Here is a 143,843-nt window from a genome sequence, read left to right on the forward strand (position 1 = left end):
GTCAGCGAACCGCATGTCGTTTCTCCCGTGAGACGAAGCCATGCTGCCACCGTGCACAACGCTCCGTTCTCCCGGACCGGTGCCTGCGCCAACCTGGATAGCGCTCGCTCTCTCTTTCTCTATACACACACCCACATACACACATAGTCTCGCGCACAGTCTTTCTCTCTCTCACACACACAAATACATACACCAGAGAGACAGAGAGACAGTCCACACCCCCCTGAACAGCTCTCCTCGGCTGATGGCACAATTATGAAATGCGGTTCGTACAGCTTTCCAATATTACGCAGCAGCAATAATACTCTAACCAGTACGTTTCAGTTTTTAAGTGATATCATCTGAAACTTTAGTACCATTCATTATTTCAGTGTTATTCTTCAAAAAGAGGCGACTACCCAAAATTCAGGCGTTTTCTAAGGTTTATTGAAAGCGTCAGAAAACCCACCAATGGCAGCATGATAAAACGTATAGTCTGGGACAATGTAGTTACATTAGTATATCGATACATCTACAAAGCTTATGAATACATCGTTTTTTAACTGGATGGAATATTTTTAACATTTAGTACAGTTTTGGAGACGAGCATTGGGTCTTTATTTCTCTACAAAAGGATAAGGAATCAGCAAAAAAATCATTTTAGCTCTAAATATCCAAATACTGAAAACTAATTGTAATGTTTGAGGTCATGCAATTTCAGGACAGAGCCATATGATTAATGATCACTGCAGTTAAAACGGAAATGACAATGAATAACTGACATAATCAATCTGGTGATACTCAGCTGGCTAGCCACCTTAGTTATTCAGGTCACGGCATGAAGCTGGAAAACATTCGAAGAATTTAATAATTAGAATGTATGCATCTGTGCTGAGCATCGCAGACACGCTGCATTTTAGACCTGGGTCCAGTGAAAACTCGAGGGCACTTTTTTTGTTGCATTTTATGCTTTAATTTCCTCTGTAACGACTGTGCTCATAAGAAATCAATATTTACACCAAACTGCATAAAGTAGAAAGAAATTCCTCAGGTTGGCTGTCAAATATGTTTTGCCTAGATATAGACAGAATATCACTATGTTCATTATTGATGATAATTTTTCATGGTTGGAGGCTACATCCATAAATTACGCATTGTGAAAATCATTAAAAGAAGAATTACTTTCTCTGGGGAGGCCAGAAGCAAACTTGCTCCCATATGTCCCAAAACATCAAAAACCAACTCTGATTGCTTTCCACCAACCTCAGCCCAAAACAGCCACCATGTACAATAAAATTACTTCCACGCAATTTTTACATTTGTGATGAATAAAAATCAAGTTAATGCTTTTTGTTTGTGTTAAAGCCTATATGCTTCTTAAAATTAATTATAATTGCACTTCAGTTCACATATGAGAAATAGGTTTCTAAATGTAGACTAGGGTACCACTTCTGTTTGACTCATGAAGGGATGCGCTGGATTAACATCAACAGCCGGTGGCAAAAGCTCCTGTCACTTTCTTCCATTTTTCTGCTTGATGATCCAATCCAGTTGATCTTCTTGAACCCAAAAGCCCAGAGGCTGATTTCTCCAGTTATGCAACGACCCTCAGGTAATAGCAGCGCCTTTACTCGACTGGAGAAATAACATCAAGGATGTCAATGCAAGCATACCACCCATATATAGAAAGCACTAACCTGTAGAGTGTCAGAAACAATCACTCTCAAAGCACTCATAATGCTTTTAATCATTGTGTGATTTGATGACTAATTTCAACAAACAATCCAACTATTGTTGGTTTTCCAGATAGACTGTTATACAGAAATGAAGATTTAGAGAAAAACAAATACATGTGTGAGCAAAAAACATTTTATTTTAAATAAATAAGTCATTGCACACCAACTTTGAAATATGTCAGTCCATAAAACAGTTTGACAATGCGACAGTGTTTGTTATGACACATGTCATTATTGCATCTTCTTTGTCAATCAAATGGAGAATAAATAATATTATATTTTACATTAGATTATATAATCCAAAGACTCTTTTGTTACTGGGTGTACTACCACAAATACAGTACAGTCATATTCCCTTTTGTGCCTAGTGCAAAATCCTCTAATCTACAGTCTACAGTAATCTTCAAGTATTTGTATATTTTTATTCATAGCACTGCTAAATTAGCATTTTTCTCCTTGAGCATATACAGTAAAGACTATTCCAGATGTCAATTCAGATGGATTATTTGGTAATATCTATACATACACACTGGTAAAAAAAAAGAAAAGAATAACTTAATGGTAAAAGTAGTTGCCAAAAAAGATTTTTTACATGCCAACTACCAGGGAACTGCACCTAAAATTTTTGTCTAAACAGTATTTGACATGTCTCTGGGCTGCTAAAACACTATCTGGTCACCAAAGAGAAACTAAATAAGTGTCACACAAACCAAAACACATATCCATTGCACGTTCCTCTAGATTTGCTGCATGGACCTCAGGTTGGGAGACACCTAAAAAGACAGCAGACCGTTAATAAGGAAGAAAGATGTCACATGGTTATGATACTAAGTTAGAAAATGGAATATAATGCTAGCAATCAATACTTGCCTCAAAATCTGTGCCAGTGCATGCTTTGATATCTTCAGCAGTGAGTCCCTCCCATACTTCTATCAGAGTCAGGCCTTTTGTCTTATCCACATCAAACACAGCCTGGAGAACAGAAACAGGAAGAGATGTTAAGAGCAAGAGAGAGATGAGGGTGGGTGATGAGACACAAAGACAAAATTAGTATTTCCTTAAAAGATGGGTTTGAACCCTATGTTTGTGTGGTCACAGACAAGGATGTGGAGGCCTCAATTATCACCTTAAATTAGATGATCACCCACCCAACACACACACACACAAAAATCAGTGGGGGCAGAGAACCACTCCAACCATAGATGATAAAATAGTGCCATTATTCACAAAGTGGTCCTCAACTCTCTGAGGGTCGATCACTATAAAGGAGAGCAATTACATTTTAATTGTGGCACTTCTTTTAACAATTGGAACATAAAAGAATCACTGATTTAATAAAGAATAATGTAGTTCAAGTGTAACAGTTAATCATTAATGCAGAAAGAAAAAATGTCATTAGTCGGAGGCATTGCTAGGAGGAAGTAAGAAAGGTCAATGTGACTGAACTCCACACTAAACAACATTTCCTTGTTCTCTTTAGAATGCTAATATAGTTAAATATGACATTGTGAGTTTGTCTTTACAACTTTACTTTTTATAAGACTTTACAACACCACAACAAGGGGTTATTGCACATACTTTGTGAGGAGTTGTTCTGATTATACAAACATTCATAAGCAAAATTGTATAAATATGATTTCAAGATGAGCTTACAATGATTGGTGTGCAAGATTCTTAACAAAGGCCCCTGGAGATTGTATCATCTCTAAGGGTAATGAAATGCAGTATAAGGCAAAAGGCATCACACCTGTAGAAGAGAGGAAGTTGGAGATCTTGTGTGAATTACCATAAAGAATCTTCCAAATACAAGGCCAGAGTAGAACAAATGCTGGATGTATATCTAAAGACTGAGTACTGAAAAAAAGCAATTGTATACAGTAATGTTTTTAAAGATTTTTCAGGCAACAGACAGCGTTTATGAGCCAAGATAATTCAATATATGAGCCATATACTGTATGTGTGTACAACAGATTGATTTGTTAGTAAGTTCTCCAAGTCTCCCCTGAAACACAATTTCGTTTCGGGTGTGATTCTCTTCTTTCTTGGACTCAACCACATTTAGTTAATAATGATCCTAAACATTGTAATTTTATGTTAGTACGTTTACATTTTCATTGGTTGGTCAACAATTGGGCATAATCATCACCCGTTAGTTTTTTTAAACTTACTTTAGACAGCTGAGAAAAAAACTGATTTCTGAAGTATCTTCTAAATGTTAATTCCGTTCTTGAATATATATCCGTCATTTTTTTATTTGGCCTCACCAGAGATATCTGTTACTGTTAACATCTTCTGATTAAATTAGAACATTTCAACGTTGACAGACTGCTGCTTCTCAACACACGTCTGACATGAAGTCAGTTATGTGTGCTGTACATATAAGATAAGATAAGATGGACCTTTATTAATCCCCGTGGTGACATTCAGTAGTTTAACAGCAACAGGGTAAAATTGAAAAACAGGACGGCACATGTTCACACAGATTAATCAAATTAAGGATAAAATCAAAGATACAAATTAAATATGATAAATAAGTATAAAATAAGAAATGAATTCAAATGAACATACATATTTGGTCATGTGTACATATTATGTGCATGTGTGTGTGAAAACAGTGTGTATGTTATGTCCAGTAATTGTGTCACATTATTTATATATAATACATGGTGTACACCAGCCCTTTTAAACTGTACCTTTAAAACTAAACCTGGAGCCATATTATTCTACATATTCATGCAAAAAATAGTTTCAAAAGACAGGCCAGGTGCACTCGGCTGAGCCTCCTGTTCTCAGCAGGACTGACGGGCTGAGCCACAGACACATCCCGGCAGAGCCTGTCAGGACTCTCCGCTCATTAGAGGGCCACACAGTGACAGGGCAGGAGGCAAATATCTCACTCCAATATAGCAAGACAGATGGAATGTCACGAGGAGCAAGGGTCTATGTATTACACAGACAGTGACACCCATCTCTAATCTTGACAAGTTTCCCAAGTGATTAAGGAAAATAAAAGATTTGTGAAATCTGTCAGAGGTGGTCAATATAGGTGCAACAAGAGTTTACAGCTTTAGCAGGGGCTATTTATACACAATGTGAGCTCACAGTTTGACATACTCTGATGTACAATTCAGGAGACATTGACACACAATGGTCATTAACAATCAGCTGACCTAGTTTCTGATCGCCACACTTTTTTACTGAATAACAAAATGTACCTCAACTTGACTCTTGAGTCTTTCTTCACATCTTTCAGAGTCACCATCATTAACCAGATTGATGCACGTTAGTCCTTAAGAAGCTGCTAGTCTACCCCTTGTGTTGTCTGAATGTCATGAAACAACAATAAGCCAACATCGCTCAGCCCACAGCACGCACCAGACAAATGGAATGTAACAAAGAGCTGGGAGTAAAACATGACATGTTACCCTTCAATAAGTGAACTTCTTAAAGATCATCCCGTATCCTGTCAACGCACGACAGCAATTTAAAAGGAGCATATTTTAAGATGTGTTTGGACAAGAAGTACAAGAAGATTATTTAAATTTGGTTTCTGGAGTTATAATTGCTGTCATTGGCCCTGTTGTCTTAACGCACAATGCCACACTTTTCTGGGATCATTAAAACTAATGAATATTCAGGAGTCATTCTGCTTCATCACTGCATGAATGGGCAATTGTTTTTTAAATGTTTAAAACAGGAAATGATTCCCTAAATAACAGTTGAAAAGGGTTACAATTACACAGAAACCTGTGTGTATACCATTGTCATGGCAGCAATTTAAGCACCAGAAGCTAGGGAAGTGGTGATTTACCCACTGCCTGTGATTAACTCAGAAATGATCCCAATTATCAATTTGAAGAAAATGCTAAATGCGAGATAGCTCTTAAACAGGGGAACTGTGCTTAAGAGAAAAATAAAATGGCAACATGGTGTATAAAATGGTGCAAACCACATCGAGCAGAGATGCTGCCTGAGGCAACAGGTTTCCCATCACCCTGGGTCTCAATTCAAAGCAACACTATTTAGGGACAACGCTTGAATCACCGTCCCTCCAGGCTATCAGAGCCAGGGAGCATGCTGGGTGTGTGAGAATACATTGTGTATGTCAGCATCTGTGCATGTGTCTGTGAGGGGGAAAACATATATTTGTTGTCAAGTTTAGAAGGCCCAAGTCTCTGCTCTCATTTTAGTAACAAATTGTAGCAGAGATTTTAATCATGGATAGCAAATAGTAAGAAACCAATTTGGAATTACCATTATCAGGCTTATAAAGCACTGTTGGCCACCAGGCTTTATAGCTCCCCAATCTCTACTGCTGGAAGTTTCCTCTGGTGATCACCACAGTTTCTTTTCACAATTGGTTTTGTTCCCGCATCTTTAATAAGTTCTTATTCCCCCACCACATCCTGGGTTATTATTATTAACAATTGTATGTGATTCAAATGTCTTTGCAATAATGTCACTGAGGCTTTTAGCAGGCTTTAAAGATTTGGAAATAATTATTTTGATCACCAAACGGCAATAACGGACAATAGTTTTTATTCTGTCTTTATGCTAGCAGAGTAGAGTTGTTTTTTTAGGTTGTACTTTCGTTAGTATTCTCCATTCCTGCGGCTGTAATTGTTGTCTAGTTCAGTACACTGTTTTTCAAAAGAAGCACTCACAGCCAGCGCTAAACGGAACCAAAAGTCAGCTTCTTAACACTGCTTAATGCCAATTAGACTAGAAGCTTTCAAGCTATTTATTTGTTTTTCATTCATACCACTGCTGCCAGGCAGGAGTATTGTGGCAATATCTGAGAGGCTGACAAGCTGACAGTCATGTGTCAGCATTTTTTGAAAAGCTCACCTTTCCCTGTCCAAACTACAAAAGCAGACTGTCATTGTCCATGAAAGGGTATTTTCTAAATGTGGACATATACGGCTGGACAATACCTGTTGATTGTGGATGGGAGGCCAAGTGGAAGGAAAAATAACATTAGGTGTGTATGTGGAATGTGTTGAAAGAGATGGAAGGAAATCAAAAGAAAGGTTATAAATGAAAGAATGCAAGAAATTTGAGACATTTCAAAAAAAGTAAAAAGCTTGGGATGTAATAAGAGAATAAATACCAAATGGATATTCAGGAAGAGAAAACAGCAGGAGGTGAAATGAAGACATGGTGGAAAGGTTGAGGAGGTGGTAGCAGTGCTATGATGGCAGCAGAAAGAGCTTTAACCTTTATAAATATTGACATAAATCTGCTCTCTGAGAAATGTTGCGCAATCACAGCAAAAGCCAGTCGAGCAGGAAAAAACTGATGGGGTGGAAAAAGATCCACGGAAACTGTCATGGCCAGGTCTCACTTTGCTGCTTACAGGATGTGTTTTCAATGAGTTCCAAAGGCAGGAGCCACCAGAGGGTCACAGGGAATTGACAAAAGCACAATAGGACAAAAAAATCTAATCAGCACTAGGAGCTCCGAGTCGCTTTTCTCTCTAACCTGCCCACACTTTCATCCCTTTTTACTGGCATCTACCATATATCCCTACTTCTCATTATTTTTTTGCAACCATGTACATGTGCTTACTGTAGCACTATTCTGAAAAGATAAGTGTTTTCTCTACTTGTGTGTTGGTCATTAAAACCCAGCTTGCCTGAACCATAACATAATATTCATGCTGCTAGACCCCTACCCTCTCTATCACCACATGGGCTACCAAGTAAGGCAACTTGAATCTAAATGGCATCTATATCCAAATGTTTCCAGCTTCTTCCCTCACACCACAGAACACTCAAACTGTGGGGAGCTGATACAATTCTAAACGATGAAGATGGAGATTTGCCTTCCTGCTAAGACCCATGTGCTTTGAGAGCTTGAGCAGTACGTTTTTCCAAAGTTTCCCGATTGGAACCAGTCAGCATGTCCCCAGTGCATGAAACACTCAAAGGGTGTGTCAACCAAGACTACCCAACAATATCCTAAGTGAATCTCTTCCATATACAGATGAGCTTCTTGACTAATTGAGTCTGCTTCCAACTCGGTTTCATTCAGTGTTTTTTCTTTATAAAATAACCGAAAACACAGTCAAAAACACACAGCTGCAGATCAGCTATGACTATACAATCATTGCACAAGCATCAACATCTAGAAGGAGGCCCTGAGGCACGGATGGGAGCATCAACAGAATACATAATAAAGGGAAACCCAACCCTAACCATGAAAATTAACAAACCACGAAATAATCAATAAGAAGCCTCCTCACAACTAATTGAATTACTGTTAATGGAATAAATGCAATTTCCCTCTAACCATGTCACTCTATTGCATCATACTAATTTATCAGTTGCAGTGTGATTGTTTTTGTTAGTGTAATGCAAGAAATGGAACAGAGATACAGATACAATGTGGGACCTTATTGCTAAATAATGCCGAGATAATATAAAAAACCAACCAAAACATTTTGGTTTCAATATTTCCCTACTGCAATGTGGGAAATTGTAGCACTTGTAGCCAGTCATCTACTAAAACAAATGAATCAAGATGCTTTAATTAAAGAAACAAAAAAGGCTTAAGCTAGTTGTAGAGGGAGAACAGGTTCAAGGCTTAGTATCTGTATGTAGGCAGCAGTTGTTGTTTTAAGCCTAAATGTTTTAGTATTTGTTGTGTTCACGATTTACAAGAGGGTATGTGTGTGTTTTTTTGGTTTTACGCTTGTAAAGCTGCGGTGACAGCATTTTCCCCCTAAATTTGTTTGCTCCTTAAGTGAGTAAATATGCCAGGAGATACCACTGCGTTGCTGCTGTTTTATAATAAAGTCTGGGAAATCCCCCCATTCATCCATTTAGCTCTAAATGGAAGATAATGCAAAAAATGGAAACGCACCTTTTCTGTGATGATCCGATCTACACACTGCTTCCCTGTTAAAGGCAGGTTGCATGTTTTCAATATCTTGTGTTTTCCTCCCTGAAAGACAAAGGGCAGTTGGTTAAAACATACACTTACAGTAGGTAGAAACAGTCACCCTCGGAATGTGGGTTGATACCTTCAGTGATGCGGCTCCAATTTAAATATATCCAGAGATGCAGCTAGTTATATAAACTCTTATTTCCTCCAAAATGTAAACAGCACAAAATCCACGCAAGACTGTCATTTTAAGGAAGGGACACATTCAAATGCCTCTGATGCTGCCTGAGATGCACACTTCATACATCAACCCCCCCCCCCCCACCCCCACCTCGCAGACTTCAGGGCAGTAAGTGTATGCTCACCTGCTGCACCATCTGGAATACAGCTAGGCGCCAGAAAGGATACCATTAGCAAGAACAGCATGCTTCTGTGAATGCTATGTTACGCTGCCCTTGCCTCATATCGGTCTGGACTTTCCCATATGAAAAAATAAGTGGATCAGTTTGGTCACCTACTGCTTTTGTCAAAATCCCAGTTGGATTACTCACCCCTAGCTATAGAACCAGTCTAACTAATCAGCTGTGTCCAATGCATTAAGTATATTCAAAATAGCCACAGATGAAACAAACAGGACATGGTTTGGTGTGCAAAACCTCATCAGTATGAGCAGCGCTCTCTTGTAAAGAGGCATTAAGAAATCCATTAACAGAATAATCCTTAATCAGTAATAACACTCACACTCATTATCGTAGGAAGCAGATACAAAGTACTCTAGTGACGGTGCCAACATGGGAAAAGAAAATTGCCAATTTAATTCGACGTGGATACCTGGCAAAGGAAATTAGCCAGTTTAGGGTAATTTGTAAAGGTCATGTTGGTTAGAAAAAGCATGGTGAAAGCACACACACATAACACATACACTCCTACATGCACACATACCTTAGCTGAGTGCTCCATGGTGACCACCACCTTGGTTCCAGCGCTAGCCACCAAATCCATGGCTCCTCCCATACCCTTCACCATTTTACCCTAAATTGGAAAATAACATGGATTAAGGTTTCAGTCATCACATTTATTTAAGGTAGAACAATCATAATTCAGTCGTTATCTCCCGTTAGCAATGGCCTTAAAATGACCATGATGTAAATTTCAACAAAATCATTAAAGAAAAAACAGGAAACAAAAGCATTCATTTAGAAAGGTGAAAAGAAATGACAACACTTTTTTCACTTCCGCTGCACCTATTCAAGTAGATGGCTCTCTCAACACAAAACCACATCCATGGCAAATATATAAAGGTTTGCTGCTACAGTAGTTGTTGGTTTGTCTTCAATGGAAGAAAAATATTTTAAGCTCTATTCTTGGTATACAGTACTTTTCTTCCTTCAGTAGCAAGACCTTGAAAACAAATCACAGAATAAGACGGTGAACAAGAGAAGGAAGCAAAAAGAATTAAACTAAAGTATTAGAAAAATGTGGTGAGGTTACAGTGGCAACACCACAAACTCTATTTAATTAAATATTATAAAACATATGATTTCTTTCCCAACAATTCGTAAAATAAAATGTAATGCAAAGCGAAATGCAACACAGTGTAACAAATCTAAACTAGACACTTAAATATTAGAAGTAGGGTGAAATATCCAGTCTTCTTCAGAAATCCACTGTACTCTAATACTGAACAAAACCTCCATTCACTGTGTTTGTATTGGAGCACCAGCAGAAATGTCACAGATGAATTTATCAAAACCTGAGCAACTGAAACCAAAGCTATCTGCATGAATAGATAACAATGGTGGTGAGTGAGAAGATATGCTTTTGTAATTGCCGTGAGCAATGTGCTCATAACTCATGTTTCATGGTACAATTTCAGCAGCAGCATTTTGAGTGTGAATTGTAATGGTCTTTATTCCATTTACTGTATTTCATCAATGGTCCTACTAAGATGCAGCATCAACAGTACTTTGGTATTTAGTATTGTGATTAATTCAGTAGTGTATAGTAGTGTAGTATAAGATAAGCCTTAATTGGGCCTAGCTGGGTGTTTAACAGTGCTTACTCTCCTTAACTGTAACATTTTACTAAATACAGAATAAAAAGTGTTGGGAAATTTGATCATAGCCCACTGTTTCCTTTAAAGATTACAAACCTAACATTCAACAAATATCCAGGGACCACCATCTCTTATTTATGCTGCAAAAAAGAGTTATACATTCACAGAAATGTGAGCAAAGCTAGCACCCACAGATCAGCCTAAAATGTAGTGTATCTTTTTAAATAGGTTGCCTTATATGGTTAAACATGGTGCTTTAAACCATGGTTGTATGCTCCTATGTGCACTGAATTGCATTGCCTTTATTTACAATTGACAATTTAAATGTTCCTTAAAAATGAACATTTAAATAATGGTTTTAATTTAAACAGGGAGATGAGAAAGTACATAAAGAAATCTGAATGATCATCACAGCAACAGATTGTCTTCAGTTCCCGTCATTATTCCCAATAAAGATGTTTCCAAATAAGGATGGCTGACATGCAGAAATGGCCACAGGGTGACAGCTGAGTAACTGAATTAAAATCCCATTTGCTCATCAATCATGTGAAGCGTCGCTCTCTGCTAAGCTATAACCAGAGAATCTATATGCCAAGTGCGGTTGGGATACTGTCTGCCTTCGGGGAAGCCAGCTGGGTGGAGAAGATATCAACAAAGAGCAAAGGGAGGGTTGGAAAAGAGGAGGAGGTTTACAGGAAGTACGGGAAAACTGAGGATATGGGAGAGGCTGCATTTAATTTAATTTAATTTACGTTATTATCTTATAGAATTCCTGAATATGGCCTTACACTACATCATTAAATAAAATGACCAACATCTATGCTATTAAAAGACTATCCATTTTGAACTTTAGCCTTCAAGCACAATCTCTCCACCTTTGTATTCTGTCAGTGTTTCAATTCAACATACAGCGATACTCCAGATGATAACTGTGTCCTTTTTCACATGATCAATGTTAATGCAATTTCTGACAGTCGAAGGGCTAGGTGTTGTGAGCAAATGCCCAAGGGGATAACACCATCTGACCTGACAGCAGCAGGTCTGGATTTACAGCTGCTACTGCACCCATCAACTAGGCTGTAGTTAACCAGAGAGAGCATTTGCTTTTCAAATGTAACATTGGTGTTGAACAAAAGGTACTCTGGTGGTTATAATCAATAAAGAGATACAAATATATATTTTAAAGATAAATTACAAATTGACCTTTTTTCTTTTCTTTGGGCCAATGAAACTTCAGCTGGAGCCACTATTTAATACAAAATAATCATTAGTTGTGTGTTTCTTGCAAGACAATACTAGGAATCAAGTGGCCTTCCTAGCGTTAAAGACCATTTATTTAGCTTTGAAATGATGCAGCCTCAGTGCCTGTGTTGCATCACTGTGACAGCAGCCAAGCACACAGAAGAAACAATTCAGCTTGTGTGTGTGCATGTGGTCTCAATAATGCTTATGACCTTGTTTAATAGAGAACACTTTGATTAAAATACATTGTTAGCGAGATAGACAGGTGTGAGGTTATTGTCCATTACCGATATTGCTTGGAGGATCAGCATTACCTTCCCTCTGTTGGGCAGCTTTGCATGTGGTTGTCTGAGGTCGCTTTAATCTGAGCACCAAAAACTCTTAATATGATTTATTTTTTAGTGTGTGGCAAAGACTAGGATGAGCTAAAAACCTTTTAACCTCCTGCTAAAGTGATGTTATTCAATCAAATCAAGCCTCAACTTTTGGCTGGCTGTCTGTTAGACTTGTTTTGTCTGACTAGTAGAAAGCTAGCTGAAATACAATATCAGGGACACATTCTTACATACTGTTTAGGGGGGAAAGGTGCATTGTTGTATAACATTATATATGTGTGTGTGTGTGTGTGTGTGTGTGTGTGTGTGTGTGTGTGTGTGTGTGTGTGTGTGTGTGTGTATTCTCACTGTGCAGACTGTCCCTTTTACCTAGACGTTGGATTGCTCTGTGACTACCTCCGCTTAGGCTATTTATAGATAAAAGGCCTGTACCACATTTAATAAGAGTTAGCATGGAACAATGATGAAACTGCAGTATAAACATAGTCTGTATAAGAGTCAAATGCTTTCATACTGCAAGTTCCTAAAACAACACTGTTTGTGCATCTGTCAAGGAAGGCAGGTGTAGCATTTTTTTAAATAATAAGAATAATTAATACTCAGTCAAAAATAAATTGTGTTCAAAGGATATATGTTTTTGTGACATACTGTGGGATTGTGCTCCAAATATGAGCCACTAATGCATAGGAAAACCTTCACAGGAAACATGCTTTGACGAGCACTGTGTTTGTCATGCTAGGCTTATGGAGTGGCTTGCATTTTCGGTGTTACCATGACAACAGAATTGGATTTCCTCATACTCTGTGCAAGTGTTCACTTTTCAGTCAGCGCCACAAACACCAAAGAAAATGACCCCTTTCCCTCTCCAAGAGTTCCCACTTACCAACTGGCTTCCTCTCTCTCACCCACAAATTCTCTGAGTGTCTCCGCTGTCTGATACCAATGGTTCTCTATTTAATAACATAGCGACGGACAGCCACAAGCCTTCGTTACCCAGACAACTAATGACAACAATCAGAGGGAGATGTGGGACTTAATGAAAGGACAATGGACACCTTGTTAAAGAAATCGTAATTCATAACTATTTATAGCATAAAGCTGGTGAATACGGTGTTTCCGTAGACATTCACATGCATGTTATAACCAAAACTAAATATTTAGTATACAAAAACAGGTACATTTGAGTAACTTCAGTGTTTCTTTATTCACTAAAAAGATTTAAAGGAGCAAGAGAACTGCTCAGGCATCCAAAATCTATTTAACTAAAATCTGGTTCACAAAGACAGTGTATTGCTGACTGTTAGAAATCTGTGGGGAGGTACTTGTGATAGGAAACAGTGTCTGCAAGATCCCTATGTTGAGGACAGATTGATAAAGCTCCATCAGCTCAATCATAAAATAGTACACCCAGTCCAAAATGCCCTCCTTTTTTCTATTACCCCTTTCTTTCCCCATTCATTGTTTTTCAAGATGTTTAAGGCTGAGAAGAGATCTAAAAGCATTTCAAAGCCCTCAACTGGAAAATGTTCCATCTGCATTTTGCATATTTAAAGCGTTCAAAATCAACATAATCACGCTGAGTACTGAGTCCCAGACTCCTACGTAAAACATTTTCAATTTCACGCTATGTACCCATCTTAGATAGTGAATAATTTCCATTATCCTAGAAGGTGGGAAATGTAATTCTCTTCATCAATCCATTTAAAAGAGGGGATAATGAAGATTGAATGGGTAGGTGAGGACAGAGGTATAAGTGTCTGTGTTGCTGCATTGTTTCGCTGTTCAAACTGTCCAACACTCGAATGCCCAAACAAGATACAATCCCTGCTGCTGAATAACAGCTCTATCGCAGGCCTTCAATAATGCACAACACGTTTAATCAAGCACTGCTTAATAAGCCATTACCATGGACAGACAAGTACAACTGGAGCTGCAAAGAGAAAATAAATTACTTTGCACATTTTAGAGATCACCATCGACAACAGTGTTGTTGTGCGGGGTGCAGCCTTACATGACTCGCATACTGTATATCACATTTGAATATACATGTATTTTTCTCAAGGTCTCTACATGAAATCATCTTCAACACTCTTGGATGTTTAGAAGAGACACAGCTATAAAAGGATGCACCAGCTAAGGCAGCAGTGCTAGTACACTTCAGTCAAGCAGAAAACCACTGTGTGCCATGGGGCATTTCTGGTTGAGCCCTCCCACATTGTGAACAGTCTTTTAATGGGTTCTTGACCTTAGTAATCACTGAGGAGCACTGAGGCCACTGTAGTCTTAAAGGTCCCATGTCATGCTTTTCTGGTTATTACCCGTCCCCTTGTGTGTTATGTAGCTTTTTATGCATGTAAACGGTCTGCAGAGTCACAAATCCTCAAAGTACACCCTGGAGCGAGTAAAACTCTAACACAGAAAATACCTGTCTATGTTGCCCCAGAACGCCTCGTTGGAGATTTCTCTTTTTCCATTGTTTACTTCTTGGGTATAGTGACATATTTCGGGTAAAGTTACGTTACGTTCGCGGAGCCGTTACGTTTGCGGAGCCGTTACGTTTGGACCAATCAGCGGACTTCCTCTCACACACACACACACTCGGCGGGACGTTGCGAGTCTCGCTGCTGCGAGGAGCGGGACACTGTGAGCTGGCTCACTGGTGTGGGGTCAGCGAGACAGCGAGACACCGCGGAGCTCAGCCTTGGCACACACACACAAACTCCCAGCCAGGCTGCGGGTGTGTGTGTGTTTCGGGCTGGGTTTCGCTATGTCTCGCTGTCTCGCAGACGGCCACTGGGCTCACAGGGAGGGGGGGGGCAGGAGCTCCAACAAGCCGTTTAGGACAGAGAGTGAATACACATACTATACAGAGATGCTGTATGAGAAACCAATGTGAGTTTGGAAAATTGCACAATATAAATGTATTTTAGTATACCTCAACAATGGAATTGTGATCAGTAGAAATGGCCATGACATGGGACCTTTAAGACTAATTGACCTGATGAAACATCTAGAAATAATGTCAGCCATCCATTATATTGTGGCTCTCACAAAGAACTCCAAACGCTTCATCTCCTGACAGGCATAACCATGTGCTCTTAAATAACAATAACCAAACCCGCACTTTAGTGACTATCAAATACATCACCTATTATGAAAAATACTTAATGCTGAAGTCAACTGAAGAGGTTACAATTAAAGGGGTCAGTTTCAGGATTATTTACATTTTGGGTTATAACCAGTACATGGGTATGGGTTGGCAGAAATGTATGAACACAAGCACCAAAAAAAAGTGTTTTTCATGATGTGTCGCCTTAAGGTCTTAACTTTTAAAACATAAACAATAAAACCACGAAAACTGAATATATTTTTGGACTGATGGCCAAACAAAATCAGTAATTTCGGCTCTTGGAAAATGTGGTTACATTTGACCAATGTTATGTTATAAAACAAACCCTAAGACATGTTCATTGTTCATTGAACGTCAAATAAATATGAACGTTTACGATTTAAGTGGTATTATATCAGTATTACAGAGTTTTTGTATATTCTTACTGTTGGGGAAATATTTTCCAAGGCCCATGACTTTGACCCAGTTTATCAGTTCATACTGTCCTGACTGAGCACACGCACCTGTAACCTTGGCTGCTGTGCTCTCAGTGTTTTGTCTCCCTGTTCCTGCCTGTTGGCGTCAGTTGATAGAGGTGTTATGATTCTATCTTGTTGTGCACAATGTTGATTATTCTCTCTGAACTAGCTAAATACATGGGTCTGGGGTAGAGTTCTTCAGAATTGACGTGGCAACCGTGAAGTCAGAACCTCTGGCTCTTGGACTTGTTTTGTGAATTCTCCGGCCGAAGCTCCTAATAAACCATCAGTGTTTGACATCAAAGCTCCAGCTCTATCCCATGTCTCCTTCCTGAGTCGGTGACTCCCACTGCATTGCTACACAGAAGTTTCCCCCACACTTACCTGTGACAATCAGCTGTTCCACATATATAGAGCGAGTAAAAAGAGGCAGAACTATGTAGATACAACATGTATACCAGTACAATATCATACAAACTAACCAAACAGCATTACAAGCTTTGTATTACCAGATAATGAACACCATAGAATAGAAAATACTATTATACGCCTATCAAAGCAGCATTTGGAGCATGTATATTGTACTGATGCTGGGGGGGGTTGACCCCTACCAGAACGAGCAGAAAGCATGAATTTGGAGAAAGGTCATGCGTGTAATCAAAACCACACTTACTGGGATCATCCAGTTGGCTAGGTCTCCATGTTTTGACACCTGCATGGCTCCCAGCATTGTCAGGTTGATGTGACCCCTGAAGAGAACGACACAAGAGAAGAAGACAGCTGTCAACTTCTGAATCACTTTAACTAATGAACACACTCATATGGTCCCCTCGTCAAAAAATGCATGTGCCTCCGTTGATTTGTGACAGGACACACAACACTAATACTTGATATGATAGATTTTTACAAATAATAAACTTCTTCACTATAATAGAGATCATCCCATATCTGCCGTTATCTTGATTGTACTTGCATTCCTTAAAAAAGCAGGTGACCTGGTTTTATTTTCATCCCACTACCTGCTGTATCTTTTCTATTTACCACCACTTTGTTTCTAAAATATAATTTGTATTTTTGCACATTTCGTCTCTGCTTGTTGTTAAGGTCTTATCTGGTCCAGCTGCCACATTTAATGTCATTATACAGTACATACTATAAGCAGAACAAATTAAAGTCTGATTCTGAAGGTAAGCTGGTTATTTAATCTTTCTTATAAGATGCCTTTTCCTGTTACTTCTAAATATTAAAAGTGAGGTATCCAACAATGCCTCTAGAGCAGGAGGGAGCAGCGTTAGGTAGCTTGCATTGATTAAAACTGGGATATACGACGCTGCTGCCTGCAGTAAATTAATTATTGTTTCTCAAATGCATGTGGCCACACATAGCAGGGGTTGAGGTTAGACAAACACAAACAAAGACAAATAAGTGAATAAGGTATTTTATAAAGACGTATAGGTCCTGATGTTATTCACTAATGAGAAGTAGCAGAAGTAGATGTCTATACCACGTTGTCTTAGCTACTCAGGACTCTTAACTGTGTGTTTGCACAAAAGCAGACAAGTGTGCGCGTGCATACACGCGCGCGCGATTGGTCCCCGCCAGTGTGACTGAACAGCGCTATTTATGAGCAATATTGGATTTCCACTGGGTGGACAAACAGAACTGATGCTGCAGGGTGTGCATACTCAGACAGCTGGCAAATCAATAAGAACCAGGGACCATGGGAATATTGGCAAGGCTGCTGTCTAGGTGCGGGTGACACACACATAGTTGTTGAATCCAGTGTGGCAAATTGTGGCTACTGCCCGTAGCCAAATCCATTGGCTATAGCTTGCTTGTGCATGTGATAAACTATTGAATTAAGGAAATGTATGAGAAATTATAAGAGTGCATTTGTTTAAAATGTTTTCAATAAAACTGCACCACAAATGTCATAGTGAAATACGTTTAAGTATTAATACGCTGTCTATATGTTAATCCATAAATGTCATCTACTTTTGAGTGAATAAATACGTTTTTGAAGCTTATTAGTTATGGCCTACCCTCGGATCATGGCAAATGACTCATCACTGGAGAAATACGCGGCCCCTGGCAGCACGGTGACCGTCTCCTTCCCTGCAGAACAAAGAGATATCTTTGAGAGGCTTTGTTGGCAAAACGAAATATTGCGATAATTTATCAAAGCAAAGTTTAAAACCCACTCATCTAGAAGCAAACAAAAACAACCATAATCACAAAGACAGTACATTAAACTACAAAAGAAAGTGAAATATACAGCAAGATAAATACATAGAAAAATGAAAGAGAATGTGCATCCATTAATTATTGATTGGAACCGGAGGGGTGTCAGATGACAACAATATGTTAATATCACTTTAAAAGTGCATCTGAAAAAACTCTGAATGATCTTTACAAAGACTTCTTTGTATTAAGCATTGATCCAAGTATGATTGTCTTTAATGCAGGAGAGTCAGAAAAAATATATACAGATTCACATTTTAGCTGAAAAGCTCTCTTAATCAATTCATAATTTAACCAATGGTTCCAAAGATTAATATATATATTTTACATAAACATACATTTATTATTGGGAAGTATTTAGGAAGATGAACTCCTACCGGCATTGATCAGGTCTGCATCCACGGCATCCTCAGTGGGATATGGGCCCTATACAAAAAGAGAATAAGATAAAAACAAGAGTGTGTGCACAGGTCACACATACACTCACACGTCACTCAGCCTCACTGACCAAGATCTTTCAGGGGAGAGACAGACACAATCACATTTTAGTGATTTGATGAGACATTGACATTCTCTGTGCTCAATAAAGAGACCAAAACATTTGGGTGTAGAGGAAAGGAGAGCAGAATCTCTTTTAAAACTGGCACTCTTAATTAAAAGAAACTTTGACAAATAAGGCATTAGCATAGGCGCCTACATTCTCCTGTCAACACAGTTGATTTGAAAGTCATTCCATAGCAGCAGCAGCAGCTTTTGTTGAAAGCTCAGCCAGCAAATAATGATTGTGCGAAAGAAAAATGGAAGAGAAAGTGTCAAACCAGCACAATCTGTTACATAACAAACCCAGCACATTTCCACTAGCTCAAGGGGCAAAACTAGGAATGATACCGCTCAAATTAGTGACTATTCATCCTGCTACATGCTCAGAGAACAATTCAGTTCTAAAAGGTTTCTGCTGCTTAAAACAACAGTCTACACACAGGACAGAAAATATGCTGCTCGTGGGCTTTGAGATTGAAAGCACTGAAGCCTGAGGGGGAACAAAGCTCTCTGTAGGCGTCTTACCAGTCCCAAAATCCCATTTTCACTTTGAAGGTTCACTGTGATGTCTGGTTTTATAAAGTTGCTAGCCAGCATGGGGATACCAATACCAAGGTTTGCTGATTGACTCTGTTAAAGATGGTGACTATTACATGTGTAATTCTGAAATGGAAAGCAGGTATAGAGATCAAGAGAAAAATATACAGGATTGATTGAAAGCTGCTTCAACATAATCTACCTATCACTCCACATCCCACATAATGTAAATAACTAAAAGATTTAGTTGTGTGGACAATTCTCAAATCTATAAAACTATTAAGTTGTAATAGATACAAGTTACCAAAACTGCTTAAATAAAAGGGTATTGTTAATCAAATTAACAAAACACTTAGAGGTTAAGACTGTGTTCATAAGGAGGAATGCTATTCAATTAATATGGAAATGTGAAATTCTTGGAAAAAAAAAGAACGTGCATAATTTGCCAGTGTAATCAACCTTGTGAAGAGCAAACAAGTATTCACTGTGTAATTACAATTGGGCAGCACATATTTATTAATTACACCTGGATTGGTTTTACTCGTGGTCATTTTTTTATATGTATTCTTTTCAAAGGATACCATACATTCCATCCTCGAACTCCAGTGCAGCCCGTCGAATGATCCTTTCCCGAACAATGTCCGAGTCCTTCTTTGGTTTGGGCTTCTCGTCTTGACTTTTCTGTACTGTGCGTTTCTGGAAGCATACGGAAATATATGAGGAACAGGGAGACAGCATGTTGAGAGGATATTTCTGGCCAGGTACAAGGACATACACAGATAAGAGCTGGTTTGTGTGTTTCTGAACAATGATGGCAATATAAAACCCTGCTAAAATAATGTTAACTTCACGTTATAGCATCAATCATTTATCCTTTTTAATTAATGTAGCCAATTGTATTGAACTGGATTTTCAAGAAAGTGACCAATGCTACACATGACTGAAGAATTTTGATATGTACATAGTCTTTTCATTCATCACTGCTTTGCAAAGTCTTCTTTTGTACCTCAATCCTTTTCTCGTAGCTGGTTCCGTGGACCACCCTGTGGACATAGATGCTAGGTATGTGGATGTCCTCTTCAGCAAAGGTCCCAACATCCACCACCTCCTCCACCTACACAAAGACATAGGGACAGAACTGAAATCCACCTTCCCTTGTCTCACCACCATTGAGAGTTCAGTTAAAGAAACCACGCACTGATGGAACAGTGGTATAAGAAAATAACATCTGCTGCTCCCAGCTGTGAAATAAAACCGATTAAATGATAAAGACCAGAAGAGATTTGTAATTATTTTTAGGCAATTCCTGATAGAACAAATATTTTGTATTCAATTCTAAGGTGACGCACAAGCAGATATTTGCTCTCCAAATAGGATCTCCGGTTTAAAAATAATGTTACCGACGTGATTTTCATGGGGGAACGAAGGGTACATATTTATCGGAGAAAGTGTTACTTTTTTTCTTCCTGCAACTACACTGAATCAACAAAGCGGTCTGTGTATCAAAAAACAGCTCGGCTGACTAAAAACAGAAGAGGATCATCTGACAACTTAAGCCCAGGGAACATAGTTTGGTTCAGGGATCAAAGGCGATGAAGAGTATACAGTATGTGCGTCGTGAAGATTTGTTGGTGTTTTTGGGAGGAAATTGGGAAGACGGTCAAAGGAAACATTGCTTGGCTATATATTTGTTATTTAGGTATAGTCCAGTCTCAAGACTTTATTGCAAGGTTTACATTTCAGCTCAGCCTATTCTTGGGATGTCAGTAGAGCAAATATAACATTGGCAACTTATGTCTAAATATTCTCAAAACACCTATGTTATGTTTAATGGTATATTAGAAAGGGTCTGTTTTCCAGGTAACTCTAAACAATGTATTCCTGACAGAGCCAGAGGTGCATCACCTAAGTGTCTCGCAGCAGAGACTAAAGGGTTATTTCTGTCTGACTAACACAACACAGGAGGAAAAGGCTATTGATTTAAGAAGAGCTGGGTGAACATGACTTGGATAGAAATCCCAGAATGAAGGTAACATCAGGAAGTGCTATAAACTCAGTCTACAGCCTCCACTTGTACAGGTGTTCAGGCACAGCATGTGTGGGCTCCCCTCAATCTCACTGCCCATTTTAACCAGATCTAGCTCCTAAGACTCAGAAGCCATGCTCCTCTTCGTAGGATGATTTTAAACACCTCAAATTATATGTCAAGGCTGGAATTGAACTAGGCCGGGAAGGCATAGTGTGGGCATTGTTTTAGAGAGCTGGTTTTTCTCTATCAAATATAATTGACTATTCCTCAAGGGGGAAAGCACTTGAAAAGAGCGGAGATCATTACATATTTGGGTACCCAAAGGGGACTTAACCATGACAACATTATTTATTCTCGCCCTTCCCTTTTTCTTTTTTGTGCTTCACTCTTGTGTAGCTCAGTGTGTAACCTACTTATTCCATCTCCATGAGGGGGCAAGCAGGCGTTCAGACCAAATTGAATTGAATCTCTCCTTATCTCCACTTCCTCCCTCAGCTCTCAGCTCTCAGCTCTGACTGAGAGGAGTCGATGGCTAAGAGTGGATCCCATCTTAGTGTTGTCATGGATACGCAGGCTTTGTCTGTCGTAAGTTAAGGCCACTCTGGGATGTATAGTGATTTTAGACTTCTGATACACTTGGTTGTTTTATGGTAAATCTGTAATATTCCACAGTGAAAACGAGGCCATGGAAGAGGAGATTGATAGCGCGAGGGAATTGATACAGCAGTCCCACACATCCACCCACATCTTTCTCTGGGGGCTTCATCTTTTGCTTTTGTGATAATTTCCGTAGACATCTTTATCAAGGAAGCCTGAGATCATCACATAATAAAACAGTTACAGTATGAAATAGGGAAGAGGGGTGCCGGACGGGAATTGCATCGAATATGTGATGGCTTATATTACACTTTATGAATAATTGAATTAAGTGTATCCATCCCTAATTGTGTCTCCTCAATCAAAAAGTGTCAAACAGTGAGACTCAAAAACACAAATCACTTCTCGGAGATGTATTTCTCTATGTCCGTTTGTTTGTCTCTCAATCATATGCAAGCAGACCATGTATTCAGCCAGATTTTCAATTAGCCTTCCAAAGCTAACTCAAAGCATAATGACAAGCTCATACAATTTAAATGTGCTGTGTACATAAAAAAGCCTCCTGCTCCTTTTATCTGGGTGATGTGTTCCGCCTGCACCGGTGCTCAGATGCAGTTCAGACGGAAGGTTCAACGTATAAAGCATTACAATTAAATACTAACAAACACACAAGAATAACACATACTAAAAACAAATGAGCAGGTGTGTGGATGAAGCAGACAGGCACACGCACAGACACGCGCACAGACACACACATTGATATTCCTGTATCTGTGAAACGATTTTCACATCAATGAGAGCAGAGCAAGGCATGAAGTGAGCTGGCAGGAGGGTAGAAGGAATCAAAGTGCCCTCTGGGGACACACACAACAAGCCTTTTTCCAGGGTTTGTGCTTTTTTAGGCTGTGAGGTTGGTCGAACCTTGTTAATCTCAAACTGATTGGATCACAATGCTACCAGATTCCTAGAATAAACCACTAGCAGTGGTGTTGCATCCTGTGTGTTCCCTGAGGTTAATACACAATGCCGGAAATATACCAGGCTTATCACTAATGTTTGCTCGACGAAAATAAACAACAAACAGCTCTACATTAGTACAATTTGTTCAAGTACATGGAACTAAATCCAATTATGAATCATAAATGACAAACACCACTATGCTTTCAGACATAAATTCAGAAGCAGCACAACAACCGTTGAGCACTTAACAACCTCAAAGCTCTGAGGGAAGGTATTCGTTTGAGCTGATAACTCATTATGACCATCTGGCCTACGTGACAATCCCAACATGATCAGGATCAGGCATTTTTGTGTTCACATAATATGTCAATAATAATTCTGACAGTCCTAACAAAAGATAAGATAACATCTTGTATGTGTATTACATCTTTGATTACAATGGGCTCACTAATGAGGAACGTTCTTTATTTTACACTTTTAAAAGCCGTCCAAGAGGAGAACATTTGGAGTCAACAAAAACTCTGATTACCATTTATATCCACAGCACATTAAATAAATAATTATATTCATCATCAGTTTACTCAATGGAGAACATAGCTTTTTCTTAATGGACACACTTAACATGAGGTATGGAACTATGAATATTTACCTGAGATTTGATGTCATTCTCGAAGTAGTTCTGGGCTATTTTATTTTGGAAATGTTTGGGAGGTTTGACATTACCCCTCATAAAGTCTAACATTAGCAAGGTTAAATGTTATATAACATGGATGTTAAACATTAATGGGACTTATTTAACTGACAAACAATATCTTAATTAATATATTTTCTTTATATCTGGAGTAGTCCATTTCTTTTTGTTTTTAGTATTTTACAGACTTTCAAAGCTTTAGTGGCCAACAGGTTGATTACAAGGCTTCCTTAGTTAATAATCCATCACATCTGCGTGTTGTCTATGCGTCTTTGTGCGCACACTGAGATGCGACAGTCAGGAGACGGAGACGGTGTGGCTACGGGCGACAGCATGTGGATGACAGCGACACCGCACTCTCATTACTCTGTGTATTTATAGCCCCTCTATCTTCCTCCCAGTGTGCGTACGTGTGCTTGTGTATGTGGGCACTTGGCCATGCTCTGCTGCCACTTTCGGGGCTCAGCTCTTGCTTTATCCTCTAACCCAGAATACTGACACCATGAGCAATCTGTTTCCTCTCAGTGGAAACTTGCCTCGCCTATGGCAGCCTGCATGGTATCCAGAAAATGGGACACATCGAACTCAAATGTTTACATTTCTAAGAACACTTAAGCCTCTGTGTAATGTGCTTCAGATGATAGGCAGTCATCAGGAAACTTTGAACTTATATAGAGAGCGCATAGCATGCAAATGTTCCATTTCAAACATCCAGTCCCTGCATATGTTTAGCAAATCTGTCTTTCCTTTCTACTGTCTCCTTTCATCTCTTTTTATCTGGACTGTTTCCGCTTTTATGTGTTGAACCAAGACTATCAGACCCAGTGTACAAATGAATATTAAACCCTTTGCCCTACCCTACACTCTGTCGCTGGCTTTAGTGTCAATCAGTAAATGTCAGCATTGCACTAGAATTCAAGTACATGCGAAAATTGACTTATAGAAGTCAATGCCAAATCAAAATGCTCTGCAAGTCTTACGTTCAGAATAAGGTAATATAAAGTGTAGCGATGCTTTAGCAGCAATGTTTTTGATAGGCTAATACTGCCAGCAATATCCCTTAAAAAGGTAAGCAGTTGAGATTGACTGGTTATAAAATATTCATCAGCTCAACATGAGAGTGTATCTTCAAATGTTTGAATTAATGCTGGAGAGGTCTAACCTAAGTGGCTGAAAGCCCAATGACTACATTCACTACATCTACTCTAATCAGACGACAGAAGGAAGTTTATTATGTGCATAAATGTATGCACCAGTTCAGAAATGAACATAGAAAAAAGACAACCATACATTTCCACAAGGGGCTGGACACATAAATGTAGAAGACTTATTCCTTGCCTTAGAAATTAGTTCAATCATGAGCTCACGTCTTGGTGTGAATGTACTTGTGTATGTACGTCTATTGTCTTCCATTATGGTGAAGGTCACCAATTCAAATCTCAAAATAGTCTCTACTGAGGGGATATGTATATGATGAAAATGTCAGGGTCATTGTGACATTCTCTTTCGTTACATGCATAAACACGAGCATATGCACTGTTGAGGGGGAAGAAGCATGTCAAAGGCTTTTATAGCCATCTGTCCATTGTTATTACAGCAATTTTCTGTAGTTGTAGTCTAGCTAGACCTGCAATTACCCCCATTTGCTTTAGAGAGGTTTAATACTGAAGACAATGCAAACTTTGCTGATGTCAAATACTAGTATTTTAAAAAATAGGATTCAGCAGTGTGGAAATAAGGAATTTTATATAATTTTGCATTAAAGGAAGGCACATTTGATCCTTTAAAAAAGAAAACAAGATGGTCATTTTCGCATTATTGTGGTAGTGATTTCAAGAAGGGATAAAAACTGGATAGATAACAAGTCGATACCCCACCTTCAATCAACCACGACTTTAAATGATTACATTAATTGCCCATCTTATGGACACAAATGCTGAACCTCTTAAGGCAGGAAATGATTGGGAAAATGTGTGGATTTATAACAATTGGTCAACAGTTGCTGGAGTAATGGAATTAATCAGGGGCACATTTAGAACAAGCATTCGTCCAATTCATGCATGACTGGTCGTGCACACCAACACCCACGCCACCACAACGCACTGCCACAGTAACAGAATACAGTTGAGTCATTTACTGTGACTGATGGTAGAAAAACAGCAGAAACCACTGCTTTGATTCAGTCTTGGATGTATTGTTTCCCACAATGCAATGCGGCCCTTTCACTGCGACTGCGATAAGGGAATAACTGGACCAGTCGGATACCGTGGAACATTCAAAAATGGAATAGCAGGATTTGGTTGCCTAGTAACCTTGGCAGGAGCCGGTGATGATCTGGTAATTTTCAAAGTGCTTTTGTGTTATCTCGTTTTCTGACACAATTTCTGCCTGTTGAAGTTCAAAAGAAAATAGTCGAAGATTTTATAAAAATGTGGACTACAGTGATGAGCCAGTGGTTACTTACCATGAAGGCGTAAAAGGTGGTTATTAATCTGTTCAAAATGACTCATGTACAATAAGAGCTTAATCATGATGTTATGTATAATATAATTCTTCTTCTTCGTTGAATGTGCATAAATGTCATACAGAGGTCGAGACAAAAGGTAACATACCTACACTTCTGTTAGCCCCTAAGGGTTTTAATGCATTACTCACATTTACTGAGCCTTAGGTGAAGGAGTTGCTCAGCATTCTAATTAAAATTGGTACTTAGATGACGGACAATCAGTGTGTACTTTTCTTAATTGAAAATGCAAAAAGAACAAAGCTGTAGAAATGTGAGACGCCTATTAAGTACAAGTGGAGAAAAAAAATGGAGACTGCCATCTCATTTTGCAAGTTAGGAGGTCAAGCACAGGTGATTCAAACAAACATTAGAGAAGAGTGGGATGGCTAAACAAAATGATATTCAAGAGGCTAACGGGCACCATGGTTAGCGTCAAGGGGAAGCTCTTCAGTATTTATTGAAATCCCCTTTACACACCTTACTGTGGTGGTATTTTATTAACAGATGACAAAAAGGAAAAGGCATGTTCTTTTCTCCAATAAAAAGATAATTACTTTCACAACTGAGAAAATATAAATAAATAAATAAATAGTTAATAAGGGCATGTTATAATGTCTAAATTGCTGCTCTTTGACTGAAACTGAGAAGTCTATAATCTTTATTCTAACCAATGTTTAGTAGTCTTGTCAGTTTCCCACCTCAATTTCCTGACATATTTTGCCCTTTGATAACAATGAATTGCTTAGCCCCTGAACAGCGTGAGCCTCCCTGGCTGTGTACAGGCAACAGAGAAAGAAATCAGTTCAGCATCTTACTGTGCAATATGATGCTCAGAAAGCTTTCCACACACTGGCCTGAGATGCCAAGCGAGTTAAATATATAGCTTAAAAAACATCTAACCTTGTCCATCGGTTCCTCTTCCAGCCTTTAGTAGTGCACCAAGACGTCAGGGTCAATATTGACAGCAACTCAACAGATTTATTACTGAGCATGCACTGAATCCTAAAGATACATGTATTCTCAGAGAGACAGTAATTGCTTCAGTATCAGATTTAAAAGGTTCTTAATGGGTTTAACAACACAGGCCTATCATTTTATTGTCACCAATAAGTAGGCTTGTCATAGATGCATGTTCATTATGCTACCTGTACTGCCATAAAAAAGGCATTATAAAAATGGTACACACAATCTGACAAATCACTTGATAGGAGGATAAGAAAAAGTGTGCAGGCAGTTATATGTGATACACACCTAATGATTATCATATACACATTTGAAAGACTAATAGATTTTAAAAAGGTGATACTCGTGTTATATTAAGATGCATGTATCCATTATTAGAAAGTGAGAGACCTCACTTTTCAGCCGGTACATTTTCAGAAAGTAAGATATAAAAAACATAATAGCCACAGAGAGTAAGAAATACATGCACTGAACTTTAACTTAACATTTGGAAATCCTGTTTGATATCATTTGTCAGACTGCAGCACAATTTACAATGAATGCCCCACAAGAGAGAACCATTTAGTTGATCTCTGGATGACAAGTGTTTGAAAGGACAATGTGTTATAAGAGCATGACATAAAAAAGGAGTGACATGGAAAATGTTCAAAGAGTGATGTGACACAGTAGTCTGAAACTATCTGGCTTTAGTGCTGGAAAATAAAATGACATTTATAATGGATTTATTTACGTTCAGAAGCAGATGCCGAGCTTTCCTTTCCCCAAATTTGAAAATCTGTGTCAGGGTCTGGACTGGGTTTTGGGTGAGTTAATTGACTAAGACATTACATATTTTCTTAAATAGGCAACTTAAAAACATTTCTTAAGGCGTCACACCTATTAAAAGGCTTTTTATACAGTGTCCATGTTTAAAAATTAATCCAAACAATTATTTCTAAAATCATGAGACATTGCAGAAGCTGTTTGTGTTCATAACTTTTCTGATTCCTCTGAAGTATGGCAGGTGCATCCTGGAAGCTTGCGATATGGGGAAATCTAAATCTTGCTTTTAACTTGTCATGTCATTTCCTCTCCCTCTCTTGACTATAATTCCTGCCACTCTATATGAGAGTAGTAATGCCACAAAAACAATCTTGAAAACGCACCTGGATAGTGAAAAAAACAAACACTTATGTGTCTCAGTCAAATGAAAAGCAGCCTGTGTCTCTAAACCCAATAAAAATAGTTTCATCCTATTACCTCTGCAAAAATACCCTGAGCAGTTGATTCTGTGTGCACAATGGTTCGAGCTGACAGTTCACTGTTGAATCTACCCGATTAAGCTTGCATCTCATAAAGCAGTTTTGTAAGCATTAGTATTCATGTCCCTACCTTATACGTCACAACTCCAGCAGACGTCACATACGTAGACACATTTGTGGCATCGATGCTGTCAGAGTGACTAGCTTTTTAATCCAATTTAGAAGAAAATGTAGCAATTTATTTGTTACCCTGGCACTAGTTTGCATTAATTTATGATATGCATCATTGGCAACATGGCCCTGTCATCTGGGTTAAACATGACGCAAAACACTGTTATGAAACTCAATGAATGCATGTGCCATTTACCGCATTAAACCAAATTTGAGTGGTAATTCGACAATATAGTCTCATTGTGAGAAAATGTACTTTTGCCATTTAGTCAGAGACATTTATATTCAACAGAAGACTATATCTCACGTCCAGCAACCGTGGAATAATTGAAAATGTGCTTGGTGAAACGCAGTTAGATTTACGAGTGACCCTTCGCTACCCATTTCTTTTCAGAAGGCGCCTTTGTTTTATGGTTTTCACACAGTTTTTCTCCCTGCTGCTCTCTAAATCAAACTGTGTCTATATGGGAGGTGTGAAGCTGTTTCTGTGTTGGAGGGGCTGAGAGGTAGATATAGATGCACACATACCACACACACACACACACACACACACACACACACACACACACACACACACACACACACACACACACACACACACACACACACACACACACACACACACACACACACACACACACACACACACACACACACACACACCACACACACACACACACACACACACACACACACACACACACACACACACACACACACACACACACACACACACACACACACACACACACACACACACACACACACACACACACACACACACACACACACACACACACACACACACACACACACACACACACCACACACACACACACACACACACACACACACACACACACACACACACACACACACACACACACACACACACACACACACACACACACACACACACACACACACACACACGGAAGAGATGAGCGATCATATTCCTATATAAGTGGGTACCCAGACGGATAGAATGACAGTAGGTAATAACACAGATATCCCAGAGAAAGCAGGACATCCTCACTTGGTTTTTGGCCGTACTGGTTGAGGAAAACATTTTTTGTAAAGTACTTCAAACTTTGAGTCTATTTATAATATATGCTATCTAAAAATGATATTCAGAGGAATATAAACCATTCCCAATTCAAGGTAAAAATATAAATTCATGATTATAAAACACATGGCCTTAAACTAGTAAAATGCCTGTTTCACATTTCTGCTCCCGTCCTTGAGGTACAAAAGGGATTTTCTTTTTTATCTACTTCATCCTTTGAGGGATGGCATCTAGTATATGATGACTTTATTCTGTTGCTTAACTGCTATGGGTTCTATGTAAGACTATTAGCTTTGTGTGGTTGGGTTCAAAAGTGAAACAGCTGTTTTATTTTCTTGATTTCTTTATCGTCTACACACATTATAGTGGTCAAAATAATTCATAAATACATTATTGTGATATCACCCTCTTACCCCCAAATTATTTCGTAGGAAGTGAGGAAATGTTTTACATCACTTTATCTAATGGGTATTATAAAGACAAAATCAATATTTTATTAAAGAATATCACAGTTGCGATTGTAGTTAGTTTAGACTCTAAACTAACTAGACTCTAAACTAACTACAATCTCTAAACTTTAGAGATGAATTCGCATATTTTTCGTGCTCATTCCAGATGATTTTCAGGAGGTGCTTTAGTTTAAGAATGGCTTTAACTAAGGATTTCGAAATCATGCTGTATGAGGTATATGGAGATGCATATCTACTCCAGAGATTTTGAAATGAAAGTCTACATAATGCATGAAAGCTGTTAAAACCAAAGCTGAGATTGTGAATAGACTGATAGATATGTGACAGTTTACATGTTCCAGGCAGACATCAGGAGTGAAAGCAAGTCATTATTAGGTAGTTTGAAATTGATACCTCAACTATGGTGATTTTGGCTGCCTTGCACATTGGTTGATTGAAGTTCCTGGCCGTTTTCCTGAGGGGAAGGAGCAAGAAAGAGGTGATTTAAAAAACAATTAGAAGTAATACAAAGAAAACAAAGAGATATAAGCAAGTAAACACAACAATGTTCAGTGTAACATCCAATAATTAATATTCAGTGTTAGTTTACTGGACGAGGTTGCTCCCTTGTGGAGAAAGGCTGTACTACATCTTCTGATTTCAATCATTCTCACAAATCAGGTTGGGGCAAATTACCTCATTGGTGCTTGACAAAGGGTCAAAACTACATTTTGATTGTCTTATAAATAAACACAATATTATACAATATTCATGAACAGGTAATATGAGTGATATACAGTGTATTTGAGTGTTATCTGACAGTGGGCAGCATCCATGAATATGGTTAAACTGGAACTAAATGAGTATTATCAGTGATGTAACCGTTTCCTTAAATTGGTTAATAAATAAATACTACGATTTTATCAAACATTTAGAACAACTAAATAAAACCATTTAGCTAAAACAGACAAAAAATGTGCTGATCAGAATCATCCCCTGCAGTATATCCCTATGGTCAAAATTAGAATAATTGATTTCCCATTGATATGGCCATCTTAGAAAAACATATTCAACCTTTCTTTAAATTACTGTTTGACTCTCACCACATGACATCAGCAGTGTGAGCAGATTGTTGTGCAAACATACCAGAGGTGATTAAGTCTTGTCTAATGTGCCTCGACCCAGGAGGCTGAATCCTTTCCTAAATAAATACGGCTATTGCCATAACACTCCAGGTCTGTGCTGCTGGTGTGTGACCATCACTATATTCCTGTCCAGTTCATCAGTTACCTGAAAATAATGTTTCCAGTCTTGTCAGCTTTCCATGCCTTGATCAGTGCAAAGTCTCCAGTGATGGCCTGCTCCATGATATAGTGCCTGCCATTGAACTCCCGCACCTGTACAATGACAACACAATTCAATAAGTGAGTGGCGCTGAATGCAGGGGAGGATGAAGATTGTGTGTTTTTTAGCATTTACAGACAGCAATTTGAGTCCAGACCGAGATTAGTCAATACTGCTGAGCTTTTGTCATCCACACAAGAAAATCAATAGCATAGCAACGATTCATAGCAAAGTATTATGCCATCAGTGAAAATATGTATTTTTGTATCCTTAGAGAACCATAAATGTTTCTGTTATTATTAAAGTGCAGTATATTTGGGCATGCTACAACACTAAAATCAAACAAGACAAACAAGTTATTTTGAAATGTTCTTCACAATGCACGCCCCCCCCCCAGACATGACTTTGTGCTCTGAATGCAAATTAAAATTACAAACTTGAACTCATTGCAGTGGCCAGAGTTGGGTGTAACGCGTTACTGTAATAATATTACTTTTGTCGGTAACGGAGTAGTGTAACGCATTACTTTTATAATTCAGTAATCACACTACAGTTACTAACATTGCCCCGACACGCGTTACTTCGTTACTTTTATAAAATCTTGCGCGTCCACATCTCCACGTGCAGTGCTGCATAAACATGGCAGAGTCAGCGATAACTTTCGAGGGGTGGAGGTATGCCCATTATTTTGAGTTTGTCCGAAGAATAGACAGGAATGTGACGGTGAGGTGCAAACTGTGTCCAGGCCAGAAGCTGTTATCCACTGCTGTAAACACCACGTCAAACCTCAACAAACACCTGCAAAGAACACATGCTAAGGTGAAGCTAATAGCTAAGGACCCCCGAACCCAGAGTGAGGATGTTGTGAGTGCGCCGCTGCCGACTCCGAAGCAGCAAAAATTACCGGTAACCAAAGCAGAGATGGACAGGCTTGTAGCATCCTTCATAGTAGAGAAAATGTTGCCCATTTGCACAGTGGAATCACCATCGCATCGTTCAGAGATATACTGCGCAAAATACAGATAGCAGGAGACAGAGGACAGCCATGGTCAGAGCTATCTGGATCACTCTTATGCGACAATGGAAACTGAACTAAAGAGAACATTTGAAACTTTAGCAGTCTGCATGATCGGCCTGTAGGGAGGGGCGGGCCGGCCCTGCGAGTAAAGTAACGAGTAAAGTAACGAGTAAAGTAACGAGTAAAGTAACGAGTAAAGTAACGAGTAAAGTAACGAGTAAAGTAACGAGTAAAGTAGCGAGTAAAGTAACGAGTAAAGTAACGAGTAAAGTAACTAGTAAAGTAACGAGTAAAGTAACTAGTAAAGTAACTAGTTACTTTATGTAGAGTAACGAAGTAGTGTAATATATTACTTTTTTTTTAAATAATATGTAATATGTAATATATTACTTTTTTTTAGTAACGACCCCATCTCTGGCAGTGGCCAGTTCTCAATTGTTTTAATTGTAATGTAAAGCCTTTACAGAGGAATTGTTGGACCCATGCTCTTATGTATCCTCCTCTGTACAGAGAAGTTTGCTTTCTTTCTAGCAAGAACTACAATGCAAAAGCTAATAATGGTAGGGTTATTATGAACATTATTCATGGCCATAGCTGCAGACTGCCGTTCTTAACTCCACCAAACAAGGCATAAGAAAGATAATGGACGTTTTGGCACAACTGCAACATCTCACCTCTCTCTTCTCACTGGCGATGGCAATGCTGCCATCTTTGTTGTACTTAATGGGAGAGCCTCCCTCCTGGATCAGTGTGCCATATCCAGTGGCTGTGAAAAAGGCAGGAACCCCAGCCCCCCCAGCCCTGATCCTCTCTGCAAGAGTTCCCTGTCAGGAAAAGAGAAAAATATTAATATCTTGTAGGAAAATTAATGTATTGTTGTATATATTTCCACATGTGTTCTGACCAACCTGTGGCGTTAGTTCCACTTCTAACTCCCCTGTCAGATACTGTCGTTCAAACTCAGCATTCTCCCCGACGTATGAAGAGATCATCCGCTTGATCTGCTTAGTCTTCAGCAGCAGGCCCAGGCCGAAGTTATCCACTCTGAAGAAAACATACACAAAGCATCATGAACCGTTAAATGGGTAGGATAAGCTGCAGCATATTAAAGATATATATATATATATATAAGACAATCTTCAATATTTTAAAATAATCAAACGTTTCACAAATTAAGGTTTTAAAGAAAATGAGGAACATACACATGGTAAACCTTGTTTATACAAAGATTGTGTAACTTCAGATTGCATGGAGTCAAGCCCAACTCCATGCAATCTGTCAAAGCTTTCAGCAGTATGACAAATAATTATGGGGACAAATTGTAGTTTTCAGATGTATTCTGAAGTATTCTTCTGTTGATTTGTCCAAAAAGAAATCTGATGTTATTTGATGCAGTACCCTCCACTGTCTGAGACTAGATTAGTGCCCACTTCTTACTTCATAGTTTATGACCCAATATGTATATATGCTCATTTTTATTTTTATTTTTTAGTCATTTCTAATTTCATAGTTTTTCATTATTAAATTGTATTATTATTTTTATCTTTGATTTTATTTTTTATTTTATTAATCTGTGTGAATCTGTGCTTTCCTGTTTTTCACTCTCACCCTGTTGCTGTTTGAACTACTGAATTTCCCCACGGGGATTAATAAAGGCCAATCTTATCTTATCTTATCACTCCTTTCTTTTGTTTTACAGTTTTTAACATAGTTCAAGTTACAACAAATCCCCAGAGAGGTTATTCAAGGTTGTAACTGGGCCCAGCCAAGTAATACGGCTCCTTTCTGGTAGCTCTGCTACTTAAAGACACAGCTGCAATAAAAGATCAGGACCAAACGCAGCTGTAGGCCTGAGGCCTGTACTACGAAGCCGGATTTTCGCTTAGCGAGCTAACTTCAGGGAAAACTCTGGGTTTCCGGTCCTACGACGTTGGTTCTCTTTTTAGCGGGCTAGATCTCCATGGTAACTTATGCTGAACGGCTAACCTGCTCCGGAGCAGGTTAGGTTGCAGGCTAAGAGATCAACTCAGTGAAAGCACCGCCTGCTGACCAATCAGAGCTCAGTGTGCAGAGTTTAAAGCGATCAAGTCGTATTACAGGAGAAAGGAAATACAGTTTAAACTGCCGTTGCAGGAAAGACGGCCGGCCAAAATCACAGACTGTGTGAAGTGAACGTGAAAATTAATAGAATATCCCCTCCCATCTTCAGAGCAATCTGACTATTATAACATTAGCGTTAAGACAGCTTAATTAAATATCTGCCACAACATAAGTAACCGGATCGAAGTAACAGTACAGTCCGCGACATATCACATCATAATGTATCATAAATTTCCTGATCTGAGTCAGCTTCTTGAGCCGTATCTGGCCGTGCAACACTCACAGTGTCACATACTGTATGCAGAAGTATTATTTTAAGCAACACATTAAGTTGACCAAACACTCGAGTCAAATGTAATTAAAGTCAGATCCACTCGTGTCTTGGACGGGGCAGTGATATCATAAACCTGTTAATGTACGCATTCAAACACTTTTTCTTTTACCAGCTGTATTCACCTTGCAGGTGCAGCTATGTGGCTTTTATCCTGGATAAAGTGTTTAAGTCATGGATGTTTAAAGTTTAACTTCTTCATATGTCTAATATTATAGTTGACTTTTCATTCAGGAAGTATGACGCGCTGCGCTGTCAGTACGCTTCTCCATGTTTGTGATTGGTCGAATGCTCCAAATACCACCCCTTTCATGTGAACGCGCACCAAACTAGATAGGACACGGCTGGCTTGAGCGATCCACTTGATAACTCGCGTCATAGGACCGTTTAGCGAGAGCGCGTATGTTTTGGATTAGGCCAACCGGCTAACTCAAACATATCCAGGTTATGTTGAACCGGCTTCGTAGTACAGGCCCCTGGAGTACCACTGCCAGCACCTCTTTGTTTATTGACTGAAATATTTCACTACAATGTGTCATTGCTAGGGGGGACAGACAATCAAACCTGGACAAACAATAATTTGACAGCAGGAAAAGTAATTCTTAAGCAAAGTATTGTAATATTTGCAAGTTTTCTATGACAAAGGAAGGTTATTGTATAAGTAGGATTGTTGAAATACTGATGGAATGGGCCAGCAGCTATGAGAGGACTGATTGCATGGAGCTTGTCATTCATTACCCTATGAAAGTTAAGTCTTCATAAAACTTTATAACATATAAAGCCATTTTGAGAAAGGTATTGTCTTGTGATAGAGGAGCATAGTAAAATCCTATCTAACAACTCATGGTCTTTTATTTCCAACTTTGTCTTGCAATATTAAGAACACTATGCAATCAAATCAAGTCAATTGCAACAAGCAATGTAATACAACTTGAAAACAGTTTACAGCATGGAAGTGTAAAATCATGTTTCCACAATATGGTCTCTCACTAAGACAAAAGCTAGACTTTGCCAAGAATGGGTTTTCTTTTTATTCTTTAAAGGCGTTGGGAAAGCAGAACTAATGCTTTGTCCTCAAATCAGCTGACAAGGTAACTAGGCCATGTGCGCCCAGAATACCAAAAACAGATGCATGTGAAAAGCACCCTGTCACACACACAACGCTAGTGTTATAAGACCTCAAATGTCCTCTATGTACTGTATAGACGTTTAGCAATTTGTAATATTGTTTATGAAGTTTGTATGTATGTACAAACACCTTGGTGACTAATGGGCTGACTCTCCCTTTAGAGGCAAACAATATAATCTGTCCTTGCTAAAGGCTCACTGATCAGAGCACCTTCCAGCTCAGAACTCAAGTTCTGCCTTTCACACAGACTCAATGTGGTTTGGGTAACATTACTGAAGTAGCTGATTAAAGAATGAACATAAGGCTGCACTTCTGTCACGGCCTAATAATATCCTCTTGTGTACAGCTGAATCCCTCTCGTCTAGTATTACAGTGCATAAAAAGCCGTCTGTGTCAGAGTTCTGCAAAGTTTCCCATAAGGCTGCCCATTTCAAAAAGAGCAGACCTTCCCCAGTAGCCAATGGTACTATTAATGATTACTGTATAGAGACCAAAATACACAAACCATATAGATGACCTTTCTTTAGCTGGTGAGAGATGCATATCTATTTTCCAGGTGGATATTTTCTCAGCTTGTGGCAGGTAAAGACTTAAAAATAAAAAACGCAACTAGGCAGCTTTTCCAAAACCAAACTTAAATGAAGGGTGCACTTTGTGTGTGTCAGGGCCTTGTGCTGCATACTGCCATAACGGAGCTGATTCCTACTGTTGGCGTAGGTAACGCACCTTTATTCTTTAAATCGTGTTAAGTTTCTGTCAGTACCTTTTAACATATAATCTCGGGACCCCCTTGACAACGACATGGTGAATCTCAAGGGGTTTATCATAATAAATACATTTCAAATTATAAACCATCAAGATGAACACTTTACTCATTTACCAATCCATGTAGACCTGTGCTAACAAGTTAATAGAAAATAACAAGAGATGCAATACAAGTTCTCAAGAAATATTTCTTAATCCATGTTAGTGGAATTTTGTGTTGTGGAGAGAGCAGAGTTCCAAAGAAAATAAACCACCATTTGGTCACTGTCTAAAGTTTCAATGTTGTTATGTAAACAGTTCAGATGAAGCCACGTTTACTGTGTTGCAGCACATCGGGATTTAATTACAAAAAAGGACTGCAACGTGACAACTGACAAGACAAAGACTGTTGCCTAGTCTGCAAGAGAGACTTCAACATTATGCTAAACAACGTCTAGGATCAGTGAAAGGCTCAGTGGCCAGTGTCTTAATAATGTAGCTTATCCTGTCTGGTACTGAACTGAGGCCTGTACTACGAAGCCGGATTTTCCTAACCTGGATATGTTTGAGTTAGCCGGTTGGCCCAATCCAAAACATACGCGCTCTCGCTAAACTGTACTACGACGCTGGTTATCAAGTGGATCGCTCAAGCCAGCCGTGTCCTATCTAGTTAGGTGCGCGTTCACATGAAAGGGGTGGTATTTGGAGCATTCGACCAATCTCAAACATGGACAAGCGTACTGACAGCGCAGCGTCATACTTCCTGAATGAAAAGTGAACTTTAATATTAGTCAAATATGAAGAAGTTAAACTTTAAACATCCATGACTTAAACACTTTATCCAGGATAAAAGCCACATAGCTGCACCTACAAGGTGAATACAGCTGGTAAAAGAAAAAGTGTTTGAATGCGCACATTAACAGGTTTATGAAATCACTGCCCCGTCCAAGACACGAGTGGATCTGACTTTAATTACATTTGACTCGAGTGTTTGGTCAACTTAATGTGTTGCTTAAAATAATACTTCTGCATACAGTATGTGACACTGTGAGTGTTGCACGGCCAGATACGGCTCAAGAAGCTGACTCAAATAAGGAAATATATGATATATTATGATGTGATATGATATGAATGATAATGGGACACATCGACGTCTGCACTCACAGTGCCGCGGACTGTACTTAATGTTACTCTGATCCGGTTACTTATGTCGTGGCAGATATTTAAGTAAGCTTTCTTAACGCTAATGTTATAATAGTCAGATTGCTCTGAAGATGGGAGGGGATATTCTATTAATTTTCACGTTCACAGTCAGTTGATTTTTGCCGGCCGTCTTTCCTGCAACGGCAGTTTTTCTGTATTTCCTCTATCCTGTAATATGACTTGATAGCTTTAAACTCCGCACACGGAGCTCTGATTGGTCAGCAGGCGGTGCTTTCACTGAGTTGATCTCGTAGCCTGCAACCTAACCTCCTCCAGAGGAGGTTAGCCGCTCAGCATAAGTTACCATGGAGATCTAGCCTGCTAAAAAGAGAACCAGCGTCGTAGGACCGGAAAGCCCGAGTTTTCCCTGAAGTCATCCGGCTAAGCGAAAATCCGGCTTCGTAGTACAGGCCTCTGGTATTAAACACTTTATTTATGTGATTTAACCTTACATAAAGATTAGCTCCCTCTTTGTTTTTGCAATTTGTATTCCTTTAAAAGTTAAATTATTTTTTTTCCTAGGATTATCGTCATGTAGATATCTCGTAAAATATTCTGCTCTGAACCCAGTTATGTCAGAATATATTCCTAAATCTCTAGCTCAGGATCAGAGATGGGGTCGTTACTAAAAAAAAGTAATATATTACATATTACATATTACTTTAAAAAAAAGTAATATATTACACTACTTGGTTACTCTCTACATAAAGTAACTCGTTACTTTACTCGTTACTTTACTCGTTACTTTACTCGCAGGGCCGGCCCGCCCCTCCCTGCAGGCAGATCACGCAGACTGCTAAAGTTTCAAATGTTCTCTTTAGTTCAGTTTCCATTGTTGCATAAGACTGATCCAGATAGCTCTGACCATGGCTGTCCTCTGTCTCCTGCTATCTGTATTTTGCGCAGTATATCTCTGAACGATGCGATGGTGATTCCACTGTGCAAATGGGCAACATTACCTCTACTATGAAGGATGCTACAAGCCTGTCCATCTCTGCTTTGGTTACCGGTCCTCCAAATTCTTGCGGCGGCGCACTCACAACATCCTCACTCTGGGTTCGGGGGTCCTTAGCTATTAGCTTCACCTTAGCATGTGTTCTTTGCAGGTGTTTGTTGAGGTTTGACGTGGTGTTTACAGCAGTGGATAACAGCTTCTGGCCTGGACACAGTTTGCACCTCACCGTCACATTCCTGTCTATTCTTCGGACGAACTCAAAATAATGGGCATACCTCCACCCCTCGAAAGTTATCGCTGACTCAGCCATGTTTATGCAGCACTGCACGTGGTGATGTGGACGCGCAAGTCGCGCAGATTACGTACATATAAACCTGCGGCGGAAACCCCTCTTGTCTGTCAGTGTGATTATGACTGATTTTATAAAAGTAACGAAGTAACGCGTGTCGGGGCAATGTTAGTAACTGTAGTGTGATTACTGAATTATAAAAGTAACGCGTTACACTACTCCGTTACCGACAAAAGTAATATTATTACAGTAACGCGTTACACCCAACTCTGCTCAGGATAGTGGATTATAAGGAAGGCAGTAACAAGACAGAATAAAGGGCATTCAGGTCAGAAGCTTTTTTTCTAGCACCAGAAGGGCTAACTGAAAGTATAGTGTAACCCACTGAGAGCAACGACACACATCACACACAATATACCCTGACTGCTGAAGGAGTGACAGACCGACAACACCTTTTCCTTGTGCCTGCAAATAAATGATAACTTATCATAAGCAAACTTCTTGGCATCTCTCCAGGTCAACACTACCTGTTCGAGGATACGGCAACAAGGTCACCAATACCGCTACAATACGAGTTTAAAAGCACTCTGCAAGGAGACAAAACAACAGACTCCTTTTTGAGACCAATCGAGACTCCACGTTCAATAGGTGAAGGGCTAAACACGACGGAGGAGGGGGAGTCCCACTTTCTGACCTTGTGAACTTTTATTACTACAAAATATAACTTGGACTTTCTCAAAAACTGGTTAAAGAGTTGACCCCTTTATATTATTTATGATTTGAAAGCAACAAGAATCAGACTTCTGTATTAACTCACAGCTTGAACTGAAACAGAAATTATGCATAACTTCATAAATGACACTTTTCTGGATTCAAATGTGAATCCAAACAAATGTGAATTAGCAACATCTTTTTTGTCAACCCATTCACTCCAGAAACAGGTTGGGATTTTTAAATGGTTGTGATGGTGTCAAATTATACTCAAAATCAAGCACCACCATGGAACGCACTGCATGGTTTAAGCACATGTTTACGCAGGCACCTGTGTGTGCAAAGTGTGCATGCACTCTACCCACATTCTTCCTTCCTGCACACACACTTACCCTGCATTGTTGCTGACTGCAGTGAGACCGTTAACTCCGGTCTTCAGTAAACTGTTGATCAGATTCTCTGGGATACCACACAATCCAAAGCCTGTGTGAAACACATCAAAAGAAGGTTATACAAAGTAAACCAATACAAATTAAATAAATGCAAGCAACCAATAAATCATTTGAAAAAAGTGTTAAGAGATAAACATGGTATGGTGGCACTTAAAGATAATAGACCAGGGACATGGCATATTTGGCAAAGAAAAAACAATGACCTTTACAGCTATTACAAACCACTCAAGTGAAATAACATTGTTCACCTTGGATCAAGCCCCAGGTCATTCTAGTCATGTGAGTCATGAGTGAGGCATACTTCTGTTTTTTTTCCGTCGGATAGAGGTGTGACACAATGGAAAAGTGGCACCTCGAAACTTGACTATAAATAAGAGCAGTGGAATTTGGGTGTGCTGTGTGTGGATGGTATCAACCACACTGCCAGGCAGAGTAAAGGCAGAGGCTATTTGCTAAAACTGTCACTAAGGTGTGTGTCCTACAATATTAAAAAGTCTGTTTGTGAAAGTATTGTTTATCTTTACCTCCGACAAGAATAGTAGCTCCATTTGGGATATCTTTGACTGCCTCTGAAGAATCTTTGTAGAACTTTGACCTTCTTTGGCTAGAAGTAGAGAAGTAACAACCACAGGTCTGTAGAAAAAGAAGAACAAGAGATGCTAAAACTTTACAATACGCTTTGAACTTTTTTTCTACAACCAGCAACAGACACAAACTATTAGTATCATAAACTGTATATTCTGTATACAAGTTTATTGCTGAGAAGAAAGTTTGTTAAAACAAAACTGAGCAAAGCCTGAGGGCAACTCATATGATTGTGTTATAGCTAATCCAGTTTATTCAGTTGAGGAAGGGAAAGATAAGCAAAACTGGGAATACATCCTACAACAAAAGGAGTTGAGCTTTAGGGTAGCCCACAGCAACAAATCCCAACGGGACAGATACTGTAGCTAAGGACTCAAACTTTAAATTCTTTGTGTCAACACTGACCTATACAATTTTGACCTATGGTACAAAGACCAATTTTATAATGAAGAAATATCATATATTGTTGTGTTTCACGAGAAGGTGGCTACAATAAATAAAAACCATTATGTGCTTTTCAATACAGATTATAATACACTATAATGACTTTGGTGTTATGGTAAATATTTGTAATTTCTGTCTAACCTTTCAATACTGAACTAATGAGAACACTCTGAGGTTGACTAATAGGTGCCATTGGTATTGGCATTAAAAACAAATGTGGCTACAAGCAGCCAAGATGTCTGGTTAGACAGTCTGCGAATGTCTGATCATTTAACACTTTCACTTGACTCAACTTCATAGTGTTTGCAATGGACAGTTCACATGGATGTGTAATTTGATGAGTTTAACTGATTGAATTATGACTGAAGATCGTCAGCTGTCTTCCTCTTCCGTTTTTTTCCTCGATACGTAACTTTTCAGCACCTTTGACAACTCGAATCGTTTGCTGTGAAAGCATATAACTCTAACCACGCAGAATTAAACCCTCTGTGTTCCTCCGATACTTTTCTTTTCTTTTATTTATCCATAGTTCGCTCATCAAGCCGGGGGTCAGGTTATTCACCTGCAAGAAAAGGCGCTGGTGCGGGACCATAGCAGGATATGACGCATATTTTAGTTGACCTAATTAAAACCGTTTTGTTTTTTATTTATGTGTCACAGTATCACCTCAAAATACAAGATACGAAACATTTTCAACCATGCAACAACATTTAAATAGTCCTTCAAATACTTTTATTGTATTTCCTTCTTATTTTTGTCTAAGCTCAAGGGAGCCAGAGCAGAGGGCTTAAAGAGCCGCATGCGGCTCGAGAGCCGCGGGTTGCCGACCCCTGCCTTAATCTATAAACACAATTAACATATAAACAATGTTGTACAAACTGTTAAGTTTAAACAAGTAACAAGTACTTATCTCGTTTAATTATGTTCTGTATGAATTCAAGAATAAAAGGCATGGATCAATTTATAGAGCCAGTTATTGCCCCCCAGATTGTTTAAAACGGGTCTGGAGATGCATGTTTCGATATCAACTGCATTAACTACTAAGTAACACGCTTGAGCATTTTCTATGTGCTCTCAGTCTCCACATGAGTTCTAACTTCAGCCATATGTGCTTCTGAAACCATACTATTTATAGACATGGTGACTACCTTCTACAATGCACAGACTATAGGCTTTGACATAAAATAAACATGATGGAAATATTGTAATGAGTTTGTGTAAATGCATGCGGGCAGGGGGGGTTGTTTCTGCAAGCACGTGTGATTATTCCACCTACAACACACACACGCACATTGGTATTAGGCTGCTTTATTATATAAGTTGCATGTAAAGCTGCGGGTTTGACTTATCGTTATAATGTGTTTAAATCACTGACACAAAACAAATGCAAATTATGCATCGCTGGATTATAATTCAGTTTGTAACGTGGTTGCAAACTGTTAACGAAAATCCCCGCAATTACGCAGTTTGAGGTTAGTTCACGATCTATTCGAAGAGTAAATAAACAAAACAAATAAACAAAAATAACATAATATATACGGACAGGATTCGAATTACTCAATTCAGTTTGATCCGAAATGTCGGACGAATAAGGACATGACATATTCACAATATTATGACCTTGTAATCTTGCTCAGGCATTTGCAACAATCTCATTTCCACCTTGTTTTTTTCTACAACCAATTACCGTATCCGTTAAATACCAACCTTGCTTAATTGGAGATGAGCGAAGTTTAATCTGGTTCTGCAGGGACCTGAGAGGTTTTTGAAGAATAAATGATCCGCTCTGCACAAAGCTTTGAGGGCCGCCATGTTTTGGAGTTACACACTGGGGATGAGTCGAGGAGTGAGAGCTCCAGCCGGTGGAAGACAGATGATGTAGCCTGAAAGGTAGCACACAGTGGCTATCAGCAGTGCTAGCTTACACCATAGGCTCACGATGACATTAGCTGCTGCCTCAGTGATTGGGCTGGACAAGTGGGCTGGACTGGGGGGGGGAGATACAGAGAGGCTTGGCAAACTCATTTACATGTAACCCTTTCACCACCACTACTTTCTTCTTCTTCTTCTTCTTCTTCTTCTTCTTCTTCTTCTTCTTCGAAGAAGAATCGCTTCCACTTGGAGCATATATCGCCATCTACTGTTGATTTATTACATGTTTATATTAAATCCTTGTCCTCAGACCAGTGCTTTTGAGGAATTTGAAGATCAACTTGTTTACTTCATTTCTTGATTTACTTTCATATATTGACTTGAAATCCATGTCCTTGATGTTGAGTTGTTCCAGTGCAGTTTTCAGAATGAGTCTTTGTCTGTTATAATCCGGGCAGCTAAAAAATACATGATGTATTGTCTCTGGTTGTTGGCAACCATCACAATTGCCATTTGGATGTTTTCCAATCAGATGCAGTGATGAGTTTAATCCAGAGTGACCCAATTTTATCCTGCTGTTAATGCTCTGTTCTCTTCTACTACTCCCCCAAGTGCTTCCCGTTCCTACTTCCCTTTGTATCTGGTATAAATGTCTTCCTTTGGTGTTACTGTCCCATAGTTTTTGCCATTGTTGCTTGATAACAACTTTTGTAACAGATTTGACTTCTGCTCTACTGATGGGTACCATAATATCAATCTGGTTTGCTTTCAAACCACATTTTGCCAGTTGATCCACTACCTCATTCCCTCTAATACCCACATGCGCTGGAACCCACACAAATTGAACAACAATTCCCAGATGAACTAACCTAAACATGATGTGTAAAATTTCATGTAAAATATCCTGACGACATTCTGAAGAGAAGTTGTTTATACTCTCCAGAGCTGCACTGGAGTCAGAGCAAATGACCACTCGCATTGGCTGTATTTCACCACCACTACTTTACTGGGATGGCAATATTATATAACTTTTCTGTTATTTCAACACGCATCAAGTAATACATTTAAAAATGGCGATGATTACGCGGTACGCATTGTTGTTAACGGTTACCCAGGCGCGCGCACAAGCAGAAACACTAATGTATTGGAAACAGACGAGACCGTCTATGAGCACGTGAGTAATCCCTTGCTCACGTGACGCACACTCTTTAGTCATGGCCGACGACTACAGGCGACAAGGTTTCGAGTTGGAGAGAAGGATATTTGAGTTAGACATCAAGTGTTCCAGTCTCAGAGCTGAAAAGCAAGGTATCGATGAGACGTTTGTGTTTATTTTCTGTATTGTGGCCAGTCTTGGCACATCGTGTGCGTGGCTAAAATTCTTGATCAGTGTATCAGCCAACTAGCAAGCTAGCTAACGTTACCTAGCATAGCCTGTAACGATAACAACAGCTGTTTTCTGATGACATGTTTCATATTGTGAAATAATACACACCATGCCGTTAACTAACAGGTGGTAACGTGTTATTTTAGTTACCTTTGAGTAAAGTGTAATATATGACGATGGTTGAATTTGAATACCTGCGTGTTCGATGTAACGGTTAGCGTAAGTTGGCTAACGTTAGCTAAAATGCGTTATTGTTGACAAACGTTTAGCTGGACAAAAACACGCTGCTGCGTTATAGCTAAATAACTTCAGCTGATACTTGACTTTCAAAGCATTGGTGGTGTTATTTTTATGTTGAAATGTACCGTTTTATATTGGCAATCATTACATTTAAACCGTGTCAAACTCTTGAATGCTGTCGCATAGGCAAATTCTTGTACCGTTAAAACGTGTTCCATTTCTGTCACAAACATGTGTAACCTAACCGTGCCATTTATATAAAACAATACTGAAATGTGTTAAGTTGGGGAAAACTGTGCTTGAGTTCAGATATGTAAATGGTAACATGTTGACATATCGTTCTTCCATAGATGATGACTATTTACAGAATGCGTCTGCCATACTAGACAAGTTGAAAAGCTATTACAGGCAAGGAGGGGAGAGTAGCAACCTTTCCAAGGTGCTTCAGGATTACACACAGGTACCTCATTGCATTACACTTCTTTGAACGTCTAAAACTGCAATTAATGATGTTTACATTAGTGGTTAATTTTCCGGAACGTTTTTAATTGAATCATCTAGTTGATAAGACTAGTCCAAGAACGGGGCAAAATGGCAATTAAATGTCCCTACATTCAAATCGTCATACTTTTTTTTTTTGTGGACTCATGGACAGGTTTGAGCGTGCTGATTTATATAAAATGGAAAAATCATGCTGAGATTGGGATTAATCAACCAAAATTGTGTGGGTTATTTGTCCTTTTGCCCCTATACTGTAAATGTCAAACAAAGGCCGCTCATTTTGTATTATCAACATGCATGTACTACAACTGGTTCCTAAGGAATTCTCATTATTTCAGAGAAGTAAACTAAATAGATGTTAGGGATGACAGTGTTTCCCTTAGGATGGAGTCATAGCAGCGGTGCAAAGGCACGCGGGCCCAGCAAAATGTGAGTGCGTAGCGTGTGGAATGTTTTTGTGCTTGCGAAGTGCGACCCGCCAATATGTTTCTATGTGTCTGCCAGCACAAGAAAGGCTCTTGTGGCTCTACAGGTGTATTTAGCTAAATCACCTTTATTGAACATACAGTAACACAAATACTACACATCCACATAACAAACAATCAAAATAAAATGTATGCAATTCAATTATTTTAACCTGCTTTATTTGGGGGTGGACCTCACATCCCCTAGGGGGGTCCGGGGGCATGCACCCCTGGTGCACTTTGCATCAATCTGGTGCACTTTGAGCACAAAATGAATTTATGGATACAGCTCTCAACACTCATATGAAAGGGAGCTGTATACTTTTCAATAATCCAAACATCTTTAGAATATGATCACAACCAATAACAAATCATTTAAACTTGTTTATTCTTATCTTATGTTACCTAGTTAGTATTCTTTCTTTATGCATATTTTACTAATCACTCTCCTTTTAAACTGTTTTTTTATACTGTCCTATAGTAGCCTACACATTGGAATGATTTCTTACTTTATTTTTTACAACTATATTAAATAGATAACGGTGTGCTCTCTCTAGCTCTCTCGCTGGTTCACAGAGGCTGTGTGCTCCTCCGTGGCGATGATGCGAGCGCCACGTATTATTATTTTAATGTATAAAAAAAAAAAGTAGCAGCGGCGCGCATACATTCAGCAGCGCCGCTGCTGAATGTATATAGGGGAAACACTGGATGATACTCGGAGGACACATTTGCTTTTGAAAAGAGTTTTGGGGATTGTACGCGGTGCCTACCACTCCCTGGCTGGTATTATACGTTTTATCCCTAATTTGACCTCGATATTTAGGAAGAACTCAGTAATGACATTAAGTGAGAGGAGTGAGCGGATTATTTTTACAGATTTTTGTTATCTTTAAAATGTTCCATGTTTTCTTACATGTTGTATTCAATGTCTGGTGTGGATTTGTTTGTTTTTCTTCTTTAAGGTGATCCTTGACATCACATTTTATGAAGAGAATAAGCTGGTTGACCAGGAGTTCCCTGAGGACTGTTCACCATTTAAAATCCAGCAGCTGCTGCAAGATCTGACTGAGCCAGAGGTTTTGGCGGGGAGGCTAGCACCAGCGCAAGAAGTGTGTATATATATATGTCTCAAAAGGATTGTGTATGCATGTTCTGTACATGTTTTGTTTTGTATTCCCAGTAAGAAATATATTAAGAGATGTATTAGTTAGACTGTAATGTTGTCTTAGGTTTATAGTTTTGCAAAATACACTTTCCCAGATTTACTTGCATGACATTGTCTAACACTACTATTGATGTTTTTTTGGTTTATTATAGGTGCAGTCTGTGTTGGGCCTAGAGCTGTTAGAATGCCTCTATTGGAGACGTGGAGCTCTGCTGTACATGTACTGCCACACCCTTCATCAACGAAAACAGTGGATTAAGAAAAACAAGGACACGTTCCTTAAGGTACCAAAGTGTAAAAAATCTAAGTACATTCACTAAATGCATTTCTGGACAGGATGTGGGCTTAACTGAATCTTCATTACAAATCAAGTTGTGGTTTTGTTGAAAAAAGGTATTTCAGGTTTCTTGTTGGTAGAGATTATTCACATGACTCTCATATTTGAATCCAGTGTATTCAGGAAGGGGTGCGCTACTTAATGCGGATGCTGCAGGTGAGGAACTCTGTAAAGCTCAACGATGGGGTGGTGCTCCATGATACTGCTACGGCAAACTTCCTATCTGAAGGTAAATATGTCATCACTTATCTTTGTGGTCCATTGTAGGATAATTATTGAGAACATTCTTGAATTGTATGATTTTGTTGTTTCCACAGGCATCTTCTCGGACACACACCTGCTGACAATGATGTACATCGGGGAAATGTGTTTCTGGGCAGTGAAGTATGAGGACTGCAGCGCTGAAACTATGGATCGCAAAGATGATCGCCTCCAGTTTCGGGACATTGGCACACAGATCCTCAACAAATACGTGCTTGCCTGTGAGGGCCCGCTGCAGGGCCAGGGCTGGAACACTGAGAATGCCAAGGAAATCCTTAGTATTTTACAGTGAGCCAAGCTGCTCTTATATTGAAGTTGCCCTCAGGCACAGATCTTAGTTCAGTATTCAAATGTGTCAACCCCAAATAAAAATGGAAGCCATCAGGTGGGGTGTAATGTTGTGGAAGGTAAAGAGGAAGCATGGGGAGAAAGTGTATGAGAAGAAAGTCTTTGGATCAGTGTCTTCAGGCAACCTCATCCCATGCCAAACGGCCCAGGCCAAAGCAGGTCAGACAGGATAGGATAGGTGGTGTAAAACTGGCAGGGGTTGCAGTCAGAGGTGGAGGTTGAATAACTTTTGGCCCTGTCCTGCTGAAAAAGCAGTTATCATCTTGATTCTAGACTGTTGACTGGGGCACTTATTTTGCTCTGAGAATGTGTTATAATAACATTAATATGAATATAAAAAGGTTATTAATAAAATGTACCTTTTTTTTCTTTCATTTGTTAAGATTGTTACAAGTTTGAAGATAATCCAGCTGGAAATGAGACATTGCACAGTAACATTTTATTTATTGTTTTGTTGCCATTTTGTTATGCTTTTAATATATTATAATTGCATATCCAATATATATTTTGTGTATTAAAATATACACACTAAAGGCAAGAAAAGGTGTTCAAAAACTGTTTGACAATGATGTATTCATGACTATTTGAAGTATGCTCATATTTGTTCATACCAGCTTTGTAATGCGCCACTTGTATTCCCATCAATTGCAAGTAAACATTTTCTGCCACTTCAATAACCTTGATAGTATAACTATTAATAGAAAATCTGTGTTTGGACAAAAATCATTTTTCTGTTTTTTATGTCCTCGTTGACAATAAACATGCGCGTTGTTTTAAAAAAGAAAACACCTTTATTTTCCATTGCAACTTTTTCAGATCCGTATTTAGCAGCACGTTTAGAAATACATTACCCACAATGCCCCGCTGCCGCCAGCAACAAGGAAGTGTCAACATCGACCTGTAGTCTCTCCTTAGTCCATATTAAAGTGTGGAGCTACACGTCACTAACATCTGGAGTCATGGCAGGTAATATCCAGCAGATCAACGAGTCGGCAGTGATCCGCAGCCTCAGGCGCTTCAGAGACACATATTTTACAAACGGAGCTAAAGTTGTTAAAGACGATCTAGCGCCTGTCGTTGAAACGAAAGCAGAGCCACAACCCGGATTTCTGGACAGTTCACCGGTGAGTCCAAACGTTCATGGAAACGTCTTTCAACTGTCCCACCCACCATTGCGGTAACAGTGATTTTGTTATGCCTGTGTATATTCAGTTGGAGTAAAGAAAGGGGCAATTCCAGTTTGAAATTTGCAAAGAGAAACCCTTCTTTATTTTTTTAAAGCAATCAAGGCTATGTTATTTAAGAACACATTTTGAACTTTGCCCAAGTAGCAAAATTCTACTTCCTACCGTCTGCACTGCTTTTCATATGGTCAAGTTATGAGCAGTGTTGACCTGCAGATTCTGATTTTACCACAGAGCATGATGTTATGGAACTATATAATATATTTTATAATAACTGGCAGGGCTCATGATTACTTTTTACTTTTGATGGAATCCTTTCCCATTGATTGATTGATTGAAAAGTTTATTAACAGCTTGTATATTGGGTACAGTACAGTACAGCTCAAAACATACAATTGTTAAGGGGATGCAGACCAGAGAAAGACTTTCGTCTTGTTTACATCAGGGTCCCCCATTTCCAATTCATCATATCATTTAAGACATATAAGACATATTTGACATACAGATGGCTTATTTACAATTTACATACAGGTGGTTTTTTACATACAGATGGCTTATTTACAATTTTCATTTTAGATTTCGTTCTAATACATCCTAACCGGACATTTAAGACATACCATAATACCATAATAATATGTGGTTGAAATTCAGTTTTTCTTTATTATATTAGGATTAAACAGCCATGTGCAGCCTTTTGTGTTGAGAGTCCCCGGTAAACCCCGGAGAGTCCCCGGTAAATCTATTTTCTAAAAGACAGATTTATCTATAATTTAGGGGTAGCCTATGTTGTCTTATCAAGACATGACGTGCATGTAAAACACTTAACACAATAAACCTCTGAAAGACAATTGCTTGTTTTAATTCATTTTATTACAGACATTTCTACAACATGATGCCTATATTCTTTTGCTAAGGTAACATTTTAGATGCCAGGCTTCTTCTCATATTCATGAGATATATTCTTTTGCTAAGGTAACATTGTAGATGTCAGGCTTCTTCTCATATTCATTAGTGTATTTTCAATAATAATAGATTTGCTGCTAAATACTGGTGTTAGGGATCGACCCCCATTTTGTCCCCATCATCTTTTCTTGTCTTGTACTGTTGAAATCCTCATCACATCAATCCTATCCTCCCTCCTTATTAAGGTGGATGTTCAGTTCCTGATTATGACCTTTCTGTATCCTGCGGATATCTGCTGTCTGGGAGCCACCAGTCGGTACTGGAGGGCCATGGTTAGAGATCCATTACTGTGGAGGTACTTCCTGCTCAGGGACATGCCACACTGGCCCTCCATTGATCATGTGAGCATGCCCCAACTGGAGTTTTTGGATGCACCCCTCATCAATGAAGAGGAGAGCCTGGATGATAGAGAAGAGGATGGCGACATTGGGATGGTTTCAACATTTGACTACATGTCAGAGTAAGTATCTTTTTCTGTTGTTTAGTTTAATGGTCCGTTGGTAACCATTTATTTGACTGGAATGTTTTGACAAACTTTTTTTCTCTGGACAGATACCTGAAAGGCTGCCCATCCTGCAGACAACAGTGGCTTCCTTCACGGCCGGCATATGAGGTCTTGACCTCCTTCCTTCAGTCTTTGGTGCCCTCTTCTGAACCACGCTATGCTATGTTTGGCCCTGGCATGGAGCAGCTTGATGTGTCTTTAGTCACAAGGCTCATGAATGCCCCAGATGTGCTACCTGTGTCGGGCACTCCTCAGAGACAGATAAATGGTGAGATTACATTGATATTGACTGACTGATTGATTGATTGGTCAGTGATTAAACAAACAAAAGTACCTCTGGAATCTGTTTCAAAGTACAACTTCCTCTTAAACCAATGGCAGCTGAGTCTGGGATCAGATTTCTGTTTCCTACAATGCTGTTGTCATACAAATGTACATATTATTTCATCACAATTGTTTTAAAAATCACATTGTTGTCAAATGTGTAACTTTTTTATTATAATTCCTTTTTTTAATCTTTAGTACTTTTTATGCATGCTTGCGTAACATTAAGCTGTCTTTGGCTCTTTTCTGCTGTAACAATGTAAATTCTCCCTCTGTGGGACTAATAAAGGTAATAAAGGTATTCTGATTCTGATTGATTATCGTATCTGATGTAGTTCTATTTATCTACCACTAGATGGCATAATTGTCTCAACATTGTTATCCCATTAGTCACTTTCAGCTCAGATGCCAAAATAACAAAACTGATCTTTTTATTTTCATTTTAGGAATTGGTTCTGGGATCAGTTACATTTTCAACAACCAACACAAATTCAATATCTTGACTCTGTACTCAACCAATAGGTAAGCACTTTGTTATTACAATGACCATGAGAGTTGCCATGCTTATCTTTATCATTATATATTTGTGAATACAGCCACCGTCATTAAACTGTGTGTGTTTGTGTGTGCAGGGCAGAGAGGGAAAGAGCCAGAGTGCAGCAGCAGAGTGTCAGTAATAAACTGTTTACCTTAGAAGGAACAGATGAATCTGGATGTCCAGTCTACAGCCCTGCGCCTCAGGTCCAGCAGGTGTGCCAGGTGGTGGATGGTTTCATCTATGTAGCTAATGCAGAGCTTGGGAGAGGTTTGTCTTAGAAGCTTCTTCACAATGTTGTTCTTATATATTAATCATAAGCACAGAACATTTGCATAACAAAATGTCTTAAATAGGTGGGGAAGAGTGTGAGGTGGCTCAGATTCGGGCTGTGCTGAGCTCTGCTGAAAGTTCAGCATCCAAGCCTCTGCTGGTACTTTCCTGTGTCTCCAGAGACAACCCAGAAGAGGATAGAATAACTAACCTGCAAAAGGTCACCAGCAGAAACAGGGCCAGGTGTCGGACTCCCTGTGTTGACATGGCAAAGAGACTTGAACTACCACAACTGGCTAACCCCTGGATGGTAATTCCCTGATAGTTGATCAACTGAACGGCTTTCACTACGTTTATATGCATCCAGTATCAATTTGAGGAGATGTATAATCTGTGTTGGTGTTTCACTATCTCAGGTGCAGGATACAGTGGCAGAATCTCTGTCAGGTCTCCTGGATGGCATTTCCTGGTTGCTGAGATGTTCTGGAGTCAAACTCTATGGGGGTTAGTTATCTAACTACTGCTGCTGCTGATGAATGGAAACAACAAACTGTATTGCTGCAGCTTCCAGACATACTACAGATTTTCCTGAGTAAGGTATGCTACAGTACATGTGCACGAAATGTAGCGTTACCTGTGGGACTTCAACTGCATCAGCAACAGATGTGATGGGTTTCTATTTGTTATTGAACTGAGAGAAGAGAAAGAGCCTTATGAATGAGTCATAGCAAAACCAGGGTTACACATCAGACTTGGTTAGTTGAACACTATATTCTTTAGAGCAGAAGTGAAGTACATAACTTACTTGAAGTTACGGAATAGTTGTTGTGGATGAAGGAACACTGCTAGTGCAATGCTAAATAACAGACAGACAAAGATAAACACACTCACCAGCAGAATTATAAAACCAAATGGGAAAGAAAGTAACCCACACATGTAATATAGGGAATTGTTTTTATAAAGAAATACAAATTTCACAATATATTTTGCAAATACCTGGATATTGATATTGTGGGGTTGATTAAGTAGCTGAAAAAATGACAGCTTTTTACTGTAATACAGCCTTAAAAACCAGATGTTTTGCTCTTTTATGATATCCAAAATACAAAACAGAATCTAGTCTGCACCATATCATGACACAGTTCTAACTTTGGTCAGCTGCTAACTCAACAGGTGGCCAGCTGTTTGGTTTAAAATGTGATAGTGATTGTACATTTACATTTTTGTATGATTTATTAAAGGCTCATAATGTATTAAAGTTAAAAATGTCTGCCAACAACCCTCCTGCAAAAAGTCAGATTATAATATTTAGCTAAAAATCCGCTGCCACATACCTGAAAATATGCCTTTTAGGGCTAAACTGGAATACAAGCAATGATATGTATGTACTGTGTTTTAAATAGTTGATTGTTTATATTGCCAAATACTTTTCCAATTCATGTGTTTTCATGTTATTTGTTGCACAATTTAAAAAGGTTTCAGATTTGTATTCATGTCATGAGTCACACTTTCAGTCTTTTACAATATTGATAACGTTATTAAATGTCTGTAAAAAAGTTGTCTTCTTCTTTCTTTCTTTCTTTCCTGCATTTGTCTTTTAGTACTTTTGCACAAGTTTAATCTTGTGAGCAGTGGAAAGTATTTATCTTTCTTCCCCTTCCTTTCCTCTCCTCTGAGGTCAGCTCTGGCATGAAGAGTTGAGTCCACATCTGTATGTCAGTAAGCAAGGAACAATATCCTGTTTTTGCCACCAGGGAGCGCTACTAGTAGCTGGTGGATTCAGTGTTTCGTAACTGGAAGCGCTGCCTTTCTAACTGCCCTGTCTGTTTGACTAGCAAGTGAAAGGCTTTTGTGACAATAGAGATATGACCTGTAAGAAGTCATCTTTAAACACAGTTATGACATTCACAGCAGGAGTACGGAACGTTTCTTTTGCATTCTGCAGTAGGTAATTCAGATGCACAGTTGGACCTGAAAATCAATCTGCCTCTGACTGCAGCATGGAACATTCACAATAACTTCTTCTAAAAATTGAAATGGAGGTTCAAACCCACAAGCAGACATTTAAAAAGAAGAAATTCAATAACACACTCCATGTGTATTTTTGACCATGATGATTTTTTTCAAAACTGAATTCCAATTACAGCACTTAAATGGTCGCCACTCTCACTTAAGGTGTTGAATGTGTGTTAGTCGAATTAAAATTACCATCTATTCAGTGTCCCGGCTGGCAGCGGTGTTCACATCATGTTATGGCATCATGTAGGGCATGACAGAAGATAATTTGCCTCACTAGTGGTTTTTTGTTTTAGTCCCCTAGGTAACCACAAGTCTTTGGTAAAAGTATGTTCCCCTAAGCAGCCCTTTTTAGCAAAAGGTTTTTTTTCTCTCAACAATCATTTTCATAGACATACAGATTTAGAATTGGACCATGATTGATGCAATTTAGGTACATTAAGCTGAGCTGAATACTGGTGAAGCGGAGATTGATTCAGTTTTTTTCCCCTGGTGAAATTTAAAGGGAAATTATAGAGCAGGCAGCTGTGTGTGTGTTTCTGTGAGAGAGAGAGAACATCTCTGTTCTCTGTAAACAGGATGTCTATCTCTTACGTCCTCATTTCACAGTTATTTAAACACATTGCATGTTTATGTTCATGTCTTGTGTGTATACATGCTCATGCTTACAAAGACTGTCCAAAAATGAAGGTACACCAAATCAAATTAAAAGAAGCATATGAACCATGGGAAACTGTTTTCAGGGCAGGTATGCTGGGGATAACTGCTTAATCCTTTGTTATTACTCTGATCCTGATGGGGCCAATTTAAGTAAAGACCTTCCAATGAGCAGGCACTGGCCCTGTCAGTGTGGATGAATAACTAAGGTAGTCTCAGTCTGAATGCATGCAGAAGTGAACTAAGCTGAACCACTCTTATGTGAATGTGGGCTAAAGGAAATAACCTAAAAATGAAGTGAACGCTGTTTGCATCCTCTGTTGAGACTTACTTACATAGCATATTTTTAAAGTCTGTTTATCCACAATGCAGACTGTGGGCCATTAGCACAGGGTCCTACATAATGGTGGCTTGGGTTTTGTGAGGGAGGATCCTGGGCCATGTTTTGGAGTTCTGAATGAATGAGTTCCAGACCTCCAGCTGCCTCTTGTCTTCAAAAATCAAAAGGGCCCTCTGGGATATGATGTCACGAAGAAGAAACCCCGCTTTTTACTGACCCAAAACAGAGTTTGCAACAACATGCAGACAATTAAGGCATACCATGCATGTAAGTTGTGTAAGGAGACCCCAGGATTAAGCTATGTGTATAGAAAATAGTATGTATAAAAGGAAAAAGTCAGGGACCAATAAAACTGCCTTGTGTCTGTTCTTTACAACTAAGATTTAAGCTAAGTAACACAAGATCTATGTGCCTGTGTTCGTGGAACATAGTTTAATGCGGATCAGTTTTATAGTGTTCTTTTTACAGCCTGAGGCAACAGACAAAAACACATCAGCAGTATTGCACAGACAGTCTGTTTACTTATGTAATATGAAGAATGTTTTGGCAGAGGTACTTCCCATATATTCCCGCAGGTTCCCCCCCTGCTTAAGATGTCTTGCTTTTGGACATGTATAGTATCTCCTTTTATGCCAGCATTGACCTTATTTAAGTTGGATTACAGCTTTAAAGCTTCAAATATTGATTTTGGAAATCATATTTACCAAGTAAAATAATATGTGGTACATGATGATCTTTTCTAAAAATGCTTTTTGTTGAGTACATTTAATTAAAACAATATCTTTGTTGCAACTACATAAATAATAGTGGTGGTGGTTGTAGGGCTCAAAGCAACACCTGTACAATATCAATCTAGAAGTCTGCACTGGCTGCAGTGTGTGGTGGTGTGGAATTGTGTATTGATCAAGCATCAATACAGTATTTTTCAACTGCTTACACACGTTTTTTAATACATGGCTCATTTTCTCAAAAACGCTTAACACAATTCACAAAACCACACACCCAAAGTGCAAAACACCTCTATATTCTGCAGAATGAAGCACTGCACAACTATAAACACTTATCAAAACCCAACTTTTGCACCAGATGGCACACACTTTATTTTTAGTACAAGACACTTTGTCCAACTAACTACACACTGTGATGCTCAATTAAAAGCACACTCACTTGTGTGGGCTTTGTTCTGTATGTCAATAATTCTACACTTACAAAATATGTGCAAAAACACAAATATTCTGTTGAAACAAAACCAATATGCTCCAATTAACTCTTCAATTGACTTCAATTCATCCTCCCTCTCACTCGTATCCTCCTTCTTCCTCTTGCTGCTTTGTCCATTGATCAATTTTTGTTGTAAAAGGTTCTTACATGGAGCCTTTATCTAGTGATTACATCCTATTTGATGAATCAACAATAAAGCAGTATGTTTGGCCAGTTGGCATGTTTATTTGTAAATTGGTTCATGAGTGTAGCATTTTTAAAGCAGTGTTTTGAAAAAGTGACTATGTCAGATTTCTGTGTCTTGCTTAGAGAACTGTGTGCAGTGTCTTGCAAAAAGTGCCAAGTTGAATTGAAAATTGGGTGAAGAGAAGAGAGTGACTTCTGCTTTTTACATCACCCCTAAATCTTCCGCTATCCTTCTTCTTCACCCTTGTCTCATCCCACTCTTTTCACTCTCTCCTCCTTTCATTAGGGTTAAGTCCCTGATTTGTATTCTATGATAACAGCCAAGATTAAAGTAGGCATTGAAAAAAAAACATCATTTGCATGATGCATTCACTGATTAGGCTAAGCGGCCTTCTTAATTGTGTTGTTTTGCACATGGTGGGGCTCTCGTGCTGATACTCTGTGGATCTCAATCATCCCATGCAATCTCACCAATTCACTTCATTTCCTCCTCTCTTCACTGCGTTCGTCCCACCTACCTCCTGCTGCCATATATACAGCAGGTTAGGGACTCGTAATACAGGATGAGGGTTCAGAAGTGTTAATAGTGATTTTTTTATTTATTATTTGTGAATCCCTTTGAGTCTATCAGCAGCTCTGTAATACAAAATATGTTGATGAAGAACACAATGTTCTGTCCTTATTTCTGCAGCTGCTGTTGTTGTTTTTGTTTCTTGTGTTTTTGTTTCTTGTGTGTGTGTGTGTGTGTGTGTGTGTGTGTGTGTGTGTGTGTGTGTGTGTGTGTGTGTGTGTGTGTGTGTGTGTGTGTGTGTGTGTGTGTGTGTGTGTGTGTGTGCGCATGTGTGTGTGTCCTGTAGCTACAGTATATCTCCTGTCTTTTATCCTAATCCAATAAGCAGTAGGCTGCTGACATAGTTGTGAATGGCCACACTTGGTGAAACGGCACTAAATGCATTACAGGTGACTTGAACAGGATGACACAAAGGGCACTCTTTCATTATGTGGAAAATAAAAACAGTCAGCCATACAGGAAGACATCCTACACGGCTATTGAAAGGCATGTCATTACAGAAAACCAATTACGGGAATGTTATGACTTATGCTGCCTGAAGCAACAATGCTCAGTTTGGCAGCACAGTGTCTGAAAACCAAGCAATCTTGTGAAACAGACATGTCAACAATGTCAGTTTATAGTCAATGCCAAATATTCATATTAAAATAAATAAGTTCTCTGCAAATACAAAAACAAAGTGTGGTGATATTGTTCTTAGCAGGATTGATCTTACCAACAAATATTGCCTGTCTAACAAAAGCTATTCATTTGAACTATAGACCTCTCTTGTAATCCCAAACCTTTTAGTTGGACTAATGTTTGTTTAAAGCTGTTTTAGGAAATGATTTACCTTTTAAACCATGGGCTAAGGGCAACACAGGCTGGGGAAGTTGGATAGTATTTATGGAGAGATTAATTAATTGACGGTTCTTCAAAATATAAATAATTTGTACCAGCTTTATCCTTTTATATAAATCCCCTAAATTGGATTACTGATAAGTCATCTTTATCCTTCAAAATGAAACCACACAACTTGTCAAAGAAGAGCTCTTTGCAAGACAAAGATTGTGATTTGAATGTTTTATAAATTAGTCATCTCAAGCCTTAATGACAAAACCAAAAAGCACTTTGATAGCTGGTGAGCAAAATGGGATTCCAGCCCTCCAGTGCATTCACAGTGCCATCAGTCTGTGGGCCAGATGCATTGTTCTGTTGTCACATTCAATACAGCAAAAATCCACATGATCACTCAGAGCAGACAATCGCAGGAATGAGTATTCCATAACAAAGGAACTAATTCAATGGACGCCCCCGCTCTGCTCCAATCAGGTCTCTCTGTCCCACCACTGACCAATACATGTCCATGTACAGGGGTCGTTTAGTGCATACAAATTATTTTTTTGTTTGGTAATTAATGTCACAAAGTGCCCTAAGGTCAGCTAATTAGAATGATGTTAACCTCATTAAAAATGTATTTCAGTTATTTTTTTTCCTTTGTGCAGCACGTTTTTTTGTATTGTTTTTGTGATACAGCAGCTTTGGTTGGCTTATTGAATGTTTTAATGCGCACTGCAGGCCTTGGAAAAGCTAAGCCATAACTTGTGGACATTGTAGAGAAGGAGACAGGGATATAAAAACACAAGGATGGCTGCACTCAATACAGGCAGGCCGGTTCCATTTCTTTCCCCTCGCATCAGAAATTATGTCAGCAGAGAGGGAAATACAACCCATGCAGCCCTCATTTGCCTCTCCGTCAGTATATGTTTGTCATTCTGTCTTTGTACTATTTATAGATGACCAGGTTGAATACTATATGCTTCACATTGTTTAAGGTGTACCCTAGTATATGACATCGGGTGAGACTCGAAGCTACTAAACTTGTGTTTATTAGTTTAGAAAACAAGAATTAACTCTCCTTTATTGCCTGACACATCATTTAACTAATGTGTAGACCTACACATGTAAATTGAGCTTAGGTAAAACAAGATACTGTATTGCAAAATTAACAATTAAACCTCTAAGCTTTCGTTTTGTTAGTGCAGTTGGTGTTGTTTACCCTGATGGATGTTTGACCTAAAATGATCATTGATTGGGAGTCAAACCCTGAAAATAATGACTATCACAAGGTACACGCAGGCACACAAATATAAGCAGCAGCAGCAGCAACAGCTGGGTCTAGGGGTATGTTTTATTCTCACGTGTTTGGGGCAGGCCCTCCGTATTAATTGATGGCTTTTGGTTGAGGGTGCATTGACAGCTGAATTATGGGCAAGCCTCTCATGGCGTCACTTCTCCAGTGGACCGTCTACATAAGCCAACACAGACAAAGCCATTCTGAACAATCGGGAATATTTTGGTCAGTTTTGGTAAAGCGACACATCTTTCATTTTACAATATATATAATATTTGTTATAATGGTAATAATGCAAGTTGACGAGAATAATAATAAATATTATAACTATTACACTGGTGATTTTGTTTAACGGTCACCTATTATGCAAAATCCACTTTTTCATGTATTTTATACATAAACATGTGTCCCCTCTGTGTAAAGAGATTCTGAAAGTTTCAGGGAAAAAGATTAGCTCACTTTTTGTCCTGACCTGTCTGAAAATGAGCTGATCAGATTTTGGCCACTTTATGATGTCATAACAATTTTGTGGCTTGTGTAACCATTAGCCAATCACCAACCAAGGTGACACCCCCCACCTTATCACCTGAATCTCCTCCTAGAGCACCATTGTGTTCTTTTTAACCAAATATCTCTCAGAGGGGCGTGGGGAGTGGCTCCTTATTTTCATCTAAAGTAAAGGCCCCTACACACCGGGCCGATTTTTGGTGTCAATAGATGTCGAAAGATGTCTGGCCGTCGATGAGAGTCCTGTCGCCCTACTCAGATTGGTGTGTCCCGCACCGTCGTGTCTTTTCGGCCGTGCCTACACCTTCCGCCGCCGATTCAACATGTTGAATCGGTAGGCTGTCGGTAAAAGGCCGTCGGGTAAAGAAATCACTCTGATTGGCTGTTCAGTTTAGCGAAACACTATTTGCCTGAATGGGAGTGGAGCAGTACAGTACTTAAGTAAATGTACTTTGTTACTGTCCACAATCTGCCTATAAGTATTTTAATGTTGTAGCTGTTCAAGATGGTCATTTTAAAATGTTTTTAAAATATACTGTTTGGCTAGTTAAACCAATAATAATGCTACGGCTGCAACTGACAGTTATGTAGGCACATTTTTATTTAATCTTAACGCTGTGTGATTAAAAGAATAAACACAAATAGCAGGATAGGCACACATATTTGCTATATCTCTCCCCACTGAAAAGGCACTGCACCAATACTGTTAAAATATTGGCATAGTTCATCCCTGTGCTGCTTGGCTCGAGCTGTAGCATGTAGCTATTTGTTGTTTGTATATCACGCAGTCTGTCTTCTGGTTGCCTCTTTTGAATGACGAATACACACTACCGCCGCCTGCTGGTATGGAGAGTTATTGTGACTCACGCATGCGCAATGCGTACGTGCTACTTGGCCATCGGCTGAAGTCTTTGCGGTGTGTTCCAGTGCGACTGTTTGGCCAAGGAGGAGACGTGAGGCGACACAACAGTCGGGTCCGTCGGGACGTGTTCTTTGGTGTCAGTTTGGTGTGTAGCGGCCTTAACAGACAGAGAATCAGCACTTTTGAAACAGGGCTGAAACAGAGGGGATTATGGGATGCTACAAAGCATGATCTGTTTGGTATTTCGAGCCAAACACTTCAGAGACATGTTTTGTATATATCTGAGACCTATAATATATTGATGTAAAACAGTATAATAGGGGACCTTTAAAGCCATCAGAAGAAAGTAGGTATCTGTTCCATCTGCAGTTTCTTATGTGACTGATGTAGTATATGAGTTACAATTACGAACGACACAGATCCACTGGTTAAATGTTGTGCAACAATTTGCTGCTAAAATAACCATAACAGGTTAACAGCTCACACAGTCACTTTAAAAGTTGTGGGTCAAATAATACCTGAAGGCTACCATTAGGGCCATCCATTCACACCAACCTTCACCGGTGTCTTATACTTCCATCCATCCAAAGCACCAGGTAACCACGGCAACGGCTGAGTGCGTCATCTTTTTTAAATGTCCGACCAAAGTTCTGCCTGGAAATCTGCAGCTTTAAATACAATACAGGTAGACATGTGTCTGTGAAGAACAACAGGATGTGATAGAGAGTGTTCAGGTTCAGCTGCAATTAACACTATATTGTGGAGGAAAGATGATGAACACAGGCTCTGCGCAAAGACACTACTCTCAGCTGCTGATTCTGAGATCAGACAGGACAGACATCTCAACAGTATCTGAAACATTACCCATCATTAATTAACCTTTAACTGTTTACCGTGCTCTTATATTATTCCCACTTAAGTTGTTTATTATTAGCAGTAATAAATAGCATTGAGGTTAGTTTTGGATTGGATATTGGATATCTTGAGGCACACCTTTTTTATTTCATGAAATCATTTGAATTAAATTCAGATGTTATCACTGCATTAGACAAATAAGACCAACCTCTGTTTATTGGGATTTTGCCCACCTTTTATTTCTGCTTTTTTAATTCTCTTTTAAAAAACTCAGAAGTTTTTAATTAAAATCTCATTGATTGTTTCGCATAGCTTTGTAGTGTTACCTAATGATCGACATCAATGCAGAATTGTAAAACTACACAGGATTACTAGGACACAGCTCTTTTTATTGGATTTGAGTCCACCTTTTATTTGACATACATATTTTTGTGTGGAAATTCAGTATTTTTTTGTTAAAAAATATCATTACCTCTCAATAGCTTGCAACCCATTGACTCCAAATCATTACAGCATTTTATAACTACTTTGGCCGAGTAGGACACACCTACATTTTATAGATTTTAATCCACCTCATTTGAAACTAATATTGTTGTGTATAAATACTTTCCATAACTAATAATTATACAATTGTGCATTGATTTGAAGTCTTTAGGTAACACTACATGCAAGTAATTTTTAGTTTAAAATGTCCATACAAATATTTGTATAATATAGAAATTGGACTAGAGTAGTAAGATGCACATGACAATAAGGTATTTAAATAAATTAAGACTTCCTAATTAAATATAGATTTATTTTAATAAAAGCATTCATATAGAATGTAGACAATGCAGGTTAATGTTACATCTACAGGTTACACTTTTAGGGAAATAGTCTGCTGTGGCGTGGAAAATGAACCCCAAGCAACTTAAGAAAAATATAAAAACCTCACATGTACTGGGCCCAGTGGCGTAACTATCGACGGTGCAGCCGGTGTAACGCACCGGGGCCCAGAGCCGGCCAGGGGCCCCAATGGCATTGACCGGTTCACGCAGTCTTCAAAGTAACCAAGCAACCTAAATTAATTTGTCATTTGTCTGTCCAATGACCTTGCTCCCTTTCATGTCATGTGATACCTTGCGTGACAAGCGAACCGGTTAATCCAGTGGTTCTCAAATGGGGGTATGCGGACCCCTAGGGGTACGTTGGAGTACTGCAGGGGGTACGTGAGATTTATTTTATGTTAATGAAAAAAAAAAAGAATGAAAAAAATATATACCAATTTTAGGAAAAGTAAGGAAGTTTAAAGGGGACCTATCATGCAAAATGCACTTTTGTACGTCTTTTTACATGAATATGTGTCCCCGGTGCGAAATGAGGCATGGCTAAAATGCACGATCTGTTTGGTATTTTGAAAAAAAAAAGTATAAATATGCCTTATATAGGTATGGTCCTACACTATATTATTAAAATATAGCATGATAGGTCCACTTTAAGCTGTGTGGGTTTTATATGAACAGAGTTACACATATTTCAAAACACGAAGTGTAATAACTGCAGTTGCCTCCCTGTCAGAATGACAAAGATCCTTAGTGAAGCACAAGCCCATGTTTCTCAAATTGTAAGTACAACTTATTAAAAAGATCAGTTCAATGCAACTAATGTCATCTTAGTGTTATTGCATGATGTTAAAATTGGTTTGCCATGAATTTAGTGATGGATTGTAAACATTTGAAATGTAGCATTTAAGTGTTTCTCAGTTACAATGTTGTTGTTTTAATAAATCAGACACTGATGGCAGCGCTGTACTGTACCTCTTTATATAGGCTTTTTGTCCCTAACAAATAGTTTTTGCGCTGATCAGGGGGTACTTGGCTGAATTTTTTTTTCAAAGGGGGTACATTATTGAAAAAATAATATTTGCACCGGGGCCAATCACAACCTTGTTACGCCACTGACTGGGCCCCAAATGCAGTAAACCAATCCGTCTTTGAAATTGTATTATCTTAATAACCAACTCTAATCCACAGAAACAACTTGCATTTAAATTAACTTACGGTTAAAAGGCTCTAATTAGAACATAATAGCCCCAGATAACTCAAAGCAGAGACAGCTAATGCTGGTTTTATGTGTGTTTTCTACTTCAAGTCACAACATGCTATGAGCCAAAAACATCAATAAACTGTTACAATGTTGAAATGTGTTGTTAGGGCATGCGACTTAACAGGTTAAGATTGTTTGGGATACGGTTACTCGAATAACAATAAGTCTAATAAAATGTGTATTTGTTTATTTATGTAGACGTTGTATCTTACCAGCATAAAGCGCGCAGCAGGCAGCTTCTCACTGGAGGGTTTTATTTTGTAAAATCGTCCCGGCAGTCTTTTTCTCCGGCTGTTTTCTGTGCTCATAATGGAGCAGATTGGATTCTGGCAGATGAGGGCGCTTCACCGCCATTTGAAACACACACACACTGGCTCTGTCTGAGCTACGTAGCGCGTGTGCCCACGAAAGTAGACCAGAGGATGAACTGAGCGGCAGATAAGACCTATTTTCAAACCGAAAAGGACACCGATCCGCTTATTTAATGATTGGGTGATGTGAAAATCTCGATCGGAGGGATCTTACTCGGTCGAGCAGGCTGCAGTGAAGAAGCAGGACTTTCCGTGCCTGTTGGTGTTCACGCTGGCCATCAAATGACCAAGTTGTGAAAAGTCGATCTGCGCTGTCTTTGCAGTTCTTCAGCTTGAGACTTCGAAATAAGTAAGTGCGTTTGTGTTTTAAAGCGTGTTGTGCATATTTCTTTTGCGTTTATCCATGTCTCCAAAACCCCATGTGTGGCTGCTTCTACGACGACTCGGGAAAACTTTGCTGAAATTGCATTACATTTTTTTACATTTCACTGTTGCGCATTGCAGAATCTTTTTTTAAACAATCATAAAGATTGTGTGTGTTTGGCTCATTGTTTAATGTAGCTGTTAATTAGTGACAGAAACTACGAGACCTTATACAATTCCACTGCAACTTTTCATGAAGTCATAAACACGGGTTTAAACGGCATGGACTATTGAGAAATATCACATTCTAATGGAGAAATAGGAATATCTGATTGGTTAACATTTCAATATGAAATTCTGGCTCATGGGAAAAGTGATCAATACAAGAAATGATGAAGTGTAAAGCTGAACCCAAAAATATTGTTTAGCCAGATGTTACCTCATTGTTGACACAGCCTGATATTGATCTATCACACAGCGTCGAAATCAGTCTGGCACATACTCGCTTCAGTGACTATGATATGCATGTATTACTGAATATGCATGTAAGAGCAGTGCAACTATGAGAGATAATACGTTTTTATTATTTTTACATGTTGAAGATAAGTTGCCAGAGTTCATGATGCCTTTAAATTGTTATATGTTTTTATCAGCTGTCATAAACCGTAAGGAATTTAATCTACAATGTCCAAACAAACATGTATAACAGATGTCTTTTATCATTTGTTTTATTTTGAAGGAATTGGAGGATGGTTAGATACTTTCTGGTTTAATGACTTAAGAAATACATGATATATACAAATATAATGCCAAACAACATGACTACATTCACAATACTTATTCAGTGTATGCCAACCAGTAGCAGTATTTGCACAGGTTAGCTTTCTTTTTTTCAATCTATGTGTTGCATTTCTTGTCACGTCATCATCATTTATCAATCTTTAAAGCTTTTCATTCCAGCTTCTTCTCTCAGTGTGTTTGCTTTTTCTTTTCTATGATTGGCTGACTGTTGTACTGACCACAGGAGAACACCTCTGCTCTTATAATGAGAATGCACACCTCACTGTGAGGAGATGCAATGTGCAAACTTAGCCACTACAGAAGGCCTACATGAGAAAACGTATATTCCTCCATTAAGGCTCTCTGCAATTTAAGCAGATTTTGTTAAAAATGTTGTGTTTTTTTCTAGTTCAATTTCCAGTTCAGTTTTCCAGAAAGGTAGTTAAATCCTTTAAAAGGAAATTTCTTTGTACAAAATCATGTATCTTAACTGTAGAAAATGCTGTATAGTTAGTACGTCCACTCCGTATGGGGTTAGTTTAGAGGCCAATTCTAAAAAGAACAACCTCTGACACCGTCACATTTCTGCATATCAAAAACCCTTTTTCTTCAAGATCACAAAGTTTAATAATTTTCACATGGATAAAGCTGAGCCATTAATAATGTGATTTATTATTGCAGCTGTTGGAAAGTATGTAATTATGCAGAGAAACAGCATGATGAGAGAGTCATTAAAGTGTCCACCAGGTAGCTGAGGTATTAATAGATGAGGCGAGGACTTTTAAGAGACGTTAGTTCCATCAGTTTCTGTCTCAGTCATCGCTGCACTCCCACATACTACATTAAGTACTGCTGTTATGTTCTTGATCCTTTGACAGCCCAGCAGTACTCTGGAAACCATTACATTTTACACACATCCATGTTTCTTCAATGAAGTGCATGGTTGTCAGGAATCAGGATGTGTGTGTGTATCTGACATGAGAAACAACCAGATTTGGTGAATATTAGAGAGGTACATGCTGCACATTTATACTTAGTCCTCCTCCAAAGCAACAAGTGGGTTGATGGAAACTTTTCATTATTCTTTTACAGAGGATTGAACTTCAAACTCTGCAATGAATGTAATCTCTTTTATTAAAACCAAACCCAGATTAGTTCACTCCAGACTGTCAATTCGGATTAGTATGAATGAATCTACAAAATGAGCAACAATGGTAACCAGTTCTTTACTAATATCATGCAACAGATGAAAAAGCCAGATATGGGGGCAAAATTGTACATGACAGCTATTACTTTTAATGTCTTAGACAAACCAATGCATGCCCATACGTGCACACACAGCAAGGAATGCTACAAAGGAGACATTTTCCACACAACATTTTTTGAATCTGTGCAGCACAAATCTTTTTCTGTTTCTGCTGGACTGAAACTCCGTGCATGCACTTCTTTTCACTTCATCGCCCTGACACACACACACACACAAACACACACACACATACACATACGCGCACACACCAACAGTGTAGTATTAGGGTTTGCAGATGTGTGTCCTGATCTGCTTCCAGCACAGACTCTCTTCATGCCAGTGTGCTGACTCTGAGTTTTCCACTCTCTCTTATGAAATAAGAGTAGGAGACATTAGAGCCATCGAGTTGCCAGATCTGAATGCCTGAGAGCGCACACAGACACGCATGCACACAGGTTAAAAATGCAGCCTCCTGTTGCTGTACCTGTATACCCTCTCTACAAACACATTCAAACAGACTCTACTGGATTTATGTAAATAATATATCCAACATTTGAATGCCTATCAGAAGAGCTGCAGCGTCTTGGCCCTGCCTCTTTTCTGTGTGCACTCTTCCTCACTAGTGTCTGTTCTAAGATGTAGGCACATGTTTAAGTATTGTATGTTTACTTTAAGTGTATTTATTTAAAAGAAAAAGATTTGTGGTGATGAGCTAAAAACTTGAACACAGAAAATCTATTTGCATGATTGTTGTGTAATTATGGAGTAGTGGACCTTGAACAACTGTGTGTACGTGCACGTGAAATCATGATGATGTAGCAGTATAATTATTTTGTTCACAATATTATTTAAAACATGTATAGTGGTTGTAATACAGCCCTGAAGTATACCCTTACCTTATAGACTGTCTTTTATGTTTTGCACACATTTTGCCCAAAGTGCTTGTTCCCCTCTGCAGTTTTCAAGCTATTAAAGATGCGTTGTGTAGGATCACACTTGCGCTTTATTTATGGGCTTTACTCCATGATTGCATTTTGACTATAACCAAAATCCAGCCAAGGATTGGCTGGATTTTGGCTGGCTTCCCTTGAGAAATCAGACCCAGCAAAAGAAAAAAAGGAGTTGACAGTGAGAGAGTGGAAGATCATGATAGGACTTGTTACATTCACAATAATGCACACAAAGAATACAGAAGACCGCATCATCTTTATTCAAAACATTTTATTAAAGGTTCATGTTAGTGCACACAACCTTTTCCCTACACACATATTATCAAAAATGTTTTATATCCACCTACAATTTAAATCACGCAGTTTATAGGACGTGTGTGTGTGTGTGTGTGTGTGTGTGTGTGTGTGTGTGTGTGTGTGTGTGTGTGTGTGTGTGTGTGTGTGTGTGTGTGTGTGTGTGTGTGTGTGTGTGTGTGTGTGTGTGTGTGTGTGTGTGTGTGTGTGTGTGTGTGTGTGGTGTGTGTGTGTGTGTGTGTGTGTGTGTGTGTGTGTGTGTGTGTGTGTGTGTGTGTGTGTGTGTGTGTGTGTGTGTGTGTGTGTGTGTGTGTGTGTGTGTGTGTGTGTGTGGTGTGTGTGTGTGTGTGTGTGTGTGTGTGTGTGTGTGTGTGTGTGTGTGTGTGTGTGTGTGTGTGCATTTGTGTGTGTGTGTTGTGTGTGCATTTGTGTGTGTGTTGTGCGTGCATTTGTGTGTGTGTTGTGCGTGCATTTGTGTGTGTGTGTGCGTGCATTTGTGTGTGTGCATTTGTGTGTGTGCATTTGTGTGTGTGTTGTGCGTGCATTTGTGTGTGTGTGTTGTGCATTTATGTTTGTGTGTGTGCGTGCATTTGTGTGTGTGTGTGCATTTGTGTGTGTGCATTTGTGTGTGTGTTGTGCGTGCATTTGTGTGTGTGTGTTGTGCATTTGTGTGTGTGCATTTGTGTGTGTGTTGTGCGTGCATTTGTGTGTGTGTGTTGTGCATTTATGTTTGTGTGTGTGTGTTGTGCATTTATGTTTGTGTGTGTGCGTGCATTTGTGTGTGTGTGCGTGCATTTATGTGTGTGTTGTGCATTTATGTGTGTGTGTGTTGTGCATTTATGTGTGTGTGTGTGTTGTGCATTTATGTGTGTGTGTGTTGTGCATTTATGTTTGTGTGTGTGTGTTGTGCATTTATGTGTGTGTGTTGTGCATTTATGTTTGTGTGTGTGTGTTCTGTGCATTTATGTTTGTGCACGGTTGTATGTATTGGTATAATCCTGTTAATTAATATATGATGTCATTGTTTCCATGCCTGGATTTTATCACACAGTTCTCAGTCCAATAACAAATTAGAAATGTAATTATTTGGCTACAAATCTGTATTGCCTTACATGCATCAGAGCACACTTGTTTCTGATTATGTCTTCATAAATTTGATTTATTTTAACATAACCAGCTCTTCACATTTTTCAAACTGCCATGTCCTGCAATGAACCCAGCCCCCAGAGAACTGCTGCCCTAGCAAACTAGATTAAAGAAAGTCTGTTTCTAAAAGAGTAGTGCCCACTAGGTGCTGTGCAAAAAGACTGTGAATGTGTGAAAAATACAGAATAAATACACAGCTTTCTGCTTTTTCTTTGGAGGATACTCAAACGTTCTAAACTTGGGCTTGCAACATCGCTATGTGTGTTTGCTTTTCTTCTTCTGCTATAAGAGACTAACACAGACATGGTGTGACCTATTGCCCCATAACCTTTCATTTCCCTTGGCTTTACCCTCACACCATCACCCCATTTACTCCTAACATCCTTTTCCTCCTGCTCTTCGTCCTCCTTTTTGAACAAACACAGATGATCAATAGAGATGTAAGGGAACATGGGAGAGGCATGGTGCTGGCAGTGGGGTGCCAAGCTGTGTGTGTGTTTTTTTTAGGGCAGAGGTAGTGGGAGGAAGGTTGACCACAACGGCCTTAAATGTTTACCAAGGGACCCCAGGAGGCCTGCTGAGCCTCCCTATTTTCTGATTGGCTTAGGCGGCCTTCCCCGCAAGTCTAAGAGCCTGTAATTGGCTGAAAGGAAGAGAGGAATGGGGGAGAAACGTGCACGAGATGGAGATGAAACAGACGCTTTCACATGAGAGGGGGGAGACTAAGAGGGACTTGTAAATGACTTTGGTTACTGGATTGATTAAAGAATGTTACTCTTTGAATGTTACTTTATCATGGTTTTAGAATGAAGAAGTATCTAACCCGAAGGCAGAGGGAGGGTTTGAGATGATATGAAGACAAACTTAGGCAATATGTCAAATGCGGAAAATTAGACGACATTGATTTTAAATGGAGCATTTTATTCAGGCCAGACAAGCTTGCTGCTCGCCATGAATTCTTGCATTGTATAACTTGGCCTTGTACAGCCTCTGACACTTGGAATTGAAACGCACATGCACAGACACACAGACACACAGACACATTGACTGAACATTTATATTTGTATGTAGATGATATATAGAATATTGTATAGATTTTGCTGCACTGACTGAAACTACGGGAAACAATCCTGCATTTCGCTTACATTCAGAGATAGATGTCTTTTATGTTTTTTTTGTAGTTTCATTTAATTCAGATTTATCTGCATAACGCATAAGTTATCTGCAATAAATCTATCAAGAGTATATCTAATGATGCTGTTCCTAAATAAGTGCCAGTGTTTGCGCTCTATCCCAGTTTGTCAGTGTTGAAGATTTGCCTGGAGTGGCTAAATTGTTATTTAGAGGTTGGATATATTGTTTTCCCGTAAGTAAAACCTAGACGAATTTGATATGCTGTAGTTATATGGCTTTACGATTCTCTGTCAACAGACTACACCAGAACTGGGGGGAATTCTGGCAGCGTTGCCCTGAGAAACATAGCCTCCACGTTTGGAGTTGCTGTCTGCCCAGCGAAGTTGTGGAGACGCAGCTCTAAATAGCCAAGGGTGCGGACAGAAAGTTTGGCCTATTTTTAGGGGTTGGACATGACTGGTAGAACTTGTCCGCCAACACCAACTTATTGACAAGGAAGAGTTTTTCACAGTTTTCTGTATAGGCCATATACTAAGAAAATACTTGAAATCTTATTTGATTAAAGTATGACAGCTTGGATGAAAAATGCAGTTTCAACATTTCTATGTTAAAGGTTTTGTTGGGAAGTTCAAGTCAGGTTTAAAGAGGGGGAGTAAATTGCAGGGTTTCTGTGTTGGTGTGTTACAAACAAGGAGTCTGATGGTGGGAAACCAAAAGTCACACCAACGACTTCTTGTTCAATGCATAATTTAGGTTGTTATGGATTTCAAAAGCTTAAAGCTGCTATTATCTAAAACAAATAAACAATGGATCAAATGAATCTGTGTTAAGTTGTTGCTTGTGGTGATGACACAGTTGGTTATTGCATGACTGTAGTTTCCTTCAGGGATCATTTAGCAGCTAAAGAGGTCGATCTTTCCCTCAGGAAGCAGTGAAGACCAAAGCAGAGTTAAAATGAGATTGAATATTGGACTTATCGGGTGTTAGGGAACATGACTCCAAATGAATGTTAATGTTGCCTCATATCTGCTGGCTGCGTACACAACAAATTGTTTGCTAACAATTTCCCCATATCAAATCATCGGGTTATGTGTCAGTCGTGCGTTTGATGCTTGTTTCTGCTGTCCCAACTTTGCCATAAAAACAATGCAGGTTTAATATGAACACGTTTTAATGTAATCGTATGCAGTTTGATTAATCCCTGTTGGTAAGGGTGTGTAATAGAAATGTTGTATAAGAACATTCTGGCAAAAGCTTCCGGGAGTAGCAGTCAGGATGATTAACGGTTTAAGTACCCTGGTATTTCTTTGGTATTAGTTGGTGTCATGAGTGCTTACATAACTTCTTCTCATATTTTAAGTGATGTGTGCTGCAGTTGTTTGTAAATCTGCGTTAGATCTACTGTAAGTCTGTATAAAATCATGGCAAATTTAAGAAATAATTTCCAATGTGTTTAACAGAGAGGAGGAATGTTTTATAAAAATGTAAAATAAGCAGTGACTTTTTATCAATGAGATTACTCAAACAGACAAGCATCACATAAACAGAAACATGCTCAATGCTTTCAACTTAAAAACGCTGTGCAGTGACAAACTGGCATAATAATTAATGATGCCCTATCCCGTGTAAGGTTTCACATACACCAGCTGAAAATAAATGGCATCCACGATTTGTGCAGGGAGAAAGAAAGGAAGGCAGAGTAGTGAGGGAAGGAGGGTTCCTCACATGGACATGTCATAATGGAGTTCAACTGATAATTATAATAACTGTGTCTCTCATTCTCCCCTATGTCTCTCTCTCCAGCATCATGGCGTTCTCTTCCTACTCCTCCAGTCTCCTGCTTATTCTCCTAATGTCCTCCCTTGGTTGGCTATCCAGTCCAGGATCTGCATTTCTCACTGACCGGGAACATCTGACATCATCAGGTAGATTGCTAGTGTTTTGACTGCTTTCTGTCAGGACTAAAAAAATATATATATATTGATGTTGGACATATCACTTTTCCGTTTGTTAACCAGCTCGTTAAACATTAACAAATGTAATTCAGGTTTTGCAAGCACCACTCTGTTGACACTTGTTATCATGTCTTATGTCAGACATCAAATGCTGAATGCTGTGTTTGCTCAGATACACGTGGAAAGGTTCAGTGTTGAGCAAACGCCGCACTTTCCTGGTTTGGCTTGTCAAACAGGCTTATGATCAATAGAGCCAGGGTAAATATAAGGTCGACGCTTCACTGTCAAAGTCCAGGGACGGGACGACGCAGGATGTTCAGCCAGCTAATTCCGCTGTCACTAAACCATCTGAAATAATAAGTTGAAAGAATGATGTGGCTGACAAACAGGCCAAACTTAAATTCCACCACAGAAATATAGGTGGCCAAGATAGCAGTCTTTTACCTCAATTGATGATCATAAAATAGCCTCTAATGGTTGAGGTGCATGTAGCTTGGGTAAAAATGTGCAGACCTGCAAGCCAAGAAAAGTCCTTGTTTATTTTAAGTCTACCTACGCTAGAACATCACATGTTTACAGAATTCATCACAGCAAAGATACAGCAACTCCCAAGAATGGATCAATCCTGCTGTTGACTTTGTCAAAACATGTCTCTCAACCTTTTTGAAAAGATTATGTTGCTGTCTGGCTGCTTGCTTCTGCATTTCTGGGAGTGATAACACTTTGAGTTGAAAAGCAACTATATTCTCGTTCTATAGTTCTTTCTTTCCAATTCAAACGCTACAAAATTAAGCTTTGGATTTGTTTCTCTTTCTGTGAAGTTGAGACATTGTAAAATATGGTCAGGATTATAATGCAAAAGGCTTACCCCGTGCCCTTGTGACCTTGATTCAGAATCATACATACAATAGTGATAAAACTATACATTTTATTGTCATGTCTTCATTATTATCTGTAAAAGTAATGATACATGTGCATGCTGTTCATGGTACTGCAAACATTTGGCAACACAATAAAAGTAGTCCTTGACTGTAGATGTTGGCAAGTTGCTGGTGCATCTGCTCATTGCCATTAAGAAGTGAGCCAGAAAACATTGACCTGAGAAATGTCCAAACCATCTCTGCCTGTCTGGCCTCTGCAGCACCTGTTGACAGAATGTAAAGCTTGCATGTTACCTGGAGACACACTGGGGGAGTTCTGGCTCGGATGGAGGCCCTATATCCACTTGGATTTACTGGTTACCTTCTCATGTACTCGGCACATGTCAATTATTTCTCTGTACCCTCCATTTGTTTTTGTGCTGCATGCGTTTATGTTCTTAAAACATAAAACATGTTTGCATATTTTGTTTTAAGGTAGTATCATTCAATGAGATTAGACAATTTATCTACCTTTTTTTTATGCAGCATAAACATCTTTCTTAATGGACTTGACCTTTTTAAATGTAGCGTTTCAGGTTTAGGGAATATATACACAGGATTATGCAAATTGACTGTTGATATCATAATGTGAAAAGAGACCCATCTTTACTGGTGATGACTGACGAGTAGTAGCGTGGAGCAAGTTGTCATTTTGCTATTTGTTTTCATATGCAGGACAATAAACCCCTTTTGTGAGACAAATAGCTTGGCCCTTCATTAGGTCTGTTTTTATTTTTCAATGTGGATTTAGTGAAATCCAGCTGGAAATATTACCACCGGTATCCACTGGAGAATGCCATCTCATCATCATCTCTTCTCCTGCCAAGTGAAGGCCAAGTCCACACGCTTCTGGTTCTCTGTTTATTGGTTGGAGAAAATGCTGACATAATTGTCAGCTATGTGTTGTAGCATGGACTCAGATTTAATGCATTTTTGCAGTTTTTGTAAATGCATAGAGTGGCGAAGTCACGCCCATCTACTTCCATGAATTACACATATGATGTTTGTCAATCTTAAAAAATCATTTCCATGTCAAAAAAGTCACAGTTTGTCGTAAAACTGTTGAAATATAAGACTATGAAAAATACGCAACTAGAAAGACTACAAATCCCAGAGTCGCGTAAGTGATGTCACAATTGTTTTCCTCCACTAAGAGATAGCTAAAATCAGCGCCATATAGATATAATCTATCTATATGGCGCTGGCTAAGATAAGATAACTTTAACAAGATGCCTGTGTGCTTAGCGGTTGTTATCATACCAGCAATGGGTCTTGCTCGTTCTTTCGCTTCCCGTCGGATGAAAGGACCAGGAGTGTCTGGATCAAGCTAGCTACATAGCTAGTAGCTAGCACGTTAGTTAGCATTACAGCCATGTCATTTTTATTAGCCTTAACATGAAGTAACATTAAGTAACCCAAAATGTTAAACAGTAAGAGTAGTAGTCATATTTCGTGAACCCTTTGAAGAGTACTGTCACGGGTGTGATCATTCTATAATACACACTTTAAGACCGGGGGAGAAATGCTAACGCTAACGCTAGCATCGGCGATCTTTTGCACTTCATGCTATCTGCACAAATGGTTGACATTAAACATTAAAAAGAACAGGCAGTTCAGAGAGAATCAAAGGAAGGCAGGCAGGCAGGCAGGCAGCTTTGCATGACATTCTTCTGGACGCGTTTCATTGTGTTGATAGTGAGGGTAGTCAATCGTTTTGTTGACAAGACAGTAGTGACTGCCATCTTGGTGACGTGTGTTGTTGTGCGAGTCTGCGAGACCAGAGATGTAGTTCATTGAGCGTTTCACACAAACAAATGTGTTACTTCACAGTTTTACGACACATTTTTTTTTTTTGACTTGCAAAATTATCTTTTAAATTGACAAACATCATATGTGTAATTCGTGACACAATTCAAACGGGATCGAAAGATAATCTTTCTCTCTCCATTGACTTCAATACATAATTTTTCCGAAATAAGGTCCCATGGAGGTCCACCGGAAGGGGAGGGACTTCGCCACTCTATTGATCTGGGATTAAGCTTTACCATCTTTTTTTAAACTGGCCCACTGGTTCGATGTAGGAGAGAAGTTTGAGAGCATTGATTCAATTATCATTTGCTGTGAACATATTGTTCTTTCTGCTCTGCTGCTTTTACTGCTTTTCCAAAGTACAAATAATACTTGTGCCAGTGCTGGTACCAAAGCAGCCAAAAAAAAAAATCAATAGTCATGATTAAGGCCATGTTGGCATTCTGACTGCAGAGTAATGACTGTAATTGTTTTTTGGACGTGTATTTTACATTCTTGGTTATTTCTTACAGGTTTGGTTTTGAAAAACAGGCAGAGGAGTAAGGAAAGGTTTTTTTTTTGGTGTAGCTGTGTGAGCTAAAACCATCGGAACCAGATTGTCCTGATAAGATACTCCCATCCACATGTAATGACATGTAAAACTAGAGCATCAAGTACATGATGTGTGTAAAAAAAAAAAGGCACCCACTTATAACAATATATTATAGAAATATTTTGACAATATTTACACACAAAAGGCTGATTTTAACAGCTACTCCATTACATTTCATGCACTGATGAAAAACAAATGGGTTTGTCTGAACTGTACTGTAACTTCACAAGTAATATCTCACAGAGTTGTGAGCTCATCCTCTTTTCCCCTGGGCATTTTGACTTTGTATTTGTTCACAGTCTGTTGCAAATGTCTTTATCTCTGTGCGTTGACATTACCTTTTATGATAAGCTTTCAGACAGCTGATAGCCAGGTGAGGTTTTGTCTGGTCCCCCTCCTTTCGATCGTTAAAACGATGTCTTCCTCAACAACCGTTAAAACATCTGTAAACACAAAGCAGCCCCTGATAGCATGAGCAAACACACACAGCCTGTTCCTTTCTCAAGCTTACCGCTGCATTAACTCCAGTCCTGACACCTTCTTTCTACACTTGAAAACGGTCTATATTTGACCTTTAACTCACTGCTCTTTCTCTTGGACACGTCTAGTAGGTTGCAGTAATGATACTGTTGAGTAGGTGAGTGACCCTCATCTTCATTGTGCTTTTAGTTTAAAAAAAAAAACATTTTGTTGTTTCACTTGAGGCCCTTATCGAGCCTTCTTAATAGGCTGAGGGTTATAGTGTTTCTTCAGCAATGTTATGTCTCTGTTGTAGAGCCAGCCACATAACAAGCCAAGAGTAGACGTTTGGAGATGCTCTCTGTATTTAAAGGCTTACCAAAGTGATTATAGCCAGTGGAAGTTGTTCATCTCTATCTGTCCTCATTCACTCATTTTCTTTTCTTCCCCACAACCTTTCCATAAGGACTTCCTTCTGAGGCCCATAGCTTGATCCTGTTAGGCGAGGCCGTGTTCTTGGCCACAGAGGCTGTAACTAACCAGTGGTTAAAGTGCAGATGTTTGGTCTGGCTGGCTTGGACACACAATATACAGTTTCATCTATCTGCTTCAAAGAAAAGCAGTGGGTGTTTTACTCCAAGCAGCGAAGTCGAGGCCTAGTTTTGGATTTGACACACTTTTAAAAAAATAGACACATTTAACTAATTCAGCAGGACCGTGATGGAAGTGAGTGGAGCAGAGGCTACCTTATGATCTTATCTTGCAGCTTAACTTCTGATGTCAGTTTCCCCACTCCAACTTGTAAAAAATGGTTACCGGACATGTTACTCATTTGTGTAACATGTCTCTATCACCTCAATGTGATGCCACACAGTCGCTGGTTGAATTTAACATGTTGCTTTGTTCAATGTGAAAACTTCCGACACCCGGCTAAAGTGCAGAGGTTAGCAGGGTGCAATGAGCCAGAAAAAAGTCTGAAAGAGAGAGAGAGAGAGAAAAGTGGGGAGAGAAAATGTGTGTGCTCAGTATAAGCAGGTGTCCATGCTGTAAACTAGACACCCCTGCTCATTTATATTTACTCTCACTTGGATGTAATATGACATAATCAAGCCAATACTGTGGGCTGTAATGACATTACAGGAGATTAACATCATTAGTTCAGGCTAATAAATCGCTGGGACAAGAAAAAGCTGGCTGGGTCACTGCGTGGTCAAACCCTTCAGATTATTTTTGTTAGACTTCAAAGTCATGAACACTGGTGGGAATCATGAGGATCAGGTGGAGCAAAAAGTTGTCACTCTGTAGTCCAAATCATTAAGAGGGCAGAAAAAAGCCATAGGTTCTGTTGTGCAACTGAGAGGAAAGGCCAAGCTTATTCAAGGAATGGGACAATGGAACTTTGATATTCTTTGTCGGATTTTCTTTTGAAGTAAGATGTCAAGTAAGTTCAGTTTGTGTGGAACTGTGTGTGCATGTTAGCAGTTATTTATATAGCCTGTTTACATTCCCTTGTTTGTATCCTGTTGCAGCCTCTCACCTTTCTCCCCCTTTCTTCTGGCCCACTTCTCGCCCTGCTCTCTCGAGTGCCACATGGCCTTGACTCAACATTTAACCTCTACTCTTAAGTTCAGTTGGAGGGTTACATTTGTTTTAAGTATTGGTGCATTTGTGAAATTCAAGATGATATCCCTCTCCTATTTCAATCTTTTCTTCTCATATGCTCATTCTTTCTTTTTTTAAATCATCCAAGACACGTTCCATGGAATAGACAATCACCGCTGTCTTCTGCGGACCAATTAACATAATCGTCTTGTGTGTGTTGCAGAATAGTCCATGTGGGTATGTAGATGGGCTGTGGTGCATGGATCAGTGCAGGGAGCAGACTGAAAGACACTTTTACTGTTTTACTGTTATACTGTTAGTTTGGCCTGCCAATTTCTCCATCAGGTTAACAGAAATACACAGACAGAATGTGGTTCATCTGGCCCAATGGGCAGAAGTCGCTGCTGTACCAATCAGTAGTACCAAATAAGTTTACTTGACTGTTAAAAGTTATTGCCTCTTGCCTACTATTGACTTAATAAATGCCATCTCTGAAAACATTATATTTGTGCCAAAAACAAAACATTTGCACTTTGTTGTTTAATCTATTAAAAAGCACTTTCTGTTAGGATTGAATTTAAACTTTGAGACAGCAATTCTGCTTTGAGTGTCTTGTAATTGTGTTTACACTGTCAGTCAAGAGCAGATTACAAGCTGTTTGTCGAGTGAACAGGGACAACAGGTTCTACTGTTCAGCAGCCATGTGTTTGTTCTCTTCAAGCAAGCAATTTTAGACAATGATATGGTAATCCCACCCTTAAGAGCCACTCAAGGTCCACGTATGTGTAGTGGTTTTGTGTTCCATTTTTAGTTTTGTGAGCTTTTAAAAAAAAATGTTATTAAACAGATAAAAACAATACCTAAAAACGACTCCCTAACTGTTCATACAGTCCCAATATATTAGATCATGTCTCCTGTTTGTTAAATGCTTTGAAAATCAATTTGTAACAAAGTGCTTTACAAATGGGGATACCAACCATACATTTAGCGGCATTTTGCACAAATTGTACTAAAGGTTGTTACAAAAGTTACACAATGCATCGAGTTGCTGTTAGATCAAGAATTTCCTACCAAAGGAGGTTGGGCTGGCCTTATTGTAGATGCTATAAAATGTTTACAAAAAACGTTATGTATTTTATAATTGAATGTACCATCAAGTAATCACACCCAGATTCCCAGTGTGTAGTCAAATGTTGAGCTGCAATGTAGACATTTTTTGATAAATATTGGTAAAGAATATGTATTTTAAGTATAATTTCCATAGCATTTTTCCATGATTTTGGACCTGTGTGCCATTTATCAATATTATTGTAAGGGACCCAAAATTGAGCCCTGAGGGACGCCAAACACAATTATAGCTGCGACAGATAATAAATCACCTACAGAGACTGTATAATTTCTCTAGCAGAACCAGTTTAAGACAGACTGCCATGTATCAATCCGGAGTACCCCACAACCAAAACAATTGATGTGCATGTTTATGTATAAATGATAATCTTTAATTGACTTTATGCTCAGACTGTAAAAACATTATGTTTTCATCGAAGGAAATGTATCATTGCCATATTCCTCTCTGTTCCTCCTGCTTACGCCACGTCTCCTTTTCCTCTCAGCAGCCTTCTGAAGCGTTACTACCCTCAACACTGGTTTAAATTGGCAAATGAGCTGGAAAGGGTTGTAAATCAAAGCATCTAGCCTCATTTTCCACCCACTCCACAACTGAAAGTTGGGAATTTCACAAAGCCGGATCACACCTTTCACAAAGGCTTTTTAGTGCTGCTTGCTTGCTGGCCCAAGGGCTGGGAGAGAGTGCTTTATTTAGGCTTTTAGTGGATTTTAAACCTTAATGGCTAAAGCTTGCATTGAGCTAGATAAGTGTTTTCCTAGCTCCTCTGTATGCACTAAGAAAAACAGGACATGAAGCTAAAAGCTGTTTATCAGTCTCAGCTGTACACAGCCCACAAGGATCGACAGCCAGGATGAGCACACACAAAATTATGTTTCTTCTTCTAGCCAAAGGCTTTTAACTGCTGATCATTTAATGGCAGCTGGCAGGTTAAGGCAATATTTAGCTTCCAATTACTGTTAGGCCCTGAAACCAAATTACCAGCCGAGGCATGGCAGGTAATTAACAAGAATCTTCCAAGACATTGCCCTGTGGCTTGTGAGCCAGTTACAACTTGAACAGTTCCACTTTATTTGTTATTTTTACAGTAATGTCTTAATAAGGCTTAGCATATCAGAGGAGAGAAGTAAGCTAATAAGAGTGTGAGAGAGAGACACTGAGTATGTTGGGAATTGTAGTCTGGTGTTGCTACTCAAGCTTTCACCTCTACCACTCTTCAGACTAGTCTACAATCCACAGCCATGTTGAAAAACGCAAATTCTCCCCATTCTTTATCCAGAGTTTAACTTGCTTTCAGGTCTTTTCCAGACAGAATAGAACAGCAGCTGTGAGGTGACATCAAAACGTTTCTTATTGTTTAAAACAATTCAAATTGTTAAATTTGCAATTGGAAATTATTAGTTTAAATAACCAAATGATGAAAGCATCAATATTGATGAATAACACTGTATATGACTAATTAATTCATATTAGAAATGTCAGATTGTGTTTGACATTATGCCTGACCTTGAGACATATTTGAAGCCAAAAATATGCATTTCTTCTGTTTGATTTAACTTTTTATGTTATCTCTCTTGCTGTCGTTTTAAGCTCTCCTTGCATTCAGAAAGCTCTTTGATGCTAGTAGCTGGAATTTGTTGGATGGGGGAGGGTGGCCGAGTTGAAATAGCAAAGCTCTGGTAACCACGACAGTGTGCAAAAGATGAAGGGAGGGAAGCAATGTGGAGGGTTGAGACCTGAAGGCATAACGGCGTAGTAATTGTGTGAATTATGATGTGACACTCGTCAATGAGAAAGAAAATAAAGTGATCAAAGCAATGGTGCACATTCTGTGTCAATAAATTATGCAGTCTGGCTTGCCTGGGGTTGTGCTTGTAAGGGTGTTGTTGTGGTGTCTGCGGATAATAACACAACTGACCAGTAGTGTAGTATTTCATCTTTTTTTTTTAAGATGTGGATATTTTTCTTTTTTTAATTAACTGGAGAAACTATAACATTGCCCCTCTGCATTTGCTCCAGCCTGTCTTTAATTCCTTGCCTTGTGTTGTGAAGCATGTTTATGGTCTGAGCCTGGTCTGTGATTTATGCTGCAGCCAGTGCTGGAAGAGAGGGAGTAGAGCAGAAATCAATGATACCTTCAGTTTCTTATTTATGGTTGCACCAAACCCTGGGACTCTCAGCTGAATGAGAAACTGGCCTCTGGTGGGAGAGGGAGGTAGCTGTGGCTCAGTGATGAGGAGTGACAGGGTGCCGAGTGAAAGGTGGAAAGGGCTGAGTCAGGGCCTTGGGGTGCGGCAGAGGGGAAATTATATAAATTGTGCGTGAATAGATCTAAGGGGTTGTGAAGGAGCAGTGAATTTAATTAAATTTAATGTAATGTAATGTGTATATACTCCTTTCAACACGTTTTGTTTACCACTCACATATTTACAGATAGCAGAAATGTTTTTAGAGGGTATAGGATGCAGACTACAAGTATGGCTCAACCCCCTCCAGCAGAAAGTGTCATTCCCTCTGCACATTGCGTGGCTTTTATCAGGGTTGGGTTTTTTTTTCTCATTGGTGATTCACTGCTACAGATGGGACAAAACCTCTGTCAATGAAATATGTTATGGTAATGCATTGTAACTGACAAACACTCAGAACAAGGTTACGCACAATGTCTGTAGAACTCAACCTGAACGTTGTATTGACCATCTGTCAGTCCTTCAAGGATGGGAGGTAAACTTGAGGTGTTTTAGTGTTGTCATTTTTCATTTCAGTGTTTCCTCACTCTTACGTTAATGTTGGGATTGAATTGCAGCTAGCTAGGGGGGATAAAGGGTGTTTTGTTTAATCAGTTTTGTTTGTATTCATTCTAGTTTGAGTGATGTCAATTAAGGTGCTTTATCAGCCACATGCAATCTGTGTGTTCTCTCACTTATTTGTACTTTTCTCTGTCCTTGTCTTTCAGCTATCGTTAAACCTTATATCACAGAGTGCATATCGACTAACCAAGAGACATTCAGATGTTGGTGGAGTCAAGGCGATTTCCACAATCTCTCCTCCCCTGGAGCACTTCAAATCTTCTACCATAAGAAAGGGTGAGTTTGATGGCCAGAGTACCATAATCAACAGAAGAAAAATGAAATAGTAATTTTGAATGTGGCTAACTTTATGTATCTTTGTATGCATATGTGAGACCTATTTATAAAAAAAGAAAAAAGAGTTCAGAAAATTAATTTCTTCCTTTGCCTTTTTCCTTTTTCCCTCAGATTTGGATCTCATTGGGAAGAGTGTCCAGAGTACATTTATCCTAACAGGGAGTGTTTCTTCGATAGAAACCACACATCCATTTGGACCCTCTACTGCGTGGAGCTGCGCAGCCAAAACAACATCACCTATTTCAATGAGTGTTTTAATGTGGAGAATATCGGTTAGTAACAGACATTTGTGCATACATCAAGATTTTTATCAAATTAATTATGGGCATTTTACATTGCACTCGTTGTGGTATATATGGTTAAGCTTAATTTAGTTCCTCAACATGTAGGGGAAGCTGTAAGATGAAAGACTTTACACGATGCTTCAAAGAAATGGCACGTGCTGCTGCATATCACCTAAACCAGCAAATGTAAAATGCTTGTCAAGTGTCAGATAAACATTATTTACACAATATATGTTTTGATGTCTGATGTACTATCAAATGGCAATGTCACATGTCCGTGGAGAAACTTTGTTTATTACCTTTCCCAATGTGCGGAAATTATCAGCATGTTTTTATCGATAACATTTAGATGTTGTCTTCCACTGAAGCAAAGCTGCAATTGATGGTTGGCCCGTCCTTTCACACAGCACTGTGTTTCCACATCACCTATTTCAACAGCTACCATTTGAATTTCCAAGCAATTTGCTGTATGTGTATATATGTATATATATATATATATATATATATATATAGCAGAAGACCATTCGGAATCTTTTTGGTAAACCCTCAGACAAAAATGTCTCGTTTTACCTAGTTATCGCTTTGTATTGGGTTCAAGGTTCAAGGTTCTTTATTGTCAAACTAACATAGCTACAGAGTAATTATGTCGTTGAAAATCTTAGGTCACAGGCTTCTCCAACAATGCAACACAATAATACAGATAAGCAGACCATATTAAAGCAATATTAAAGTATATTATATTAAAAGTAATACAAATAAACAAAGAAAAATAGTTCTAAAAAAAAAGTGAGAAAAAATAGTGCAATACGAGTCTATATAGAAGTTATTGGAATGATATAATAAATAATTACTAAGTAGCAGATGAATGTTGTGAAATTGTTTCAGCAGTTCAGGGCAACTTTCCATTGAATTTACTAAGAATAAACAAATTAAAATCTTGTTCTCAATCGTCATGAAATTTAGGTTGGATCCTTTTAATTTGAATGACTTTGTGGCTTTACCTCTAGTTCCATATACGAGACAGTCTTGAGTTTTTAATCCCGACAACTGCTAAGGCAAAAAAGATCATAGATGTTCATCTTTTTATCTTATTGAACACTGCAGTACTGTGGAGTATAAAAAAAGGTATTGTTTTAATTTGAAAAATGCATTCATGAATGTTAAACCATTCAGAACCAGTTAGTTAGTTTGTTGCAATTTTAACTTGCATTGACTCTGCTAGCACAGAAACATATATATACTGACAGTGTAGGTGACCTCCACTATAAACTGTATATTTCTAAATCAATTTCTATAAATCACATCTTTTTTTATTCTGAACTTTTGCTCTTTTCCTGGCAGTACGCCCTGACCCGCCAATTTCTCTAAACTGGACCCTGCTGAATGTAAGTCCCTCGGGGCTTAGTTATGATGTCATGGTCAACTGGGAGTCCCCACCCTCTGCAGACGTCAAGGCGGGCTGGATGCGCATTGAGTACGAGATGCAGTACAGAGAGAAAAATAGCACCGAATGGGAAGCAGTAAGTCTTTTCTTTACTCTTAAATTCTCTCTCTTCTATTTCTTAGAAACACACAGACAAAATTGCATGTTTAGAGACATGTAAACACATATTCAAAATAAAAAAAGACCTGCATGCACATGCATAAGCTGAAACAAATGCAAACACTCATGCACCCTCTTTAAACTAAATTGTAGGTAGTGTCCTGTTTCCTCTCCCCTCCCCCCATGAATACTTGGGGCTAAAATGTAGTGTAGCTTTGTTGGCAACGTAGTGGAAGCCAGAGCAAGGCCCTCTGGGAAAACACAGCCTCTCTGTAGGAAGTGAAGGGAGGGATCTGTAGGTCAGAGGCCATGGGACCATGTACAGGCTCATATTCATTAACGCCCTGCCAGTCCAGCAAATGTAGCCTTGGAAACAGTTTTCAAGCCCTCTATCATAACAGTATGTCCTCGTTCTAATGTGTCAAAAATGTCAACAATTGCACCTTTGGAGAGGGCACTATTACATTGACAAAAAATAAACATTGACCTCTTGTCTATGAAAGAGAGTTAAATCCTTTTTTCTCATAAATTAAGTATCACTTTATTCTTGTTTTTTAATTAATTCTTTGTATGTATATATTCTCTCTCTCTCCTTTTCCCATATTCCAGTTGGAGATGCAGCCGCACACCAAGCAGACAATCTTCGGTCTGCACATAGGAAAAGAATACCAAGTGCACATCCGCTGCAGGATGCCTGCCTTCATTAGGTTTGGGGAGTTCAGCGACTCCATCTTCATTCAAGTGACTGAGATTTCCATCAAAGGTTAGATCAGCTATCATTAATTTGGTTTATTGTGATAAAATAAATATGGCCAGGGACTTCGTTCAGTTTGGACGGAAAGGGTGCATATCCTCAAATCACAAGGAACATGGTAGCTGTGGTGGTGATGACAATGATGATGAATATGATAAAAAGGGCTCCTGTTAATGTTGTCTTGTAGATTCTACTTTCCCGCTCACACTGGTTCTTGTTTTCGGCGCTGTGGGCATCCTCATCCTCATCATGCTAGTAGTCGTCTCTCAGCAGCACAGGTAGGAATATACTCTCTCACTCTTTCATTCATGTACAACAATAGTGTCCAAAATATATACAACCCCAGCTGAGATTGTGGGACACACACAAACAGACACACTAAGACTTACGTGTGAACAGATTATTTTCATTATGTGTTCCTTCCCTGACTGCCTTTACAGATTTATGATGATTCTGTTGCCCCCTGTTCCTGCACCCAAAATTAAAGGCATCGATCCAGAGATGTTAAAGGTACATTTATGTCTTTTGTTGTTGTTCTTTCATGCCTCTGATGAAAAATGTACGCTGATATGTACGTAAAATTGCAGAACTTAAGATGCCAAAGATGCTGTAATTCAAAACAGTGTCACCATTTCATAGTTTATCCACCAGAGAGAGCAGAGAGCATGGCCAAGATTACATTTCAACTTCAAAACATCCTATTTTGTACATATCTTGTATCAGATTCATGTTATGTATTTATTTTGCAAACCAAATATCAACATATATTTTTTAGACTCTCTTAAAGGTCCCATGTCATGGCCATTTCTACTGATCATAATTCCATTGTTGAGGTCTACTAGAATAGATTTATATTGTGCAATTTTCCAAACTCACGTTGGTTTCTCATACAGCATCTCTGTATAGTATGTGTATTCACTCTCTGCCCTACACGGCTTGTTGGAGCTCCTGCCCCCCCCTCCCTGTGCTCTGATTGGTCAGCTCGCCCACTCTGTTCTGATGAGTCCACCACCATTACAGTGGAACATCAGTGATTATGTGTTACAATGGCGTTAGCAACCAGAAAATGACACCAGTAAGGACAAACAGATGAGAATGCTGCGTGGGGTCTGGGTGCCGTGTTGGCGGGACGTTGCGCGGCTCGCTGCTGAGAGAGTGTGTGTGTGTGAGGAGCTCCACGGATTGGTCCATTTGGACCAATGGGTCCATTTGGGTATGGTCACGTCACTGTACCCAGGAAGAAAAAGAGAAATCGTTCTGGGGCAGCATAGACAGGTCTTTTCTGTGTTAGAGTTTTACTCGCTACAGGGTGTACTTTGAGGGTTTGTGACTCTGCAGACCGTTTACATGCATAAAAACCTTCTTAACACACAAGGGGACAGGTAATAACCGGAAAAGCATGACATGGGACCTTTAAATCCAATACCTGTCAGGCCCTAATACATATATTATGCATGCTATTGTACTACTGTATCGTACAAAAAAAGGAGTGCTAACAAAAAATTAACCATCAATAATTCACGGTAGCCAAGATGTAAACAATTTTTAAATTACATTTCAATTGTTATTTTGATTAAAAACAGAAACTCTTGGGCGTTCATTTGGCTAAGGCATGTTAAGCCTCGTAATCATCACACCACCCACTGTCCCTCTCCAAATCACTGCATGTTTAACATCTTTGTCCGCGATTAAATGAAAGTAGAAATATCCATAAGCAAACGGGCACCCTTGTTTTGTGTACGTAAACACAGGCACCACCGAGGGATAATACAATGTGAAGAGGGTCTTGGTTCAGCATTGTGTTGTGGGTGTATTATTGTCAGATGATGTGGGATGCATTTAACAGGCAGCCTGTGTGCTCTTTACAAAACAACCTTACCCCCAGACCACAGAAAAAAAAGTCCTGATGGGAATAAACACAGTTATAATGCTGCTATTTCATGCTCGGATAAAGATGAAACACAAAGCATGTTGTGTTTGCAGATGATACTTTAACACAGTAACATGTCACAATATCACAGTGCTGTGCATAGAACCGGAATAGGTAGGACTTCTACCATTACATGACTTTCTGCAACCAAACACTAACAAACAAATGTGTGCACAAGCAGAAAGGGAAGCTGGACGAGCTGAATTTCATCCTGAGTGGTGGAGGTATGGGTGGCCTGCCCACTTATGCACAAGATTTCTACCAAGATGAGCCATGGGTGGAGTTCATTGAGGTGGATGCTGAGGATACAGATACTGGAGAGAAGGAGGACAACCAGGGCTCAGACACCCAGAGGCTCCTGGGCCTGTGTCACCCTGCCAGCCACCACATGAACACAGGCCGCTCCAATGCCGTCAGGTACTGCACACACTCTGCTGTAAATGCTGTGTTTTCATGCTTTCAGATGGCTTTACAAATGTACATCTTATCTCTGTTTCCACCTTTTCCCCTTGCCTCTAGCTTCCCTGATGATGACTCAGGCCGGGCCAGCTGTTATGACCCAGATCTACCTGAACAAGACACCCTAATGTTGATGGCCACCCTTCTGCCAGGCCAAACAGAGGACGTAGAAGCCTCATTCAATGTTGTAGAAAGAGCCCCAGCCCCGGAGAGAGGCGAGAGGCCCCTTGTCCAAACCCAAACTGGAGGGCCCCAGACTTGGGTCAACACAGACTTTTATGCGCAAGTCAGCAATGTGATGCCCTCCGGGGGTGTGGTACTGTCTCCTGGCCAGCAACTCAGAATCCAGGAGAGCACATCAGCCACAGAGGAGGAAATGCAAAAGAAGGGGAAAAGCAGCGAGGACACTGAGGACAAAAGGCAGAAGGAGCTGCAGTTTCAGATGCTGATGGTGGATCCTGAAGGCAGTGGCTACACCACAGAGAGCATCGCACGACAGATAAGCACTCCCCCCGCCCCCCCCATGCCTGGCGAGGGTTATCAAACCATACAGCCTCAGCCGGTGGAGACCAAACCTGCAGCCATGGCAGAGGATAATCAATCGCCTTACATTCTTCCTGACTCTTCCCAATCCCAGTTTTTTGCCCCTGTTGCAGACTACACAGTGGTACAGGAGGTGGACAGTCAACACAGTCTCCTCCTCAAACCCCCCGCCCGCCAGTCTCCCCCTCCCTGCATGCCACAGCACCCCCTCAAGGCCCTACCTGCCATGCCCATGGGGTACATCACCCCAGACCTTCTAGGAAACCTGGCACCATGATATGTCAATGCCATTGGGCCTTTTAAGAGTAAGGTTGATCGAGCAGTCAAAAAAGCGGGTTTCTACCTAATTCTGTCTGGAAACCAAATATTTCACTGCACACATTGTGAGAGAGAGTGTACAGGTTTGTGTTTTTTAAAGGTTGCTTAAAGAGAGACATGGAAAGCTACCAAGCTGTAATCTTGACTCTTATACATCTGCTACATCATTTAATTTGATGCAGAGATAAGTTAACACGACAAACCGAATTGACAGCTCGCTCTATTTGTTGAGATCCATGCCTAAGACACACACAGATAATAGGCTGAGACTGATTGTAATGAGTCACAAAACATTAGCTTACTGCTCAACTACCTGGGATCACATCACATCGCTGGCTAATCGCGTTGAGAGCAATGCCGTCAGTTTATGATTTATCGGAGGAAGACAAGCACATTCTAGGCATGTATTTTCACACTACACCAACGAGAAAGAGGCCTCTTGCTGGCAGAGATATATTGCTGCTAAATGCGGCTTTTTTGTATTCATAAATACTTACTTTCTTATCTCATCACGTCATCTTATTATGAGGAAAATCATCCCTAAAAACAGTCCAAAACACTACTATGCAGTTACCTTGCATTCCTAACTTGTATTTAAAAGTATGCTTTTCATATATTTCAAATAATACGTGGCCAAACATAGATTATATGATGTCAGGTATGTTTCTCTATTTTTCTAAAGCCACAATAGAGTTTAATATAAGAAATACTTACAAAAATATATACAGTACATATGTGCCAACACAAGTTACAAGTTTTTGTGATAAACAATTGTATCTCTATTTTCTTGGGGATAATGAAAGGCAATCTGGCAATGAAGGAAACCATTAATTGATGTTGAAGTAGTGGTGACAAATAAAGGGAATATACAACATTTTATTCATTCCCAGACTGAATGTCAAAATCCCAGCGTGGAATAGTTTATTCAATTTTATCTGGACATGCATACTCGGAACAGGACACCAACAGCGCTGAACAGAATTGTTTTTAAGCAGGAGGAAGGATTTATTCAAAATTATTAAACGCTGTAAACAATGCTGTAGTAAATTGAGCACCACCAAGTGCCTTGCTCAAGGGCACTTTGAAATACAGGGGAGGGGACACACTCAGACAGCCGTTCTGTGAAACATGATATTGCATTTCATTCTGCGGCAGCCAAGTCTCACCTTTTCAACCAGCACTCACTCATTATTACCTTAACTAAAACGTTAATGAGCAAGCTTCCTCCTTGGGAGTTGTATTCTTCTCATGTTGCATTGTTATTGCAGAGACAGCAACTGGGACTAGTTGAGAGGCTGTGGAAGTATGTAATAGCCGTAATCAGCTAATATCGTATATACATTTTATCTGCCAAGCTGTGCCTGTTATTGGCTATATCTGTGCTTAGCTGTGCATAAGTAGTTTGGATGTGTGCATTCATGTGTTGCATGGCAAGTGCTATAGGTGAATTGGTATAAATCCACTCTGTGCACAGATTCACCAATAAAAAAAACGACACATGCATGAACACAGTAACATGCATGCATACACACTATATCAATACTTTTGCCTTAATTGTTATGTAATTTTGCCTTCCTGACATAGTCATAAAAATGACGAGCTGAAAATGGTCGGTTAAAATTGTTTTCCGAGGCCACTAAAACCGTAATTTGCACATGTCCAATTATGCTCAATTTCCAAACCACAAATGATGATCAGGGCTATATTTCTGCAAGACTAAGAGTTCCGATTTCTGGTTGGAAAAAGTGAGAATTATAGATGTAAATATTTCTCGGGGGAACGTGAATCATACATATAGGTATTTGTGATTCCTAGTCATGTTGCCTCATACTTTTTGTCAGAAAAAACAAATGTAGGTCAAAAACAAGGGCATCTATTGCTAAATCATGTATTAAGTAACATTAGCTTGTAGTGTAAACTGGCCCTTAAATCTATTGAAAATGTGAACTTTTTATAATGGCCTGTGTCTGTGAGAGGGTAGTAGAGGAAACCTATTGTCAAAGTTGTATGCTCCTCATATATTTTCATCCTATAACTTCTTTCAAAAAGATTGACAATATGCCTATGACAAACACAGCAGCATAGCATAATGTATACAATAAGCTTTCTTATAGAGGTTTTCTAAGGCAACACAATGAATGTTCATTACAGCGAGTCTATTGTTATTGTATAACATCAGGGCAGCCTCCAAATGAGCACATCACAACAGAACATACTTCAGCGTGCAAAGGAAACACATCCTGCCTTTTGATTGACGTTATTTTTGGATTCATCCTTGAGATAAGCAGGCAAAGCAGTCTGAATAGGTCTTTTGTATCAGACAATCCCATAATGAAGAGAAAGAAAAGCAAGAGCCATCCAATGACATATTTTTGTCTCAACTGTGAATATTATCGATATTTCTCTTTCGTTCCCTCTGTCGGTCTCTCAGAGCTCGGTGTTCTGCTGTTGCTGCCTTTAGTGCTGATGATACCAGCAAGTCATTGCTGTTGCAAAAATGTCTTAATATATTTACTAGTGCTGTAAATTTACAAGTATATATTTTTTATGTCATTGATGTTACTAATCATAATATATTGCAGCTCGGTACATGTATTTTTCCTGCTTTTAGCCTTACGTTGGTTGGGAAGGGATTATTCAAGAGAGCAACGATGATGTCTGTACTGTGTGAATGTTTGGTGATAAAGACAGAGGATGATACTGAAACCGGTCTCTTGCCTGGGAGCAACGGGAAGATATTATTTGCTTTAGTTATTTGTTCAGTTAACAGCAGTAACGCTATATCAGTTTTGCCGCAAAGTAAATATGTTATATAGTCACTAATGATGCTCATCTAACTTTGACAGTGTTCACAGCCATCCAAAGATCCCCTTAATGCCCTCTGTGTATATGACGGAAGAACGGTTCAAGGGAAAAGCACTGCTTCAGTTTTACCGTGGTGAATGTGTGCAAACTGGAATATGCAATGCAATTACGATATCAAGGAAAATCTGTAAAAACAAAATGTTTGATCACTGAGTGTTTTTTAAAGGTTACAGTGAGGAAGATGAATCTGCAGGTGCTTTATATTTTCAGGCTTACTGTACTGGTGTTTACCACATTGTGTCTGCAATATCTTTCTTTTCTTTTTTTTGCCAGTTCACAATAAGCTTATTCTTAATGTAGTGTAAAGGTTTGCAACTCTCATTTCAAGCTTATAAATGTTAAAGACACTTTACAGCAAGCACTTTGTACACACACACATATATAAAGATATATATATATATCATGTTTAAAATAGTACTCAGATTTTTGTATTTTGGACTAAATCAAGTATATGAATAGCCTTTTATTTTAAAATAGCATTATTATTTTTATTTAGCACAATGATCAGACTATTTTAATATTGATAAGCTTCAGTTTTGTCCTACAAATTTGATGTTTATGGGACATATTTTACACTACCAGATTCATAGAATGATGTACTGTAATGGAGTATTTAATGTTTCCTATAGGATTATGGATACATAAAGCAGATAGATGTAGTCTTTTATGAAGTCGTATACAAATATAGGCAACGTGAAATGGTTAAACTGTAACTCTTACAGTTCTCTTACTATGTGATTTGAGCATTTCATCATTAAAAAGTCAATTTGAAGGTGCTACAATGTTTTATAATGATGTGTTTTGATATCCATCTTTTTTGCTTTGCACAGGATCAAGGTTGGCTTTTGTCGATCTGTTAAGCCTGCAAGTAATCTTGAGCTGGAATTTGTGCTGGTTGTATCTTTTTTTTTTATCACAGAGCGTCTCGCTTGACATTTTTCAGATTGTTGGGAAAATAGTTTAATTCTTGACCTAAGTAAAGCATCAGACTTTGTTCAGTGGCTCCACTCTATATTTCTTTCCATGTGTTATTTATCTATCTGCGAGCCCTTAGATCCTCCCACCACCTAATCTGACCACGGTGGAGGGGCAGCATGAGTAATGTGTGCACTGTTATTCTCTGACATGTGTCCCGGCTTGTCAAACTGGAGATATTCAAACTATTCTACTTGTCAGAATCAGAAACAGCTGCATTGCAGATGCATTTCATAGCATATGTGGAAAACTGAACACCATGATTCATCATTTTACTTTAGCTTCATAATCGATATGACTTTGCCCCCCCCCCCCCCCCCGTCCATCCAACCCCCGACTTTGGAGCCACTGTCTTTATCTGTAAGCTGCTGTTTTACTGAAGGCCAAAATGTGTTGATCTTGATGAGCCTTTCTGGTGTTGTATGTGTGATCGATGAGCCTTCAAAAATGTACACAATAAATGTATAGACAGCCTCTAAATCAAATTGTGCATGTTTTTTCTTTTGTAATAAGTTGTCCACAGAAATAAAATAAAAAATGTCAACGTTATGTTTTACATTTCTAATTATGCTTTCAAAATCATTTGAATGTGTTTTTGAAAACACCCCTTAAAATGACCCCGGTATTATATTTGGCCAATCATTCATTATCAGTGTTGGTAAAGCAAAAGTAAATGAAACCAATTTGATTTTCTCTTAGATTCCACTTATCAAAATCATGTTACTGGTTGTAATTTAATTTACAACATAATGTTATCAAGGATTCAATTTAAAATGTTATACTCCAAACTCTATTTAAAAGACCTCCTTAACTCAATGCCAACTGTTTCATTAAAAGTACACGAGCAGCATACTGCACAGCAAAGGTCAGCTCAGATCAGCACTCAGTGGAGGAAGAGGATGTTAATGAAGAAAATGTACAGACCAATGTGGATGGCAAATTATATTTGTGTGTCTGTGAGAGAAGAATAAGCGTTTTATGCATGTATGTGTGGTGATGGTAGGGTGGACAATGTGTACTTGTTTGTGAGCAACACAGGGCCACTGTGTGTGTGAATGAGTCCATAAGTGTGTCATTCTCTCTCTCTCTCTCTCTCCCTATCTTTCTCTCTCTCTGCCTGCTGCTGGAGTAAGTGGAGAGGAAATGGCTGCAGAAACAGTTGTGCATCGGAGGAAAGCATATTGGACAATTAAGACAGAGGCTGAGTATTGCCCTGCTCTGTGTGGGGCTGATTGAATCAGAGAGACAGACACTCACAGCTCTTCGTCTCAGGACATTGCAGGTAATTACCCATAAGTCACTGTTCCCCTGTATTGGATCTTCAGCCCAATTACGCCCACACAGTTAGTCCACCTCGGCTTCATTTATTACCTCCGGATGCTTGTTGACCTTTTCAGACACAGTCAGACAGGCAATTCAGATATATTACACAGAGGAGAGGGTGTTGCGCCTTAAGACCTGAAGACATTTTCACAGGCTGCAAGCTGTATGTTGATACCATTATATAAGTGTTGCAAAATGAGGTTAAGATGCTTCTCTTGTTGGTGGCACATTAGTAAAAAAAACACAAACAAATAATACCACAACAACAAACCAATTGGACCGTTTAATTTGAAAATAAAAAGATCTTGTGTTTTCCACTGCTACATACTTTGGATGATATCATCAAAACTAAAAATGCATCAGCAATCTACAATTAGTGTATGCATATATGTCACATGCAAGATACACAGTTAAGGAACTAAAGAGAAGACCACATCTGGCAAACTGGATTTAGTCTTTCATTTTCCATTTGAAATTACTTCCACTTAACTGAAAGCCTTTTCTGAAATGATGAGCCCACTCTCTTCCCTTGTGGACTACTTGTGCTGCACCAGACATGTGACATAAGCGTGCATGCACAAATCAGGATACCTTGAACCACCAGAAAGTCAATAGCATTTGTTTGCACGTGTTTACAGAGGAAAATGGAGACATAAAGCCAATATAAAAAATCTAGAACAGTCAATTAAAATGAATGTAACTTAAGTAAACGCTTTAAACTCAAAGTATACTTGTGTTAAAAGCCCTCTTGGTGGAGTTTTCAAAGAAGTTGGTAAACCCACAGTATATGAGCCCATTTGCTCTTTAAACTCTCAGCTGGTTTATTGTGCAGACCTTCATCGCCATCTGGTGACAAATACTATAAAAGACAGTTTAAAAGCAATCTTTATGTAAATCTTAAAAATGTATTCATGAAGACAATTTCATCTACTTAAAAACAATAAGGGGGACAAAGACTTAAGATCTGTTTATTAGTCTTAAATGGCCTGCTCTTATGTAGATCATGATTGTACAAGTATTGCAGGTAATGTGATCCCTCTGCTTTGTTGAAGTCACATGCGTCCAGCTCCTCAGGCATGTGCAGGATAGTTGTCAAATACCACCCAGAGGCACTCCCCCCAGACCTTATGTCTTACACAGCACATTTTAAAGTCCGTCTGCTTAAATGTATACCTTCACTGCTGACTATTATGTTTATCTTTGACAAGAACAGACACACACGCTCTAATAGTAACTCAACAATCTTTATTCAGCGCTCAGTTTCCATGCTTGACAGCCTTAACATAATACAGTTCTCCGTGCAAGCATCAAGTTTTCAAGGTTACTGTTATCTTCCCAAAAAAACCATCATTAAGTACAGAGTGTATTCCAACAGTCATTGCTTCACTTTCATTTTCCCTCTACCCTTTTCTAAACAATAGAGTCTTGTTTTCTTTTTCTTTTTTTATGTGTGCTATTTGCAACCTACTTATTAGCAAGTCTAGAAAATGCAGAGAAACATACAGACAGGAATGCCATCTTAAAGATGTTGCATTTTGTGGTAAATGCCACCACAGCTGATTTACTGTATAGTGTAAGGCTTGCATACTTTAGGTTCAAATCAAAAAGAAAAGCATTCATGGTAATTACTGCTGTTATATGTGCTCAAGAACAATGATTAAAAGCTTGTGATGCAGACAACATTTAGACTTGCTTTAAAATGTTTTTTAAGGACAAATGTGGCGTAAACTAAAATATGTTATACTGATTTCTCGTGATTACCTAATATGCCAATTGTTTTTTTCAGAATTTGCAGATTATATCAATTTCTTCTGGGTTGTCAAACATATTTTGATTCTGAACTTTAAAATGTTCAAAGGGTTTATCATGCTCCTGAACTACCTTCTCCTCCCTCTCCTGCCTGACTTCATACAGACACCACTAGAGCATAGTTTCTGCGCCTGGTTTCATAACGGAAGGAGAGAGCAAAATGGAGAAGGCCGTTTATAAACATGAAAACCACACTATCCTGGAAAAGGACGAGAGCAACCCACCTACAGACATGCAGTGGGAGGTGAAACATGGCATATATGCTTAATGCAAAACCAAATGATTTGCATATTTATTGCCAATTGTAATTTATATTATCTTTTTTCAGTGTAATGTTGGACTCATGTTTATCTATCCCAAATGCATTCTATGAGGGATTGCTCGTTCCTCTCCCAGGGTAATACTTGTTGGTAAAGAGAGCGCTTGGCCCCGGTGTTTCTAGCTGGTTTTAAAATGAGGCTGATTTCCGAGGCAGCCTACAGCTGCTCTCATCCTCAGCTCACACCTGGGGGTCAGGCTCATTGGGTTGGCTGAGCCTGCTGTCAGTCAGCAGGAGGCGGGCGTCACTGTCAGGTCTCCCTAACATTATTGACTGCATCGCCTATCAGTCCGTGTCACTGTCAGGAGGCGGGCAACACCTCGTCACAGTGTCACAGACTGACTGGCTGCTCACTTCCTGCTTCACCAAACAGCCTGCGTCAGTGTCAGCATCAGCTGGCCTTAGGAGAGGCTTCATTGTCAGAGCCTGCTGTCCACTGTCAGCTGTGCTTTGACTTTCACCTAGCCTTCTCTGCTACTCAGGGCCTGACAAAGGCCACATGTGCCTGCTGTGCCATCTGCTGCTCATTCACTGCTTGCTGGCCTAAATCTAAACGATCTTGCCTTTGTGAAACCCCACCAAGTTGCTCATGCCCCTGTTGTCTAACACCTTGCTGATCAGCTCCATCATGGTTTCCATGGTGTTGACCATGGCTGTGAGCATGGCCATGGTGATGTCCATGATGGTGAGCATGCCCAGTGTCTCCCTCTACGGTTGGGGCAGTGTCAGGCTGTGTGTCTGCATTCCCCTTGCACTCCTCTGCTGTCTCAGTGCTCTGTGGAGAGGTAGGGAGAAGAGAAAATAGATCCAAAGGGATTTCAGTAAATGTTCTTATCTTTGATTGAATGTGTTCCAACATGCTTATTGAGGACTTGTATAATGTATTGTTTGTTTTATTGTATTATTGCACTTATGTTTGGTTAATACCTCATATCTGCAGTCGCCACATATGCGTTTGCAGTAGGTGTCTTTGATCGCACTATCAACATGTCCTTGTCCGATGATGGAGTATGGAAGAGAAATGTGGTGGGTGAGACGGCCACACCTGATGGATAAGGGATAGAAGAAGACATGGTAAGAAACAGAATTGATTTCCTTTGTGGATTGTGAATGAACTAACCACTACAGGTAACAAACCTGTCATAAATGAGAAAGTCGTCCTTCTCCCCGCCCAGTGCCTGCCAGACATCAGGCTGTTGCTCGTCCTGTTTGTGGAGTGTGATGTTCTCTGACAGTCTCTGCTCCAGCATGGTGTGCAGGCGCTGTGCTTGCTCCCCCTGTTGGTTAACCACCATGTACACAACGTCCTTCAGACCCTGACTCTCCAGCTTCTGGCGCAGGCCGTCCATTCTGCTCAGATGAGATAAATCATAGTTTAGAATGAATGTGTTAATCAAGCTCACCTGGATACTTTGCTTAACAAACATGATACACTTCTTTGACAGTTATATTTTTCACAGTTGCATAAGAAAGACTAGTCTGGGCCAGCTGTACCTTGCTGCCAACTTGGCAAGCTTTTCAAAATGAGCCATAACATTTAATTGTGGCTGTTAAATATCTAATAACATTAAAGAAACACTTAATAAATAACCACATAGTGTGTGAATGTCATGCTTTGTCACATTTAGGGCTCTAGTTGCGATGAAATGTAAACTGGGTTTTTTCTTGAAAGACAGAAGTGCATAACAACAGGTTGAGGTGCAAATTGGTTAACACACAGTGGGTGCATACCTGGAAGCCTGCACCAAGCAGAATAATCAGCTGGCCTGTAAAAGAGCCACCACCGTCACATGGCCCATCGCCCCCTGCATTGGCTCCTGCTCCCCTATCTTCCAGGCTGGAGGCAGCTGACAGCGAGGCCCTCCCCCATCGCTCTCTGCTCCGCCCCCATGGAGCAGGCAGAGAGTGATGAGCAGGCTGAGGCACACCCTCATCCCTGTGGTGCCTCCCAAATCTGCTGAGCACAGAGAAAGGGGATTGTGAGGAGATGGGGGGAGGAGTTTGGGAAATGGTGAAATAAGGGAAAAGGGGGGGTGGGACATCAGAGATTGGTCAATCTTTGTTTGTGATAGGATTGTACAAAAGTTCACTAAAGGTTATCAATTTTACATTCTCCAAATCCTCCAACGATAATTCTAAAATGACTGTATATAACTAAATAACTATAGCAGAGTTTGTATGGCAAAATAGAACGAACCAGCACACAAGCAGGAATAATGCTTGAGTGTTAAAAGCATAAAGCTTAACATTTATGCAATGTATTATCTGCAATGTATGTACATGTACAACATGCATAACATGAAATATAACATAAAGTAGGATATGGTTCTGTGGCTGGCATAAGTGGGATACATTGAGACACGGCATTCAAAATAAGAACATTTATAAACAATATTTTGCAATAATAATAGGTCCTGTCTCATATATCCATTTAATAATCACAGCTGTAAATGAAATGTAATGACTTTGGTCACTTACCCTTAGTTTAAAAAGTGTCCTTCTCTCTGCTCAGTTCTGCGTTGCTGCAACTCCCTGAACAAAACAAGTCTCTTCCTCCACTTCTCCCCCCTTTTATACCCTGCCTGTTGTTTTCCTATCTGGGGGTAGGACAAAGTTCAGCCCCAGCTGTCTGCTGATGCAAACACTTTTCTTGAGTTAAAAAAGTCACAGTGCATAAAAATCCTTTTTGACAGTGTACAAAGTGTTATTCAGTGTAAAATATTTTACAACATTTACATATTTGACAAATTCCTTCAAGAGTGTAGTATTTCGAGAAGAGTTGCCTCTCATACTGCTGGTTAAGATATGGCAGCCGTGTAGATAGTGCATGTATTTGCATTATGAATGAACTGGTTTTACATTGTGTTATTTATATTAAAGAGTTTATGAGTCTTCATGAACAGAGAAGAACATTGTGCAATTCTGTTTTTCACTAACAGCACAGAGAGGGGGAAGTGAAAAAGGACAGGGGGTGGGACTCTAGTCAGTTGTGGGAAGGGTCCAAAAGAAACACAGCCAGACAATATACACAAGTGCGTGATTAAAGCATTCTGGAGTAAAGTATCATTCAGTTTGGTACACGGACAGTAGAAGCAGGACAATATTAGTATGTATTCAGTGTACTGAAGATGGGAGCTCATGTATACAAATAATATAGTTTAGGGTATGAACATCATACATCAGGGATTTGGGAGGGCCAAAGAATGACAAAAGACAGCAGCTTCATAAAAAGATTATTCAAATGTTCCCTAATGCATAGCTTCAGTTGCTCTACCAAAATATTCTGGAGACACATTTTATTCCTGTTAAAATGTTGGTTAGGAAGAAATTATTGCATAATACCACTGCATTAAAGGGACAGTTCATCTGCAGTTACAGTATATAAAATAACTGTAAACAGCCAGTCCAATCTTGCAGGTTAGTTGTCTCTCTGCAGATAAAGGTCATGCTGTTATAAGATTGCTAAGGTCAGTTTTAAACGAGGCCAACAAATGTAATGTTAAACAATAAATAAAAGTGCAAGCTGCACAATATGACAGAAGTGAATAAAATAACCCTGCAATATGTGCTACATTTGCAGCTTGTTAGGGTGTATACAATTGTTGGTTTTTCTTCATGATGTTTTTTTGGGATGTATGCAGTGTTGTTGGGGTTCAGGGTCATAGTTCCATCACCCTCTAGGTTCTCTAATTCTTCCATTTAAATATAAGAGATAGCGATATACACAAATAGCATAGTTAATTTTCTGCTGCTTGTGCTGATTTCAGAAGTTCTGCCAGAATGATGTGAGTCAAACCCTGTATCAAGCAATGTTAGTAGTATGCCTTTAACATTTGGGGCTGCAACTTGCAGCCGGAATACACAAAAAGCATTACACACAACAAAAATCCCAAGGTAGAAGTTACATTTGGTCAAGGTCACAAAACAGATATGAACGAAGGTAAAATTTGGTGCAGCAGAACACAGGCTACTGTGTCCAGAGTAAATTATGGTATCAGTGTCTTATGCCAGGAGTGAGGTCTAGCATCCATCAACCAACCTCATTTACAGTGTCTGGCACTGTGATACTTTTTCTTTATCAGGTCACACTGACCTGCATATTAGAATGTATATCAGTACGTTTCAAGAGATCTGAATGGATAGTAATGATGCACACAAACTTAAGATAACACATGTGTTATCTAGTGTGATGCCCCCGTGGGGACATCATCGAGTCTCTCTGCCATTGCAATCTGGTGAGGCTCTCTAACCTCTGCCTCTCACCTGCAGGTCCTCAGCTACCCAAATGCAGCTCATAGGCTGGTGTGCTGAGGTATTTAAATGCTGGCTGTCTCCACAGCCAGACTTTGGTTTGGTTGGTTTATCTCTTGCTTTGTTTGCACTTTACAACACTCACTCACACTCACACCTTCTTCAACCATGCGCTGCACACACCACTGACTCTATTGTTTATCACACTTCATTGGTATATTATTAATTTGGTTATTTAATTTGGTTAATAAAGTATTGTTTAAACGCAAATTGTGTTGTCTCCCTTTTTGTTGTGACTGCCTGAGCCAGGTCATGACAAATGGGGACTCATCCATTTAAGCTAGGGGTGTCAAACTCAAGGCCCGGGGGCCAAATCCGGCCCGTGACTTCATTTTCTGTGGCCCACAAGAGCTTGCAAAGAATATTATATGTTTATTATACGGTTACATGCCGATTTACAGAAGCACGTTGCCCATCAACTACATGTCCCACAATGCATCTCAAATTTGCCTTTTTTCTCAGAATTTTACTATTTTTCTTCAAAATATTCATTTTTTCTTAGAATTTGCCTTTTTCTCAGAATGTTACTTTTTTTTCAAAATATCACTCTTTTTTTTTTTAAATGTCATTTATTTTGATTTGATTTTGACTTTTTTTCCAGAATTTGGCTTTTCTTTTTAAACATTTTGTCAAATGCTCACTGAAGAGACTTGCAATTATTTGCCCTAGACCTCTGCTTTCAGACGTAGTTAATTATGAAGTTATTACCCTATCCGATAATAATCCAATTCAGAGGCAATAATGTAATAGGCTATAATACATTATTTTATATTAAATATTTATATATGTATTTTTTTATAGTCTTATATATAAAACTGGCCCTTTGAGTGCAACCATAATGCTAATGTGGCCCGAGATGAAATTGAGTTCGACACCCCTGATTTAAGCTATGTAAGTATTAGATTGTTTGGTTATTTTGTAGTGTTTCAATAAGCGGGTCCAACTAATTGTTGGATGTGACTGTGCTTTGTAGAATATGTATATTCAATGTTGATAAGTAAATAGTTTGTACAAGCTTCAGTGGTAATGCATCAGAACTTAGCTTTTGTCTGAGTGCTGACCCTGTCCATAGCATTTTGATGGCAAATGAGAACAGGAAATATTAAACAGGAACATGCCTCTTCTTTAGTTATATTTTAAGCAAGACCTTTTTTATTTATTTTTTTTCTTATAACATGGTTTGGTCTCAAGTAAACATCTCAATGCAGATTTGACCCTGCTTATACAGTAACACTGATACATAAACTGTCGTACATTGCAATATACATTAACCTAGTAGTCTACAACCTAAGCATACTATAATAATAGTAACTTTCTGTAACAACAGGCTCTAACATTTAAGGTAATTGTGGGGTTATTTTGAAGCATTGTCATTCTTCTTACTATTGAATCAGTAGATGATACATGTACCATTTAATACACCTGAATACACTTGCATTCAGTTTGGTAGTTAGTTTGCTAAAAGTTGATAAAGAAGCTAGAAAAAGTCGTCACTCACCGCCGTCACTAAGCAACGCTTTTCCGCGTCCTTGAATTCGCAATGGCTTCTGGGAATCCGAGGCTCTACGGTTGAAGAACGACCGCCCTTTTTGGAGCAACGAGAGAAGAACAGCGCTACATGAGTCGAGGGAAATATTATCGCAAAACAACTTTCTGAAGCATTGTAACCATACTGCAGGTATGCATATCGCTGGTTTGTAGGGTGCATTTTGTTCCACGGAGGTTATAATTAAGAAATCTGTCCGGGAAAAGTGTATTTTAATGCGCGGTTTGATGACGTAATGTTGATTGTCAAACGCGAAATGGCGAGCGTGCTAAGAGGCCCGTTACCTGCGACACTCTGGGCTTGTACCATGTTTATATCCTTCATGTTCCGGTATCTAAACGAGTACACGGGGCTATCCATGCCTGGAGTGCTGGGCTTTGGTTGTCTATGCCTCGAGTCTGGTAAATTCTTTTTTTTGTTCTTCTGTGGGATAGGAGTGTATGTTAGCAAGTTAAGCTAATGTCGAGCTGAACTAGCAAAGTTGTTAGCCAAATGAACACCCATGTGTGGGGTTATTGGTTGAAATATGTGCCCGTCTTCTTGTGTGACAGGAAAGGGTTAGGGTTAGCTCTTAAAATTAGGCAGGGGTTACTTGTTTTATTTCACAAGGTGATTATCAGTTATCGGCTGGCGTAACGTTATACCAGCTTGTGATGTGGTTGTAATGGGCCCATACTTTGACTTCCTCTGTGCAATGTTGTTGCCATGTAGAGCCTTTATTAAGCTTTGAACTTCAGATGATTTCCCCTCTGTCAGCTGCGCTCTAAAACAGACAATTCAGCGATGCTTTGACCAAAATGTTAAATGCGTTCATTTGACATGTTATGTTATCTTTTTTTTCGAAATGTTGGCAAACTTGCAGAGCTTTTAACACATGTTAGCTTCTTCTCAAATCCCAATGTGTTTTTGTGTTGTCTCCTTTAGTGTTTAATAGTATTCGGACTTACAAAACTCGTGACTTTGTTATTATTCTAAAATGACCTGTAAAGAGACATGTCAGGTCGTTTCCTTATTGCCTGCAATGTAAGGTAGAAACAAACTGAGTAAGATAAGAGATGTGTGGTTGTGCAAGTGCAATGTGGGAATATGAATAAAGGGGCAGCACTTTTCTAACTTTGTTATATTTGAACAATGTGGGGTTCAATTGACTGCAGTGCAGTGGTTAATCAGAGGTTTCACACTCAGATCTCATGTCAGGTTGGTCTCAGTGAGGTCATGACACCCTATTTTGTTTATGTTGGCTATTTATTGGAGGTTTGATCATGATGTAAAACCCATGAATGAAAACTAAGTTATGGAGCCAGAAAATACAGCCCTAAATATTAAATACAATTTATTTTAGGGTTTGTTTATCATCATTTAAGTACACCAAATGTGTTCTTATGTGTTTTAAAATGCTTAAATCTCTTGTCTTTTGTCCTTAGAAGAATTGAAAACAATTATGAAAAATCGATCTAGGAAGCCAGGTCAATCAAAGTACATTGTGAGGTGTGTGAGATGTTCGGTGTAGCTAATAGCTGTGTTAATAATTGTATGTCCATCTTCCTCCATTCTGCATAGAAAAGGATAAGGTCAATAATGGCGGCTGAGGTGGAGGTGGAGCTGGAGGGCGATGAGTACCCAGCGCATTACAAAGTCATGATGGACAAACTTAATGAACAACGGCAGCTAGACCAGTTCACGGACATTACCTTGATTGTGGATGGTAAGTAGGCATATATACTATATAATAGTTCATCTTTATGATTAAATCCTGAGCAATGTATTATATATGCATGTCTCTTGTCTCTTGCAGGACATCAGTTCAGAGCCCACAAAGCAGTGTTGGCAGCATGCAGTCAGTTTTTCCATAAGTTCTTTCAGGATTTTACCCAAGAGCCACTGGTGGAGATAGAAGGTATTATGTGTTTTAATCAAGTAAAAGTAGTCCAATATATGTTACTGTGTTTGTTAGTATGTTATAAATAACAGCTTTAACTCACAAGTGCTGTTGTGTCTTGCTCTGACAGGAGTGAGTAACACAGCCTTTCGCCAACTGATGGAGTTCACTTACACAGCAACATTAGTTGTAGTTGGAGAGGAGGATGCTTTTGACGTCTGGAAGGCTGCAGAATACCTCCAAATGCAGGAGGCCATCAAAGCGCTCAACAATAAGTGAGTACCACATGCAAACATTTTACCTATCACTACAGATAATGCTTGCATTATTGTCACTATTAGAATTCAAAATATTTAATTCACAAATTCAGTGGTGAAAGATTTGAGGAGCTAGAAAATAATTGTTTGCAGGCCTTCTTTGTATAAACATTGTTACCTCTCAACAAGAGCTTCTCTGCTTCTGTAGGATACATGAAAATCCATCGCTGACGGCAAAGAGCAAAGGCAAAAAGAGGAAAATAGCTGAGACATCCAATGTGATTACAGAAACCCTACCTTCAGTGGAAGGGGAACAGGTCAGTAACTTTGTGGTGGTCACACTCATGGAGATGTAATTCCTTGCAAAGCAGTGGACAATAAGATCAGCTGAAATATCAGTGCAATTTTCCACCACTAAGATTTGTTCTTGTTGGTACATCGATTTATTGAAGTAAACACAAGTGGCCCTTACTGTGTCCATGCATTGGACTGTAATGACTGAATGCTGTCTGTTCTCCAGGTGGAGATTGAGGTAATAGGGGAAGGGGCCATCGAAGTGGAGGAGACTGGACTGGAGGAGGTGGTGGATGCAGCGAGGAATGCTCAGGCGTCAGATGACTCTGCTTTGGCCCTTCTGGCTGACATAACCAGCAAGTATCAACAAGGGGAACCTGCGCTACATATCATTAGGAAGGAAGGAATAGAGGAGGTTTGTTGATTTTTAATTGTACAAACCTTAATATAAGCTGAGTTTCATGTTCTTATGGTACATTAAGTAACAGTAAGATTGAAAGGATGAACCCTACCTTCTTTATGTTTGTGCTTGGCAGGAGGTTGTGTATCAGGAGGAAACAGTGACTGCCTCAAAAGTGTTGGAGAATGTCGAGGTCGTAGAAGTCCAGATTTCCCAAGTGGACAACATGTTTCGCTGCAACAAGTGTGATCGAAGCTTCAAGTTATACTACCACCTGAAACAGCACTTGAAAACACACCTGGGCTCGCTGGAAAAACCCCACGTGTGCGACCACTGCGGGAAAGCCTACACGCGAGAAGGCGCCTTGAAGCAGCACATCAACACGTTTCATTTTGATGCAGAAGAGTTGTCTCAAAACCAGAAACCCCAGAAGAAAGTACATGTTTGTGAATACTGTAAAAAGCACTTTGACCACTTCGGCCACTTTAAGGAGCACTTGCGGAAGCACACTGGTAAGAATGGAAATAAAGCTTCAAATTGAAATGAGTACAATCTATAATAATTAGGGCTGTCAAGTTAACGCGTTAATAACGCGTTAACGCAAAAAAAAAATTAACGCCACTAATTATTTTAACGCGATTAACGCATGTGTATTTTTTGTCCTCGGCCGCCCCGTAGTTTCAGAGCGCATCGAGTTTAAAATACCATCTACAAGCTGATGCTGACAGCCCCGCTCCTGCGCCCGCTTGTGGCAGACCACACTTCCACGCTCACCGGCAGGCCCGGACTGGCCATCGGGAGGACCGGGAGGGTGTGTATGTGTGGGGCGACTCGCGCGAGCGAGGCACACCTTACGTGTTGTTGTTAGCATCTGGTGCTAGCTAGCTGCGCTAACGGATATAAGGAGCTGTTTCAATGACATTTCGCCGACAACTGCGCCGAGCACTTGACTTTATGCAGGTAGCCAGACAGTGGGACATTGTACGAAAAGTCAGCACACTCAGCACGGATAGTACGCGCAACATGATTGCAGCTCCCGTTCGAGCATATATGCCTTGAGCTGCACATACTGTAGCTCCAACGATCCATCACAGTGTCTCCACAGTGTCTCCACACACACACACACACACACACACACACACACACACACACACACACACACACACACACACACACACACACACACACACACACACATACACACACACACACACACTTTGTATTGTATTATTGTATGAGAGAGGTTCCAGGTTGAATTGAGGCGAATATTTGTAATGTTCAGAGGTTGTTGTGTTTAATATTCATGAGAATATTTGTCATTTTTCAAATGATAATAAACAAACATATAAAGCATATTTGTCCACTCATATGTTGATAAGAGTATTAAAAACTTGAAAAATATCCCTCTAAGGTACATTTAGAACAGATACAAAATGTGCGATTAATTTGCGATTAATCGCGATTAACTATGGACAATCATGCGATTAATCGCGATTAAATATTTTAATCGACTGACAGCCCTAATAATAATGCATTGTTAATGTTTTATACATCAAGCTTTGACATACATGTTTGGCTTTATATGTCCTATCTGTAGGTGAAAAACCTTACGAGTGTCCAGCTTGCCATGAGCGATTTGCAAGGAACAGCACACTGAAGTGCCATATGGCAGCCTGTCAGGATGGGGCCGGAGCCAAGAAGGGACGCAAGAAACTCTACGAATGCCAGGTACAGTTTGTTCAGTATCGAGGCCATCAAGTGCTGACCTGCCAGTGCGGCGTCTATAGTAGGAAACAAAAATTTCCCGCTTCTTTCACATTGTATGTATTTATTTATTTACTTCACAAAGACATAACACCCAGACATTCTGTGATATGATAAAGTCATAATTGGTGTTTAATGAAGTTGGCACCGTTTTGTCATGGACTGAATTAAGGGGGAATTGATAAACGTATTTCATCATAGTTTCTTTTACAAAATTAACACAACAAATGTAATGTAATGTATATCTGCACAGAGCTGCGCAATATGGAGAAAATCAAATATCATGTATTTTTTTCTTTACCAAAAACAACAATAGCGATATTAGCTATATTGCGATGATATTGTAGGCGTTACATCAGGTTGACTATGGCTGAAAGCGATTGCAGTCGTCTTTTATCCGGAAGGTTGTGAGTTCGATCCCAGCCCAGTACGGTCAACACGTTGATTTATCTTTTACCAAGATACTTAACCCCTAGTTGCTCCTGAGGTATGAATGTTAGATTCCCTGAGCAAAAATGGCACATTGCTCTGTATAATCGTGACATGTATGTAAAGAGCTTTGAGGAGTCGTCAAGAGTGTATAAGTACTTTCCATTTTTGATTTACTATTGCTGTTTCTACAAAATATTTTCACAATGAGATTTTTGATAAATATATCATCAGTAATGTAAATGTAATGACTAAATGGGCAAGGCAAATTATATATAAACAGCTAGAGCTCTGGTATGTTCAAAACTTGACATCACATTACTGTTATGAAACAGAAACGACAATGATAAGACATATCCAAATGTAAGATAATATCTAGTCTCCTATCACAATACAAATATCATATTTTTATATTGCCCAGCCCTATATCTGACTATCAATGTTATTAATAAACTTGGTCCGCCTGGCCGGTGTGCTTGACAGGTGATTGGTTTTTTTTACGGCCTCATTTGCCTCAGAGCTTAAAACAGCTATAATAATAATAATAATAATTATACAATTATTAGTTAAACAAAATTGTCAAATCAAGAAATCGAATGACTTTTTTTTCCTCCATCATCAGGTCTGCAGCAGTGTATTCAACAGATGGGACGAGTTCAAAGACCATCTTGTGAGCCACACAGGCGACAAGCCAAACCACTGCACCATGTGTGACCTGTGGTTTACCCACCCCAAAGAACTAAAGACCCACCTCAAACACGTGCACTCCATTGAGGACGACAAATCAATAGAAGAAGTAGTCATCACCGACTCTGTCGCCTCCGCCGCACTCGCTATCGCAACCCAGAGCATAGAAGGGACGGAAACTGTCCTGCTGGATGACGGGATCCAGGTGGAACACGTCACAGTGGAGCCCGTGGACGTGATGGAGATGGAGATGGAGGAGACTACGACAATGTTGGTGGAGGACGGAGGGGTGACGGAGATGTGTGAGGAGGACGTGGAAAGATTAAAGCAGGCCGGGGTGCAAATCCAGGTGGTGCATGTGACCACAACTGAAGTGGATGGGCAGCAGGTGGTGAACTCTCAGGTAGAGGTGGAGGGTGAAATGGTGAGCGTTGAAGCAGAACAAGCAGGGGAGGCATGAGAATGTGGACAGGACAGTGTTTTAAAAGACCTGCAGGACACACTTTGAGTGCTGAACGACTTTCCTTTAGCTGACTTGTTTTCCATAAAGGACGCTACATGTGGGATACAGCATGTCACCCCCACAACAGCTCTCACTCTTTTAACACGGACTTATGAAACAAGTGATTGGGATGTATCCTTTCCTTGCTAATGATCCTTTATCTATTTTAAAGCGGCTTGCCATAATTTCACATATTCTTGACTCTTCAGTTCAGTGCTTCTGAAATGAATTCTGATGACTTTTTCTCCATGTCCTTTTTTTTTTACCTCAAATATATAATGTTCTTCTAGTTTGGATCACTTGCCAAGACAATTTGACATGGAATGAAAAGTTTTGGTTGCATGTTTGGTACTGATATTCCTCAGTGCTAACGCTACAGGTTTGTTTAAGCTTATTTTTCTACTGACTTGATGTTTTTGTAGTAAAATTCATATGGAATAAAATTGGTTTCCAGAATGGGCTACACGTCTATACATGTCATCTATTGACTGAGATTCATCTTTAATCAACTCGGTGAGGAAAAAGATACATTAAGAAATGCTGTTGAGTTTATTTGTATTCATAAACTCTTAATATTATTATACCGTCAAATTGTATTTCTCCAATTCTTAAACCTGCTCTGTATCTGCTGGATGTATTGATGGAAAACTGTTTTGTTTAGCCCAGTGGCGTAACCGGGGCCCAGAGCCGGCCAGGGGCCCATGCAACAAAAAAAAATGGCACTGACCGGTTCACGCAGTCTTCAAAGTAACCAAGCAACCTAAATTAATTTGTAATTTGTCTGTCCAATGACCTTGCTCCCTTTCATGTCATGTGATACCTTGCGTGACTAGCGAACCGTTTAATCAACCTGTACTGTACTGTAGCTAGCAGCAGCAAGTTCTGCAGCATTATAAAAATGTAATGGCTTGCATTTATAATGTACAGCAAACCAAAGCACAAGAGCGGCGCTCAAAAGAGAAAGGACAAGAGAGAACAAGGAGATGTAACTGCTAAACTGACGAAATTAGACCGTTTTTTTTTCAAAACAATATTTGCACCGGGGGCCAATCACAACCTTGTTACCACTGGTTTAGCCCTTATATCCTAATTTCACAAGGTGGCTGATTGTATGCCGATGTTGTGTCTATAGCTTGTTCCCACTGCCCCCAAGTGGAGAGAAGTATTAATGTAGTTTTGAGAAAGTTGGTGTAATGCAGACCAGTACCAAACTCATAAACCTTACTGTAGCACCATACATAGAAGTTTGAGAAAGGTTTATTTTGTTATCTTCTGAACAGTTTGTCTGCCAGTCTTGTCAATAGGCTTCATCAACTTGAACGATTAATGAAGAATCCCAGAAATATATTGAATTTTACAAATATTAAAATTAACAGGCTGTATTATATGGAATTGTACGAACTCTATCAAACTACAATTATCAAGATAACAGGCCTGATAGCTGGTTAGATGGTTTAACCTGAAAAAAATGATAACATGATCAAACTTCATCAATTGAGGTAGATGTAGATAAAGACCTGGGGAGAAACTATATTTGATGGGGTAATAGCTAGGGATCCTCACCTTTTTCAGAATTAAAATAAACATCCACGATAACAGACATGGACACCTCTTAAGGCCTCCTGGTGGTCCCCTGACCGCATCTTGAACCTTTGCTGTACTAATAGGCTGGCAGGTGACGCACAGGTTAGGTTACCTGAATCCTGCCGCCGCGTTTTTCTCTGGACAGCTCCTGTGGTTCTGAACTGAAGTGATCCTGCACCTCGAGCTGTAAGTCTAGCCTCTGATTGGATAAGATATACACGGTGGCCCACTCAGCTCGCCGCTTATTGGTAGTTTCAGCTGCCATTCAAAGGGATTTCCTCCACAACAGACTGAAGGAGGGAGCAGCTGCTGCAGAACCAGTGCACTGTGTCACCGGGCACCGGAGGAAGATGATTTTACAGCGAGGTCCGTAAAGCTTGTCGCCACGGGCCCGGTAAAGATATCCACCAAAGTAAGACTGGTTCACACATGTTTACCTCCTTTGTGTTTCTGTGCTGATAGGATTAGAGAGCAATGCGCCGGCTCAGGGATGGCCTGCTGCGAGGAGGTGTTAACTGTTGACTGTCATTGAATACCCAGACAAATAACTTTATTACTGTTATAAGTGTTATTTAGTCGTAAGGTGTGCGTTTTGAAGTTTTTCGCCCATGAATATATAATTACACTAGCACATCACAGACCAAAACTGTGGTGAGTCAGCAGTAGCCTATTAGATGGAGATTGAAGAGCTCGGCTCGTATGAATGAATAACATTTGTCATCTTACTTTTTAGTTATATTTAAATAATATTGTGCAATGATTAGTTTCGTTAAATTCAATATGTCACTTCCGAATAGCGATCACAATGCATCACCTGTCAGTTACGCAAGCACGTGACACAATCCCACGCGCAATGTAAGATATCAATTGGATGTCACAATTGCATAACATGTCAAACTGAGAAAGCTCCAAATTCTGTCAAAACTTAGTAATGTTTTCCACTCATTGTAGACCTGGATTAGAAGCTATCCCTTTTTTAGGGTGTGTTTACATCCGCCTTAATAACATTTGTTCTTGATTTGTATTCTTTTGATGGTCAATCAGTCAGAGCACATGAAACATTGTCCTTTATGTGTTTTTTCTTTGATGCAAACCTCTTTGAAGCGCTGACAGTGAATACAATGCAAAATCAGATGTGTGAAGAAGGAAGAAATAACTGACCAAATATATTGGATTTGAAGCACCAGATGCATGATTCTTCCACATTATGTATTATGTTATTGGATATACAGTGTCATAGAAACTTTGTTTAGGCCTCAGAGACCTCTCTCTCTCTCTCTCTCTCTCTCTCTCTCTCTCTCTCTCTCTCTCTCTCTCTCTCTCTCTCTCTCTCTCTCTCTCTCTCTCTCTCTGAGATAGACAGGCAAGGAGCTGCAAGGTATTATCTAGTACAGATTCTGTCATGTAAGGTTAAAAATATTAAGTTTTTCCCCAACTTCAGTGGTAAATAGTCACAATAGTGTCCAACTTGTGTATTGAATTAATTCAGTTGACCATTGGTTATTGATGGTGAAATCAAGTCAGGTAAACCACATGCTTTAGTTTTAGTGCATCCATAGAGGTGTGTGTGTGTGTGTGTGTTTGTTTGTGTCAGGGGGGAGGGATTAAGGGGTCAGTCTGTTTTTTAGGAGATGTGAAATGTTTGCCCCATGGATTCCAGAGCGGCCTGCCTCTCTGTTCCTAGGGCCCGTAGTCTTCATTGTCACAGCTCTTTCACTGCTGAGCTCTTTATTCTTGTCAGCCGTGCGTCTCAATCAACACACTGGGCTGCTTTGTTTGAGAGAGCTCACTGTCTGTGTGTATGCACTTGTGTGTGCGTTTAAATGAGTGTGCATGTGCAAAGTGTGTATGTCCTCGTCTTTGTGCTTGAATGCATAACTGCAGTGAAAGAGACAATGCCGATCAAGCACAGGCGAAATAAGAGAGGGACGTCAAGTGAATGGGAGGAAAAGTAAGGTGTTTTTTTTACAGCCTAAACAGAGAGGAGGAACTCTTTTAACTGATGTTTGGCAGCTTGTGATGTTAGAAACAGCTCCTCTGTTGTCAGGTGTAATTCTTATCCACAGCTGCTTTGGTTGGCCTCTTGTGTTTTCCGTTGTTGGAGTGTGAGGAAGCTGCTGATGCTATATGTGTGTTCAGCAGCCGAGTGCACCAGGTAATCCCTTCTCTTGAGGAATCCCAAGACAAATGACTGGCTGTCTGGTGCGTAGGCAACAATGCTTGGCAAAGCTAATAGTGTTTGATGGTAAAGGGCTAGCCATTTGCTGACCTGTTTTAGATAAGCACTACCAATTGAGTTAGTTTCTGAATAGTACATCCAACAAAGTCTCGTACATCTGTCTGTCAAAGTGCAGAGGACAACATTCATCCTTTTTTTTATGTTAACCCCAGGGCTAGCCAGCAGCAGGCTACACAAGGTCTCTCCACAGCAACGTCTCCCAGCCCCTCTTGGGATCCTGAGGCGCTAACAAGACCGATAACATTTCTGCAGCTTGATCTGGGAATACCGCGGTGTCTTGGACTTGCCTGGAAATCCTCAAAAATAGGCCTATCTCTAAGAGTAACGAATCAGTTCTTTTTTTTAAATATTTTCTTTACATACAGTATGGTTAAAATGACCAGAACTACTAACTGTATCTCAGCTCTAGCTCAATCCAACAGGTTAGTTACCATATAATTATAAGGTCATTGTTGCTCTCTTGTGCTTTTTCTATGTGTGTGTCTAGGTGTATGTATAAATCCATCACTCTGCATGCATACATAATTAACACGGGTACTTTGAGGCTCAATGCAGCATTGTATAACTGTGAACATGGCCCTATGTGCTCTCTTTCTTGACACTCAGTGCCAGGTAATGCCTAATGCTCAGCATGAAAACAAACACACACTCGTGTCACCAAGCAACCAGGTAGTTCTGTTATCCAGTGGAAACAAAGCACAAAGCAATCTGGGTAACTATTTCTCGTCTATAGACCCTCTGTGGAGATACTCTTCACTTAAAGTCATTATCAGTACATCCAGTTTGTGTGGCAGTCCTTAAGAATCCCCTCTGTTTGTTTCAGAGACACTTAATTTACTTATAGAAAATGTGATTGAATCATAGAATATAACAACAGTATTAAGACAGAACTATTACCGTGTTCATTTGACTTGTTAATTTGTTCTTAGTTGTTAACTCACCATCTTGGACTGCTGTTGACTTTAGGCTGTTGTTTTCCTTTTGCCTGTTTATAGAATATGGGGATTTACAAATAGAAATATGAAGCAATAAAATCCAGCAATCGTCAATACCTCTCTACCATCCATGAAACAGAGATGCATTTGGTTGTTAAACCTCACCTTTCTGCGACTTGCTCAAAGTCAGTTGATATGGAATTTAGGTGCGCTCACAGTGTGAACACAGACTTTAAAGTAGTCGGTTTACCCTGCAGCTCTTCATCTAACAACTCACTGTGGCTTCTGCTTCATGACTCTTTGTTATATTTCAAACTCTTTTTTTGCCATGGCTAAATCACTTTTGTGTTTCCTAGTTTGGAAATAGATGGTGACAAAAAATATATGTATTTATATGAATATGTCAAGAATATTACTTGAAAATGCTATTCTCTATATAAAGTATATTATGAATGAAAAAAGTACAATACTTGCAGGATGTGCAACAGCAAACAGGAGTCGTTTGAAATTGTACTTGCTAAGACATATTTATAACTCCTTATTCTTTTAGTAGACTAGTAAGTACATATTAATCTACAATAAAAGAAAAATACCATTTTCCGATGGAGATTTTGTCCACAAACCCTTCTTGCTCTTCTCTCATAATTGATGTGTTTATATCATGCAAGGTTGTCCCTTTAGTCTTTTTGTTTATGTGTATAAAAGGCTGGTATTCAGGGCTCGTTGCTTTGTGCTGTAAAGTGGATGCCTCTCTTCTCTTAGCAAGTCCTTTTAGTCTGCCTGAGATCAATGCTTCGATATTCATGGCACGATGGTAGCAAGGTGTTTGAAGGCTGGGAGATTGTTGCATCTCACAAAAGAGAAATGCTTTGATTTCCTTGTGAGGCTTTAAAATAGATTGATTCATCTTAATATAGAGACAGACGAGAGAGAGCACCTTCCAAAGAACCATGTTACACCAGGTTAAGCCTTACTACTATTGCCTTTTTTTTCTATCCATAGTTATTCATCAAATTGTTGAATGATCAATGTATTTATTGATTATGTTGACACATCTAAAAGTTATGAATATTGCCAGGCAGTGTTATCCTTTAATGCATTAATGAAAAGCTAATCTGTCATTTTTTAACTGAGACTGTGGCAATATTCGGTTTATATGAGGGCCATAGATTGTACTGTTACTGTTTGTATACATGCCATTCGCTGTGGTATTTAAATCCAGGTGTCAGGTTGATTCAGGTTATTCTATTAACTTGGTTGGCTGGTTGCAAGTCCTAAGTGTGCATAATATTCTGTTAAACACTACCACTAGGAAATTAGGACAATTTGTGTATTCTATGTCAGTGATTTCAGATGTCATTAGAGATTATACTTATGCACAATTAGGGTTCACCTTAACCTCAGATTCCCTTTGTCTTTTTCCTCTCTTGGGACTTTGTTAGACTTTTATGATTTGAGCAGCATGCAATTATCACCTAGTTATAATCGAGTACACCCCGTACTTTATCACACACACACACACACACACACACACACACACATACACACACACACACACATACACACACACACACACACACACACATGGGATAACAGTAATCTCTCATGCTCTCCATTACAATTAGAAAGGTATTTTATTGGAAAGTGATAAAGATATGCGATTTGTTTGGATTAACATTCATGGAAACCTAACATAGATTACATTTGTTTTACCATCTCTCTTGTGCTTTATTCCAGGTTGTCTCACTTCACGCTCCATGGCTGCACCCTGACACTTATCATCTGTTCAACCTCTTTCCACCATCCCCCCCCCATCAAGCTCCTCTGCCCTCCTCCTCAACCTGTGGCCTATTTATACCCTGGAGACCGAAAGAGCCCATTACAGCTCTGTGAACCTCTTCAGGAAGACACAACTGAGACCATGAATCCCATCTGATTTTAAGGTTCAGCATCGTTTTTTCAACAACTTTACATGAGGAACACAAGATAGGACTAACGGAATTTCTTCGTGAAGAGGACAGTTTTGCAGATTTGGGAAATTCTGGATGCAGCATGTTCTCGCGTACACAGACTGGAGGTTCTGCACTATTTTGTTGAGATACAGGAAACCAGCATTCATAACGTTGTTTTTTTTACTCAGTTGTCTAAAAAGTTATGAGCTTTGGTCAATGACACTGAAATACTTTTTCTCTCAAAATGGCTCACACCTGAAGGTAAGTCAGAGTTTTTGTCCCATTTGAATTTGCTCTATATCAATGTTTAAATTAGATCTATAATAATAATAATATTAATAATAATAATAATCTAATATGGTCAGACAAGAAAAGTAGAACATTTTGTAGTTGGCTTTATAAAAATGTTTGATCCTAGAAGCTTAAGAGTGTAGTTAGTTTATAAGGGTGGATTTTAAAAGGCAATTGAATAATTTAGGAAAATCAATCATCGTGCACAGGGCATGCAAATATATATTTTAACTTTTTTCTTATTGGGCATCCAGTCCTCCACTACCCCCAGCCATGAGCTAAGCCAACGCCACCCTGGGCATCCCTTGCAGGATGACTGCTGTCTGCCCCTCGGAGAGCAGCCCAGAGGGGGCTGAAGCTGGGGCTGGGACAGCAGGCTCAAGGGGGCGCGGGCCAGCAGGCACAGCTGGGAGCATCTCAGTCTCTGGGGCAGAGACTGCAGAGTCTAATGGAGACTCTGTCGGAGGTTCAGTTGGAGGTACAGCTGTGGTCCCTGGGGGCCAGAGGTACAGCCGCTGGAGCCGCCAGGACAGCTCCGACATCAACACAGATGACGAAGGAGCTACTGTCCGCCGCCTCACTCCTCTGGAGAGACTGAATCTGGACATGTGCCAGGACGACAGGTAGGCTTCAAGGGGTGATGCTATATTATCTATTTGCTTATCCCTTACTTTATCCGGTGTGGAAATGTTTCCTATGGTGGCTCAACTGTAGTATATCACAAAGAATATCTTCTGTGATTTAATCTGGTCACAGGGTGGTCCGTGAGCTAACAGTGGGAAGGAGAATCGGCTTCTACAAAATTCGAGGGGAGATCGGCTGTGGAAATTTCTCCCATGTCAAGTTAGGAATCCATGCCCTCACCAAAGGTGAGAAAGTACAAGACATGAGTTTTATGCCGCTATTAAAAGATCTGCGCTTGTGTACAGGAAAGAATCTAGAGCGGCAATCATACTGAGTATAATCAAGGCTCAGTGATGGAAGGTATACAGTTTGACTTAATAGCCATTGCTAAAGCTTGGAACACATCCATAATTAAGGAAACCTTAGGTAACCTCCCATTTGCTCTGGCTTTTTATTAGATTTAAGTGGTAATTTGGCTGATGAGTGCTTTCCATCAGTAGGCTGCAACACTAATAAGTGTGTCCTTTTGTAGCAATTTACTAACCAGGTGATGTGTGCCTGGCCAGGGGGCTGATTCAGCCACGAGACAGATTGCCTGCTGCCCTTGAACAGATGGATTGATTAGAGATCTCTTGTTTCCTTAGCGACGGCTAAAATTGATCCATGCCTCATCAAAGGCCAAAGAGAGGGAGGAAAATGAGTGTGTAGCTCTGTTTTTTTCTATCTTTTTAGGGTTATATGTAATGTGCTATGTGCCTGTCTGTGCCATGCTATGTGTGCATGTGGATATAAGTGGTATCATTTAGTCTTCCAAAAACAATATGAGCTGCGATGCATTTTGAATGCTCCTTTTGAAAGCTATGTCACAGCTGAAAGGGAGCCTAATACCAGTCTGAATAATGCATACTGATGCACAATTAGATATCTCAACACCATTTTGCCACTTAAAACCTTTTCTTTATTTAGTTACCTGAGCTCTATTTAACTTCTCTTTATAAATTATTTAACAGAATACAGTGAAGACATCAGTTGTTTGAATTTGATATATGTTACGTATTTTGATCTTTATTGGCTGTAAAATGTTATCTCTGTATCTGTAACTGTAAAATATCAATCTTGAAATGTGCACTATATATTCCTCCCCTCACATTTTAAAGGTGATAAGTCAAGTTGTGTTTCAGCACAATGTAGCTAACACAGCCTTCAGTGTTGCCGTCATATTTAATCTTCACCTGACCCTTTATACTTTGTGCTCAGACCTGAAGTCAGACCAGCTGTATTTCTTTAATTGCAAAATCAAATTGACTTTTAACGAAACAAAGAATGTGAAATTACATCATCAAGAAAATTGGTTTCTAAGTACAGCTAATCCTCCATCAAATGATCTAGAGAGCATCGGGCTTGGTCTCTTGACGGGCAATTCTGTGTTTGCTTGTCACAGGCTCACATTTTCCATCCTCTATCTCTTTACTTAACATGTGAATGTATGATGTCACAGACATCGCGGATCATTTTAGCAATGATAGACACATAGGGACATTATATCTTGTTTTTTTACAAAATCTTCAAAATATTAAATGTTCAGTTTAAATGAAATGCAACATTTAAGTATTTCCCTGCATGCTTTTAAATTATCTGAAAACACTGGACTAGCATAAATGGTCCTTTATTCAGATGGATTTCCTTAAAGATTACAGAGACATCTTTTAGGGGGCCGATTGTGGATGTTTTTCTCTTCATCAGCTCATCTTTATATGCTCACACTTGGTCTAATTATTACAATATAAAAAATGACACCCAGTTGTATGTATCATTTAAATGGGATGATCTTTCCTTTGATCTCTCCCAGTCCGATTACAATCTTCTTATTTTTCTTTTGGGGGGAGTCTGCACTTATCCAAATTCAATTGGTTCTGGGCACAGTATCCAGGCTTTTGACATTCAATAGACAATAGTTGGGCTATAACTTTACTTACTTGTCTGTACTTATGTTTTCTGTATTTTTATGCTGTTTTGTTTGTTTTATTGCTTTTATTGTTGGGTTTTTGTTTTATTTATAACAAGCTGTGTGATTTTTATCAATAACTGTGATTCAATTTGAAACTGCATAAAGTGCTGTATAATTCAAGTTTTTTCAAATGTGTATTCTCCCATGACATTACTAGACAAAGTGGCCATAAAGATCCTAGATAAAACAAAGCTGGATCAGAAGACTCAGCGACTTCTGTCCAGAGAGATCTCTAGCATGGAGAAACTTCACCATCCCAACATCATACGCCTCTATGAGGTTTGACTCCCCTATTGATTTATATACAAACTGAAACTGGTCCCAAAGGAGATTACACAACTACATCCGGCCAGACATCTGATATACTTAAGTAATGCACTCTGACTTTCCTGTCATCCTTTTTCTTTTTTAGGTGGTGGAGACGTTGTCACGGTTACACCTGGTGATGGAGTATGCAGGGGGAGGGGAGCTCTACGCAAAGATTACGACAGAGGGGAAACTCTCTGACACCGAAAGCAAGATTGTTTTCTCTCAGATCCTCTCTGCTGTCAAACACATGGTCAGTACATATAGGTTTATATTGAGCAGGTTTAAGTAAAATAATAAAAAAAATCAATCTGAATGCAACCTATTTTCAGTCTTTAAGTCAAATAACTGTGATGATGACCATTAAGAGACTAGCTACTTTTAAGACTAGCTACTTATACTTCACTAAAAAGTCAATTTTTGGCGCATATTCACTGGTATCTCCAAATGTCCACATCAGACTTGAAGTGACAGTAGATGGCACATAATGCAGTTTCTCCCTGTTCTCTCTCAGCATGAAAACAACATCATCCACAGGGACCTGAAAGCAGAAAATGTGTTCTACACCAGCAGCTCCTGTGTCAAGGTGGGGGACTTTGGCTTTAGCACGCTGAGCCCCCGCAGTGAGACCCTCAACACATTCTGCGGCTCTCCTCCTTACGCTGCGCCGGAGCTCTTTCGGGATGAGCACTATGTCGGCATCTTTGTAGACATCTGGGCCTTGGGGGTGATGCTGTTCTTTATGGTGACATGCACCATGCCGTTCAGGGCAGACACTGTGCCCAAACTGAAGCGGTGCATTCTGGAGGGAGCCTACATCCTGCCCTCCTGGGTGCCAGAGGCATGCCAGCGGCTGATCAGGGGAATCCTCCAACCCATACCATCTGACCGCTGTACAGTGGAGCAGATGATGGGCTGTGAGTGGCTGCTCCCAGTGGACTTCCCACATGCCATGGAGCCCTTCAAACTAGACCCATCCTACCTAGCAGAAAGTGATCCATCTGAACTAGTAGAGGAAGAGAAAGAGGTGAAAGCAGCACTGGAAACATTGGGAATCAGCTCAGAGCATATCCTCAACAACCAAGGAAAAGACTGCAGGAGCTCCATCACAGGGATCTATAGGATCCTGCTACACCGTGCTCACAGGAAAAGGGCTGTTGTGAGCATGCCTGTGGTCCCACAGGTAGTCAGACCAAAAAAACAGAGTAAAAAGGAACGGCTAAAAGGGTATCGTAGTCTAGGGCACACATCTAAGCTCTGTGTGATTCTGTGACTAAATGTTCTGCTTTGCTCTGGAAATGATTTCACTTCATAACTGAGATGAGGATGCATGGATTTTATTAGAAATGCAAAACAAAGGTGCTTTTCAGTCCAGCAGTTTAACTTACACCCTTACTCAGCTCCTAAACAAACTGCATTTCTTCCTAGAGTATCTTTCTTCTAGTAAGTAATATTAGTCTCTGTGAGAATGTTGCTGTTGATGAATCATGAGTGTATCCTTTTTGACAAGGACCTACTCATGAGAGATGGAAATGTTGTGAAATACATTTACAAATTAATATTATGATGATTAGAGAGCTTCTTTGGTAATGCTTTTCATTGAGGTCCTTGAAATAAGTATTACCTATTAGATAAAAAGTCCTTTATAAGATGCATATTAACATTTGCTAATAAGGATATATGAATGTTTGTAGCAATATTAACACGTTTAATGTTAGGTTATAAGACATTGTTCTTACTCAAGTTTGGCAAAAAGTGTTTTTTTATATTAAGCACATTGCTAAATGCTAATGAGGGCAAAATAAAGTATGCCGAATAAATGTGTTTTATTAACACTTATAGTGGTATTTAACACATGATAATGTCAAAAAGCATTTTATAAGGCCCAACAGGGGCCCTATTACCTATGAATGCTTATTACAAGGACCTTACAATTAAGCATTCCCACAACTTTGCATGAGACATGGAGGCTATATATGTATAGCCCATCCATTCAATGCTTAGTGCTGGAACACCAATAAACCCTATGAGACATGAATGTAGCATAAATCTTAATGAAAAAAGTTAGAAATCCACAACATAATGCTGAGGTGATGAAGTGGTGAAACATGCAGCTACATGAAATATAATGTCTATAATATTTATTTGCACTTTTTTCTGCGATGCCTTACTTTTTCTATCATGTTATGAAATCACTTGACCCTCAGCCAGACTGACTTCATTATACTCTTTAATGTTTGTGGTGATAGGAAGAGAGATTTCTTGAGAGAGACAAGATATCACTTAAACACCATCACCAAAATGATTGGTTGCTCATGTAGAAAAAACAATCTTTATATTTGACTTAGACAATTTTGGTATGAGTTCCAGTTATTCATTTTTAAGTTATCAGATGTCTGATTTTCATGCCATGTTTCAAATAAAATGAATACATAAAAAAACATTGAAATGGATTTGTCTTTTTTATGATTATTTTTCATAGCTAATGATGCGCTTTTATTTTTGTGTGTACCCTTTAGAATTTAACAGAAAAGGTGCCTTCACTGTTTTTGTGCAAGAAATTATTTTTTCTCAGCATCGAGCTTTTTTGTAGTGTTTACAGCTAAATAAAGACTCTTAGCTGCATCATAATAATTATATAATATATGGATAATATTTAAGGAAAACCTTCCCCTTATTTGGCCTACTGCCATTTATGTGTATGCCTATGCCGCCATAGGCTGCAGTCTATGCCGTATTGAATGCAGAAAGCAAGACTAGCATGAGTACAGTACTTGTAGGCTGCTCTACTACACTTCCCAGAATCACCCAAGAAGCCCACGTACTCATATCCGCCTTTACGTGATGACGCAATTTTTGCCTCGTTGGAAGGTAGTTTCCGAGGAATCGCTGTGACTGTATACTACTGTGGCAGTGAAGAAACGCTGAGTGTGAAACCAAAAGACACCCGGACGCTATCACTCGAATGGTATTTGGTCTTCTGTCATCGAACGGTACGAACATTTATGTTTACATCAACTGTATTTAACGTTTTTCAGAGTGTTTAATGTCACGAAGGACCACGCCCTCTTTGTAAGATAATGACAGAATTATTGAGCTAACACTAGCTGGCTGGTGGATGTTGGCCTAAAGACATGTCCTCCTTTCCTGCAATTGGAGTACATAATGCAGTCATTTTCTTTCTTTTTTTTAATGTTTATGAATTGTATTGTTCACTGTAACGTTAACCAGCTCATATCGTATATATTTAAATGGCTATGCTGCAGGACAATGCTCTTATTTTGCAATACAACAAAGACACCATGCATCCGGACTGTATTCCCCTTTCTTTAAAGATAACATATCGGGAAGCACTGCATCATGTACAATTATTTTCCTGGAATACACTAAGTTAATACCATTACATCTTTTTGTTTTGAAACTTGATATTGTATTCTGAGATCTCGTGACAAAGGCATGTGTGGGCGGGGCTCAAAATATGATGAGATCATGATGGGAGCGTGGCAATGAAATGATGCAATATGAAACTGTTTACATGGCACTTTAGTATACGTGTTATTAACTCAGTGACGTGGACTCCTAATCTGTCACACCTTAGACACCACCTTAAAACCTGTCAAGGCTGGTGAGCTCCTTACAGTGGAAACAGTATCCACATGCAGATCAGCTTTGGGCAGACACACAAAGTACAGTGGAAGCTTCGCGTACCATCACTCTACTTTTCTGTTGTCCTGTGAATTATCATTGTAATAATATCACACATTATAAAGCAGGGTGATTTTAATAAGAGGATATTCCACTATAAAAACATTTGATTTAACACTTTGCATTACGCTCTGAATTGTTATGATTTTTCTGTATTAAATATTGGACTTCTATGTGACATTCAGTCATATTTGAGTTATGTTATAGTAATACTCCTATGATAATTAAGAATTTAGTTTACGTTAATTTAACTCAGAAATAATTGTCAAATTAATAAATAAACGAAAGATCTAAAGCACAGAAAAGCATCAACAAGCAGTTATTTTTGCAACATAAGTCTCTTAAAGAAGATGTTTTGATAAATCGACACATGGATCAATTTGCAAATATTTTTGTTCCATCCCAGACAAGGTCCAGTCTGATAATGATGCTTTTTTATTTGTGTGTGTACCCTTTATAAGTTAACACAAAAGATGCCTTCACTATTTTTGTGCAAGCAATTCTTTTTTCTCAGCATCTAGCATTTTTGTCGTGTTTACAGCAAAATACAGACTCTTATGGGATAGTGTTGGGAAAGCTCTTTTTTCTTGTACTTGTATTATAATATTAATTGTATCTAAACATTGATGCCGTTTTTAATAAATATGACTATTTATTACTAATGCTGTGGTCCATATGCTGCTGTGTTGCTACAGATGTCAGCGGTCACTGAGGAGCTTCCAGACATGGATGGAGCAGACCTGTTCGGGCTGCTGTTCCACAATGAAGGGAATGGATCTACTGAGCCCCTCTTTCCTGATGGGAATGAGATCATTGAATCCTGGCTGTCAGAGCAGAGTGTAAGACTTCATTCACATTAAACATATTAATGTTACAATTATTCCATGGTTAGATTGCCATCCAACACAATATTGAACCATATTGTTCCTCTTTGGATGACTCAAAATCTTACTACTGTGTATTTTTAAACATGTGGTGATAAAGCTAACTGTTTTTTCCCCCACAGATACTGACAGGAATGGACACTGAAGACTTTCTGTCCAGCTTGTTAGATGGAGAAGACAACATGGGTGCTATCGGTCCCTCTCACTCTCCCTTGGGCAGCGATAGCGGTATTTCCGATGACAGCAGCACTGTGGTTGGAAACAACAATCCTCTGGGATGCTCGAGTCCCCAGGGCAGCGACAGTGACGTGGTGCCCAGTCCCTGCTACTCCCAGGCTAGCCCCGAGCACTCGGACCCTGCCCTGGCCCCCGGAGAGCTGCAGGCAGAGAGCCCGGAGGTGCTGTCAGTCCAGGCCGATCACAGCTACTCTCTGCTGCAGAGCGATGGCAGGGACATGGACGCCCTGCAGAGTGTGAGGGCAGAGCAGCCCGATACAGATGTCTTCATTGATCTGGGTATGTTTAGATAGGATAAGATAAGAGGTACTTTATTGATCCCAAATTGGGAATTTCACGTGATTGTTTGCGTTGCAGCAGCATAAAAAACACCAAAACAAGGCATTGCACATAAGTAGAAATTAAAGAGTAGAAATAAACAATACTAGAATTTAAACATCTCAAAATTCTATTAAAACGGCATTAAAAAGTAGAAAAATATAGAGTAGGCCGTGAAGATAAAAAAATCTAGAAACTTTGACAATGAAACACTATTGAAAGGCTTTAGACACAATATAAAGCAGGATATTATTTACATTAAAAGTGTAGGGAATGGAATATTAAATTAAATATAAATGTAAAATGTACAGTGTGTCCAAAGAGAAGTTATGGAGCAGTGAGTTCTCTGCCAGCCAGAGGAGATTTGTTATACAGAGTTATTGCAGTAGGCAGGAATGTTTTCCTGTTTAGCACAGAAACAGTCTGATTCTGGCTTTATCTATAATTTGTATAGGCTTAAGTATATTAATATGTGTAACTTATACACCTAACCCGTTGATAAATCTCTACAAAACACATGTATTTAGTGCACATTCAGTGTGAGGGAAGCTGCATACATAATAGACACATGGCAGCACTGACTTGCAGAGCTGGTCAGCATGCCACATTATATTTATTTTGAATATATTTCTCTTGTGTCAGACGACTTGGTGAGTGAGGCAATGGAGGAAGATGACGAGGAGGAGGACATCACAGACGATCTGCCCTGCACTTTGTCCATAGAGGACTCCACTCAGGATTCCACTCAAGACAATGACATGGACCGGGTCAGTTACCCTTACTTTTCCTTATTTTGATGTTTTTTTAAGTGATCTTTACAAAGAAGACAGACAGTTTCAGTTTGGTGTGCATGATTTATATCTTTGAAATGATTGGTGAGCTATTTTTGGCATATTGTTAGTCGCACCTGGCGCATCAGGTTGCAGAGTCACATGTGTCACCAGCAAGTGAAATATTCGTAACCCTTCAAGCTTCATTCAAGTCCTTACTGTGTTACTGTGATGAGAATAAGACCACAAGTCAAGTAAAAGGACATTCTGATTACATTCTTTTTATCTAGTAGGTTGCCAGCTTTGCACACATTTTATCACCCAGTTGTGTTTAAAAAACAAAACTATTCTCAATATGTAGAAAAATCTATATTCATATTTTGAATATTTACAAACAAAAGTTATGAATACCAAGTCGAGCCATTTATCAATGTTAGTCAAGAAAGTATAATTTTACATTTGAAAATTGAGTCAGGTATTGTGATTTGACTCCTCCACATCTATCATTTTATACAGGTCATTCAATGTTTCTATTTTCTCCCTTTAGTTCCAGTTTAAAGAGATTGTGCTTACTGAGGAAGAGAAGCGGCTTCTGGGAAAAGAGGGAGCAACTATTCCCACGCACATGCCTCTCACAAAGGTAATTCACTCCTGTGAATGTTTTTCTACTTGAGCTAATTGGCAGCATTGCAATCTGCCCTAGATAAGAACATCTGCGACATGTTGTAAATGTTTGTTTAATTAGGAACTTCATCAAAGAACAGACTGCTGATACATTTAATAGTGTTGTTAATCTGTTTGGCAATTATAGTACAATAAAACAGTTTTGATTCTTTTATTGGACATGTAAATATTGGTCTTATATCTCCATGTAGTGGCTATTTAGTGTTTTTTTTCAGTTTGGTCCAGCTGCGACACAGCTGCTCAAGGCTGTTGAAATATACGTCGTAATCTGTCATGTCAGCATTGTGGTGAAAGCCTTCTTTGTGTGTAACAGGCAGAGGAGAGGACCTTGAAGAGGGTCAGGAGGAAGATCCGCAACAAGCAGTCTGCTCAGGAGAGCCGCAAGAAGAAGAAGGTGTATGTGGACGGACTGGAAAACAGGTGAGATGTTAGGCCTGAAGGGCTATCAATGGAAAGGAATGATACCTTTAATTGCTTCATCATAAAAATACAGACATTTTGAAACTACGTCATGTTCTGCACTTCTGCCTATAAAAATATAATTTTCATTCTAAATAGTTGCCTATTAATTTTATGTCAATCAACTAATTGATTAAACAACTCATTTTTGCATCCTGCAGTTAATAGACTTTGTTCTAATAACACAGGTAAACATACATGGGGAATATAGGTGGAGACCTTACACTGCAGAATAACTGTTCCCTGTGAATAATAGTTGTGCTGGCAGGGATTTATGAAATGTCTTTACTTTTGGTTTGTCAAATACTCTGTGTGCTTGGATAAATATACTAACTACTGAATACATTTCTACTACAGGGTTGCCATGTGTACCGCACACAACTTGGAACTGCAGAAGAAAGTCCAAATGCTTCATAAACAGAACATGTAAGAACTCTGAAATATTGCTTCGGCATTTATATGCAATACCATGTGTCTATAAAGTTCTTTCAAATCTGCTGTCGGCTGTTGGGTAAATGTGTCCTCTTTGTTCTTTCAGCTCCTTGATAGAGCAACTGAGGAAGCTGCAGTCGATGGTGAAGATGTCCACAATGAAAGCCAGCACAACCAGCACCTGTGTTATGGTAAATGCATTGATTACCTCCTTCTCTCCTGATTGCTTATCCTGTATAAAGTGTCAAGTTGTTTTTCATGCTGCAGTTTTTTCTTCTCTCACTCTCCTTGTGTTTGTCCTCCAGGTGTTCCTGCTTTCTTTCTGTCTCATCATCTTCCCGTCAGTCAATCCATTTGGAGGAAAATCAGAACAGAAGGAACTCTACACACCCTCCCTCAGTAAGTTACCTCGAAAGAAAAAACGATGTCTTTAATCATATTTCAACCTTTCCTTGTCATGTTTTTAGATGCACAGAATTTGTTGGTTTATTCATTAAGATGTAATTCAGTGTGTGCCAGCAGACTGCAGAAGAATAGAATTTTGATTTACATTGGAAATCAAGTGCATATCTGAGTCAGCATAGTAAAGAAAGGGGGAAAACAAGCAGTTTTGTGCACACTATATGCAAAGTTATGGGAGTGTATTTGTTGAAACCACAGTCTGTAAGGTGTTTTTTAATTATTATTAAGTAAATGGCTTCCATGACCACTTGCCAGTATAGTGCTGTTTAATTTCTGTTTATCAATGGCGTGCCTGTGACTTCCTGAGTTTCTTTTTGGCTCAGCTTTGCTAACCATTATTCCTTTGTTATTGCAGTCATGTCCCGGACCCTGCGCTCCCTGCCAGCAGAGAGCACAGACGCCATGTCCTTCCTCGAGCCTGAAGACGAGGAGCTCCTCTTAGTGCCCCAAGCAGAGGTGGACAACGTTAAAGCCATCTTTGCTGGAGGTCAAAAGAATCACACCCCCGACTACCAAAGGGTGGAGCAGCCTGACTCGGAAACAGGATTTAACAGCAACTCCTCGGCAGACTTCCCCGGCCCGGCTCAGGCTGCAGAGATGAAGCAGGGGCCCGCTGGAGGGGTGGGGGCCTTACAGGAAGGGTCTATCGATGCCAATGTTGCGTATGAAGTCACAGGTTCCAAGGATAACTGGATAGAGCGGAACCCCCCGTCTGTCATACTACAGCAGCACCGCTCAGATGAGATGTAGACACATAACCAGCAGAGGGAGCCATATTCCTAATGTACCAGAGGGAAGCTTACTAAATGAAAAAGGGAACAAACTAGTAATTATCAAGATAAAGGATCAGGTTGCCTGTCCCTACTTTTCCCCTCTAACAGCCTTCTCATGTACTACTGTACCTTTTAGCACTTTGTCGGGATTTTCTTGTTCTAGTGGGCAAAAAGAACTGGGGAGAGATCGCCATATTTCAGGAGTCTAAACTACCTAAAAAGTAGGACCTTGCCGCAGTAAACATGCTTACCTTGCTGGAGGCCACATGCAACTTTAGAAGCACTGAGGGCTAGCACAAAATGGTGCTAAAAATGTGTTGGCACCTCCGTAGAAAACGTTATAAAGAACTTGCAGTAGATTACTTCTAGAGAAGTATTACTTGAAGGCATTATTGTTTATCACCAACTCGAAGGGAGAGCTTGGTTTGACAACAGCAAATCTAAATATTGCTGCACATGAAGTACTCTCTCATAGTAAATTATTGTGAAAATAATTAGTGTTACAGTTTGTACTGCAAACTGTCCAGAAACATCCATTGCCTATTAGAATTTAAGCTGCTTGATTCTCATAAAGCTTGATCAAAGTGGTTGATTGACCACCGTCACGCTTAAGCCATTGCAGGACATTTGGCCATTTAGTAGACTTGTAAAGTTCTTTTAGTATTTCCCTTGTAACAAGGGTATCCATGCTGATTTAAATTTCGGAATGCTTCGTTTTATGTTGTACAGTTAAGAAAAAATTATGTTTGCAAAATATAAAACAAGACAATAAACCCCTAGACTTTGTCATTGTTAGCCAACCCCACTCTACCCCTTCAACCTTCTCTTGTTCAACTTGATGAGACAGTTCTTACCTTTCTAAACATGTCTGAAATACCTTAGCACTGTGTACACACAGTAGGGGGTTTGATATAGCTCGGTAAACCGTGTTGCAGTAAAATGTACTCAAAAATGTAATGACCTGTTTTGTCAGTGAGGCATTTTTGTGATTTCTTTGTGTACTTAAGTTTCTGTGAGTAATACAGGAAATCTAAATGGTGTTGGAACTGCTTTTTGTTATAATCGACAGTCAATGAGATTTTAAATGTTGATCGTGTTGAACAAATGCACTGACATTTGCCGTAGTCCAAGAATGAAATGTAAATATGCTTGAATAATTGTAGCTCTTCTGAACTTTTAAATTCTTTATGTATAAGACATGTCTGGACATCTATAATATTAATAAACCTTTTATATATCAGAATTACACAGATTTTGTCTTGATAACTGTTATTGACCAACAAAAAGATGAATACCTGTCTACATTAATTGTTCAACTTCAGTAGATTATTGACCACACAATATCTACTTTGTAATTAGATGAGACATTATAAGACACATTTGGCTATACCGAGTAGATACACTTACTACTCCAGTATTTACCTGAGAGGTGTGTAGATATGTTTAAAATTATGTTCTCAGATCATCATGATCTCAGAAAGTCTTCTTCAATAGCCCTACAGTTTAATTTAAGCAAGCTTTTCCCAGACAAAGTAGTGCTCAGCTGTTTCTAATATACCCTGTGTTGGGGATTTTCACAGCCAGCCTGGGATCTCCCCCATCTTTTTGCTTTGAAAACACTTAAAGTCACAACATTCCAACTGGATTAATGTAATAATTTTTTATTAATACCATATAACTAAATGTCCCTATATTAATAACAAAGGAATATTTTTCTATGTGAGGCATTTTCAAGTCTTAGCCTATTCATTAAATGATATCACTATCACTCAAACATTTGTATTTATTTTTGTATTCCCCTTTTCACATGCACCATGTCTGGCAAACCGTTTTTGTCTGACTTTAGAAGCAACCTCAGCTGTCGGGGAATGACAACAAATAGAGGAATGGTTGTGACTCACAAGTGTGAGGTTGTAATCATGAGTCATGAGCTCATTGAACATGTTGAGACTAGTGGAGAAGTATTGAAATGTAAGGGAAAGGTCACTCTCTGAAAGCCCAGCAGGTGGCAATGTCAGTCCAGATGTGTGACACGGAGGCTCTGCTTCATGGAGGACAGCAGCAACATAGATGGTGTTGGTGAGGTTAAAGGTCATCCTTTTATCATGTACCCTTAATTTGCATTCTTAGAAATGTCGGAGTGGTAAATAAGCTGACTCATTTACCAAGAAACGTGTAAAGTAAACAACTTCAACAGAGTAGAACATTCTGTAATAGGGGCTCACTGTCTAGTCCTGATAATGTGTGGTATTGATGTCTATTAACTATTAACTAAATTACTGAAGCCTACACTTAAATTAGGTTGACACTATAGGAGACGTAATTTTCACTTTAAGACAGCCACGCGGCGTGTCAACATGCATGGCATCTGTCTGAAAAGCGAGTGATGTTGAATGTAAACACAGTCTCTGATAAGATAAACTGGCCTGAAAACACTACTGGCTACGGCACGTGGCGCTTTTCGGGAGGGGCCCACGCGCATCTGTCGGGCATCTGCCGCAGGAAACTGAAAGGAGTGGGGTAATAAAGAGTGTGGGGCACACGCAATAGGCACGCACACAAACACATGACATCCCCCCCAGCCTCATAAAGGATCGGGGGCAGGTGGAGGACGTAAGCATTGTTGTAACACAAAGTCTCCTTTTCTCTCCGTGGAGAAACGACACGCGTCGAGTCAGACTGGCAATTAAAGCTTCCTTTTCAAGGGGCGAACAAAGTGGCGTGTGCCGGCCACAAGCTGTTTGGTCACTCCTCCAAAAACACTCCATCGAGACATCTTGACCTATCTGGGTCAGGACAATTCTGTAATTCCCGGGTTGATAGAGTGCACCACACAGTGCAGGTGCAGCAGCATCAACAAGCGTTTATTAAGGGAAAGGCTAGACTTCAGGGAAAGTTTGGACGGGCTATTTATAACCCAGCAGTGATTCCCCGAGTTGGGAAAGTCCTTAAAAGATTATTCCAGAGTTTATGATGGATGCATTTCACATCCGATGCCCCTTTCACCTACTTTCGTTCACTATTTTCACTATTCAATTACACTGTCACCTGTATTCTGATATTGGTCTGCTTTGCCCACTGTTTTTATAACTGCAATAATTTGGTAGCTACAACGTTTATATAACCCAAAACACAAGGCAGCTTCCTGGTATTCAGTGATGAAGTGGTAAACAACACGTGGAATACATTTATGAAACTATGACTTTCATAATCATAATAAAAAACAATCCCCTTATACCAGGGCTCTCCAACACGTCGATCGCGAGCTACCGGTAGCTCGCGGGCAGCTTTTCAGTAGCTCGCCGCTCGATTATCGATTATAGCGTAGTAAGGTTGCTTATTGATTTTTCGGCCGCGGCTGGACAATAACGTTTTTTTATTTTAGAATTTTTTTCTGTCACACGAATATCAAATGGTCGGTGACGCAGAGATCAAGGAACAGACGTGACAGCAGCACAGCGACAACACACACGGAGCAGTCTGCTTTCTCCACCAGCACCAGTCCAGAACCAACAGCAGAATGACCCGCTCTGAATCAGGCCCTGTCGCTGCGCCTCAGAGACACACAGGGAGGGATTTGTGTTTTTTGAAAAACACTCGTTATCGTCATGTCAGGTTTTTGGTGGATTTAATCAAGTCTTGGATTGCAGAGTATGAATGTCCTCTTGCTATTTTCAGTTGATAAATACTTGTGTAAAGTTTGTGAAGGCAGGAGGAAAGCTTCCGCGATCACCGTCTCCTCTCCGTTCCTCCAAACCCCGCCCCCTCCCTGAAAATAATGAGTGACAGGCTGATAGTGACCCGATAGAAACTTTATTATTCACTTAATCACTGATTGAGATATGATGAAGCTAACTTAATCTCATACATTCATGGGATTTATGTAACAGTAAGACAGAGAATGTAAGTGTGCACCCACATGCAGTATTTTTGTTTTTATAATGCTATTGTAAATACTCCTGCTGTTTTCAGACTCAAGTCCTGTGTGTGATGCCACATTCAAGACATTCAGTGTCTTTTTTTTAACAGAAGACCGTAGCTAGAAGCTGCAGCTAGACTGCAGAAGTATTAGTTTTTTGTTTTTGAGGATGGAACCATTTTCACACACAGATATAGGGAGGCTAGACCTATACAATTGATTTATTATGGTTTATAATTTAATGTCAAGACGAAGAAGAAGAAGAAAAAGATGGCTGAACAACTGTTCAGTGTCAATCCTGTGGAGATCTCCAAAATAATGTTCAGCTTAAGTCTCAGCAAAACTCACAACATTTCTGGAGCCTTGTAGACCCAGAAAACTATAAGAACATTCACCAAGCAGCACTGAAAATGTCTGCTTTATTTGGTTCTGTTCTACATACCTTTGTGAAGCAGCTTTTTCTGACATGAATGAAATCTAAATACAGAACAAGACCGACTGATGAACATTTAAATGACTCTATTAAGTGAACCTAAGTGGGTCCAGCATACACCTCTATGGTGGACTGCATGCAGTGCCATTCATCTCACTAACAAAAGAGTGAAATGCTTGTAAGGTGGTGATTAAGGACACTTATGTGAATGTTCAGTGATGTACTTATTATGTGGGCCATAATAATATGTGAGAAATCTTTGTTTTCTTGGACCTTATTTTTGATAAGCTTTAGGTATTGCAATTTCACACGTGTACAAAAGTATAGCTTAATTCAACTGATGAGGGCTATGTGAATAAATGTAAGCGATGTGATGCAAGTAGCTCTTGGCCACTTTCATTTTTTGAAAGTAGCTCTCAGATGAAGAAAGGTTGGAGACCCCTGCCTTATACAAATGAAAAATAATTGGATGCTAGAAGAAAACACTTTATTCTTCAAATACGTGATGAAATATGAATGCAGTATACATGTTGATCATAGTCATGCCACAATACTTGAATAATGTGTTATGTGATTTGTTGACCAATTTAAGCCACAGGGAGTTCAAGCTTTATTGTGTCACTATCTGTCTCTTAAAGTCCACCGTAAACAGGACTTTAAGTTTTTGTTCACTGTGGTGATGTTGACAAGGCAAGCAGGAATCGGTGGTGGGTGGGGGGCATTTCTAGAAAGATTGTAATCTTGCCCCACGTGGGGTTATCAACAAGCTCCGCGTAACTGCCCGGGGATTTTTGCTTTCCTAACCGGCTGCTCTGAGCCAATGGTAGGAGGCATGAGCGGAAGAGACCGCCCCTTGCCGAGAAACTACGCTGCTCTGCTATAAAGCCACCCACAGCCTGTGTCGAACTCAGAATAACACGAGCTATCTTTTCACTTACGAACTTGGATTATAACTATGACTCTGGAAGAGATCCGCGGACAAGAGAACACAATGGAAAGCGCAGATAGGTAAATATTTTACACATGGATACGACATTATTTCAGTTGCTGGGTTAATGGTTTTAATAGCTGTTTTCTAAAATGTGGCCGGTGTTCTGATGGTGTATGTTTTTCTTTGTCAAGGGTGCAAAGTGCAGGCGCAGCACTGGAAGAGCTGCTGGTCGCTGCAAAGAAGCAGGACTACCTGACTGTTGGAGTTTACGAGTCTGCTAAAATCATGAATGTGTAAGTATTGCAATCCGTGAAATGTTTAACTGCGATTGTCTTTTCTACATTTCTTTTTTTAAGCTTACGCATGAAAGAATGTTTTCTAACCAGCTTCCTTGTCTTCTCCACAGTGATCCAGACAGCGTGGCATTCTGCGTCCTTGCCACCGATGAGGAGTACGAGTGTGACATTGCTTTGCAGATCCACTTCACCCTCATCCAGGCTTTCTGCTTTGACAACGACATCAACGTTGTGCGCGTGAATGACATCGAGCGCCTGGCTGACCTCGTGAGCACAGACGAAACCGGGGAGCCCAAGGACGCGCACTGCATTCTTGTCACGGTACGTTCCCGGGTGCACCCACTCAGCCTGCAGACAGTGAATCATGCATGCTTCACTCCTCTGTCTGGAGATTATTTACACGCTGCCAAGTCACTGCACGCATGCTTATGTCTGTCTCATGTCTGACTCTAAATATCTATTTTTTTATATTTCAGAGCCCCAGTGCAAACCCATGGAAGGACCCTGCTCTGGACAAGCTGAGTCTGTTCTGTGAGGAGAGTCGCAGTGTCTACGACTGGGTGCCCACCATCACTCTCCCAGAGCGCTGAAGTGACTTTCCACTAACAATGCTTCACATGATGATGAAGATTATGAAAAGAAAGTGAAGGAGCTGAGCCTCAATTGGGGGTCTCAAGCCTTTCTGCCTCACATGTCTGGATTAAGAGGCTGTGGCTGTAACCCCTCTGCAAGAGCACAACCTTCCAGTGCATCCTGGGTTGGCATGTTGGCTCTGGATGACCCTGAGGAAGGGCTCAAGTTCAGGGGTCAAGTGTGGACTGGCTAAGGTGAATGTGGAGTGGACAGACAGTTTGATGACACTGAGGAGGATATGGAATGTACCTTGTAGTGCATGACTATATGACCCAGTTGCTGCCCTAGATAAAAGGGAGTGGGGAACTGAGCGGTGGAGGTCACAAAGACTTTGCAAGAAGTGGACTTGTGAAAGTGCAGATGCTGGACTGAAACTGGACTGAAGGGGAACAGGAAAGATTCTGGTTCTGGTTCTGAAGAAGGCGTCTGAAAATGTTTAAGTGGACTATACTTTTATTTTTCCAGCACAGCTATAAGGAAGTTCTTGGAATAAGCAGACTTGCCTGCGAATCCTGATTTAAGCTGTGTCTGAACCTGTGACACATTTTCATGGACTATTATTCTTACTTAAATATGCAGACAAATATGCAATATTGTTCAAATTGTACTCTTTTTCATGTTTTGTGAATAAACATTTGTAATGAAACTCTCTTGTCAGAAAAGTTTTTTCTCCTTTGCATTAGGTTTTTGGCACTCGCCAAACCTTTGGTTAGCTACTGTAAGATGCAGCAGAGTGTGAGAAGTTACAAAATACTGCACATTTATAGAAGTATCAGGAAGTGTTGCATGACATCAGTAACCTAGTAAAAGCGAAGAAGGAAAGAGTGAAAATGTGGGTGGCTGATGGTAAGTCAGAGAGATTAAATGGAGAGATACAGGTGAATAGATAGATTACAACATAATGATGCTTGTGACATGTGCCCTTTCCTGGCAGTGACCTTAAACTGCACGTAGAGCAGCTGCCTTATACAACAGCTTGCACAATCGCTGCAGCCAGAGTGTAACCGAGGCTGGGGGGCCTTCAGGAGAAAGCTTTCTTTTGTTTTCTGTGCAACTGAGGTTAGAGATGTTTGTGTGTCAGTTTAGTTATGGTTTTGTGCATCCAAGTGGAAATGTGGGACTATATGATGAAAACAATCTCATTGTTTAGTGTTGCTAAAACTTTAAATATCAGAGATTCACAGTAAAAAATCTACAATATTGCACACACTGGGATTTCATGACATTCAGGTGGATAAATCCTGCTATGACTTATACAATTCATTCAAACCATTAGGCAACATGCATAGGGAAAGTTATGCTTTCTGTTTTCCTATTGACACTTGCACACATAACCACGTGCAATCGCACACTAGAAAATGGACTGAAATTGAAACTGTAGCAGAATGAGGGTCAGCGAGATCATCAGTGGTAGGTAAGGGGAAGTGTGTGAGCGCTGCGGTTGCCTCGGAGCTGAGGCTGACGGTAAAAGGCGGCCCACATCAAAGAGATAGACTTCTGAGGAACTCAACTCACTTTTTCTTGGCAGCCCTTCGGCCTGCAGCCAATTGCTGGTCATACTTTGCATGTGTGCACGTATCAACACACAGGTACACATGCATGCTCACAAACACACACACACACACACACACACACGCAAAGGAGGCAGTCTTTCCCTGCTTAGCCTGTTTACAGATAATTGCTCATTGTTCTAAGAACAGAGGAAGCTTTACTCAGACACAATTACAAAAAAACTATTGAAAGGAAGCAATAAAGGGACTTTCCTTGTGTGCTAATATGTGCACTGGTAGGCAAATGGGAGACCTAGGTAAATTACTATAAACCAAAACTGGTCATTTTCCTACATGCACAGTCAAAACTGTAACTAGATTGGGAATAACCTTATGAGTACTAAAGACCAATGTGTCTTGTGTTGACTATTTGTCTGTGGGTTGGGACACCTTTCTAATGTTCAGAAACAACAATGGAATTAAAATACAACTTTTGTATTTATCTAGCATGTTTCCAAAAGCACCCAAGATATTCCTGGATTTCTGTCTATACAGGTCAGTGTTTTTTCAGGCAGCCTTTCTTTGTTTTCTGCCATGACAAAAAGCATACAAATAACAAAAGCAGTGGCAATCTTGACCTGTTTTCCCTGAAAAAAAGCAATATGTAATGCCCTATAAGACCCATTTTCTATAGAATATAAATGTTGACTATTTTAATATATTCACCAAATAAAAATAAATGTTGCTGGCTATGTGTATGGTAGTTACATTTAAGGACGATTTTAATTGTTGACTAAATCCTTGACCTACTTTGGATAAAACATTGATAGTCTTTGCGATGGATCAGATTCTTCTTTGTGCTCTCTAAAACCTTGTTTGTCCATCTCTGTATCACTCAGGCCGTTCATCTGATATTTAAAACCTCAGTTTTGTCACAGACACCAACTCAAGCAAGCCATATGCAAGCCATAAAAACAACAACATGCCTGTTTTTGTATGCAATGTTCCGTTTGGTGACAGGTGTATGTGGGTCAGTATAGAACAACAACAAAGAATTCAGCCGAATGTAAAAGTGTTCCCTGCTGCTGCTGCTGCTGCTGCTATTTATATGGAGTTATCAAACATCTTTTCCCCGTGTTGGCTCTGGTGCCAAAGCCTGGAGCAACAGTCCAGACTGTCGAGACAGCCGCCTGTCTGCGAGGTCTGAGCCAGGAGAGATCCAGAGCTATGGTAGACTGAAAGGGAGGGAGCAGACAGATGTGTGAGAATCATTAGTACTTTCAACTGTGGATCAAAAAAATGGTAAACATAAATCAGCAGTTAACTACTGAATGCTATCCAGACTGTTCTGTTTTGTTTTTTCTCATTGGAAGTGGTGATAACCACTTTCCACAATGATACAATTGACTTCCATCAACTAAAAAAACACTGTAAAAATTGGGTAACAGTTCTGAGACGAAAACATGGATTGCATCCAAACCAACCAACATGTGTTTCGACCCATCAATCTCAAGGTAGCCATGCCTTTAGCATTCTCTGCTTTACAATCTATTTTATTCTAAAAATAAACATATGTACAAAATAAACATCATGCAGAATCGAAGAAGCTTGAGACCAGTTATTGACACCATAAACCCATTAGGAAGATGTTTACTGAGGTAAAGTGAGAAGTTGACATTTTCCCCTAAAGACTCATATATGTACAATCAGGCTTTTTTTGTGCAAATGGAGTTGCCACCTTTTATATGTCTGCTTAAACCATACAACAATTCTAAGAAAGACATGATTAACAGGCCATTATGTGCATCATTATTTATTAGCTGGGACATGCTTTCTTCTGGAAACGACAAGATTCCAGGTGCTTGCTAAGACACATCAGAGTGGTATCAAACTTCTCATCAACCTCTCAGAAAGAATGTGAATACGCTTTTTTCCCCCAATGCATGGCTATTCCTAATGTGTATTTCAGAGCCAAATTAGTTAGAGATTAAAAAAGTCCAACAATGAATCTTACAGACAAAACTGTTTTCAACTGAGCACTGCTTTCATCCCATTCGAAATCAGTTAGTTTTTTCTCACTAGGATTTTCAAGTTTATTTTCAAAAAGTTAACCAAAAGTCCTAAAACACAGTATTGAGAGGGGAAACAAAATGCACAATGATATTTTAATATTTTAGATATTTATTTAAATTACAAAATGTGTCCTGTTGTGTTATAATAGCACATCATCATTGCTGTTTGACTACTTTAACCCTGATGCAATGTTACAGTATGTGTTTCCATATTGGGATATGTTTCCCAGACTTGTGGTTTAACAGCAAATGCTAAATGCTTCAGAGGGACTCTGGTAGAGTGATACTGGGCCCTTCCCAGAGCCATTACTTTCATGGGGAACTGTGGTCCTTTCCTACCATTCCCTTCTCCATCTCACTTACAGTAACCACAGCAAAATGAGATTACAGGATGAGCTGGCAGGCAGCACCCCTCTCACCCCACCCAGCTCTGAGCCTCTCTCTCTCTCTATTGCGGGACCAGATTGGTACCATGGGCTCATGGTCCAGCTGGCTCTGGCAGGCAGAGGAGAGAGAGAGATAGATGGATGGATGGCTGGTATCAGGTGTCTCTAATCTAAGTATGTGTCACTCAGTGGAGAAAAGAGCTGCACCCTAGCTGTTTCTGCTCCTGCTGTGGCTCCACTTACAGTGAGGTCAGGCCTCAGAGGCAGCGTGGTGAGCCAGCACAATATGCAACCTTCTGAAGATCTGACATTCACAGCGTGGGGAATTTCTCATCACTGCGGTGGCCAAGGTGATTTCAGTTCAACAACATGTGCACTCACTGAGTGAGTGCAGGTTGTTGGAAATCACTATCAGGTTCTCAGTATGACCTGACACAGGTGGTTTTTGAGTTTGTGGTTGCGGTAGGGCTGAGGTAGCTGTTCAATTGTGAAGCATACACATGTAAACACACACACCTGGGCACCTGGGATGACCACACCACACTGAGAAGGATGAGATCAGATGATCCAAACCGTTCTAAAGAAAATGATTGCGGTTGTCTTTCTACAGAGCCTATAATCAAAGTAAAACAGCTGTGTGTGAGCCAAGGGGAGGGTGACCAGGTTACAAACACACACACAGGAACACACACACACACATAAACACCTGACCTACACTTAAAGATCCACTGTGTGCTCTGGGGGGTAGAGTGACAGGTCATTGCTGATTAGGTCATGGCACACATTTAACTGCTGTTAATGTGAAATGCTACTCTTAGTTTGTTGGTTAAAACAATGACACAATCGTCTTAAATATATCAGATGGACAGAGTTTTAAATTTGAAAAAATAATCCCGCAGTTTTTGTGCATGGTATAATCATTTGGGTGTTTGTTTTCAAATTGATACATCTGCAAAAATTGCCCTGGAATTGCATCATGGTGTTTGTTCAGTACAGCAACAGAATGGATTGACTGGATAAAATGTGTCATCTATGAGTGCAATGTCTATATTATTAGCATTAAGAAGATTATGTGTGTGTCGCCCTCAATGCCTTCTTTTTGGCATAAAGCGGCCACTGGGTTTATAAAAAAATATACTGTATAAGCCATGATAGCAGCGACCTTACATAAACCTCTGCAGCTAAACTTAGATCACATGGTCAAAGTGCCAGGATTCTTATTTGATCCCGCCTCATGGTATTCCACAAGTGAACACCATCACAACAATTGCTAAAAACAAGAAACTCTCTGAGATGAGTAAACAAGAAACCCTCTTGAGCGAATCAAGAAGGTGACCCAGGTCAATAGGGAGAGATCTGATGCCAAATGCATTGATCAAAAGGGCTGGGGCTTTAGACGTGCCTCTTTACATAAGCTGCATTGAGGTGAGTGTAAAAGGCAAAGGCTATTTCAGGATAACAGCTCAGAGAGTCTCAGAGCCTCTCCTAGTTTGCTCTAACACAATGAAGAAGAAGTAGAAAATGAAAACAGTGAATGCGCCAAATGTGTCAAATAACTTAAAATAAAACCTTCACATTTGTTATCACTCATTACAAACTATGGTATTTAATGAATTCAAGCATGTATTTCTCACTTATGCTTTTCTCTTTCATCTCATGGCTGCTTCTACATTCTGTTCATATTTGCTGGTTTACTGTGGCTGCCAGTCTGGCTGAGGTGGGGCAACGCTAAGTGATTTGCCAAATATGGGGAGCAGCCTGTAACCTCTGCGGGGTTGACACATTACTAACATAGCTGAGCTTATCCGTCCAGAAGCACATGTACTCAAAGCCATGCAAGGAATCCCCTCCCAAAGCCCACAATCCTCAAGCGTGGAGCAGCAGGGCGGAAGGCATGACCATAAAAGTGCAGCCTGGAGAAGGGGAGATGGATACTGCTGACGGAGAGACATACAAATAAAATGTTTGACAGTTGCACGCTATTTGCTCATTTGATCATGCAGTCTATGCTTTGCCCTGGCATTCAGACAGAGAGGGCAGACAGGGTGACCAGGTTGATTCAAGGAGAGATAGAAAAAAGCATAATAAGAAGAGATAGACACATTTCACGCATTGAGTACATTCCAAATTCCATCACACTGATGTGTACCACAGAGTTAGGCTAAACAAAGTAGTATCTGAAATAGCAACACTCATACTCACTCGCGGGGATTGTTTCATTCAAGCGCAATGTTGGAGCAGACACACATAGAAAAGATAGAAACAGGAAGACATTTCCCTTTGTGTATTAACTGTCACATCTTGAATGAACAGTGTGTGCAACCACGAAACAAAGATAGTTGAAGAAAAAAATAAACCACAAATATACAAGATGCAGGCTATGTTAACGGAAGTTCATAGTGTTCTGGAACAGACAGTCAAAAGGTGTCAAGACAGCATGACATTTTTTCACAGAGAGGTTGAGAGAAGAAGAGAGAGCGGAGAGAGAGAGAAAGCACAGAGTAAACAGAGTGATTGCCAGACTCGATGTTGTCAGTACACATGCTAATGAGAAACCTGGAGAGAGGCTGAGCAGCCAGGGACACGGCCTGCAATGACACAGGGAGAACATTAGAAAGAGAGTGGAAGAGAGAGATGAGAGGAAAAAATGTCCGGAGATGTGACAGAAGGGATAGAGCAGAGAGAGAGAGAAGTAAAGTAAAGGCCATAGGAGGATCCCTGACAGAGGCCTTGTTTGCTTGTGCTGTGCCGTCACTCTACTGCAGGTCAGGGTTATTAGAGGAATGATGATGCAGCATGACAGCCACCTGCTTATGCACAAACAAGTTGACTCTCTTTGAAAACTGTGCAGACTACTTTCAAATACTCTCAAACTGAACACACACACATACACAAAATATACGTCCGCACGATAACAAAGGCATCTGATAACCTTGGTAATAGGGTTAAAGTTTGAATTGACCACAACATGTTTTCAGTTTTCCTCTATGCGTGTGGGGCCAATATGTTTTCTTGGTGAAAAACATGCTCCTTGAACCACTAAGGTGTTGCATAACGTCAGACCTGGACTGACCAAGTTCTTGGCAACATATCATATCTTTTGATGCCTTTACTCTAACAACAGCCTCGCTGACAGTTAAAAAACAAGCAGCAGCTGGCTGCATTTTTGCTTTTTGCCCTAACTGCCAGCAGCAAAGAGGAACAACTATATTCGGTACAGCTGATAAACATTGATCATGCATCAAAACAATGAGCTAGAGTCATGAGCACAAGTACAGAGAAGAGTCTGAGTCCTTTTTCATACGTGAACATTTTAAAGTCTGCACCCTAGGACCATGTGCAGAATTTCAATTTGAAATTCCTCCCAGAGGATGATTTGAGAGTGCAATTAGAATTTGCACAGGGTACAAAAGGAGAGAGACATGTTTTCAAGGACTTTTCAAGGGAGTGATGCAATTGCCCCACATCCTTGCACCTCCTTTTTTTTTTCGTAGCAACATACCATACTTAACCCAGTAACACATGGGTGCATGGCAACAGTGGTTGAATGCATCCCGCCTCCTCCTCCACTGTCCTGTCGCTGTACCTCTACATTTCCCTTTCATCATAAAGCGGACACCTTTGCAATATAACAAGCCCCCTGTTTGTGTGGGTGTTTTGTCATTGATGAAAACAAAAATAAGCTCTTTTTGTTTTTGCCGGTGTTACTTAATCTGTAGGGATGGAGGAACAGGCAGAGAGAGAGCAGGAGAGGGGGGAAGGGGCTGTGCTGCAAGGCTCGAGTACCGGCCAATCAGAATGCAGGATTAGCTATATGCAGGCATAAACAGGAGTTGTTGCTGTTGGTAACAGAAATCTGATTGGTTGTTGGGAGTTCTTGCTCAATGGGATAGGTGTCTCAGTGTGTGTGTATTTTGATCACTGTTATGGATGTGTTTATCGGCTGTTATGTTATTTAATAACCTTGTTATTCTCCCCTATTCTGTTTTCACTTACAGAGGAGGACTTTGTCCGTGGCTGAGGCCATACCATAGTAATATGTTATGTACCACGGAGAGCTAGGTCCTCTCTGAACTTTGGTTACCTTTAGCTGCTAGCCTGCAGAGGAAAGGACATATTGCACTATCTTGGCTGCAGTAAACACTCAAAAAGGCTGGACGTCCCGTAAAATGTCAAATGTGGGGGAGAGATTTGACACTGGAGGACAGGTCGTTGTCCCTTTGTCAATTTGTACATAATGCACCTGCTTTTCCCACACTGATGTTAGACTGTTGTTTACTAGCAGCACAGTTTGGTTACTTAATAAAAGTACAAATGTATAGTTTAACATACATTATCATTGCTTGAAACAGGCAATGAATCATAGCCTACATATAAACAAGTTGTAAGGTATGCATTATCCAAAAAATGAAGAGACAAGATGAAAACAATCAAAACTTGGGCAGAAATCTGACAAAATATGCAGACCCTGTATTAAAAGCTCCCAGTGTTTCTTTTGTTTGTGCAATGTTTTGATCTACCAAATACTTTTCCAGGCATTGCCAAATACAGGACTGTGGCTGTAAACTGTCAGGACAACACATAAGCAATAGCCTTAAGGCAGCAGAAAAACATGTAATCCTATAGGTCAGCCTCAGTGTGCCCGCACATAGAATCAGCTTCTGTTTACCAGAAGCACACGGAGACACACGGCTGCACATGCCGGGTTTGTTTACATGCGATTCCTTCCTGAAGGGGCGGAGCCACAGTCCCACTGCCAATGTTGCTTTGGAAACAGTGCTTGCACAGCAGCCAATGGAAAGGCAGGGATTATGACATGTGTGTTTATGTGTGTGAATTAATCAAATAGTGCTATCTATCATGCAGCGTGTTGACAGGGGGATATTTTTTAATCAGCTCACTCAAGGAAGAAAACACATTGGGCCATAATACCAGGATCAAACAAACACACGCCGCTAAGCCAATTATATATCAGCAGTCTAATATACCAATGACGGGTTATAAGGAGTTTATGTGTGCATCTGCCTGTGTGTTCTTTGTTTGTGTTAGAGTCTGGTTTGTTTGTGATACATGCTGAATATACTCCTTAAGATTTCTCTCATTGTTGTTATTGTGTAACAACTATTTTCAGAATGTTCATTTTATAACCTAAGGTGTTGTGTAAAAAAGCAGTAATGTGTGTTTGTTGACGAGAAACTGTCCCAATAAAAAGAGTATCCTTGGTGTGTGGTTTTTGTTTGCACATGGGCGAGGGTACATTTGGCCATGCGTATGTTTTGTAATACAGCTGTTTTTGTTATGACAGATGTTGATTAATGGTCCTGTCCACTGTTTAGGCTTCCTTTACCGTCAGGATCTAGTTGTTTTCCAGTTAACACCCACTTTATCCCTTTGAACACACAGAAAACACAAACTCCGCTATCTAACCAATTAAAAATGTGGTAAGCTATTGTCAGAAGACAAACACAATTCAAAACATTGTTAAATATTTGCAGAGGTGTAAAGATTGAAAGGTGTGTACATGTGGTCTGTGTTTTTGTGTATTTTTTCTTATTGTGTGTGTGACTGAAAAACGTTATACAGTAAGAGTCACGTGCTACCTGCCACAGGATGCAGCTGCAGCAAGTAAACAGCTGCTTGAGAATTGTATGTGAGAGTGTGTTTTGCAGTTTATTTCCTAAAAACAGTGGTGTCTTTGTCATCTCTGTCTTTCCTTTGTTGCCTCTGTCTTAAATCCTCGATCAGCTCTTCAGCTGAACGTGCCCTTAGGGCAGGAGAGAGGTAATCTAATCAGTAATCCATGTTTTTTTTTCTTTCTTTTTGTCCACAGCCTGTGAGCGCAATCCCGTTTGCTTAATCACATCATCAGCAAAATGGACAGGCAAATGTAACACTGGATTGATGGAGGAAAAGTTGATTTGGCAATAGCCCCCTGATGAGCAGGAGAGTCAGCTTCTTGCTTAAGACCTATTCAGCTATGTGAGTGGCGGCTGACAGAGAGATTGAACCCAGGTCCAGTTTGTTGGAGAAAGGCAAACGCAGTGGAAGAAAACATCATACCATAAAGCATGGACCTTGAAAAAGTTATAGTGAAACTATTGGGAAACAAAGAAAGGGGCTAGCCAAACACAACACTCCTCAACTCTACCCAGCAACTACTGTACACTGACTCCGAGCCAAACAAACACATACACATGTGCTCACAGACATGGACAGGGTTGATAGGAGAGTACTCTCTCTCGGTTTGTGTGTCAATAAGGGTCTGTAGTTTTTGTCAGCTTTCATGAATGGTTGAGGCTGATCTTGTTTATCAGAAATGTGTCTGTTGCATGCCTGCATGAACTATATGCGAGGAGGAGGACGTTTTGCATCTGCTGTTTGTCTTAAATAAATAATGTGTTAATTTACAGTATCTTGTACTGTGCAGTGTGTGTGTGTATGGGTGTTCATACATGGGGGCTCCGTGTGGGCAAGCTTTATTCACAACCCCCGAGCAAGCCACACTCTCACTGACGTCTGACTTGGAAAGTGACAAAGACAGACTTTGTTGCCTCTGTGGGCGAACCGAAAGACCCCAGTCTTTGAGCGTCCCGCTTTGAATTGCATACGCGCGTGAGTGCAGCTTGGTGGGTGTATGAGCGTCAGGGAACTTTAATTCCTACAGCAAATGATCAAATCCATTGCCTGATTTAAGACGATGGTTATAATATCAAGATCCTTTCTTTCCTTTGTCATTCTTTTCACTATCTTCAACACACTTTAAATGAACAATACCCCCCACACAACCTACAGCAGAGTTTGCAATTTCAGTCCCACCTGCCACCTCCCCCCCATTTTGTCATCCTCCACCTATGAAGGTAAGTGTAGGCTACTATATGTCTTGTGTGCCGTTTCAGCACACAGCATTCGTGCCACACTACGTCCTTTCAGCTCTCCCATCCCTCTATGTTAGCAAAGCCAGACATGAGTTGTCTCTTATTCAAATACAAATCCCCTTTGTTGGCGTAGATTCAGAAGCAGTGAATGTCTCTTCAAACACACCATAAATGCACGCACACACAAGTCCCCGAGGGCTTGCTTCCTTTGATCTGGATCTTACTCAGCCATAGACAGCGCAGCAGGTGTGAGGCAGCCGTCAGGTGTGCGTGTAGTAGAACAAGCGTTTGTATATGTGTCATCAGCCATATGGCCTTTTAGTTGCTAAACACACACCTCACCCACCTCATGATCGCACTCAAGCAAATCAGCCTCCATACACACTCTCTTTCACACTGTTTCCAAAGCAGCTGCAGTATTTAGAAAATACTCTGGCTGGTGAGCGTGCAACCAAGGGCAAATCACAGCAATGTCTTGGCTGGTGCTCCGCCAATCAGACGGCTGAGGCTGAATGCAATAACCAGCTGAGCCAATCGGGGATAAAGAGAGGATATAACCAATAGCAGCAGGAGCCAGAAACTGAAGCAGTTAGAGATAGAGATGAACCAATGAGAACCTGCAGATTGAATTCATTGATGTGTTGTTTTGCTCTCCTCAGAACTATTCTTTTAAAGTCAAACATGCAAGATCTTAATGCCCTTGCTTTGTAATCCTAACTTTATGGCCCAATAATACATAGGATACTCCAAACATACAATAAATGTGTACGTTGCAGAACAAATCCTTCCAGTCTTTCTTTTATTTATGTAAACCTGAAAAAAGACACAGGCATCTTGCAGATGTTGCAAGATGATGAAATGACAGAACCTGGCAGAGCAAGCAGTATGTCTCTGTTTTTCCTGCTTTTGACGGGTTGTGTTTATTGTTCTTTATAACTGTTTATATACACATGCTCTTTTGTTTGTTTTTGTGTTTGCATCTCTTTATGCTTCTGTATGGGTGTCTGTGTGTTTGCCCCAGGTCACCCTAAACTCTCCGACTTCATGGACAATAAAACCAAGAGGCGTGTCATCGACACACGTGCTGCCAACTGTTGCTGAGACACAAAGCGAACATAAAAAACACTTTACTGACTGTGAGGGCCCCCTCCTCGGGTCCATGGCACACTCCAAAATCATGAGCCGTACACACAAACACACCCCTTCCCTGGCTCCATTGTCCCAAATGAATGAGTGGAGGGGTATGAGTGTGTGTGTGTGTGTGTGTGTGTGTGAGGACAGCTGGCTCTCTGGCTCCATCAGTAGCAGCTGCCCCAGCCTCAGGCCCTCAGGGTGGAACAGTGCAGATTAGAGGTAGGCTGGGGTGTGCGTGGGGGGGGGGGGGTGGACACTGGGCCACACGTCCCCTCAATGAATGGAGGAGACCTCTATCCTTCTTTGTCCCATACCCTGTGTCATCATTTTCATTTTAGCATCTTTTTTTTAATGTTTCCTATAACCTCTCAAGAACACAAGGGGGACATGTATTCCAAAAAAAGAAAAATAGGATAGAATGTAATATAATTTTAAGTAAGATGGAAAGACAAAGAGATAAAGGAGAAGACAGGCGGTGAAAGTATCTGGCGACAGTCAGACCAAAGACTAGACAGTGGGATGGAGACAGCGACAGACATGGAGAGTTTTGGGTCCCCGATGGGTGCTGAGTGGGGGCCAGCTATGGTGGCTTAGTGACAGCTGTTAGTCCTGCCTATAGGATATCTGAGCCAGGCCCTTTCAAACATATAAGGCTGTGATGAAGAATGGAGGGGCCACTTTTTTGCAGAGTGTGTGTGCAAATGGAAAACACAGAGCTTTTGAAATTAATGAGTTTGGATTTGTGCCAAGGCATGAAGACTGGCACACTTCACCCAAAGGTTCCTGCCAATAAAAAGAGCATTCTGGCTAGACTGATGGGAGGGAGGGAGGGAGGGGGGGAGGGGGACAAGCTTCACCACCTAAAGAGTCGTTTATAGCCCTGTTTTCAACAATGTTGATTTATTGCAACACAATGGCATCCGCACGACAGAGCCACAGTTTGTTGACACAAAGAAGTAATTCAGAGCTCCACAACAACTTGCTATGTATATTGCAACAAGGGGGACTCGTGCAAATATGTTAACCAAAAGCACCATTCTGGTGTTATCCAGCCTTTACCTTGAGACAGCATGAAAAGCAAACAAAACTGAAGGTTAAATG

General features: G+C 39.7%; 10 protein-coding genes across 16 annotated transcripts in view; 7 read left to right on the forward strand and 3 right to left on the reverse strand.

Moving 5' to 3' along the window:
• Positions 1–228, reverse strand: part of plcxd3 (phosphatidylinositol-specific phospholipase C, X domain containing 3) — a 25,102-nt gene extending 24,874 nt beyond the window's left edge. The window contains exon 1 of the mRNA XM_034118737.1: positions 1–228. This exon is cut by the window's left edge and continues 61 nt beyond it. Within this exon, the coding sequence (XP_033974628.1) occupies positions 1–42 (42 nt within the window). The 5' untranslated portion in view covers positions 43–228.
• A 1,598-nt stretch (positions 229–1,826) lies between these two features.
• oxct1a (3-oxoacid CoA transferase 1a) lies at positions 1,827–43,132 on the reverse strand. Its single transcript, XM_034118345.1, has 17 exons — positions 42,825–43,132; positions 40,613–40,721; positions 40,029–40,119; positions 33,083–33,218; positions 32,849–32,998; positions 31,103–31,209; positions 30,227–30,287; positions 20,146–20,253; positions 19,721–19,835; positions 19,128–19,222; positions 18,440–18,488; positions 17,864–17,936; positions 16,495–16,570; positions 9,543–9,632; positions 8,580–8,660; positions 2,586–2,687; positions 1,827–2,488 (listed from the first exon to the last, which is right to left on the reverse strand). The coding sequence occupies exons 1-17, from the start codon at positions 42,927–42,929 to the stop codon at positions 2,453–2,455; spliced, it is 1,584 nt and encodes a 527-aa protein (XP_033974236.1). The 5' UTR covers positions 42,930–43,132; the 3' UTR covers positions 1,827–2,452.
• A 992-nt stretch (positions 43,133–44,124) lies between these two features.
• On the forward strand, positions 44,125–48,478 carry cunh5orf51 (chromosome unknown C5orf51 homolog). Its single transcript, XM_034118294.1, has 6 exons — positions 44,125–44,297; positions 44,967–45,076; positions 46,544–46,690; positions 46,899–47,030; positions 47,198–47,312; positions 47,401–48,478. The coding sequence occupies exons 1-6, from the start codon at positions 44,204–44,206 to the stop codon at positions 47,634–47,636; spliced, it is 834 nt and encodes a 277-aa protein (XP_033974185.1). The 5' UTR covers positions 44,125–44,203; the 3' UTR covers positions 47,637–48,478.
• fbxo4 (F-box protein 4) lies at positions 48,425–53,026 on the forward strand. Its single transcript, XM_034118293.1, has 7 exons — positions 48,425–48,816; positions 50,025–50,299; positions 50,392–50,612; positions 51,115–51,190; positions 51,301–51,473; positions 51,560–51,786; positions 51,893–53,026. The coding sequence occupies exons 1-7, from the start codon at positions 48,433–48,435 to the stop codon at positions 51,983–51,985; spliced, it is 1,449 nt and encodes a 482-aa protein (XP_033974184.1). The 5' UTR covers positions 48,425–48,432; the 3' UTR covers positions 51,986–53,026.
• Positions 53,027–63,233: 10,207 nt separating this feature from the next.
• ghra (growth hormone receptor a) lies at positions 63,234–90,939 on the forward strand. The gene is made up of 10 exons (XM_034118369.1): positions 63,234–63,549; positions 70,917–71,038; positions 80,530–80,659; positions 80,831–80,991; positions 82,345–82,523; positions 83,156–83,309; positions 83,488–83,578; positions 83,741–83,810; positions 85,412–85,647; positions 85,750–90,939. The coding sequence occupies exons 2-10, from the start codon at positions 70,921–70,923 to the stop codon at positions 86,507–86,509; spliced, it is 1,899 nt and encodes a 632-aa protein (XP_033974260.1). The 5' UTR covers positions 63,234–63,549; positions 70,917–70,920; the 3' UTR covers positions 86,510–90,939.
• Positions 90,940–92,941: 2,002 nt separating this feature from the next.
• selenop (selenoprotein P) lies at positions 92,942–96,440 on the reverse strand. Of its 4 annotated transcripts, none has more exons than XM_034118073.1 (5): positions 96,320–96,440; positions 95,573–95,795; positions 94,979–95,191; positions 94,769–94,886; positions 92,942–94,616 (listed from the first exon to the last, which is right to left on the reverse strand). In XM_034118073.1, the coding sequence occupies exons 2-5, from the start codon at positions 95,773–95,775 to the stop codon at positions 94,017–94,019; spliced, it is 1,134 nt and encodes a 377-aa protein (XP_033973964.1). In that variant the 5' UTR covers positions 95,776–95,795; positions 96,320–96,440; the 3' UTR covers positions 92,942–94,016. The 4 variants fall into 4 exon arrangements, with proteins under 4 accessions (XP_033973964.1, XP_033973965.1, XP_033973966.1 ...); XM_034118074.1 differs by having other exon boundaries at positions 94,017–94,616; positions 95,573–95,798; positions 96,320–96,402; XM_034118075.1 differs by having other exon boundaries at positions 94,041–94,616.
• Positions 96,441–99,663: 3,223 nt separating this feature from the next.
• Positions 99,664–106,390, forward strand: znf131 (zinc finger protein 131). 4 transcript variants are annotated; one of them, XM_034118078.1, is made up of 9 exons: positions 99,664–99,830; positions 101,259–101,403; positions 101,494–101,595; positions 101,708–101,852; positions 102,043–102,151; positions 102,355–102,543; positions 102,665–103,040; positions 104,126–104,256; positions 105,344–106,390. In XM_034118078.1, the coding sequence occupies exons 2-9, from the start codon at positions 101,277–101,279 to the stop codon at positions 105,866–105,868; spliced, it is 1,704 nt and encodes a 567-aa protein (XP_033973969.1). In that variant the 5' UTR covers positions 99,664–99,830; positions 101,259–101,276; the 3' UTR covers positions 105,869–106,390. The 4 variants fall into 4 exon arrangements, with proteins under 4 accessions (XP_033973969.1, XP_033973971.1, XP_033973970.1 ...); XM_034118080.1 differs by having other exon boundaries at positions 99,729–99,830; positions 101,264–101,403; XM_034118079.1 differs by lacking the exon at positions 99,664–99,830 and adding an exon at positions 99,957–100,099.
• A 1,432-nt stretch (positions 106,391–107,822) lies between these two features.
• Positions 107,823–117,956, forward strand: nim1k (NIM1 serine/threonine protein kinase). Its single transcript, XM_034118082.1, has 7 exons — positions 107,823–107,906; positions 112,406–112,881; positions 113,166–113,534; positions 113,668–113,780; positions 115,701–115,822; positions 115,956–116,102; positions 116,364–117,956. The coding sequence occupies exons 3-7, from the start codon at positions 113,224–113,226 to the stop codon at positions 117,120–117,122; spliced, it is 1,452 nt and encodes a 483-aa protein (XP_033973973.1). The 5' UTR covers positions 107,823–107,906; positions 112,406–112,881; positions 113,166–113,223; the 3' UTR covers positions 117,123–117,956.
• A 723-nt stretch (positions 117,957–118,679) lies between these two features.
• Positions 118,680–125,823, forward strand: creb3l3l (cAMP responsive element binding protein 3-like 3 like). The gene is made up of 10 exons (XM_034118083.1): positions 118,680–118,842; positions 120,250–120,393; positions 120,561–120,954; positions 121,636–121,760; positions 122,311–122,403; positions 122,761–122,867; positions 123,264–123,332; positions 123,445–123,529; positions 123,644–123,737; positions 124,156–125,823. Exons 2-10 carry the CDS (start codon positions 120,250–120,252, stop codon positions 124,548–124,550), a joined length of 1,506 nt encoding a protein of 501 aa, XP_033973974.1. The 5' UTR covers positions 118,680–118,842; the 3' UTR covers positions 124,551–125,823.
• Positions 125,824–129,818: 3,995 nt separating this feature from the next.
• Positions 129,819–131,431, forward strand: gadd45ga (growth arrest and DNA-damage-inducible, gamma a). Its single transcript, XM_034118780.1, has 4 exons — positions 129,819–129,933; positions 130,048–130,149; positions 130,263–130,473; positions 130,629–131,431. Exons 1-4 carry the CDS (start codon positions 129,881–129,883, stop codon positions 130,740–130,742), a joined length of 480 nt encoding a protein of 159 aa, XP_033974671.1. The 5' UTR covers positions 129,819–129,880; the 3' UTR covers positions 130,743–131,431.
• The last annotated feature ends 12,412 nt before the right edge of the window (positions 131,432–143,843 follow it).

This window comes from Trematomus bernacchii, unplaced genomic scaffold (genome assembly GCF_902827165.1).
Source record: "Trematomus bernacchii unplaced genomic scaffold, fTreBer1.1, whole genome shotgun sequence".
Lineage (NCBI taxonomy): Eukaryota > Metazoa > Chordata > Actinopteri > Perciformes > Nototheniidae > Trematomus > Trematomus bernacchii.

Bases quoted from the DNA above. Each gene is read 5' to 3' on its own strand.
- nim1k (XM_034118082.1), top strand. From the start codon at position 113,224: ATGACTGCTGTCTGCCCCTCGGAGAGCAGCCCAGAGGGGGCTGAAGCT. The intron at 113,781-115,700 runs GTGAGAAAGTAC...TGACATTACTAG, and splicing joins AATCCATGCCCTCACCAAAG to ACAAAGTGGCCATAAAGATC. The intron at 115,823-115,955 runs GTTTGACTCCCC...TTTCTTTTTTAG, and splicing joins ACATCATACGCCTCTATGAG to GTGGTGGAGACGTTGTCACG.
- gadd45ga (XM_034118780.1), top strand. From the start codon at position 129,881: ATGACTCTGGAAGAGATCCGCGGACAAGAGAACACAATGGAAAGCGCA. The intron at 129,934-130,047 runs GTAAATATTTTA...TTCTTTGTCAAG, and splicing joins ACAATGGAAAGCGCAGATAG to GGTGCAAAGTGCAGGCGCAG. The intron at 130,150-130,262 runs GTAAGTATTGCA...TCTTCTCCACAG, and splicing joins TCTGCTAAAATCATGAATGT to TGATCCAGACAGCGTGGCAT.
- znf131 (XM_034118077.1), top strand. The intron at 102,152-102,354 runs GTCAGTAACTTT...TCTGTTCTCCAG, and splicing joins CTTCAGTGGAAGGGGAACAG to GTGGAGATTGAGGTAATAGG. The intron at 102,544-102,664 runs GTTTGTTGATTT...TGTGCTTGGCAG, and splicing joins GGAAGGAAGGAATAGAGGAG to GAGGTTGTGTATCAGGAGGA.
- fbxo4 (XM_034118293.1), top strand. From the start codon at position 48,433: ATGTCCTCGTTGACAATAAACATGCGCGTTGTTTTAAAAAAGAAAACA. The intron at 50,300-50,391 runs GTAAGTATCTTT...TTCTCTGGACAG, and splicing joins ACATTTGACTACATGTCAGA to ATACCTGAAAGGCTGCCCAT. The intron at 50,613-51,114 runs GTGAGATTACAT...TTTTCATTTTAG, and splicing joins TCCTCAGAGACAGATAAATG to GAATTGGTTCTGGGATCAGT.
- oxct1a (XM_034118345.1), bottom strand. From the start codon at position 42,929: ATGGCGGCCCTCAAAGCTTTGTGCAGAGCGGATCATTTATTCTTCAAA. The intron at 30,288-31,102 runs GTAACTGATGAA...CCTTCCCCTCAG, and splicing joins ACTGGAAACATTATTTTCAG to GAAAACGGCCAGGAACTTCA. The intron at 2,489-2,585 runs GCAAGTATTGAT...CTGTCTTTTTAG, and splicing joins GCACTGGCACAGATTTTGAG to GTGTCTCCCAACCTGAGGTC.
- cunh5orf51 (XM_034118294.1), top strand. From the start codon at position 44,204: ATGGCCGACGACTACAGGCGACAAGGTTTCGAGTTGGAGAGAAGGATA. The intron at 44,298-44,966 runs GTATCGATGAGA...GTTCTTCCATAG, and splicing joins TCTCAGAGCTGAAAAGCAAG to ATGATGACTATTTACAGAAT. The intron at 47,031-47,197 runs GTACCAAAGTGT...ATTTGAATCCAG, and splicing joins ACAAGGACACGTTCCTTAAG to TGTATTCAGGAAGGGGTGCG.
- ghra (XM_034118369.1), top strand. From the start codon at position 70,921: ATGGCGTTCTCTTCCTACTCCTCCAGTCTCCTGCTTATTCTCCTAATG. The intron at 71,039-80,529 runs GTAGATTGCTAG...CTTGTCTTTCAG, and splicing joins GGAACATCTGACATCATCAG to CTATCGTTAAACCTTATATC. The intron at 82,524-83,155 runs GTAAGTCTTTTC...CCCATATTCCAG, and splicing joins ATAGCACCGAATGGGAAGCA to TTGGAGATGCAGCCGCACAC.
- creb3l3l (XM_034118083.1), top strand. From the start codon at position 120,250: ATGTCAGCGGTCACTGAGGAGCTTCCAGACATGGATGGAGCAGACCTG. The intron at 120,394-120,560 runs GTAAGACTTCAT...TTTCCCCCACAG, and splicing joins CCTGGCTGTCAGAGCAGAGT to ATACTGACAGGAATGGACAC. The intron at 123,333-123,444 runs GTAAGAACTCTG...TTGTTCTTTCAG, and splicing joins ATGCTTCATAAACAGAACAT to CTCCTTGATAGAGCAACTGA.